The sequence below is a fragment of the Hippopotamus amphibius genome, chromosome 13 (genome assembly GCF_030028045.1).
Source record: "Hippopotamus amphibius kiboko isolate mHipAmp2 chromosome 13, mHipAmp2.hap2, whole genome shotgun sequence".
Classification (NCBI taxonomy): Eukaryota; Metazoa; Chordata; class Mammalia; order Artiodactyla; family Hippopotamidae; genus Hippopotamus; species Hippopotamus amphibius.
The window spans coordinates 13,584,566-13,728,744 of NC_080198.1; the positions used below are offsets into that span (position 1 = coordinate 13,584,566).

The 144,179-nt window shown below is 35.6% G+C and overlaps 1 pseudogene; it reads right to left on the reverse strand.

Annotated features, from left to right (window-relative positions):
* Positions 1–90,779: 90,779 nt before the first annotated feature.
* LOC130834408 (40S ribosomal protein SA-like) lies at positions 90,780–91,775 on the reverse strand (annotated as a pseudogene).
* Positions 91,776–144,179: the final 52,404 nt, after the last annotated feature.

Consider the following 144,179-nt stretch of genomic DNA (forward strand, 5'->3'; position numbering starts at 1 on the left):
TGTGGTGCACAGGCTTAGTTGCTCCGTGGCATGTGGGATCTTCCTGGAGCAGGGATCAAACCCATGTCCCCTGAACTGGCAGGCGGATTCTCAACAACTGCGCCACCTAGGAAGCCCCCCCAATACTTTTAAATGCAGAATTCAGACCAGATAAACCTCTCCCTTTCTAGAAAGAAAAGCAACATTGAGCTATCAAGATCATGTTTGTATCTCAGATGTTTATCTAGTTTAGTTACCAGACTTTCAGGATAGAGATATTCATGTAATATTTTGGGATAGCAATTCTATGACTTGCCTTAAAAGCCTTACCTTTAGTTATATACTTAGGAATTCGTCTTAAAAATAAAGCCCTTCCAACTGTTGGTGGGAGTGTAAATTGGTGCAGCCACTATGGAAAACAGTATAGAGATTCCTCAAAAAATTAAAAACAGAACTACCGTATGATGCAACGTTTCCATTCCTGGATATTTTTCTGAACAAAACAACACTAATTCAAAAAGAATTATGCTCTCCTATGTTCATTGTATCATTATTAATAATAGCCAAAATATGGATAAATAAATACATATACACACACACACACAATGGAATGTTACTCAACCATAAAAAGAATGAAATCTTGCCATTTGTGACACATGGAAGGACCTAGAGGGTATTATGCTAAGTGAAATAAGTCAAACAGAGAGGCAAACACTGTATGATTTCACTTGTATGTGGAATCTAAAAAACACAACAAATGAATAAATATAACAAAACAGAAACACTGTTATAGATACAGAGAATAATCAGGTGGTTGCCAGAGGGGAGGAGGATGGCAGAAGGAAAGAAGTAGGCAAGGGAGAATGAGGTACAAACTTTCAGTTGTTAAGTGAATGAATCACTGATATGAAATGTAAAGTGTGGGCAAAATAATCAATAACTACGTAATATGTTTGTATGGTGACATATCATAAGTAGACTTATCACAGTGATCATTTTGAAATGTATGGAAATACCAAATCACTATATTGTGTAATAGGAACTAACATAGTGTTGTAGGTCCATTATACATCAAAAACAACCAAACAAATCAGCTCACAGAAAAAGAGATCAAATTTGTGGTTACCAGAGGCAGGGGGTGTGGGGAGGGAGAATTAGATGAAAGTGGTCAAAAGTTACAAACATTCAGTTGTCAGATGGATGAGTGCTGGGGATGTATTGTGTGGCACGGTGAGTATGGTTAACATTGCTGTGTGTTACATGTAAAGGAAGTTAAGAGAGTGAATCCCAAGAGTTCCACACTCCAGGAAAAACTTTTTTCTACTTCCTTAATTTTGTATTTATATGAGATGGTGGATGTTCACTAAACTTCTTGTTTATGAAATAATCATTTCATGATGTGTGTAAATCAAATCATGATGCTGTAAACCTAAACTTACTGCTGTATGTTGATTATAATCTCAATAGAACTGGAAGAAAAAAAATAGTGCCCTTTCTTTACTGTGATCTAAAACTCTTCTTACAGTTCAAGTCCAAAATATCACATTCCAATGTAAGGAGGGATTCATATTATATGAGATGACAGAGTGTTCCTGTTCCAATTCATATAGCTGAAGGGAATTACAAAGATGACATTTCCTCTCACCCACCATTCATTAAGCAAGTGAAGTAATTGAGACCAAGAAAGATTAAGTGACTTGAGCTGGGGTCGTACAAGTTTTCCATGAGAGTCAGAAAGAGAATGTGGGTATGTGTTCCTTATTTCACAGTGCATATTTAAGTTACGCTGAAGTTTAGCCAATCTGAAATCATGGGCAGAAAATTTAGTCTGGACAACATTTCAAAGGGAGATTCCATGTAAAAGGCGAAAACTGACGTAACATGTAAATCCTGCAGCAGTCAGTTTGGATTTGTCCTTTAAACTCAGGCAATGGCACGGCTCCATTTCTTATTATCTGGGGGTTTGGATGTGACTGAAAAATCAATATGGAACCTCATCATCTTCCAAAGTTATTGAGCATCCACTGTACATGTTGTGTTGAAGTAAATGCTCTGCACAGCAGCCTCTTTCACAATCTGGCCCCAAGGCCAGGGCTGCAATTTCTGCATGAGATGTTTGCCTCAGACTGGCTTGAGGGCTATATTCCAACCAAAAAACATCTCATTTCCCAGCTAGAATTCTAATCAAAATTCCTTTTAAATGTAGTGATTCCTTATCACCAAACATTATGTTCCCAAATCTTCTAAGGAACATGCTTTTCCAATACTGCTGGCTATTTATTTTGCATATGTCCTTGCTCAAAAGATTCTCTTAGTCAAGAGACTTTCTATGATTTCACATGGTATATACTTGGACATATTTTTGCCTGGATAAGATTTCTGCTACTTATGAAAACATTTCTAATCATTATTCACTGAAAAGGTTTAATTACGTATCACCCAACCAGGATGGACTCAGGGAGTTGAACCCGATTATAACATAAGCAGAAGAGAACATAAGAGCAAATAGATGCTGCAGAAATTACATAATGTCTTTGCTAATCAAATGTAAATTAATTTTACATTAGCTGATGCTTTGGATCATCCATGCCCCACTGGCTCCCGCTGTTACCTTTTACTATCCATAGATGTGAGATTAATGCAGATTGTTTTTGTTAACATTTGACAAATGTCAAAACATAGCTTCTCACTTTCTACCAGTGACCTCTCTCTGATTTTCAGCCTATATACTCTCATCTCTGTGTGAGTTTTTCAGATCTGATCTCTGTGGGAGTCAGATATATTCACCAGGGTTTTGCAAAATAATGAAATGGAACACTGTAATGAAAGTGCACATCCCTGGTGTCAGGTTTCTTTATGAATTCCAAAATCATTTAGGCTCAGTGACTAGGACTTAGAAGTGCCTTGGATGTGATCAAACGGATCAGCACACTCATAGACACTTACTCCTTTTTAAATGTTCACTTTCTAAAATGTTCCTTTCTTTATAAATGTGAATTAACATTGCAAAAAGGCACACCTCAGGCCTTGGAAATGTCCTTTAATAATCTCGTATGCTACTTACACTTGTTCTCCTCTTTCTTCTTTTCTTTCCTTCTACAGCTCTGCTTACCTCAAGCCTGTGTGCCAGGTGAAGGAGGCCAAAAGAGTTACACAGTGTGTTAAAGAACACTGTTCAGCTTCTGTCAAGAACACACAGCCAGGTCCTTGACCAAAAAGCTATGCTGCTTGGGAAGCTGTAAACCAGATTTTGAATAATCCAATTAAATTAACTATAGGTTCTCAGTCATAAATATGTGTTCTAAGCATCTCCGTGTTATGAATGTGTATTTGTACCAGACCCTATCTGTTAGTGGATAATGGGCATGTCACAGTTTGGCTGACTAAGATTTGAACTAATTTTATATTTGGCAGAAATTCACCATCTTGAGAGTCTTGGCAAAGCCAGAGATCACTCGGTCCCTTTGCGGGAAGAACCTGAGCATATTACATAGTCCAGTCGGGCAGATGCACCTACTGGAGAATTGGACGCTCCAGCTTTTGAACTGAAGAAGCAGAGGCAGTAGAGAACCCATTCTGGTGGCTAGCAGCAGCCTTATGAGCAGTCAGTCACATTTCTAGGGTGGTTCTAGCTTGGCACCTAGTGCAAACTGTCCTCGTTTACATGGTTACATGGTGTGATGCTGGTGTTGGCCTAACCATTACCAATATTCCTTGTTCCTGCCCAGCTTTTGAAGCTGATTCACTGGACAGTTTGTGAATGAGCCACTATCACTCCAATACATTCATTGTCTGCTTAAATCATTCAAAGTTGGTTTGTATTGCTTGTAATTTACAGCCCTGTGTACTACTGTTATCCTGTGCAATACATATTAGTGGATAATTATGCACTCTACACCTTGTTGAAATTTAGCTCCCTACAGGGAGCTTATCAATTCCTACATTCAAAGGAATCTTTAGTGAACTAAAAAAAAAAATCACAGTTCTCTGTTTTATGGCATTCTACTATTATATTTTCATTTTGATTCCATTGCAGAGATCCCAGTCTTTAGATTTACTGGTGCACTGTGGGTTGAACTTGCATCAGGGAGGATATAGTTCTAAAGATTTATAGTTTGGTTGTATCTTGTTCATGTCTCTGTTTACTGAGCTAAATAGCCAAATGAGATATCAAACTCAGTACCATAGTATTGCCACTACCAAGATTAAACAACCTCAAATCTTGATTTATAATAAATAATATCCCCCCTGGAGAGACTTTATGTATAATACAAAGAGAAACAGCAGACTTGAGGCAAAGATTTAGCCTTCAGGGTTATATAACTTTATTCTATGTTTAATGTGGGGTTTAAAGCTCATGCTGTTGGGCAAGAGGTTTTAGACTTCTGAGCAGAAATGTACTGTCCTTTTGAAATGAAAAGCAGTGAGAATACCATTCCCTCTCCTGTCACATTAGCAGCAAGACTTGCTCTTCAAATGTTTCCTGCTGGTTCCCACCGAGCACAGGAAGCAATGTTCTGATGATTAAGCAGCAATATCATTATAAAAGCCAAATGAATAATCATTGTGTTAATGAACTTTATCTCAAAAAAGATTAGTTTTTTAATGTTAAGCCTCTTCCATTATGAAAGGGAAAATGTATTTCAATTCCATTTCATCAACCAGAGATGTTCATAATCTATACAAGTTTATATCCTGTCTGCACATGTCTCTGTAGGTCTGCATGCACAGTGACTTCAATGGATGCTGCCTGATGACTCTATTAGATCTCTCTTTGTCTCTAACACACACACACTCACACACACAGACACACGCACACGCACATATACACACCACACACACAGCTCCAGGAATACATCCATAGACTCTTTCATGAATAAGAATGATTGCATTTGTTAGTAACAAGCAACATGTGGTTTACAAATTAGTAATGACAATTAAATCCCTGAGAATCAAATTTTGTCACTTAAAAGAAATTTGTAGTGCTTCTTTAGAAAAAATGAGATACTAATTTTCTTTTGAAAAGTGATTTATGAGCTTCAGGTCAGGAGTTGTGTTCTGAGGACAAATATCTTTCTAAACACAAAACACTTCTTCCAAATAAATGGAAAGAAAAATTTGCTAGACAACAACAGAATGAAATTTTTGTCCTTTGACAATGACCCCAAAATATCAGCATCCTCTAATTTCTGTATCATATATTCTGAGGGAAATCCCATGGACATAAAATGAGTTCCAATTATTGCTATTATCACCTCATTCATCTCTCTCTTTAGGTACCACTGAACTGGATGCTAATATGAGTGAATGCTGGACAGGGTTCCTGCTGGGTAGGTGCTCATAACTTAAAATGGACACTTTCAATCTGGATGAAATCATCCAACAAGAAATACGGAATTATTAAACACCCCAAGGGAACTGTCTACTCAAAAATTCTGCTGATTTTACCTTAACAATTCTCAACTGTAGTGTCATGGCCCAGTGACAGAAAAACCATATATATTTTATATCAACACTGTAGCCCAGTGTTTTGCAAAACTTGTTATGTAGCATCACTTTAGATGACACATGAACAAACATTTAACAAAATATTGAATTTTAAATATCTGTTAGAAAAAAGTGTATTGCCATCAAATTACAGTGTGACTTCATGCTGGATTTTACCATGGTAAAGACTAAATAAAAAAGTGAATCAGAGGAGATAGGATAAAGATGGTGGAGTAGGAGGACATGCGCTCACTCCCTCTTGCAAGAGCACCAGAATCACGACTAACTGCTGAACAATCATCAACAGAAAGTCACTGGAACTCACCAAAAAAGACACACCACATCCAGACACAAAGGAGAAGCCACAATGAGATGGTAGGATGGGCGCAATTGCGTTAAAATCAAATCCCATAAATGCTGGGTGGGTGACTCACAAGCTGGAGAACAGTTATACCACAGAAGTGCACCCACTAAAGTGAGGGTTTTGAGCCCCACGTCAGGCTTCCCAACCTGGGAGTCCAGCAACAGGAGGAGGAATCCCCAGAGAATCAGACTTTGAAAGTCAGCAGGATTTGATTGCAGGACCTCCACAGGACAGGGGGAAACAGAGACTCCACTCTTGGAGGGCACAGAAAAAAGTGTGCTCACCAGGACCCGGGGGAAGGAGCAATGACCCCATAGGAGACTGAACCAAACCTACCCGCTGGTGTTGGGGGGTTGCCTGCAGAGGTGGGGGTTAGCTGTGGCTCACTGAGGAGACAGGGGCACTGGTGGTAGGGGTTCTGGGAAGTGCTCATTGGCATGAGCCCTCCCAGAGTCTGTCATTAGCCACATCAAAGAGCCTGTGGGCTCCAGTGCTAGGTAGCTTCAGGCCAAATGACCACCAGGGTGGGAACATAGCCCCACACATTGGCAGACAAGCAGGTTAAAGTTTTACTGAACTCCACCCAACAAATCGGATTAAAGTCTTACTGAGCTCTGCCCACCCAGCCCTACCCACCACCAGTCCCTCCCATCAGGAAGCACACACAAGCCTCCTTGATAGCTTCCTCCACAAAAGGGCAGACAGCAGTATCAAGCAGTATCAGCAGTATTTCGTCTTGTGGAACTGAAAACCACAGCCACAGAAAGATAGAGAAAATGAAAAAGCAGGGGACTTTGTACCAGATGAAGAGATGGGATAAAAACCCAGAAAAACAACTAAATGAAGAGGAGACAGGCACCCTTCCAGAAAAAGAATTCAGAATAATGATGGTGAAGATGATCCAGGACTTTGAAAAAAGACTGGATGCAAAGATCGAAAAGTTTACCAAAGACCTAGAAGAATTAAAGAGCAAGCAAACAGAGATATGCAACACAATAACTGAAATGAAAAATACACTAGAAGGAACCAATAGCAGATTAACTGAGGCAGAAGGGCGAAAAAGTGACCTGGAAGACAGAATGATGATAATCACTGACGCAGAAAAGAATAAAGAAAAAAGAAAGAAAAGAACTGAAGACAGCCTAAGAGACCTCTGGGACAATGTTAAACGCACCAACATTTGCATTATAGGGGTCCCAGAAGGAGAAGAGAGAGAGAAAGGACCTGAGAAAATATTGGAAGAGATTATAGTTGAAAACTTCCCTAACATGGGAAAGGAAATAGCCACCCAAGTCCAGGAAGTCCAGAGAGTCCCAGGCAGGATAAACCCAAGGAGAAACACGCCAAGACATATAGTAGTCAAACTGACAAAAATTGAAGACAGAGAAAAGCTATTAAAAGCAACAAAGGAAAAACAACAAATAACATACAAGGGAACTCCCATCAGGGTAACAGCTGATTTCTCAGCAGAAACTCTGCAAGCCAGAAGGGAGAGGCACAATATATTGCAAGTGATGAAAGGGAAGAACCTATAACCAAGAATACTCTACCAAACAAGGATCTTATTCAGATTCAACGGAGAAATCAAAAGCTTTACAGGCAAGCATCAGCTAAGAGAATTCAGCACCATCAAAAAGTGAATCAATTTTAAACTGACTTAGAAAGGTTACTGAGTAGATCATAGTACAGATGCTAATGCTGGCAGCACAAAAGTATGATGTTTTTATGTGAGTGAATGAAGCCAGAGAAGCAGTATTTTTTTTTTAATTTATTGTTTTATTTATTTTTCTTGGTTGCTGTTGGAGGTCCCCTTAGTTGCGGAGCAAGGGCTCCTTAGTTGTGGCATGCAAACTCTTAGTTGTGGCATGCATGTGGGATCTAGTTCCCTGATGAGGGATTGAACCTGGGCCACCAGCATTGGCAGTTCAGAGTCTTAACCACTGCACCATCAGGGAAGTCCCTGAGGAGCACTATTTTAACCTTAGTGAATTACCATTTCTGATGGGACTTGATCAAACCAGTGGATAACCATAAACCAAGTTTGAGTTCTCCTCAAATCAAACCTCAAGATAAGAATTTGGATCCTGGCAGTTTATTTGGAGGTAATTCCAGCGAGCACAATGAAGGATTAGGGAAGAGAGACATGGAGGTGGGGAAAACCATTTAGAGTGCCTTAATATTGTGAGTAGTTTGAGCCCAATCCCACTGAGGACACACTGATAGACGGTGTAGAACACGCTACAGAATTTTCCAACTGAAAGGCATGGACACTGGGGTGTTTGTCCACAACTTTTCATCTATCAATGCAAATTAGGCCTCTGGCTTTTTTTGTCCTGCCCTGAGGGGACCAAATTATTTTAGGCAGAGAGATATGGGTAACATTCTGTGGTATAGGGACTTGGCCTTGACCTGCAGTATAGGCAAAAACACAGGAGATGCCCTGACAGCATTTGTTACAACCATTGCTCTAAATGCTATAGAGTTGATTTAAAATGTTTTGTAAGCAACCAGTAATACATGACTTAATTTACACAGTACTTTAAAAATTGTATTCTAATTCTGGAAAAAAATTATTCATCCCAATATAGTATAAATCAGGTAAATTTATTAACCAAGCTATTTAATGTACAGCTAGATTGGATCAACAAGTATCTAATTCTATTCATTTTGCATTTTGTATTATAAATGGTGTCTGAGGAATTGGAAGGTGATGAGTTAATACTCATATACTCAATATGACTACAAATATTTCCATGTCATAGGTTAAAATTTAATTCTGAAAATCAAGGACAAGAAGCAAAATAGATATATGAAAGGAAAAATATGAGAAAGATCAGCATATGGTTCATAATTCCATTAGTATCCAAAGGGATTTTTACATCATTCCTTTTTCATTTACCCTTTTACTCTTTTATTGCTACTAAATATTTGGGTTTTTTTCCACTAATTCTTCTTGCTGAAGTCCATTAGTATTTATTTTCCTCAGCTGAATGCCAGTTCATTTTATATCAGCCAAAATTACCTGATTGATTGATTGATTGATTGATTGATTGATTTATGGGCTGCATTGGTTCTTCATTGCTGCACATAGGCTTTCTCTAGTTGTGGCAAGTGGGGGGTACTCTTCATTGTGCTGCATGGGCTCCTTATTATTGTGGCTTCTCTTGCTGTGGAGGAGAGGCTCTAGGAATGCATGCTTCAGTAGTTGTAGCACATGGGCTCTAGAATGCAGGCTCAATAGTTGTGGCACAAAGGTTTAGCTGCTCTGCAGCATGTGGGATCTTCCTGGAGCAGGGATCAAACCCATGTCCCCTGCATTGGCAGGCAGATTCTTAAACACTGGGCCACCCAGGAAATCCCCAAAGCACCTAATTTTTAGCTCTGCTCTTGCTAGAGTCTGCACCACTATCGACTGTTTTCATCTAGAAGGTTAGTCATTGTTCTCGTCTGGAAGGTTAGTCTATCTTTGTTTTCACTCTTTGGGTAAGAAATAAAGGTTGTGCCCTGAATCCTTAGTTTTTCAGAAATCTAAATATTAATTGGGATATAAGTGCCTACCTCAGAGGCTCAGGTGAGAAAGTTAAAGCATTATTTGGAATTTTTAAATTGATCTGACTTTAGTTGGGATGGGAGTTTCCAGCTAGAGTAAGGGTGGTCTGTGGAAGATTGCCCTGTCACTTTAAAATATGCCCTATTTTGCACCACTGTGTAGCCAGCACCAGCCTGCCACTAAGAGCAATGACTGGAGAGATAGGATACGCTTTAAAACAGTAACTTGACTCCTTAGCAACACTTTGGCAGAGCTCTTCACTACTGATCAGAAATGGAATCGTAGTCTTTCTTCTTAGGTTGCAAATTTATTTTACTCCTGCACAGCCCTGTAGCAAACTCCAATTTAGAATTGCAGTTGTACCTGGTGTACCCCCAAAAAAAATAAAAAAATAAAAAAAAAAAAGAATTGCAGTTGTACTCAGCTATCTCCTCTGAGACACTGGTGCTGATACTCACTCTGGGGACGTGTTTTGCTCTACATTCCATAGTACTATCCTTTGTGCAAAAGGTAAAATTGGAGTTAATTTAAAAGCACTAGAAAGTTGTTGCATGCACATAGGTCCAAAAGAAATCACAGATATTCTTAACTGAAAGCATATGGTGTTGCAAATAGGAAATGCTTATTTGGTAAAAACTAGAATCTACATGTAAGAAAAAATGCTAACCTTGGTCAATTATTTCCATGGCCTTTTATCTTTAACCTTCAGATCTTCCATTAGGACTGACACTAGTTATGAATTTAATCAACAATGATAGATGTTCAGTGAATATGTACTGTGTGATGGAAAGGGTTTCAAGAACTGGAGATAGGGAGATCAATTAAGAATGGTTACTTCCTTCAATTTGCTACAGTGTCCTCATTTGGGGAGAAAAAAGCAAAGTGGCTTATTCAGTAAATTATGAGAGGTTGAGAGACTTGATAGGAGCATAGAGAAGGGATTCACATTCATCAGTTTGGTGAGCACACATGAAGGGGCCTCTTTTGCCTCCTCAGCAGCAGAACTGAATAAAAGTGCTGAATGAGCTCTCTATTCTATTCCATTGATCTATATGCCTGTTTTTGTGCCAGTACCATACTGCTTTGATTAATGTAGCTTTGTAGTATAGTTTGAAGTCAGGGAGCATGATATTTCCAACTCTGTTCTTCTTTCTCAAGATCAGTTTGGCTATTTGGGGTCTTCCATGGTTCCATATAAATTTCAGGATTATTTGTTCTATTTCTGTGAAAAATGTTATGGGTATTTTGATAGTGGTTGCGTTAAATCTGTACATTGTTTTGGATAGCATGGTCATTTTAACAATGTTAATTCTTCCAATTTATGGACATGGGATATCTTTCCATTTCTTTGCATAATCTTCAACTTCAATCATAGAAAAATAATTTAAAAATAATTTAAAAAAAGAGCGGAATGAGAGGCTGCAGGAAAGTGAAAGAAAAAACAAAAAGGCATTCATTCTGGAGAGGATTATATTCCAAACACAAGCCAGGGCAATAGAGGATATTTTTTCTGAGTCCTTTATCCTTTATTCCATAAACATTTATTAATCCTTATTATGTGCAGGGAGCATACTTTGGTTCAAGAACAACAATCAAGATCTTCTCCAAGAATGGAAAGGGTGGGAGAAGTAATTCATAAAAAAAGACAAGGTAAAGTTGTATTAACCAATCACAACAGATAGGAGATTATTTGTATCCTGATTCAAACACATTTTTAGAAAATTACTAGACAATGGGGAAAATCTGAACACTGACTAGCTATTTGAAGTTATTGATGAAATAGTGTCATTTTATTTAGGTTTGATAATACTATTATGCCTAACTTTTAAGAGTTCCTTATCCAAGGACTTTCCTGGTGGTCCAGTGGTAGAGAATCCGTCCTGCAATTCAGGGGATGTGAGTTCGATCCCTGGTCAGGGAACTAAGATCCCACATGCTGTAGGGCAACTAAGCTCGTATGCCACAACTACTTAGTGTGCAAGACTCAACTAGAGAGCCTATGAGCCACACACTACAGAGCTCACACACTCTGGAGCCTGTGTGCCACAGCTACAGAGCCCATGCACCTTGGAGCCTGTGCACCACAGCTAGAGAAGAGAAATCTCACATGTCACAACTAGAGAAAAGCCCAGGAGACAAAGCAAAGAGCCTGCATGCCACAAGGAGAGAGCTCTTATGCCGCAACGAAGATCTCATGTACCGCAGCTAAGACCTGATGCAGCCAAAAATAAAAATAAAAATAAATTAATTAAAAGTGTCCTTATCTGAACCTACTGTGTAGCACAGGGAACTCTACTCAATACTCTGTAATGACCTATATGGGAACAGAATCTAAAAAAGAGTGGAAATACGTATATGTATAACTGATTCACTTTGCTGTATAGCAGACACTAACACAACAATGTAAATCAACTGTAGTCCAATAAAAATTAATTTTAAAAGAAACATGTACAAATAGAATATGAAATATGTACAAATAGAATAAGAACAAAAACTAAAATAAAATATTAAAGAGAGATCATGTCCATGGTGATTACTATAATAAGGCAGGTTCTAGTCTGAGAGCCTTAAGCAGTTAACCATCATTTATCCTGGCTTGTTATAAAGAAGCTCTTACTTTGTGACTGGAGTAAACATGTAATGTAATCCTTCCCAACACCCCTTCCACACCCTGTTACCAAGCTCTTTGTTCTTATCTCCATTTCTTAGAGTTGGGGCCAAAGCATGTCATCTCCCACTCCTAGGCCATTACTTCAATTCTCAGTATTTCAATGCAATGGCTATTTTGGACAAATGTCCTTTCACTGGATACCTGCACCAGTGGAATGAAAATGATGTGACACATAAGCAAACAGAATCAAGGCATTTACCACATTTCAAAACAAATTCCTAGGGCCCACTTGAAATCAAAAAGCTATAATTTAAAACCATTTCTCTGTTCCCACAACATGCAAAAGAAACTGCTGTCTTACTTAGGTGCCTCAGTGAGGTGAATGTTTTCCACCAACCAGAGGGATGGATTTTAGAAGATGGAATCATCTTTGAAAGCCATTATGAACAGAATATGAGAATTCCATTTCCCAGCATTTCTCCTTTATGAATGCAGGAAAATGAATTCAGAAAATAAACCTAAGCAAGCATTTGTCACTGATAAACCTTCCCCTTGCTTGAAAAAGAAAGTGGCCATTGTCTTGTAGCCTGAACATTTTTATCCCCTGGATGAACTAGAATTCATTTGCTTTATCTATAGAGTATAATCGCCTCTGCCCCTTCCTGGCTGGAATTATACTTTAGTTCTGCCTGATTATACTGTCATTCAGATCTGCAAAGAGACCAGCAGAAAGAATAAGCAAAATATTAAACAGAGTTGGTTCTAAAGAACTATTTCCTAGCCTCTATATCAGGAGATGAACAGAAGCATTGGCCATACAATTATGAGCAAACCCTGTTTATAGCACAAGTTCTTCCTCAAAGCACCCTTTTTTTTTCTGTTGAAATCACGCCAAATGGCTTAGTGTTGCTTGAGTAAATATTATGTACTTACCAGGTTGGCTTGAAAATAGTTTGGGAATTAGCTCTTGATCCATCAATGGGCAACAAGGAAACTGTAGCTACTGAAAGGTCTGTTAACATTCTTGCCTGTAAGCAGTCCCTTAAGTCAGAGTCATTTTCTACTGTAAGAGTTGATGAATAGGAAAAGAACTCTCATACTAAAATAAAATGTCAATAATTCGGACACAGAAGAGTGTAGCTGGACCAGTTTTATAAGGCTTGCTCATGTACATTCCAAAATGACTCATTCATTCATTCGCTCACTCATTTATTCTTTTATTCCAACTATTCCATGTGGATTCTAGGATAAGGATGTGAGTACAAAATGATTATGATATACTCCCTACCTTTAAGAAACTAATGATACAGACTGATAGATAATACTATCAAAGATGTACTAAACATTTACTTAATGATTTGCTGAATGCTATTTAAAGCATTTTTGATGGTTTTTTTTTATTGAGGTAAAATTGATATATAAGATTATGTTAGTGCCAGGTGTACATAACACTGATTTTTGTATGCACTACAGAGTGATCACCCCAATAAGGCTGGTTACCATCATCACCATAAAATTGACCCCCTTACTCATTTCACCCAACATCCAATCCCTTCTCCTCTGGTAATTAGCAATCTGTTCTCTGTATCTACAAGTTTGTTTTGTTTGTTGAATTTTTTAGGTCCTACATATAAGTGAAATCATATGGTATTTGTCTTTTTCTGACTTATTGCACTTAGCGTAATACTCTCAAGTTCCACCCATGTTGTCACAAATAGCAAGATGCCCTTCTTTTTAAAGGCTGAATAGTATTCCATTGTATATATATATATATATTCCACATTTTCTTTATCCATTCATCCATTGATGAATAGGTTGTTTCCACATCTTGTTATTTTAAAAAATTCTGCAATGGATATAGAGATGCATATATTTTTTCAAACTCATGTTTTTTGAATAAATATCCAGAAGTGCAATATCTGGATCATATGGTAGTTCTATTTTTAATTTTTTGAGGAAATTCCTTACTATTTTCTATAGTGGCTGCATCAACTGACATTCCCATCAACAGTGTATAAGGGTTCTCTTTTCTCCACATCCACTCCAACACTGGATGGATTGTTTTATTTCATCCTCACAACAATGTTATCAGGTATATAACTATTCTAACCTTCATTCTCAGTTGAAGAAACTGATGCTTAGAAGTGGTATTTACTCCTAAAAACTATAGCATATTGGGTCAAATGCTATAAGAATGCAGAAACAGGAGTGACTGATGTTGGCAGGTTTAGAACTGCATATAAAGGATGAGTAGTATTTAGATTTCATTTTGAAAGACAAATTGCAATCTCATCCATACTCTCATAGATATTCTAATACAATTCCCTTATAGTACTTAGTATATTATATTTTATTTAATTGTATACATTTATATATTCCCCATGGAATTATATGTTTACAGGTACCATTTTGAATGCCCAATGCCTTGAACTGTATTCAAGACATACAGTTTTCAATTAAATTTATTTTGAATGCATACGTGAGTGAGCTTTCATCAGGTGTAGTAAAGGAAGATTTCAAGAAAAAGAGAACAGCATTAGACTTGGCACAGAGATATGAATGTAATTGTGTTAACTGAGTAAAAATGAGTATACCCCCAGTTAAATGTAGAGTGTAAGGATCATAACTGGAGGAGAGGTCAGGAAAAGAGAGAGATAAGACTGGAAAGGCAAGTTGCCTTTTGATTATAAATTGATTTTTACTTTACCTTGATTCAAAGTTAGTGGAGGAGGGGATGAACATATGACTTGAGCTATGTTGGTAGGACACTATCAAGCCCAACGTAAATTAGGAAAAGGGTTAGTTGGAGGGTGAAATGACGTTTTCTAGCACAAAGCTGATGGCTGGAATGGAGGTGACAATGGTAGTAGATATAGAAAGTGAAATCAAGAGCATTAATGACTGACAGAATCAAGGAGATGCTTCAGAGAGAGGAAGAGACTAGAATAGTAACCTTGAACTTTGAAGGGTGCCTGCGAAGAAAGTCTAGTCATTAATGCGATGTTTCATGGGGAGAAGCAGAAAACCTGCAGTTTTAAATTCTCAAATCTCACCAAGAATCGACCAATAAGAAAGCGTGTGTCCCAAATTTCTCAGAGTTTTTTGACTATTAAGTGTTTAAGACATTTCCTGAGCCACTTAATCTGAAATTCTAGAGCAGTCTTCCTTACCTAAAAGAGAGACTATCTGACATTAGCTGTCCTGAACATTCAAACATACTCAATTATGTTTCCTCAAGATCTATTCTATACAAAAATTTTTAGAATTCAAGTAAACTCCCAAAGACGCCCCAGATGTCACCACAGTCTCTAAATACCTTTAGGTGGAGCACACAGACAATGCTTGTGTCTTTGCTTTAAGACCTGTAGAGCAATTCAACTTGTCAATCTACTGAGCCATCTAGATACAGAAACTTCTTTGCAAACATTCCAGAAGATTAGGGCTGTATAAGCTAGCAGAAAATAACAGAAACCCCATCTCATATGGACTTGAAAAAAAAGACATTTATGATTTCCCATACCTGGGAGTCTAGAAGTAAGGTGCATACCAGGGATGACCTTGCTCAGGTGTTCTTTCTCTGGAAACTGCTTTCCTCTGTGTGTGAACTTAGTTGTCAGGAGGGTGGTGAAATGACTTTAGGATTTGAACACATGACTGTGTTTAGAGAAAGCATGAGAAAGAGAAGCTACTGGAAAGAAATCATTCCAGAAAATAGAAGAAAAATTACTCCAGATTTCATTAGCAAATGTTTTCTGTACTTTCACTGGCACAAATTGCACAGTAAATGTCCATGCTTGAGCCTATCACCAGCAGTAGAGTGGAATTACTCTTAGAATCAATCAGCGCCCAAGAGAATAAAGAAATACAAGCTGCTGGTAATGAAGCTATTATAAAAGTGGAGTGAGCAGTGGGGTCAGGAAGTGACCCTCAGATCACTAACTGCAAGAAGCTACTATTTGCCTCTATACCTGAAGAACCAAAAAGGGGAGAGCAGTGTTTCCCAGTGGTACTCCTGATAGAATCGTCTGTCACTGGATAAGAACAACCCAAGAGACCTCTCTTCCACTCACTTTGCTAAAACCCACTGTCACCTGCAGGTTCTCTTTGACAGAAGCAGAAAGACAATAGCTTTTCGTTTCTTATTCCTTATTTCCCAGTCAGTGGTTAACACTGGCAATACCCATCTGCATGAGCATCTAAGAAAAGTCATTTGCAGACTTCTATCCCCCTGCTGGATGATTCAGGGCTAAGGGTCTACAGGCAATAATTAGCACGCTCTCAGACCAAAGAGGCCTGCAAGTGAAACCGAGGAGGGTGGTGAGTGAGGGTACAATTATAGCAGGTATTAGTTGCCCTGAAGCACATGGGCTATACGGGCAAGAGATAAATACCTGAATAAAAGTGGGCTTTGTTAGTATGGAGGAAAGAAGAATGGATATTGTGCAGATTAGCAATACTGTACACAATAGCCCTGACAATTAAGCCCACAATTCATCTTCAGTGACTAATCCAAATTTGTAAAAAGACCTTGGAAAATATCACTTGAATTGAAATCACTTAAATAGTGTGTATCTCTTGATGGTCTGAGAAGATTGCTTTGATTGCATTTGATTTTCTCAGTGAAACATCCTACGTGGACCAAGAGGAAGCATTTCTATGGGGGATATTGTTACCATTATAACACAAAACCTAAAAGGAGTAATTAATGCATTAACTAAGATTGCCTCATTAAGATGGAATGTGTTAGACATGCTCACACATTATCAGTAAGTCTGACTGCTTTATCACTTATTCCATGCTAACAGATTTCTTTCTCTGAGTTTTCACTTCATGTTGGCTCAGTGGGAGTCCACGTATCATCACAAGAGAGCTGGGAATAAAGATTTTGTCAACTCTTTTCCTTGATGAACATATCATTTAGGATGAATTCCAGAGGGCAAGACAATCTAGGCTTCTAGTACAGCTGGAGTCCATGTTGTGGTCCCACTGGACCTATTTCAAGTTGCTTGGCAAAATATAAAAGATTGCTCCATTAACTTACTCCTATCCTTCTTGCCCTCTAGAATTTCTAATCTCTATTTCTTGTTAGACGGACATTTTGCTTAAAGACTTTTCTTTCTTTTAGGTCATGAATACAACTCAAATGACAAGCCAACCTTTTATGAAATGTGCACCTATCCATATTTCAATCCACTATGATACCATGTGATCATCTATCAGCTTTTTTGTACTAGTCTTGCAATTCCATACTTTTTTTGGACAAATAAGTTCTGACCATGCCCTCCTTCTTTTTGCTTTTCTTACAAAATATGCTTCCTATCCCTATTTCAATGCTCAAACACTGAATATTACTTTTCATAAGTATAACGACATTAATTTTTGGCCTTTTGAAAACTACAAACAAATGTATGCTAGTTGTAACAATGAAAAAAGAATAGAAAATAAAAATTTTTTCTTCCCACCCTCAACTTTCTTCCCATTTTTGGGAACCATGTTGTTTGTCCTTCTAGACTTAAAAAAGTTAATAAAAATGTTTAAATATGGAATATTTCTAACATACACAAAAAATGAATGATGACTGAGTTAATATAAGTTAAGTGTTCAAACCAGTGCCTGGCATATAGTAAACGTTATTAAACTTTTGTTTAAATGAAAATATATCATTTTCCAGTGTCCAGATTTGACACTTTAATATTCTTATGTATTTGCATCAGATTTCTCTGTGCTTAAAGAGAAATAAAGCATTATAGATTCACTAAAACTTCAGGCCCGTGGCTTCTTCCCCATCTCTCCCTATCCTGCCCCCCACCCTCACCTCTGTCAAGTCTCTCCCTCTGGACTGTCTCAGAATAGACCTGTTCATAGGGAACAAGGATTGGCAGAAACCTCAGAATCTGAGGCATGGTGTATAGCATCCTCATATGTGTTTTGGTAACTTTTGTACGTATATACATGTCCATAATCAATATATGCTATTGTTTTGTGTATTTTTTAAGTTTACAAAACTGGTATCATACTGAGCACATCATCTTATAACTTAATTTACCCCCTTTCCATTATGTTTTTGAGGCCTCTCCATTTTAACTCATGTAATTCTTGCTCATTGATTTTAATTTATGTATATTTTTCAATAGTATGATTAAATGGTATTTTATTCACTTGTCTTTTGTTGACAGACATCCACGTTGTGTAAATTACTCTGTTATTACAAAGGAGGCCAAAAGGAAAATCTTTGTTCATGCTGCCTCAAGCTGTCATGAAAGGGTTGCTCTAGGATAAAGACCTAAACACACGCTTTCTGGATTGTAGTACCAGCACATCTTAAAATGCACTAGGCATCATTAAATTATTCTCTAAATTAGCTGTATTGGTTGCCAGTCTCATTGAAAAAGCTTGAGAGTTTTCCTCTTCCCTGCATACTCACTAACAACTGGCCTGGTCAGACTTTGAAGTTTTGCCAATGGTATCTCAATAATTTTAGCTTGGCTTCCTTTGACATTTTTGAGCATATTTATCTTTTTCAATATGTTCATGGGTGATCTGGCTTTACCTTTGCTTTTTTTCCTGTTGGGTCATTTGCTTTTTCAGTTGTTCACTATTTACTCTTGATAGAAATTATTTCTTGGATATTTACATTATAAATATATCCTCTAGTATGTAGCTTATACTTACCCTGTTTATGGTATCTTTAATTTTAAGGTAGTCATATTTCTCATTTTTGCCTGTTATAAATATTTTTTACATTCTCTTTGGAGAGTTTTGAAGCTTAGATTTTTGACATTCAGATCTTTAATCTGTCCAGAATCTACATTTGTGTACTGAGTAACAGAGATGCAGTTTTTTTCTTTTTTTCTACACGAATAGCCAATTGTCCCAGCATCATTTATTCTTTCACAACTTTTTTAAAAAATGTCAGATTTGTGTTATTCCACATTCCCATATGTTCAGCACATTTTTCTTGGCTCTCCATTCGATTCATCTGGTCTATTTTTCTGTCCTTTTCTATTTCACTTCTCTCCACTATTGCCACACTCTTTTAATTACTAGACGTTATTTTAAGAATTATTAGCTAGATTTCTTCATACTAAGCCAGTCCTATTAAAAATGTTTTGTTTTTGTTTCTACCATGTGTACTTGTTTATAGTGGGACAAACACTTGGCATAATCAGACTTTTTTTCTATGTTTATCAAATACTATGTGTAGAAAAAAAGTTTTTCAGTATGTAACCCTGGGAATTTTTAGCCTACTTGTTCTTCACTATCAAGGAAGCTAATGAGCTTCACGTTCATTGCCTGACAAGAAAGATAACCCAGAGAAGGGATGACCAAACAGATTCTACAAACAGCAGGACCAAAGATTTAGCCTAGACCCAGAGGGAAAAGAAGGCATAAAAAAATTTTGAAATTATAAATTAGCAATAACAACCTACCATTTTCTCCATAGCTCCCATCCCCTGCTGTAGATTATGTATATCTCAGGGGATGGAATGAGAGTAGAATTAGACATGAAGTGAAGACTGTTTATTGGTGGATCCCTAGAAAAGGGCCACTGAAACTCAGTTTCTCTTAGTCCTCTTCTTGGTGGGGGCTGGGGGTAGAAGTGATGATAACAGATGGAAGAAACATCAGATAAGACTTGGAGTTTGCAAAGGAATCCCCAAGAAGACCCTATGGTAGCATAAACATTCTAAATTTCTTTCATTCCCAGTGTGTCATTAGAGTAGTAGAGCAGAAATGATTCTATCTATGTCTCTAGGACAATGGGCCCTGACCACCTCACAAAGTTTCCCAGGTCCCCAGAATTGAATGGGAACAGTAGAATGAGTTCCTATGTGCTCAAGAACAACATGGAGATGACACTGAGAACTTAGAAAGCTTAACTAATTTCCCCACAGCCTCTTTATAGCAGTGGAACTGCAAGATCTTTTGCCCTTGGTAGCCACAGGCACCTTCTGGATATGTAGAAATCAATGAATCTGCAGAGACCTGTATGGGCTTTTGTCCACAAGACAAAGTTAAAAACAAAAAACAAAATTTGGCTTTAAACTACCCAGTGCTCCCTGTGGCACTACAAAATGATAGACTTCTACATGTTACCTGTTTTGGGGTTACCTAGAGGTCCCAACAGGAGGTCATGGTCACTTTAATGATTATGAGAGGGAGGTGGATTAGGAAATTAACTTCAGAGTGCCATTGACTTGAATCTCCTGCTGCTTTCCTTCTCATGAATTTAATTAAATTGTTTTAGGTAATTATATTTTTAATGATTCACTCCCCCAAAGACTGAAAGCACCTTAAGAGGAAAAATTATAGTTACCTGTTTACCACTCTATCCCTAAGCCAAGCAAAGTGCCTGGTGCATAGTGATGTTCAATAAATAATATCTGAATGAATGAATGCTCAAATCATATACACATACACATATAAGGCTCATACCTAGTTGTAATGGGGAAGAGCCCTGGTATGAGATTTAGGTGTTCTAGGTATAATCCTGATCTATTCACTGATTATGTGTGACCCTGGTAAGTCATAACCTTTTCAGAGCTTCAAGTTTTTCTTCTGCAAAATGGAATGACTAGATTAAATCAGTGATTTATGAAATGTCCTTGCTCTGCAGGTATTTTCAAGACCAGAATAGGACTGGAGAACATGTGCAGTGGGTAGGCTTAGTACCTCTCGTTTCTAACTCATTAAGAACAAGAGTAATTTATTTTAAATATTAGGCTTAACATTTGAAGAGTGTGTCTGTAGCTTACACACACACACACCCACAACCGGGGAGAATATTTCCAAGTTTTCTTACATCTTCTTGAGATAAACAGGCCAGTCTTTAACCAGAAGACAACAGAGCGTTTCTCTCAATCTTAGCTTTGTACCAAGCTGTAGAAATCCAGTAAGCATTGTCAAGAACCTGGACTGTTTAGTCGATAATTGATAGAAAAAGAGTTATATCTCAGAAATTGCAATAGTAAGCTGGCCCTGTATTGTTATGTATCTAGAAACCTCATGCATGTATTCTACTAATCAAAAAAAAATACTCTCGTAAGTGTTTGATGTGTATGTGTGTGATGTTGACATATCTGCAAGTACCTAACTTTTACCAGGTATTTTACTAAGAAATTTTTTTTAAACTAATAAAATACAGCAACACTATAAAGTAGATACAATTTTCATTCCTTTTTATATCTCTTCAGTCAAAATGTTTATTGAGCATCTATATATCCTTGTTAACATTCAATGGAATGGACAATGGATATCAATGTAAAGACATACAAATTCCATGCTTCCATGGCACTAATGTGAGAATTGAGTGGTGGGGACAGGAAAAATAAACAGATAAATTCATAATATACTTTGAGATAGTGATGCTTCATCACTCTTACTAAAGATATTCAGATATCTCTAACAAAATAAAGAGGACAATGGAATAGAACATGATGAGGGTGGAATGGGATGATAAAAGCTACATTTGAGGGAGTTGTTGGGGAAATTCTGAGTAGAGAACACTTGAGCTGAGATCTGTGTAATGAGAAGGGAAAGCTCCTGGAAAAAACAATTGATTGAAATTCCCTGGGCATGAAAGAACTTGGCATTTCTTGAAAACAGAAATAATTAAGAACCTGACACACAGATACTTTGTTTTCTCACAGCTAGTATATGGAAGTGCCAAATGTAACCCAGGTTTGCCTGATTCCAAAGCTGCTTCTCTTAAACTAAGCAATATAGCTTCCCTTTGAAATGGGCTTGGCAGCTCTACAGTTGAAATCCATAAAACAGACTAGAGAGCTTCTCAGGATAAAAAGCTGTATGGTTTTGGTGATACTCTGAAAACATTTAAGAACATCTGGGACTATTTCAATAGTATTATCTAGTAGCAGTCTTACTTTTTATCGTATATTAAGAAATATCCTGTGAAATCCCTCTTTCCTGCTAACTTCATAACTGCCACTGAGATGAGGTACCTTAAGGCAAATATATGGCCAGGTAATTGGAACTGCAAATTGATAACAATTAGATCTTCTGTACTTGAGTAGCAGCAAGCAATGATTGTAATTGACAATGGAGTAGGCTGTAATTGATGTCTATGATTATGAAGGAGAAGAGAGCAGAAGACAGAGGAAGAAGCCTTGGACTGTGTTTGTCAACATAATAAAAAAGAGCAACAATAGGTTAATTTAGAAAATAGGATTAGAAAATTGGGCATAAACCATCATAAGTATAATCCTTAACATATACCTCAGATTATAAACTCCCAGGGATTAGGAACATGCTATTGGTGCTCCCTCTGGGACAGCACAAACTTATTCTTGTTTTGGAGAGATTATAGAAATAATTTTAATAGGAAAATTTCTATAACACTAGAACTTCTGTCATAGTTTTGCTACTTGTTCACTCAGTTCTTTTCCATTTTTGAGCTCTAAGGGTTTCATGGGTCCCTGGCTCATTAATTTTTATAATGTGCTTATGCTGTACATATCAAACTTTATTATTACCTAAACATGAGAAATGCCACACAGAGTGGTTGTGGAATTTACTCTTTATCACAAAGCAATTAAGAAATGCAGAGAATGCTTTTAGTCACCAGCTCTCACTGGTTATTTTCTGTAACACTGAGTCACTTATGTACTGTCCTTGGGCTAGAACGGAAGAAAATAGCATCTAAGTCAGAATGCTACAATCTGCATGAAGTAAATGGCTTAATAAAATATCTTTGCACTATCTATCCTCAGCAATTCTCCCCTGATATTTCCTCAGTTACTCAAAATATATTCTCTTACTTCAAAATGCATGAATATTTGCAAAGTACAAAAATACATGAAGAAATGAGGGGGAAATATCATTACCTACTGTCAACCAATATTTTCACCCACTATTTTTTCTGTGATTATTATTTGTTTCTGGGGTTGAGATGTTATTGCCTACATGCCTCTGTTTCCTGCTTTACAGTTCAGGGGGACAAAAGCTATGTTTTACCATATCATCACAATCTTCATAAGTAAAATTATGATGACTGCACATCATTTCTCCTAATGCTGGATTCATTTTTCTCAATTTTTATGATAAACATTGTATCAGGGAATATTTGGTGCATAATGTTTTCATCTCAGATTATTTTGAGTTGACTTCTAAATTAGGCAAGTAAATGGTCAATATTTTAAAAATGATACTCACATCCTAGAGTTTAAAATCTCATATGGCTAGAGTGGCACTTATCAAATTTAAAGTGTGCCTGATATATTTGGAGATTATTTTTCTTTTTTTTATATAAATTTATTTATTTATTGGCTGTGTTGGGTCTTTGCCACTGCATGTGGGCTTTCTCTAGTTGTGGTGAGTGGGAGCAACTCTTTGTTGCAGTGGCAGGCTTCTCATTGTGGTGGCTTCTCTTGTTGCGGAGCACGGGCTCTGGGCGCAGCAGCTTCAGTAGTTGTGGCACATGGGCTTAGCTGCTCCGTGGCATGTGGGACCTTCCTGGACCACGGATGGAACCCATGTCTGCTGCATTGGCAGGCGGATTCTTAACCACTGTGCCATCGGGAAAATCCTTGGAGATTATTTTCAAAATTGAAATTCTGCCTCACTAGGAATCAGATGGGGCCTGAGATTCTGCATTCTAGTGCTGCTGATGCACCTGATCCACACTTTGATAGAAAGATGCAGGTGATCTTTTCCTAAACGTGTCAGTGGCAGAAATATTTCAAAGCCCACATATATATACCCAAGAACACAACATTTCTGCCATCCAGGAAAGACATCGTGACTGGATACGCATTTTAAGGTTTATCTGTTAGTCTCTGAAAATTCTTGGGAAAGCCCATTCTTTTCTGATATTTCTGTTTTGTAGAAGAGGAGCCTGAGGACACTGGACTTTGTTTTCATTTGTAGTTAGATAACCTTTTACATTTCCCTGCTGTGTGCTTACAGGGTCATAATTCAAAAATGAATTCAAGCAGCAGGGCCAAGTAAGCGCATGTAGGAATAATGATCTTGCAGACACTAACCGTGAACTCCAGACAAAAAACAAACAACTGTGCGGAGACACTGGGGAGTAAGCAAAAGCAATGATATTCTAGAGGGGAACTGACACTTGGAAAGAGGAAAGAGCACAAGGTGAATTTCTGGTGGCTACGGTTTTTATTCTGAGGCTAAGTGTCACACAGCCAATTAAAACTCCAAAAGAAAACTCAGTGTTTCTGGCAAGATGCACTGGGGGTTAGAGTTTGAGGAACACTTCACCTCGAAAGTCAGATGCTCGTCCTGCAAAGAAGATATTCAGAAAGGGGAGCCCCAAGTCTGTGTTTTAACTCTACCAACAAACTAGGCTGACCTCTGAAACGTGCCCCTGTGGACCACACTGCCAGAAACTCAGTTAAGGATGAAGGAATGAACTGACATTTTAGATGCGTCCATTAGGGGAAGGAGTTTAAGAAAAAAGATGCATAGTGCTAAGTTAGTCATCTACTGAAAGGAATTAACAAGACTGAATAAAATGAAGAAGTATAACCATGGTATTTTTTCAGAAGACCAAATACTGTTGATATTAATTTACTACAAATTGATCTATATGTTCTACGTAATCCCTATCATAATTCCAGCAAACCTAGCTTTAAAATTCATATAGAAATGTTAAGGACCTAGAATACCCAGTGCAAATTTGAGAAAGATAAAGTTCTAAGATTTATGCTACATAATTTCAAGATTAACTATAACATATGGTGATCAAATAATTATTTTACTGTCACAAAGATCAATAAATGGGTTAAATTAGTAGGATAGAGAGCTAAGAAATCAATATGTACTTAAATGTATTTTTTTTTTTTGACGAAGACATGAAAACAATTCAATGGGAGAAAAAAACAGTCAACAAATGGTGTTGGAAAAATGGATATCCCTAGAGAAAACAATATACCTAGACATCTACCCTACCCTAAACACAAATATTAATTTGAGATCTATTATAGACTTAAATATAAATAGAAAAACTATACAGTTTTTAGAGAAAAATGTAAGAGAAAATCTTTCTGAGTTGGGTGTAAGCGAAGATGTCTCAGGACACAAGAATTAAAACCATAAAAGAAAAAGTGATAAAGTTATATTTCCTCAAAGTTAAATATTTCTCCTCATTAAAAAAAAACTCAGAACTTTGGCATGAAAACATACATAAAATTTATAAAGTGTAAGTAGATAAATAGTCAAACTGCACAGAGTTAGCTTGAATGGGCTCCCACTGGCCTAATCGGTGACAATGTGAACCATTCAATTAATGAGTAATGGATTATAATCATTTAAGTAAAAATGATCAGTGAACCTACTGGTAAATAAGTAAATAAAGTACATGGGGGTAAAAAAAGAAAAAAAGAAAAAGAAAAAACTCATGAGTCAAAAAAAAAAAGTACATGGGGGTAGTAACATGTTTCTAATAGTAGAATGGAAACCAATAAAAGCAGAAGTGATAAAATTGAGAACCATTATTTTGCAGCTATCTTAGGGATAATTATTGCAGGCAAGCCATCAATAGGTGCTAATATCTGTGGATGAACTTTAAATAAAAATAGGATATTCACACAGCCTCAAATATCTATGCCCAGGTTACTTATGAATTATGAATGAACAATAGTAAGTTTAAAGTGAAGGAATCTGGCAGACTCTACCTTTAACCATTAGCGATGGGACAAACTGGTAACATTCACTTCATGTGATTTACTGAAAAGGACACAGCATAACTTACATGATCTTACATGAGACAAACCCAGTTGGGGAGCATTCTACAAAACAACCAACCTGTACTCTTCAAATCTCAATGTCGTGAAATAAAAAAATTTAAAAAAAAAGAATGAGAAATTATTCCAGATTAAAGGCTAAAGAACCATGACACCTAAATGCCATGCATCCTCCTAGATTAGTTCATAAATCAGTGAAAATCCTATTAAGGACAGTTAGTGAAATTGAATAAAGCCTTTATTTTTAGTATTGTTACTGTCAAATTTTCTGAATGTGATCATTTGTTTTGCTTTGGCTGTGTAAGAAAATGAATGACCTTGTTTTGAGAGAGAGAGAGAGAGAGAAGCATATAGCAAATGCAGTGAAAGGTAATTTCTGAAGGCTATATGGGTATTAATTGAATTTTTCTTGTGACTTTTAAGGTTTAAATTTTTTTTTCAAAATGAAAAGTTCAAAAAAATGAGCAAAAGTAATCTAAATAAAAATTGTCCTGCTGTTTACTTAGTAGACATTCTCTTTACAAATGGATTGATCTTAATCTGTGATTAGGGCCTTTTCTCAGTACATGGAGGTTTTTTTAATGATATCATTTTTTAATATCTCTTTTCCAAATGTTCTTGTTCTTCTTTTCCACCATGGGAACAAGTACATTTCTTAGATTTTTTAAATGTCATTATCCATCCCATATACTTTGTATCTTTCTCGTTTATTTTTTATCCTTTTTAAAAAATTAATTAATCAATTTGGTTGCACTGGGTCTTAGTAGCAGCAGGCAGCCTTCTTAGCTGCGGCTCCAGGGCTCCTCAGTTGCGGCATGCATGTGGGATCTAGTTCCATGACCAGGGATTGAACCCAGGCCCCACATATTAGGAGCCTGAAGTTCTATCCACTGCACCACCAGGAAAGCCCTCTTTCATTTTTAATGAATATATTTTAAAATATTTTTGTCCTAACTTTCTGCATTCTAGTGGCTCTTTTCAAGACAATTCTCCAAATCACTGATTTTATTTCCACACTGTTAAAATTCAGAATTATACTATTGCATAGATCCTTTTCCTAAACCTCTCGGTTATCATTTTACATTTCAGTACAACCTATTTTCTGAAAATCTTGCTCCTACTTTTTCTTAGAGTCTTTTTCTACCTGCATCCAAAAGAAGATGTCGGCTTCATCTAACACTTCTTAGTAAGTCATTATCAGGGATTTTCCTTTCTGTGAGTTTTCAGATAATGCTTCTTTTCTTGTCATATACTGCAGTATTTCATTTTCATTGTCACCTATGAAATTGCTGACTCATCCAAAAAGGATGAGAGGTCAAGCCAGTCTGCCATTCGCTAATAAAAGCCTGTCTTAGTGCAGTGTTCCTAATCATTCTAATGCTTCTATGTTAGACTGAGTTGAGGTCTGTATCTTTACTCCATTCTGGCTACCTGACATATGTTTTATATGAGGAGAACTTTCTAACTCCTCCTGCAGGATGTACTCACAAGATTCCACTTCCCAGTATTCAAAATGCCTTTACAGTTTCCCTCTCCTTGCAGACTTATTTATTGTTGGTGTTTAGTCACTGAATGCTTGGAGATGCTCCAGATCATTGCCTATGCAGTAGAGAGATAACTAAGTCCTATATGCCTGTTGGTACAGTATTTTTTTTTTTTTTAACTAAGAAGGACACGTGGTAAAGAAAGGTACAAGAGTCTTTTTATTACTCCCAGAACATCACAGAACTGGTGGATTATCAATGATTATAATTTTACTCCCAGTCTTAGACCTATCAAACTTTTGGAACTAGAATTTGGATCTAAACCAAACTTTTAGGTCCTGGCAATAAACTGACTTCCTGTCTTAGAATTTTTTAAATTGAGTATTAATTATTTCCTGTGGCTTCAAAGTATTTTAGGCAAAAGCGTGTAAAAGATTCATCAGAGTCAGACAGTCTAATCATTTTAGCTAAGTTTCCCCATTATTTTTATCTGTAAAAAATAAGTTTGAGTTAATGGTAGAATAAACTTTTGGGCAAAGAGTCAACTGAAAGAAAAATAAGAGACATAATTTTAATCCCACTGATGAATGCCTATTTTCTCTTCTTGAATTGAGTCCTTTTGTTTCTTAGGTATATTTTCAAAATTCATATTTTGTGTTCTGTAATAACTACAATATATGGAGCAGAAGCATGTTCTTTATTTTGAAAATTGCTTTGAAGCTGTATATCTTAAAATAAATCAAGTTAAGATATAACTTTTGTTAATTAGTTTGTAGTTGTATAGTAGTAAATTGCAATGAATGTGTCTGGATTTATATCTACCTTTAGGGATTTATTGGTGTTTTCTTTATGGCTTGATATATGAGCAATCATTTTAAATGTTCCATTGGCTCTTGAAAAGAAGGAGCAGTACTTACATAGGATTTAGGATTTGAAATGCAGTTATACATAAAACATATCCTGTTAATATATTACTCAGACTTTTTGTTGTTGTTGTTGTTTACTTGCTCTATCAAAGACTGTTAAAAATTTTCAATTAAATATGTGTTTCTAGCTATTTTTCTTTATATTTCTTAGTGTATGTTTTAAGTATTTAAATTCTGGGTTAAATGCTTAAAAGTTTACTACTATTTCTAATTTCTGTACACTGGGGCATGTGTTTTAGCATACAAATATGTGAACTATAAAAATTACATATATATATATTAATTCTTTTCTTTTTTGGATTATTTCATCTATTAAAGGCTGACAGGTTATATTAAAAATTTCTATGACTGTTTCTATTTCTCCTATGTCTAAGTACTTATTTTATATATTTAGATAGTAGGTTATCACTTTTTGAAGTCTGATCACAGCTGGATGCTCGCTGTGGGTTGTATGTTTTCTAACAAAGAGCACCTTTATCTGCTTAAAAGCTTACCTTGAACTCCACTTTCATGTTGTTATTGGAATCCTTGCTTTACTTTCATTGCGTTTGTATAATATATATTTGCCCATCTTTTTCCTTTTAGTCTTTCTAGTCTACTTTGTTTCACCCCTGTATCTTGTTGAAAATATATAGTTTATTTGTGTATATGTGTGTCTACTTACTTTAGATTATAACCAAGAATCATTTTTAAATTAAGTGCTTTCATTGAAGTATAATTTACATATAGTGAAAAACATCTTAAATATATAATTTTGTGATTTTGATGTGTAACAAATACACCATTCAAGAAAGAGAATATTTTCATTACCACAGAAACAGCCCCCTCATGTCCTTCTCTAAGAAACTCACTTTCCAGAAGAACCACTTTTCTGATTTTATATAATCATAGATTAATTTCTCCTGTTATCAACCTTTCTATAAATGTGACCATACTTAACATAGTGTATGTAGTCTGGCTTATTTTACTCCAAATATTGTTTTCAAGATTAACCTATTTTTTTGCTTGAATCAGGAATTCCTTTTACTCATTTTTGGGAAGCATTTCATTATAGAGATATACCATAATTTTTATACTATACTATTCTCCTTTTGATGGAGAATATTTATTTCCACTGTTATTTAGGCTATTGCCACTGTTACTTAGGTTATTGCCACTATTCACCTATTATGAATAAGAGGTTACTGTGAAAATTCTTAGATGAGTCTTTAAATATATATTTAAAGCTTATGTATGAAACTGCCATGTAAGTTTCCAAAGTGGTTATATCACTTTTAATCCCACCTGCAATAGAAACAGTTTCTCTTTATCAGCAGTTGTTGAAATAGAGTGTGTATATACCTGGGGTCCCTGAGACACTTTTAGGAGGCCTGAAAATGTCAAACTATTTTCCTAATAATACTAGATGGTGTTTGTCTTTTCTACCATGCTGATATCTGCACTTTTAAAAGAAAAGCAATGGGGGCAAGGAGGGGAGGTAAAAATAAATCTGCTGCTTATTATAGTATAATCAGAGGAGTAGCATCAAACTGTGCATAGTCATTGTTTTCTTCACTGCCATAAACTTAAAGTTAAGAAAGAGAGAAAGAAAGAAAGAAAGAAAGAAAGAAAGAAAGAAAGAAAGAAAGAAAGAAAGAAAGAAAGAAAGAAGGAAAGAAAGGAAGGAAGGAAGGAAGGAAGGAAGGAAGGGGAAAGAAAGGGAGAAAGGGAGAAAGAAAGAAAATGAAAGGAAAGAAAGAAAGAAAAAGAAAAAGGAAGAAAGAAAGAAAGAAAGAAAGAAAGAAAGAAAGAAAGAAAGAAAGAAAGAAAGAAAGAAAGAAAGAAAAAAAAAGAAAGGAAGGAAGGAAGGAAGAAAAGTTGTCAGTACTACTTAAGAATGTCCTTGGTGAAGCAGTAAAAATTGCTAATTTTACTAAATTTTGACCCTTTAGTACACAATTTTAATACTCTTTGTGACAAACAGGAAGTAGACATAAATGTCTGCTATTGTGTTCTGAAGCATAATGGCTATCTTGACAAACAGCACCTTAATTGTGAGGGAAACTGGCTGCCTGTTTCATGCAACACCATTTTTACTTAAAAAATGAATGACAGTCTATGATTATTCAGAGTGGATATTTGTTAAACATTTTTCAAAAATTAACTGTGTCTGTCACTCCAAGGAAAACAACTGACTGTATGTGTTACCAGTGATGAAAGTAGAGCTTCTAAGCAAATTCTAGAATGTAAAAAATCCATCGGCTTCCCAATATTTAAAGATGTAGTTGATAAATTTGGTGGTGATATAAATGAATGTGGCTTTTGATACTGTGTAATGAAATATGTCAACATTTAGAAGATCTCAATAACTCAGCAGACCAATATTTTGCAAATAAACAATGTACAATGTTATAAAATCACACCTGAGTGAAAGATCTATCCAAAGTTTGACAGATCATTTGATTTTAGTGTAACAGAATGTGAAAAGCTTACTGATATGTGTTTTAGTTTCCAAAACTGCTGTAAAGAATTACCAAAAACTTGATGGCTTAAAATAACATAAAGTTATTCTCTCAGATTTTTAGAGGTCATAAATCCAAACCCAAGGTGTTGGTAGGGCGATATTCCATTTCAAGATATTAGAGGAGAATAACTTTATGCTATTTTAAGCCATCGAGTTAGCGCATTGCTTCTTCCAGCTTCTGGTGGCTCCAGGCATTCTTTGGTTTGTGGCTGCCTCTCTCCAACCTCTGCCTCCGTGGTCACCTTAACTTCTCTGCTTTGCCTCAAAGTTTTGCCCCTCTCTTACAAGGAAACATGACATTGCATTTAGGGCTCACCTATACAATCCAAGATAGGTTTCTCCTCTCAAAATCCTTAACTCAATCACATCTTTTGTTGTAGAAAGTAAAATTCACAGGTTCCTGGGATTAGGGCATGGGAATACCTTTTAGGGAGGCCATCGTTCAGCCCACTACCAGGTGGTTTCATATTCCATACTGTAACCAACCTTTAAGGCACTACCATATTTTGAGGTTTGGTATATCATAAAAGAATATGCACATTAGCTGAAAAATCTTTCAAAAATACCCGTTCCTTTTATAGTTACATTTCTGTTTGAAGTTGGATCTTCTTCAGCTATTCTGGCAAATACAATTTGTCAGGAATCAATGAATAAACAAATATAAAACTGCAATGTCTATTAAGCCAAACATCAAAAAGATTTACAAAAACAGAAAAGTATGCTATACTTTTTCACCAAATATTATTTTTATTTTGGAAACAGTACTTTTTCCAGAAAATTTGTTGTTTATTTTAATATTTACTGGGTTAATTATCATAATTTAAATTTTATTAATAAATTGTGTTTTTAAAATTTCTATTTTAGTTTCTAATATGGTAAATACGATATGAAAATCCACATTTTGGAAAGCACTTTGGGGTTTTCAATAATTTTGAAGAATGTAAAGTAATTCTGAGACTACAAAGTTTGAAAACTACTGCTCTACATCCTTTACAACATTTGTTGTCAACGTCTTAAAATCTTGTGACTGTAGTGGCTGAGGAATAGTATCTCATTGCAGTTTTAGTTTGTCTTCCCTTAATGACAGTGATGTTGAGTACCTTATTGGTTAATTCACATGCCTTTTTAAAAAAATGTAGTTTTTTCTAATTCTTTGCAATATTTTCTTTGACCTAATCAACACTTAAAATCTCCTGTTTAATTTAAAAAATTTTGAGATATATATATATGTGTGTGTTTGTATATATATATATATATAGAGAGAGAGAGAGAGAGAGAGAGAGAGATTACTCTTGAATAATGCAGGGGTTAGGGGTGCCAACCCCTCCTGCCCCTTTATAGTTGGCCTTCCATATCCTCAGCTCGGTATCTGTGACTTCAACCAAACTCAGATCATGTAGTACTTATTGAAAAAAATCTGCATGTAGGTGGATCAGTGCAGTTTCAATCCATGCTGTTCGAGTCAACTGTATACATGTCATTGATTTTTAAATGATTTATGCTATCATCAGAGAACATACTCTGCATAATTTCACCCTTTCAAATTTATAGAGACTTATTTTGTGGCCCTGTCTATGGTCTATCTAGATAAATGTTCCATATTCACTTTAAACAAATGTGTACTGTGGAGGTTTGTTTGTGTGGTTCCACCTCTCCTTCTTTCAGTAATTACTCCACACTTTCCTAAAAGAGGTCTGATCATGACCCACCCTTCCTTAAAAATCACCAGTGGCTCTCTAATGCCAAACTCTATGGAGATCTTTACCTACTTCTTCAGATTCATGTCCAGTTCTGTTACCTGTGCATTTAGGGCTGTTCCTAGAACATGCACCTCACTCATTCTTCTGTACCTTTCCAATCCTACTCTGTACTTTTGAGTACCTTTCTTGCTCACACACCTTGTAAAGTCTCCCATTCAAGGCCTTCAAATGTCATGTCCTATGACATATAAATATTTCTTAGATTATTTTTCTAAGAATGTTTACATATTTTCTAGGCTTTCTAATTTTCTTTTTTGTCTACTTTTATAAAAAATGAAGAGACAGGGACTTCCTAGGTGGCGCAGTGGTAAAGAATCCTCCTGCCAAGGCAGGAGACATGGGTTCGAGCCCTGCCCTGGGAAGATTCCACATGCCACGGAGCAACTAAGCCCGTGTGCCATAAAAAAAAAAAAAATGAAGAGACAAGTGTGAAAACTTCCACATGTAATTTTGAATTTGCCTATGTCAGTTTTCTGTCAGTTCTCTGTTTTGTCAGTTCTGTCAGTTTTCTTAATACATTTAAGAGTTTCTTCTGAATTGCACACATATTTAGAATTGTTATGCCTTCTTGTTGAACTGACACTTTTTATCATTATGAAAAGGTTCTCTTTATCTCACAATATTCCTTGTCCTGTTGTTTACCTTGTCTGCTATAAATAAAACCACACCTTAAAGTTTTCATGGTATAAACTTTTTCATTCTTTCATTTCCAACGTTTTTGTGTCTATATATTTAAATTGCTTATCTTTTAAGTACCTTTCCTGATACTTCTATTGAATCTCACAATCACTGCCTTTGATAAAAATGTTCTGTCCATTTATAGTAAATGCAATTATAAAGGACAGTAGGTTTTCCTCTTTGTCTCCTTTGTTCTTAGTTCCTTTGTTCCTTGTTTCTTGCCTACTTTGGATGCATTGAGTGTTTTTTATGATTATATTTTACTTCTTCAAATGACTTTTCAACTATTCTTTCTATTTCGGGGGCTATGACAATGTCATAGACTACATGAACTAAGAATGTACAACTTTACATATAATTGGATCATTATTCATTCATTCTCCCTTCTTCCTCTGTGCTATTGTTATCACATATATTATTTTTGTTACAAAATTCCAAAATACATCATTTTTTTTTCAATTTAAGAAAAGAAATAGTCATTTTAATTTGTATAGTGTTTATTTCTCATGCTCTTCATTCCTTCTTATAAGTTTCCAGCTGGTATCATTAGGTTATCAGGTTGAAAATTATTTAGCACTTTTTTGTACATTTATTTTATGCTGGTGAAAATTCTCCCAGCTTTCATTTATCTTACAATATATTCATGTCACCTTTTCTTGAAGGTTATTTTTACTGCATATAGAATTTTAGGTTGACAGATTTTTTTTTTCCTGTCAGCACTTTAAAGATGTTATTGTACTATTTTCTGGACTCTTTTGTTTCTGATGAAGTCAACCATTATTCTTATCCCTGTTCCAATATGAACAAAAGAAATATGTTTCTTTTATGCTGACTGCCTTTAACATTTTCTCTTTATCTTTTTTTTTTTTTTGGCATTTTCACTTTTGATTAGCTTTCATATGTATTTCAACTGCTTGGGGTTGGCTGAAGTTATGAGTCTGTAAATTTATATTTTTCAGTGAATTTGGAAAATGTTCTGCCATTGTATCTGCCTCATTTTTTCTATCCTTCCGTGATTCCAATTACACATCAGTTAGATTGTTTGATATTGTCCTATATGTCACTGAAATTTTATTTTCTTTCAGCGATGATTTTCTTTTAATTTATAATGACTTCTCTTCAGAATCAATGGCACTTTCTTATAATGTAACCAGTTTTTTGTTAGGTCAGTTCAAATCTTTTTTCTGATTCTAGACTATTCATTTGGCTTTTTGATACTGTCATTTCCCTAATGTTGTTTCTCATCATTTTATTAAATCTGTCCTCATAAATTTTAAGGTAATGGGACATCTGTTGATATTCTATTGACTTCTTTCTTATCCAGATTATTTGCCACATTTTTGTCATGCTTTCTTTGTATATGTAGTTTATTATTTAGTACTGCATATCCTTGCCAGTATGAATGATACACTGGAGAACCTCTGAATCTTATCCGCCTCTAAAGAATATAGGGTTTTAAACTTGCAGGCAGTTAAATTACTGGTAGATCACCTTGATCCTAGAGAGACTTGGTTTCAGGCTTAGTCATAATGGGTATATTTTGGTTTTAATTTTACTTATAAGGTATATAGTTCTGAGTCCTGGGCTAACTTATAAGATATGGTCCTACTGAGGTGTTAAGGGAAAGCCCACAGCGTTCAACAAGCTATATTAACTTATGGAACTTGATTTGGAAACTCTGCCTTCCTAGATGCTGGAAACTGCTGAAATCTCTGTTTAAACATGGCATTCTTTCTCTCAAGAATTATGTCCTCTACAGTTTCTGGCTGTTTTGTTTGTTTATTGTTAGCTTTAGGTAGTTTATTTAATGTATACACAATGGTCACAGGATTAATGCAACACAACCTTTTCTGCCATTTCTAGAACTGGCTCTCCCCTGCTGATCAGAAGAATTTTCTTTCAATGTGAATATTCATTTCATTACCAATGAAAGTAACAAAAACATTTGATCTGTTACTTTATTTTATGTTTTCTGTTTTATACACTTTTTTGATATGCTTGAAATTTTCAGTCTATTTTTTTCCCTTTGATAACTTGATAGATGCAGAAAAAAAGAAAAATAAAATTTAGGAAAAGATGGATTGTTTGCTAGTTATGGTCCAAGCAGCAACATAATCATTTTTAAAGCTGTTCAACTGATCAATAATCTATTAAAAGCCAATGTATCAGTGATAGTCCCTTCCTACCAAAAGTCAACCAGAAACAGTTTCACTCCTATATACATGCCACTGAGTGCCAAGCAATCAAAACCAGTTTCACCCAAATAATTATACTTTTACTGATAATGTCACCCTATTTGTACCTCTGAGATTCCACCAATCTCTGAACTCTATGATTTTTAAAATTCTCATGTATGATTAGTAGTCTGCTCTGCCTGGAGAGACTGTGCCTGATTATCAACATTCTTCTATATTGTAAGAAGCAATAAAATTATCTTTAAATTTTTTTCTTAGCTTCTAAGTCATGGTCGCGTCATCCTCTAACAGCATAACGCCTATTTTAAATTTTACTAATTATTACTATTATATATGTCTATCAGTGTCAGAATGAGCTCCCCCTCCCACTCTTCACTCTAGTGTTGTTGAACTACCAGTTTTTTGTATGATATACTATTTATTTTATACATTTATCTGATTATCTTATTATATTTAAACAGAATATGTTTTTCTTATTTCATTAAGATGAGTTCTAATTTATATCCATAATTACACAAGTCATTGCAGTTAATTTTATATTTAAGTTGCTTCTTTGTGTGTTCTTTATTTTGATTCATTTTTGGATCACTTGAAATTTGCCCTTGAGTAATTTTTATCAGTTCTTTCTAGTTTATTTCCTGCATTTTTATTTATCCAAGATTTTTTGTTTTGTCTTGTTCTGCTTTCAGACTTTAATAATAATATGTTTGAGTACAATCTTTGTTAATACAACCTTTCACCCTTCACTCTGAACATTTAGCCTCTTGTATTGTAGCATTACTGCTGCAGAGCTGTGGCATCATGATAAGCTATACTTTTTGTTGCTGTTGTTAGTAACCTCACATTTATTTTCTGCCCTGATGCCTTTAGGGTACTTTTTAAATCCTTGAAATGAAATAATTTCATTAAGGTTGCTTCTAATTGTTATCTCTCTCTATTCATTTTGTCTCCTATACAGTGAGTCCTTTTAATCTAAACTCCAGTTCTTTCTTCTTTATATTACATTACTTCTACTAGATTTTTAAATATTCATTTCTTTTCCACTTAATTTATTCCCTTATTATTATTCTAGAAAAAAATCAAAACTAAACATCATGGAATACAAATTCTTTTATGGTTTTATCACTATCTTTTACATTTATCTTTCAGTGAATCCTTTCAACTCCACACCTAACGCTTTAGACACATAGACCTACTTTCTGAATCATTATTCAACATTCATAATCAAGATTTTCAATTCGTATAAAGCATTTCTAGAATTCATAGATAGAGTTGTTCAATGACTCCGTTCTGCTAACACTGGTACCAACACATATTTTATCAGAGTGCAGATGATACTCTATTGCTCTTACATGTTCTCCCCTACTAGACTGTAGACATTTAGAGGGTAAGTAACCTGTCTAATTTGTCCTAGTGTCATCTGCATTTACCAAAGTGCTTGACATAGAGGAAGTGCTGTTTAATAAATGTTTGCAGAATGAATGAATGGACTTACAGCTGGCATTTACTGTAAGAATATTGATCAGGAAGTCATAAAACTGGGATTTTATCATGCTTGGAAACTTCCTAATTATTTGATTTTGTAGCTCTGTGCTGTTGTGTTCTCACCTGTAGTTTCGCGGGATTTGGGTACATATTTAATAAGTTCTCTTCTAGCTCTGAAATGCCATGACTCTCTAATTTCATTTCTCCTTTCATCAATATTTCTTCTGGACAGTAGGTAGGTCTGTATAGAAATTCAATAAAAACTTAAGTTCATCAGGCAAAAAAAAAAAAAGATGATCACATAGCTTTTACTATATGTAAGACACAATTTATCTCATTTGTTGATCATCACAACCCAAACATGTAGATATTGTTATCCTAATTTTACATATATACAACCTGAGACATACATAGATTAAGTACTATGCTCATGTTCACAAATCACCTGTAAGTGATGCAGCTAATATTTGGAAGCTAGGTAGACTTCTGTTTTGTGTTCTTAATTAGCATTCTATGCTGCTTCTCATTGTTTTAGACAACTAGAATTCCATTTAAATATAAATGTTCTTTTCCAATAAAGGTCATCATTGCTTGCTCATAGTAGGTGCTCACTGTATATATCTGTTGAATGAATGCATAAACTTTCATGATTTACCTGAGCAAGGTGTCATTATAGCATGCACACTATAGCTGTAAGCGGTCTGTAAATACAACAGAGCGTATCTAATTGGATTTCTTGCACTCTTCCATATTTACCCGTAGTGAATACTAAAATAAAATGCAACTGAGATCTTTATAAAGCACCAAAAGCACCATTAAAAGAAGAAGAAAAATTTAAAAACTAAAATATGTTTCAAGTTATTACATTTCAGCTCAACAATGCTACAAATAAGAGCATTATTTACAAAATACGGTAGTAATAATGCCTCCTGCAGATTAGCATAGAGAATGTATACCAGCAATAAAACTGTAAATGTATTAGGCAGGTATAATGCTCTGTGTTCAATGCTTTCAGGATATAGTGGCATTCAAATCTGAACAGAAATTCAGATGTTAAGATAGTCTTTACATTATAGCCTCTGTAATTTTCAAAACAGAATTTAAAAAAATCTGTAATGGTGGGTACAACTCTATTAAAATCTTAATATGTATAGTTTAAGATTAAAAGTACCATATATTGACTATATAAAAATATAGAAAAGACTGATAAACAAAAGGATGGAATCCTATAATCGTACTGTTCAAAAATAGCCATTGGCAGCATCTAAGTATATCTCCTTCCTGTCTTGTATAGGTAGGGGTGTGTGTGTGTGTGTGTGTGTGTGTGTGTGTGAGAGAGAGAGAGAGAGAGAGAGAATTTGAGCATATTCCAATATGCAGATGAAGATACACTGGCAATGACAGTAATAATCCAAATGTAATGTCTCCTGCTCCTTCATAATCTTCAAGGACACTTGACCTGTTGCAGAGTCCCCACTATTTTTGGAACTACCAGCATTTGCTTTGATTCTTCTGTTTTTTCAGCTTCCCAGTCTTAAATACTTTCTGTTCAAAACCACTGCTGCTGCCGCCACTACTGCTACAGCCCAACGTGAGAATATTTGTGTCTGTGCCAAGAGCTCCCTCCCGATTTAGGAAGACCATTCCTCTCCCCTACTCTGTAGTCCATGTTGCCAGCAGGAGCTGACCATGTGGGCTCTCCTGGCCTCTGTGAGTCATACAGTCATTCATGGAGACACCTCCTCAAGGTTCTACATCTACCTAACCTGTTTATAGGGAACCCATACAAATACAAAACAAAAAACAAAAAAACAAAAAAAAACATGAGGTCAGATGAGGGGCCAGGTGCTAGTAAATCCATTTTGTTTTCTTGACTCTCTCCTGTCTGCAATTATGTACTATGATCCACCATACAAGTTCATCAATACTCAGCCACTTTTTACATACAAAAATCAGCAACTTTCACACGCTTTAACCTAATGACGCTTCCTTTCCCATCTTTGGGCCTGAACTCCAGGGGCCCTGTGGCTAATTTCTAATATTCCTCCACTGTCCATTCTTTTTTTATTCTTCCTTGTAGTAACTGAGCCCCCTTTAATTTCAGTTAGACACAGCTACATAGACAGAGCCTAGCTTTGCTTCTACCTCGTCTAGCATGGCATCTAGAACACCCACACACAGTATTAATGTCCCTCATGCTTTGCTCTGGATTCAGAGTCAGAAGACGGGGGCTTGCTCTCTGGGACGTCATCTCACCCAGTTCTGCCTCAGAGTCCTCCTCTTAAAGTGTAGTGACTAGACCAGATGCCTTGCCCATTGCCTTCACGCAATTGCTAGTTTCTAGTACCCCTTCCAGCTTTCAAATTACACGGGTCTAATGAGCATATACAGTCCTCGTTTAAACTTTTTCAAACTTACTCACCCCTGTATGTAATTTTACTTTCTACATTTGGATATTTTTGACAAATCTTGATTTAGTGCCTATTGTGACTATAAAAATACTTCAGCTTGTATGTCATATGTGGACATGTGCTTCTTTTAAGGTCTCCCTTAAGGGAAGAAATCCTGTTCTATATTTCGTATTCCTTATAGTATCTAACAATACGACTCATTAAATACTTGTCAAACTTTACTTAATTCAAGGTAAGAAAATAGACCTTAGTCTTCTCCATACATAAGAAAATTTAGCGCATGAAACGTGAGCTATAAATTCAAAGACATACTGCTTTGAAATTTTAAGCCACTAAGGTACTATATAGTAATATACTGCTTAAAAGTTCTAGTTAAAACTTTCATGGCCTAAGGATTAATGTGGTTTCCAAATAATAATAATAATAAAAATAATAATGTGTTATAATGCATCATTTTTTGTAGCACTGAGAAAAGAAAAAGCTGCCAATTAAACTATGACTGATTATAAAATAAATCCCGATTTCAGAGATATAAAAAACAGCAAAAATTGGTGTGTCTTAGAATTGATAAATTACTGAAGTAACAGATAATAATAATCACAAAAACAGTGCTAATACTACCATAACACTTACAGAGTTAGGTGTTATAATAAGTGCCTTACAAGCATGACCTCATTTACACCATGAGGTAGATGGTTCTATTTTATGAACGTAAAATGAAGGAAAAATAGCAACTTTCCCAAGGTTTTGGAGTCTGGTAGATCCATCTCTATCAGACACTATAGAGTGATTTTTTAGTATATATACTATAATCTAGGTGTTGTGTAGTTCTTTCAAAAGCAGGCACTTCTAACTGGAGAAATTATTAGGTTTGGAGTACTTGGTTTGCATCAAACGTTGGTGAATTAGAGTGAAATCTCAGGAGTGTCCTATTCTACATATTTTTTCATGCTCATGGCTTATCATTTTTCTCTATTAGTAAACTGGCTTGTTTTCTTTCATTCTTTTTAACAAGATGCCAGGGGGATACACTATTAACTGTGGGATGAAGTTCAAGTGTTGTAGGGATTTCCTAAACAAAATATATTTCTGTAGTTGTAAATCAAGCAATGTGTGAAGGATTTACACCAGAGCTTGTGTAGAGATGAAGAACCAAAGCTCCCCAATTTAACATCCTTGGAGACATAAAATATAATTGGTATACTGTATTAAAAGCCTAACAATTAGATCTCCTGGTTGCTGATCAAGGACATGGTTTTTGTCTATAAATCAGACTACAGGATTTTTGCTCCAGAGAGAGTAGAAGACAACTTTGTACTATCAATTCTCAATTATCTGTTGATTATTTAGTTCTCTCTCTCTTTCTTTGCTAGTGTGAGTCCCCCACAACACATTTGAGATCTTTAGTACCTAGACAGTGAACAACTTGAAAACAAAAAGATATACCTTCAGCCACTTAATTTTTTAGCTTGTTAGCAGCTCTTGAAGAGCTTAGATGGATAAAAATGAACAAGAATCATGTGATTGTGAGCAGACTACACAGCTACATAAATCCTTAAGGTTAGTCATCAACAAAACCAAAATGGCAGTGTATGTCATTTACTAGATGGGTGGCCTTAGATCAAATATGAACTCTGCCAATCTTACAAGGTTTGTGTATGTATTAAAAAATGTATTTGTATTTTATAAACTGGAAAGTGTCTTATAAATTGTAAAGCACCTATATATTAGTATTTTCTTTTCCTACTCACCATTATCAACATACAATTCATTTGACCAGGTTAATTAAAGTGTCAATATCACTGAGAATTACTTTAGGGCAATGCTTCTTAAACGGCTTGTCATAAGGGATCATTAAAAATTTTTTCATCTATTGCGAACTGATAATTTTATACATATCAAAGAAATTAGCTACTAAAAACAAAATAAATAAAAAGAAAGATATATAAAATACAAATTCCAATTACTTGTCATTAAATTCAATGGGCATAAAGTTAATGTGTTGAGTTGCTATAAAAGTTTCTAAACATTTCCTCCTCATTACTGTATTTATTTCATTGTGAATTGGTTATTAACTTTTCAGAGACCAGTACTGATCACAGATCACACTTTGAGTAGCACTGGACTAGAGGACCACACAGTATGGTACTAAACAGGGTTACAAGACTGCAAAACCTGGCCCCTGATCACTCTCAATGCTGGCCTTCTCACCATTCTTTGAAGGTGTCACCCTCACTCGCAATATCAAGACCACCAAGACTTGAGCCTGCTGCTGCCTGTGTCTGACACGATCCTACCACCACTCTTTGCCTTGATGATACCAATTTTTCCTTTAAATTCCCCATTATACTTCACTTTTCCAGGAAACCCTTTCTTAAACTCTGACTCAATTATGTTACTTTGTTATAGCTTCTCATTACACACTGGACTTCTCCTTCACAGCATTTTCTTTACATATAATTGCTGTCTGTAATAATTTGTTGCCTATTAACAACCACATACTGAAACCTTCTCAAGGCCAAGAACTGTGTGAATGTCTTTCAATTTCTGAATCCCAGAGCTAACAATGGCTTGTCACATCCTAAGAATGCGACAGATATTGCTGACTGATGGACTATTTTTCTGGGCTAAGTTTGAGTTGATTATGCAGGAGAATTTGCCTTAATAAATGCTAATACCTGCCCCCTTTGCTATTTTAAATTATTGAACATGTGGGTTAAGTGTATTATTTTAAGTATGTCAACAACAAAGCAAATTCTGCCAGATTTTCATGTGGGCAGTGAATAAAATATAATAGGCATGGTTATTTTTTAATATACTCATGACAACTATTTGTTGAAGTACAACTTCAAGTAATCAATTTGTTAAGGATTTTGTGTCATTTTCATGCAAGCAGTCAAAATTTTCTTGACAGAGCAATATATTGTGGCAATGACTTTTACTACTACTTCGTGTCTATCTTACAACAATGTAGTGTTACTGGTAAGTATCAAGAAGGCTCAATTTTGTGATAGTACAGTCATTTATATCATCTCAAGGGAAACTTAGAAACCTTATTTTGTTTCTCTTAAGCATTTATTTCAAAAATATTTATATACCATAGTTTTATGTTTACTTACTGAATGAGCAACTATTTCTATTCATGACTTGAAATTTACATATAGCACATACACCTACTTTGGCATGACCAACTTATGATATAATTTCATCATTTGGTTTGGATCTATCATAATAATTTGTGATTTAAACATATATGGTTATGTTCCAAATCTTTCACTTTCTTTCTATTAACTTTTCTATCAATAATATTTTCCTTAAAAAATAATAATAATAATAATATTTTCCATCATTCATCCACCTACCAATCTACATATATAAAAGCATGAAAAAAACTTTAAGAAATATGCTAAGCATTCTGTAAAATTCTCCACTTTCTGTAGTTGATTTTAGAGGTAGGATATTTGGTGGGTTGTGTACGAGAGAGTGATTGTCTTCAACTTATTATATGCTTTACAAAGAAGCAGTGAGAATAAAATGTACTGAATAAAATGTATTAAGTAGCAGCAGGCCAATTTTACTGCTGTAATAAATAGAAAAAAGTCAGATTAAACTGAAAAAATATGTATTCTTAAAGGTATTAAGGAACTGAATAAATAAGGAGAACTAAATATATTAAATTTCCTTATTAGTTTACTATTGCTGTGTAACAAATTACTATCTGAAATTTAGTGGATTAAACCAGCACAATTTTTAGTTCATAGTTGTTTAGTTCTGAAGTCTGTGCCCAGCATGACAAGGCTCTTTGGGGTCTTAAAAGACTGAAGTCAAGCTGTCACCTGGTCAAGTAGTTCTCATCTGAGACACAGAATACTTTTCCAACCTCACTGGTTGTTAGAAGGATTTATTTTATTTTATGGTGGTTGTAGAAATGAGGCTCTGGTTTTGCTATAGCTCTTGGCTAGGGATCACCTTCAGCCCCACAGGGAACTCCTCTCTTGGCACCTCATGACATGGGTGTTTGCCCTCTTCAAGTCAGGCAGAGTGCTTATCTATGATTTCCTCTTCTGCAAGAAGCCAGAAACAACTCTGCTTTTAAAGGGCCCTTGTGATTACATTAGGCCCAGCTGGATAATTTCCCTTTTGCAAAGTTAATCATGCCATATAATATAACCTAGTCCTGGTAGTAAAATTCCTCATATTCAAGGACCCAGGACTATGCAGAGTATATACCCCAGGGGTGGAAAATCTTGGAGGATACCATAATATTCTGTCTACCAAAACTTTCAGTGAAAGAAGAAATTAATATATAAATTGAGAATCACCAGCTTCTTTTACCTATGCAGCCTTGTCTTTTAGAGTTGAGGGGATAGAGACAAGGCAAATTCTCAATCAAAAGTACTGCCATATCTGAGGAACAGGGACAAACTAGTGATGGACTAAGCCTTATTAATTGCATCCCAGCTCTGATCCAACTCAATCTTGACTGGGATAAAGTGACACATTACCTCTCTTAACTGATTAAGGGAAGAAAGGATGAATATTAGCTGGTGGAAGGTAACATCTGAAGCTTCTGTGATTCATTTATACGTAGCATGTGGCATAAAATTTTAAATATTTCTAGACATAAAAAGAGTGAGGTAAAAGTGATAATCAAGAAATAACATAAGCCATGGAAATATACTCACAAACGAAACTGATATTGGAGTTAAGAGCCAAGAGATTGACAATAATTTTGATTAATATGGGAAATAAAAGAATAGAAAAGATGGACAAAATCAAAGCATGAGGAATTTAAAAACTTTAATCTATAAAAATAATCAAAATCTAATTCTAGAAGTTAAAAATATCAATATTTGAAAGTAAGAGCTCATTAATTGAACTTGAAATAAGACAAAAATAAATTAGTGAACTCAGATATGTCAGTAGAAATTATCCAAGTTTTAGTACATGGAGAAGAAAAAAAGAGGAAGAAACAAAACAGACAGGAAGAAGACAAAAAAAGTCTAACATGTATAATGGGATTCCAGATGTAAAGGAGAGAGACTAGAGCAAAAGAGGTATTTACAGGAATCTTATCTAGAATTTTTCAAATCTGTTGATACATACCAACCCAGACCACAGATCTAAGAAACTTACCGAATGAGAAGCAGAATAAATATTAGAAAACTACACATAACAATAAAGTAGATGAAAAAAAAGTTAAAAGCTGACAGAGGAAGAAAGAAGCACTACCTTCAAAGTTCCAACAATAAGACTAACAGCTGACTTTTCAAAAGAGATTGTGGAATGCAGAAGTCAATGTAATGGTATATTTATAATGCTGAAAGAAAAAGGTGAAAAGAGCCAATAAAAAATTCTAAAATAATTAACATAATGATCACAATGAATATGGATTAAATAAGACAAAAGTTGAGAAATTCCATCACTAGCTGTCAATATTAATCTTGGTGGAATTAAATTAGAAATTAATAACAGAAAAATTTTGGAAATTACACAGCATAATTCTGAATCACCTGTAGATTACAGAATAAATCACAATAGAAACCAGAAAATATTTTGAGGTAAATTATACATAATATGTAACATTAAAATTGAGAGATGCAGAAAATCATTATTTAGGGGGAAATTTATAGCTCTAAATAACATTATAACATTATATGTGATATTGTACACATGAATAATATTCTATATGGAAATATTTGATATAATTTCATTCCTTTATATTTATTTATATATATTATATATAAACATATATTCCTCTCTATTTACATATTTTCCATTATCCCAACATATATTTTTTATTAGCACTGTGAAATGCCACTCTATTATAAAATCATTACCATATATTATGCATGATCATTTTTCAACCTAATTAAATTATTTGATAGTATTATAGATTTTATAGTTTAATAAGAAAAGTTTTTATCCTTCCTGCTGATTTACTTAATTTTAAAGTGAAAGCAATCATTCTTATCTTAAGAATAAAAGTTTGGAAGTGATACAAAAGCACCGTACAAGAAGTCAATAGAAATTAAGAAATTAACCAACTGATGTATAGTCCAAAATGGAATTTTCCTCTGAATAATATTAAAAATAACAAGATCATATGACTGAGTCTAAGGTTGGTGTCTTGGTTACATCAAATAAAATACAGACAACTTAACTATATTCAGTAATATATTTCCTTAAGGCTACTGCACTCCAGAGAATGCAAATTTTATAAAACTCTATAAAGTTCTGTAAAATACTTAGCAGGAAAATGAAATACTGTTAACTACAGGCAGAAGGGTAAATGTTAATTGCAAGATTAAGTCAGCATCAAATATTTCACAACTTGAAATAAGTTGTGATATTTTGCAGTCTTAAAGGCCATTTTCTAGATTAACATGGTGTACCTGACACAATGGAATCTGAACCAAAATGAAGCAAGGAAAGTAGTGTTTTGTACTATTAATCAGGTGAAATTTTTATGGTAGGACAGAAAGACGAATGTTTTAGTGGAAAGAAGAGTCAGAACCCAGTTCTTTACATAATCACTTGTGGGAACTCAGGCAAGTCATAAACTTTTATTTACATGAACAAACTCTGAAATCATACAGATATAAAGGACTCAAATTCTATGTTTCTCTTCATTTGGGATTTTCACACTGAATGTATCATTAAAACAAATAAGCTTGCCATTGAAATTTCAAAACCTAGGGAAACTTTTGCTCTATTGAGCCTAATACTGGTGAAGAACTTTATACTTCACAAAATTTTTGTATATCTCTTCTCACTAGATTATCCTAACCAGCCAGGGACTTAGCAAGGCATGAGATAATTAGCAGTTTATATGTATTTATGAGCAACATGATCTGACTTACATGAACACCAGGCTAAATCTGTGGTTGACTACAGTACTTTATAATGGAATTTTGCTATTTCACCTAAAATTTAATTTGGTCAAACAACACAAAACAAAGAAAACCTATATTCATATCATATAGCCTCATCTGTATTCAAACTACCTTTTTCAGATCACAAATATCAGCAGGGATAAACATGCAAGAATAGTTCCAGGAGTAATGGAGTTATGCCTTGCTGTTTGACACTGTTGGAAACGCTATCAGAAGTACAGGCTCCGGGCAAGGAGGAAGAAAGCTTTTTCACATGGGGAGAATAATGGTAATTGGGCAAGGAAGCTCTCATTACTTCCCACAGACACTGTATTCCAGCGTTTCACTCAAGTGAACAATGAACCTGCTTACACTCTTCATGGCATCCGAATCTCCTGACCTACTTATTAGAGAGCTAGGATCAGCAGAGAGCTCTGAAAGCCCAAGATGGGTAGGGGACTGTTAGGCAAGTTCCTTTTTTAGCTATACCATTCATACCATGTGTGGCTGGTTTCCTACTCTTAATTACTTATTTATTGATTCATTAACCTGTCATTCAAGACCTTGCCCCAGCCTTTGGGACAGATCTACTCTGGAGTTCACCCTCTTTGGGCAATTTCTTATTCTGCAACAATTTCCTTCATAAAGCACGTGTGATTATATTTTAAAAAAGACAAATGTCTGATCATTTTCAGAACGGTGTCACTGAAGAAGCAACAGGAAAGACCATGACTTAAAAAACAAGGCTGGGATAGGGTGAGAACCCCAAAGAATGCAGTATGGGACAGAGGCAGCTATCAAAGGAAAATAAAGCAGGCCTCTAATATGGAAGCAGCTGCAAAGAAGGCAGGGGCACAGAAACTAGCAAAGACAAATGTTGAAGCTGAGGCACAAGAAACAGTCATGGATCTCAGTAAAGCACACTCTCTCATACAGAACCCCTGCAACAGAATTTTTAAATCAAGGTGCTGTTACCACGTGGAGCTAAATCGGACTCCATGTTAGATCTGTTTCTTTGACTTTAACCTTTGCTTTTTGTTGCTTTTGTTATTGTAATCATACATGATGGCCTGCCTCCGGGAACACTGCGCCTCTGCCTTTGCCTGAATGTTGAACTAAAGTGCCTCTGTTCAGCCCACCAGCAGACAATCAGCCCTGCCCACCTGTGTGAATGGCTGAAATTAACATATCCCCTCACTGAGGCAGGTTATTCCCCAAGATCTTTTGTTAAGACTGATGGCCCTTTAACTTTACTTCTCCACAGCCCCTCCCTCTCTGCTTCTATAAAAGGAACTAGCATCCAGACCCCAATAAGATGGTTTTTTGAGGAGACTTTAGCCTCCCATCTTCTCAGTTTGCTGGCTTTCTGAATAAAGTCGTATTCCTTGCCTCAACACCTCATCTCCAATTCACTGGCCTGCCGTGCTGCAAGCAGAACGAGCTTGGACTCGGTAACAGTGCAGGATCCTGCACATGCCCTGTTGCATTTCATTTTCAAATATTGAGGCCATTATTGTAATCTGCAAAGACCTTTTCAGAGCCTGCTCTACTAATCAGGTGTTTGGTATTCTTTTGTGTTGTATGTCATGTGCAGATGTGACAAGCTCCCCCTCTATAGAGAGTTAAGTCATAGATAAAAGTGCTAAAATGAGAGTGGGCCAAAGAAGAAAATCATTAAAACTGCCACTTAAAAGTTAAAATTTCCTTCATGTCCCCCATGTAGGAGTTTTCTTTTGTTATAATGTCGGACTTAATGATCTCCTACTCTATTGCCATTTGTTAAAATTCTATCTCATTTTTCATGGCCCAGCAGCACTCAACTCTCTCAAAAGCCTGACAAGATACCACAAGCACAATCTGATAGTTACATCTACTGATTATATAGGGCTATTTGTAACCCTCTTGCAAAGCCTGTCTTCTGCCTTGTTTTAGATACACTCTATTTCCTTACCCAATTTTGCAACTCAGTGAGTTCAGGGATTATGTTTTATCTACCATCTTACCCTGCCTCTACTCAGCAGAGGTTTGGGCTTTTTGTGTACAATGTATCTGGCAAATATGTCCTAATGAGTGCCTATTATCTAAGCACTCTCTGGTCAGGCCTATTAAAATCAAGAAGCATGATTAAAAGATTAAAGTATGTTCTTTCCTTACAATGAATGTTTTCTTCCATATGTTTATAGAACATGGAGAACTTTTTTTTAGCAAAACTAGCTGTTGCATTCACATTTTTCTCCTCGGTTGAAATCAAAAGCAAAAAAAAAAGAGTGCTATCATCAACTCTTTTCCTAATGTTATCCCCCTTGGTCTGATTTGATAGATTTTATGGAATTTAATGGCACATGAACTGGCTTTTCCTTTTCTCAGCTTAAATCACTAAGCAATTCAAAATACGGAAGGTCCATATTTATGAATCCTCCACCCCAAGTAGAAAAGAATTAGTGGTTACTAAAATAAATCCTTGATATACTTTTGAAGCTGAGTCCTTGATGAAAGGCCTTACCAGCTACGCCAAAAAGATTACAGTTGCCAAAATACAATCAAGCAAATAAATAGGACAGAATTCCATCCAATATAAGCGAGGTCTCGCATATTTTATTGCACAATGTGGTTATCTATGATTTATAACCTTCCATTTTTCATTCAGAGAAAGCTGCATATATTCCAAGCGGTTATAAACCTTGATTTTTTTTTTTTTTGATGCATAGTTCAATCAGCATTATTTACTACAGAAAATAACACTTGTGGGACACGTAAATTTTACTTTATCTCCACTGGCATAATAAATGATTTATCAAGTACACTGTAACGGGCAGAGAAATCACTCTAGCTATATACAGTTGTTTGGATATTAATTTGTTCCCATAATAAAGTTCTGGTTTATGATAAACTGTGTATAAACCTGCATTAGCCAATATACTTTGAAACCACGTTGATTCTATATGCAAGAACTGCCTGCCACACTAACTGTGATATAAGTAAGCTATCAACCACTGAATCATATCTTCAATATTCTGATGGCTCTGGCTCCACCACTTGCAATTATTCAACTCCATGGGTCTTGACAGTTCAGGACCATTACTTTGGAAACATCAGCTGAGAGAATCTGAGACCAACCTAATTCCTCTGCTGTGTCCAAAGGAGGAAGGGCTATAACTTTCAGCTTACAGGGACAAAGTTACTCAAAGTCAGTACAATTCCATATGGAGATATGATATACATCTCAAGTTATTGTCAAGATCTTCCATTCCGATTTTTTGATCAGAGATGCCTAGATAGACTACTTGTCCTTGTGCTTTTGGCCTAAAATTATCTTAACAATAAGAACTATTTATTGAGTGCCTATTACTGTGCCAGTTGTTTAAGATTTACTATCTCATTTTATGAGTTCTAAGAGCCTTATGTGTTGGAACTGCTTCATACTGGCTCTTGAGAACTGATTCCACTCATGTCTTCCCAAGTCCTAATTCACTAACATTGGAGTGGTCGCTTGAAATTGGTCATGGTGAAAGTATAATACCACAAAAATTGACAAATGCTACAAATAAGGGCTTTTCAAATGTCTGGTTTAATAGCAAACCACTGTGAGCTTTGGAAGTAGATATTATTTCTGTTTTATCAATGAAGTAATTAAAGATCAAAGAGGTGAAGTATCTTGCTTGTAGTCAGTACAGTCAGTGTGTAAATTTCAGACAGGAGTTTGAATTGTAGTCTATTATACACCAGAACACAGGCTCTTCCCAATATGGGTAAATTGTTGAGGCTGCTTACCCACATAAGCAGGGTCAGCCATTGTGAATAAACTGACCATTCTTCAATAAATTCAATCAAATATTTACTTTCCCTAATGCTTTGGTTATACTGAATTTTTAAAAATGCAAATAGCCAGTTATCTTAGTAGATCTTCTGCATAATAAAAGTTTTTTTTTTTTTTTATTATATTTCAGTGTGTTTTTTGTGGGGGTGATGACTGCTAGGATGAAGTATTGGCACCTTTTTTTCCTTAGTGATATTGACATTCACATCCCAACTGACAAATTTAGCAGGAACCAGAAGGGGATGGAATGGCAGGAAGAAGTGATAGGTGGGAAAGGAATTTCAAAATGTATCAAGATATAAGGAACAGCATCACATTTTTTTAAAAAAGCATGGTGAGAGTATATTTAGAAGTTGTAGTGATTTTTCCTTCAACAGACTATCAACAGCAAAAAGATCCATACTTTTTCTCTCTACAAGCAGGATAAAATTCCATGTCATTCTTTATAGTAATCCAGAACAGTTTCTAAATTCAAACCATTTTACTTGTTTGACTGCTTGTCTTCTTTCTGTAATCTGTTGTTATGGAAATGACTAAGATGTCAAAACATTGTTCTGTATGATCCCACAGGGAAAGGAGGGGTTTAGGATGAAAAAGCTGAAAGAAGTTTAGAGGCAACCTAAAAACAAATTTGGACTTTGCACTTAAAAATTGAAACACATTTTTTTGCTTGGCTGTGCTTTGATTTTCAAACCACTTCTCCCATGTGGACACTTAATATTGTAGTTTGTGAAAGGTCCATAAAGCCCATTTTCAGTTGTTTACCACACACTCATGAACCTGAATAAGTCAATGACACCATTTCTTGCTTGCACACTGGGAATAATTCAACCATTTTGATTGAATTGACCAGCCAAATATAAATGAAATAAATCAAGCCAGTTATTTGGAATAATGGATAGGCTAAATGATTGCTTAAAATACCTGCAGTCTGTCAGTATCTTTCCATTATTTTGTGAATATAGACATATGTTGCAAAAGGTCAACTCTTTACCTAGTGTAAAATCTATCGTCCTGAAATGTTTATTTTAAAGATCAAATGAATTGTTATAATTTAAATATATGCTTAAAATGAAAATGTGTGTTTCAAAACACCATTATAAAAACATGTATTTTTGTAAATAAATACATTTATTCTTTCTCATTTTAGGGCTAAGGGAATGATTGCAGTATTACTTTCAACTTGCCATTGCATGGCTTTTGCAAAAATTGACCAAGTTAGTGCTTTGCAAATAATAAGCCTAAACTATTGACATCACTACCAGGATGCCATGATGGAGAGAAGAAAGATTAAGAAAGAAAGATTAAGACAGCTGAGATTTTACAGTTAAAATCTAGGAAGGAAGAACGAGAATATTTATCCTATCGAGGAAAATGTGAAGGAATGCAAATGTATTAATATAACATGTGGAATATGAAATACCTTACTTTAGATGTTCTGGAGGTTTACTTCGTAGCATTGTATATAGTCCATTTTTATAAATGTTTCATGGCTGATTAAGTAAAACACAGTTGTTTGATTTAAAAAAAAAAAAAGCAAACATGTAAGATACCATTTTCTGGGACATGGCCATCAGTATGCCAGACACCCTTCAGAAGGGTAAATTCTGACATGTCCAAGTCTTTGGAAGCAGATTCCTCACCTGGAAACCATGTCAGATAGATGCGCTGCTGCCACTAACCTGGCCAGTAATGATCTGCCAGGGTGATCAGCAAAATGCTAAAACTAAAGGCCCCTAGTGTTGAGTTTTCCTTCTCAGACAAGCCACTAACCCTCTGTGTAATCTTCATCTTGAACTCCAGTGGTCCATGAGCTCCACAGCAGTGGGGGTCATATCAGGATTATTTAGCAATGCATACCTACCTGGCTGCTAGCACAGTGCATGGCAAATAGCAGTTTCACAATAGATATTTGCGGAATGAGATTTAGTGAATCCTAACTTTTCTCAGGGTCCATGTCTCTTATCTGTAAAATGGGAATGGGACCAAATATAAATCAAAATGTGCTTGTTGAGAAGAAACTGAGATGATGTACGTGAATGTGTTTTTAAAAAGGCTACTCTTAAATTTGTCACTTTACAAGTATTTCTCCTTTTTCATTATTTATAGCAGCCATATGTGAAATACATACATTCTTCACTTGGAAAGGATTAGTGATAGCAGGTATTAGAAAAAAAAATTGACATTAAAACCAGGCGACTTTTTTCAAACTTGGATTTTCCTCTTGCAAATTTGATGGTCATTTTTTTTAATGGAATTATTTCTGCATTATTATGAAGTTCTGGCAGTATTACCTTAGGCAGTTTGAAATTATTTCTAGATAATTATTCTGTTATTTAACTGTATCATGTTACTGCTCCCTTTGCTGAAACAATGTTCTGTGGTCGTGTACCATGGAATTCTCCAGGTAATGCTTCAAATTGCATCTTTGCATATTTTATGTTTTTCTCTGATTGAATTTTTCTCTAAGTGTTGAGTCCCTATGTAATTCCTACGTATCTTTGTTAGCTTTGGTCAACTCTATATAAGTCCCTAAATGTTACTGCTCCAGTCTCCAAACAAGGAAATAATTGATCATAGGCTTAATACTGATGTCCTAATTTGATAAATTGTAACATGAGTTATTCAATGAACAGTCTACATTATACTATAGAAAAGTTCCCATAAGATAGGGATGGATTACATTTGATCCCTGCAATTACTGCTGTTATTGTAATAGCCTGAAGTTCTCACAAAGCTTTTTTAAAATTAGTCCACTATATTGAATATTCTGGTTGAGAAAAGTAATTTTCTTTAAAATAAGGAAGAAAAGCAACTCCTGTAAAAAGATGAAATGAATGCATTTTGAAAAGGAGAAGGAAATAAAACTAATGTTTGTTAATGTCTACAATGTGCCAAGTACTGTGACGGGAATTTACACATCTAATCCTCAGCAGCAGGTTTGAGATTATCATGTCATTTTACATACAAGAAAATGATTCTCAGACATTTGCAGTAACATGATTGATACCATGCAGTTAATAAGTGGTGGAGAGCATGTATGATTTTAAAATAAGCATTACATTTTAGAATAGTGCTAGAGTTACTGAAAAATTGTGAAGATAGTACAGAGAATTCCCGTATATCTTACACCCAGGATCCCCAATTGTTAAAATCTTAGGTTAGTATGGAGCATTTATCACAACTAACAAACCAATATTCATACATTATTCTTATTATTATCTTAAGTCTGTATTTTAATTTTCTTTCTTTTTACCTAACATCCCTTTTGCTTTCTTGGATCCCTCTGAAGATACCACATTACATGGAATTTTTATGTATCCTTAGGCTTCTCTTGTCTGTGACAGTTCATGAGATTTTCCTTGCTTTTAATCATCTTTACAGTTTTGAGTAGTATTGTATAATCCTTACTCTGGCCCTAGAATCAGATCTCCAAAGAGTTCTAGTATCTTTTATTGGAGAATGGTATTGGAAACCGAGGCCTGGACACCAGGTTTCCATTTCCATTGTTGCTCCTAGGTGTGGTTGCTTCTAGAAATTAGCTGATAGAGTAGGGAAATATTTGTGTATATATTAATCTCTCTTTCTCTCTCTCACTATATATATATATACACACACATATGTATATATATGTATACACACATACATATATAAAATTCTCTCTGTTTATATATGGTTTTCTATCTCTATATGTGTACATCTTTATAAATATTTCCATGTGTTTCCACCTGTACCTATAGTAAGTTAATATGAGTTTACACTGATGTCTCAAACTCTGGATGGTGGGAGACAGGTGTTTCACTGTTGGAGTGGGGCATTACAGATTAGGAAAGTGGGAATAAATGACCCGTGAATCCATGCTAACAATGGAAAAAACTGTCTCCCACCATCCACCATCCACTTAATTTTTCTATTTCAGTATACATGTATAGTGGTTTTAGATTTGTCAGCTGTGGTCTGCAGGAAACACTTTTACCAACTGGATTACAGGCTGGAGACCCAGGGAAGAGCTGATGTTGCACTTCAAGTTTGAAGGCCTCTTGTTGGCAGAATTTCTTCTTCCCCAGGGGAGGGCAGTCTTTGTTTTATTACAAACTTCAACTGATGAGATGAAGCCCACCCACATTATGAAGGGAAATTTACTTAAAGTCCACTGTTTTAAATGTTACTCTTATGCAAGAAACAACCTTACAGAAACATTGAGAGTATTATTTGATGAAGTATCTGGACATCATGGCCTGGTCAAGTTGATACATAAAATTAATGATCACACCCTCTATTTGTGGTTTTTTGAGAGTGTCAGTCATGAATGTGTTTGAATTTTGTAAAATTCTTTTACTGCATATATCAGTATAATCATATGTTTTCAGTCTATTCTTTTTATCAAAGTATAGTTGATTTGCAATATTATATTAGTTACCAGTGTACAACACAGTGATTCAATATTTTTATAGATTATACTCCATTTAGAGTTATAAAATATTGGCTATATTCCATGTGCTATGCAATATATCCTTGTAGCTTATTTATTTTATACATAGCAGCTTGTACCTCTTAATCCCCTACCAGTACCTTGCCCCTCCCTTCTTTTCTCTCCCTACTGGTAACTGTTCAGTCTATTAATGTGATGAATTACATTAATTGATTTATAAATGTTATGCCAATCTTACATACTGGAATGAACTCCACTTGGTTATTATTAGCTTTTTTATGTTTCACTGAGTTTGATGTGCTAATAATCTGTTCAGGATTTTTGTATCTATGTTCAATGAAGGTAAGAGTCTGTAGTTTTCTTGTAATTTTTTTAGAAGTGTTACTTCTATACTTCTAATACATGGCAGAGACTGTGTCTTTTTCCTACAAATGTAAACGTGCTTATATAATCCTGCTATTGACTTGCTCTCCAAACCTGGTTGACTTACATCATCTCTAGATCTAATTCTCCAACTGTGAAATTAAAGGTTATGTTTAGATAAACTAAAGTGTCCATTTCAGTTTCATAAATATGATATCCATTCCTACATGTAATAACACAACCCCAAATTAAGTGATTGTTTTAAGTTTCATAAAACTCATGGTCATTATATTATTTTATCCTCCCAACTACTCCCTGTGGTTGAGTAAAGCAGGTACTAGTTTCACTATTCATGGATGAAGTTACCAAAGTTCATAAAAATTAAATTTTCCAAGATCGCAGTTTCTAAGGGTTGTTGTTAGGATTCAAACTCAAGATCTTTGGACCAGCATGCTAAAAATTTTCAGTTTTGCAAGAGCACAGGTTTACTGCATTAATAAGTAAATTCACTCCCCAAAGACCATTCCTCCAATGACCATAGGCTCTCAGAGAGCATTCCTGCTGTTGCTTAGAAACTTGTCCCAGGCACAAAAGGCAAACTGGAAGGAAAGTTCTCGGCAGCGTCTGCTGTATAAAAAAAAATGAAATATGCTCAGAAGCCTACTTGTTCTCTTCTTTCTTTCTTGCACTGTGCTTACTAAAGTTCAGTTTTCTGCTGTAAATGTAAGTCACATTATTACATTTTAAATTTATTTTTACAAAATGCAACTTGGCTTAACCAGCAAATGTATAATTGTTCTCCAAGTCCAAACTGCAGAATGGGTATTAGAGAGATATAATTAAATATCAGGGATGAAGAGGCAGCGTTTTTGTACCCTGCTCAATGAAAAGAAGAGTGAGTTCACAGTCTCCGGCATTTCCCATCACAATGACATCTTTATATCCTTTTAGCTACAAAGAGCTTTGCTAAGTGTTGCACTCCACAGTGATAACAGACGTAATATATGGATCGCATCCTGAGGCTGTCTGTCAAAAGTGTTTGCTAATATAATTTCAACACAGAAGTCAGATCTAGAGAGTTTCTAACTCCTCATGGAAATGATGTTTGACTTTTCCATTACACCACCACCCCATCCTCATCAAACTAAGCAGATTTATTCTGAGTCTGGTATTTATCTGCCCCTTAGAGAAACAGGCATTTCCCCCACAGGTTTGCAGACGAGTATGTTTGTTGTAATGTTGCAAGAGACACAGATATTGGTTCTGGTCTAGATAATTGCAAAAAATTAGAAGATATTAGAAATTTTGTGTTTATGGAGAATTCTGGGTTTGCCTGCATCGGTGGAGATTCACCAAGAAGTAGCAGTTATTGGCAAAGCATTTATCACATTACCTAGGGTGAAGCATGGAACATTTTTCTGAAATTGGTATCTGGAGGTATGTGATGAGAAAGGAGGATGATGAACATAAAATAACTTGCGAATATTTAGGGGGATCAACTGGATGTTCATTAAACAGAGGTTAGATAATATGTAAAGACAAGTGGCTCTTGAGAAAAAGAGTCCACATTGAAGCCTAAGCTGTGATTAATCAAAGATTTTCTCTTCATCTGCTTATCTGGGGGAGATGACCACCCATAACTGGAATCATGTGACAATAACCACCATCATAAAAAGAGTTACCCATGCACCCCAATGTTCACTGCAGCACTATTTACAATAGCCAGGTCACGGAGGCAACCTAAATGCCTAACAATAGACGAACGGATAAAGATGATGTGGTACATGTACACGATGGAATATTACTCAGATGTAAAAAGCAATGAAACTGGGACATTTGTAGAGACATGCATGGACCTAGAGACTGTTATACAGAGTGAAGTCAGTCAGAAAGAGAAAAACAAGTATTGTGTACTAATGCATATATGTGGAATCTAGAAAAATGGTACAGATGAACCAGTTTGCAAGGCAGAAATAGAGACACAGATGTAGAGAACAAACATATGGACACCAAAGGGGAAAAGTGGGGAGAGGTGGTGGGAGGAATTGGGAGATTGGGGTTGACATATATACACTAATATGTATAAATTAGATAACCAATAAAAAAACCCTTCTCATTGGAAAAAAATCATCAAATTGTTAAAAAAAAAAAAAAAAGAAAGAGTGCAGCAAGGAACCCACACATTAAATCCATGAAAAAGGAGGCAAGAATATACAATGGACAAATACAGTCTCTTCAGTAAGTGGAGCTGGGAAAACTGGACGGCTCTGTATAAGATAGTAAGATTAGAACATTTCCTCACACCATACACAAAAATAAACACAAAATGGATTAAAGACGTAATATAAGACCTGAAACCATAAAACTCCCAAAAGACAACAAAAGCAGAACACTCTTTCACAGAAATGACAGCAATTTCTTTCTTGATCTGTTTCCCAGGGCAAAATAAATAAAAGCAAAAATAAACAAACAGAGCTTAATTAAATTTAAAATTGTTTGCAGAGCAAAGGAAATGTTAGAGAAAACAAAAAGAGTTACCCATTATTGGGTGCTGTGCTAAGCATTCTAAAAGTATTTATGAATGCATTAATTTTCACACTAAGTCTATGAAGCAACCACTAACATTGTTCTCATTTTACAGAAGAGGAAACTGAAGTTAAAGAAGTTGAATAACTAGCTTAATGACATTCAGACAGTAATTGGCAGAGCTAGGATTCCAGAGATGTCTGCCTCATTCAAAAACTCCTGCTCTTCGGGGAGGGGCAAGATAGGGGCATGGGATTAAAAGATAAAAACTACTGTGTATAAAATAGATAAGCAACAAAGACATATTGTACATCACAGGGAAATATAGCCATTGTTTTATAATAACGTTAAATGGCATATAATCTATAAAGATATTGAATCACTATGTTGTTTACCTGAAACTAATATAATATTGTAAACCAACTATAAAAAAAAAACAAAAAACCTCCTGTTCTTAACAAGAGCATTATATTGCTTCACTATCTAAACAAAGGTAGAGTAACTGAACGGTGGTGCATAAGTTCTTGGAATCAATTCATGCTTGATTTTATATACCACATCAGATGCAGCAGGGTGAAGTGAAGAAAACAAAACAAAAACAAATAAACATGGGCTTTGGAATCTGACAAACGGGAATCTCATCTCCTATAAAGGGAAACTGACCAAAAAATATAACCCATGCTTTCTAGTAGAATAGCCAGAACTCTTAAAGCTTGGTGTATTGGATTAGTTTTCAATTGCTAATGTAACAAATTATGAAACAATTATAGCTGAAATAGCAAAATTTTATTATATCTTCGTTCTATGGATTAGATATCTGATACAGATCTCAGTGGGTTAAAATCAAGATGTCACAAGGCTTTCTGGAGCCTCTAGAAGAGAATCTGCCTTTTGTACTTTCCTTCTCACGTGATTCTTAATCTCCATATTCAAAGCTAGCAACGCTGCATATCTCTGACCATTTTTCTATAGTCACATCTCCCTATGACCACAGCCAGGAAAGTTTCTGTGATTTTAAGGACTTGTGTGATGATATTGGGCCCAGGCTGCTAATCCCAGCTAGTCTCCCCAAGGCAAAGTTCTTACTTTAATCACATCTGCAAAGTCCTTTTTGCCATGTAACAGAAAATATTCACAGCTTCTGGCATTAAGACATGGACATCTTTGTGGAACCATTTTTATGCCTACCTCAGTGTATAAAGCTTAGAACCTGGTAAATACAGAGTGAGATCAAGTAAAAGACTAGATAACCAACAGGAAACACTGTAAAGGCCAACCTTACAGTAAGATAATTCTCTAAATGTCAAAGACATGTGTTTTCAATTCTGTCCTTCTTTCTCATCTTACAGCTATGAAAATATGCCCCTTTCCTAGAGTTTGATCAAGTCTGCTTTTCTATTCTTCCCTGTAAGGTGCCAGCAATGTTAGAAGATGGAACAGAGAGGCACAAAGACACCATGGGTCTCATCTTTCCTGATCTTGCACAATTATCCCTTTAGGCTGTGAAGCTAGCTTGTCCTGGAGGGATAAAAGTCTCTGTCAACTGATCTTTCTTGAGAATAAATGTCCTTTCAGAGTTTGGAGCGAGCAAGATTCTGTGGATAACTTTACCTAGTTCAGATCAATAATGAGCATCATATTCTTCTTCAAAGAACACCATTTCCAGTATTCACTCATGCATACCCAAATTTGTAAAATTATATATATGTATAATTTTTAAAATATGTATTTAAAAATATATATTTACTTAATGGGGGACTTTAACACCCACTTACACCAATGAACAGATCATCAAGACAGAAAATTTATAAGGAAACACAAGCTTTAAATGACACAATAAATCAGCTGGATTTAATACATATCTATAGGACACTACACCCAAAAACAGCAGAGAACACGTTCTTCTCAAGTGCACATGGAACATTCTCCAGGATAGATCACATTTTGGGTCATAAATCAAGCCTTGGTAAATTCAAGAAAATTGAAATCATATAAAGCATCTTTTCTGACCACAATGCTATGAGATTAGAAATCAATTCCAGGGAAAAAAAACTGTAAAAAACACGAGCACATGGGGGCTAAACAACACGCTACTAAATAACCAACAGATCACTGAAGAAATCAAAGAGGAAATCAAAAAATACCTGGAGACAAATGACAATGAAAACACAATGATCCAAAACCTATGGGATGCAGCAAAGGCAGTTCTAAGAGGGAAGTTTACAGCAATACAATTCTATCTCAAGAAACAAGAAAAATCCCAAATAAACAATCTAACCTTACACCTAAAGAAACTAGAGAAAGAAGAGCAAACTAAACCCAAAATGAGTAGGAGAGAAAGCATAAAGATCAGAGAAGAAATAAATGAAATAGAAACAAAGAAAACAAGAGCAAAAATCAATAGAACTAAAAGCTGGTTCTTTGAGAAGATAAATAAAATTGATAAACCTCTAACAAGACTCATCAAGAAAAAGAGGGAGAGGACTCAAATCAATAAAATTAGAAATGAAACAGGAGAAGTTACAATGGACACCTCAGAAATAAAAAGCACCATAAGAGACTACTACAAGCAACTATATGCCAATAAAATGGACAACCTGGATGAAATGGACAGATTCTTAGAAAGGTATAACCTTCCAAGACTGAATCAGGAAGACAGAAAATATGAACAGACCAATCACAAGTAATGAAATTGAAATAGTGATGAAAAATCTCCCAACAAACAAAAGTCCAGGACCAGATGGATTCACAGGTGAATATTATCAAACATTTAGAGAAGAGCTAACACCCATCCTTCTCAAGCTCTTCCAAAAAATTGCAGAGGAAGGAACACTCCCAAACTCATTTTATGAGGCCACCATCACCCTGATACCAAAACCAGACAAAGATACTACGAAAAAAGAAAATTACAGACCAATATCAATGATGAATTTAGATGCAAAAATCCTCAACAAAATACTAGCCAAAAGAATCCAACAAAAACTCCTAGAGGAAAATATAGGCAGAACACTCTATGACATACATCAAAGCAACATCCTTTTGGACCCACCTCCTAGAATCATGGAAATAAAATCAAGAATAAACAAATGGGACCTCATGAAACTCAAAAGCTTTTGCACAGCAAAAGAAACCATAAACAAGACTAAAAGGCAACCCTCAGAACGGGAAAAAATAATTGCCTATGAAACAACGGACAAAGGATTAACCTCCAAAATATACAAGCAGCTCATGAAGCTTAATACCAAAAAAGCAAATAACCCAATCCACAAATGGGCCGAAGACCTAAATAGACATGTCTCCAAAGAAGACATACAGATGGCCAACACACACATGAAAAGATGCTCAGCATCACTAATCATCAGAGAAATGCAAGTCAAAGCCACAATGAGGTATCACCTCACACCAATCAGAATGGCCATCATCACAAAATCTGGAAACAACAAATGTTGGAGAGGGTGTGGAGAAAAGGGAACTCTCCTGCACTGCTGGTGGGACTGTAAGTTGGTACAGCCACTATGGAAAACAATTTGGAGGTTCCTTAAAAAACTACAAATAGAACTACCATATGATCCAGTCATCCCACTCCTGGGCATATACCCAAAGAAAACCATAATCCCAAAAGAAACTTGTACCATAATGTTTATTGCAGCACTATTTACAATAGCCAGGACATGGAAGCAACCGAAATGCCCATCAACAAATGAATGGATACAGAAGATGTGGCATATATACACAATGGAATATTACTCAGCTATAAAAAGGGATGAGATGGAGCTATATGTAATGAGGTGGATAGAACTACAATCTGTCATACAGAGTGAAGTAAGTCAGAAAGAGAAAGACAAATATTGTATGCTAACTCACATATATGGAATCTAAACATGGTACTGATGAACTCAGTGACAAGAACAAGGACGCAGATACAGAGAATGGACTGGAGAACTCGAGGTATAGGAGGGGGCGGGGGGTGAAGGGGAAACTGAGACAAAGCGAGAGAGTAGCACAGACATATATATACTAACAACTGTAAAATACATAGTCAGTGGGAAGTTGTTGTATAACAAAGGGAGTCCAACTTGAGGATGGAAGATGCCTTAGAGGACTGGGGCGGGGAGGGTGGGGGGGACTCGAGGGTAGGGGAGTCAAGGAAGGGAGGGAATACGGGGATACGTGTATAAAAACAGATGATTGAACTTGGTGTACCCCCCCCAAAAAAAAAAAAAAAAAAAAGAATCCAACAACACATTAAAAGGATCATACACCATGATCAAGTGGAGTTTATCCCTGGAATGCAAGGATTCTTCAATATATGCAAATCAATCAATGTGATACACCATATTAATAAGTTGAAGGATAAAAACCACATGATCATCTCAATAGATGCAGAAAAACCTTTTGACAAAATTCAACACCCATTTATGATAAAAACTCTCCAGAAGGTGGGCATAGTGGGAACCTACCTCAACATAATAAAGGCCATATACAACAAACCCACAGCAAACATCATTCTCAATGGTGAAAAACTGAAAGTATTCCCTCTAAGATCAGGAGCAAGACAAGGATGTCCACTCTTGCCACCACTATTCAAAATAGTCTTGGAAGTCCTTGCCACAGGAATCAGAGAAGAAAAAGAAATAAAAGGAATCCAAATTGGAAAAGAAGAAGCAAAACTGTCACTGTTTGCAGATGACATGATACTATACCTAGAAAATCCTAAAAATGCCACCAGAAAAGTACTTGAGCTAATCAATGAATTTGGTAAAGCTGCAGGATACAAAATTAACACACAGAAATCTCTGCCATTTCTATACACTGACAATGAAAGATCAGAAAGAGAAATTAAGGAAACAACCCCATTCACCACTGCAACAAAAAGAATAAAATACCTAGGAATAAACCTAACCAAGGAGGTAAAAGACCTGTACTCAGAAAACTATAAGACACTCATGAAAGAAATCAAAGATGACACAAACAGATGGAGGGACATACCATGTTCTTGGATTGGAAGAATCAACATTGTGAAAATGACTATACTACCCAAAGCAATTTACAGATTCAATGCAATCCCCATCAAATTACCAATGGCATTTTTCACAGAACTAGAACAAGAAATTTTACGATTTGTATGGAAACACAAAAGACCCCGTATAGCCAAAGCAATCTTGAGAAGGAAAGATGGAGCTCATGGAATCAGGCTTCCTGACTTCAGGCTATATTGCAAGGCTACAGTGATCAAAACAGTACAGTACTGGCACAAAAACAGAAATATAGATCAATGAAACAGGATAGAAAGCCCGGAGATAATCTATGGTCAACTAACCTATGACAAAGCGGGCAAGGATATATAATGGAGAAAGGGCAGCCTCTTCAATAAGTGGTGCTGGGAAAACTGGAGAGCTACATGTAAAAGAATGAGATTAGAACACTCCCTAACACCATACACAAAAATAAACTCAAAATGGTTTAAAGACCTAAATGTAAGGCCAGACACTACACAACTGCTAGAGGAAAACATAGGAAGAACACTCTTCAACGTAAATCACAGCAAGATCTTTTTTGATCCAACCTCTAGAGTAATGGAAATAAAACCAAAAATAAAGAAGTGGGACCTCTTGAAACTTCAAAGCTTCTGCACAGCAAAGGAAACTATAAGCAAGACGAAAAGACAACCCTCAGAATGGGAGAAAATATTTGCAAACAAATCAACAGACAAAGGATTAATCTCTGAAATATATAAACAGTTCATCCAGCTCAATATCAAAACAACAAACAACCCAATCCAAAAATGGGCAGAAGACCTAAACAGGCATTTCTCCAAAGAAGACATATGGATGGCCAAGAGGCACATGAAAAGCTGCTCAACATCACTAATTATTAGAGAAATTAAAATCAAAACTACAATGAGGTATCATCTCACACTGGTTAGAATGGGCATCGTCAGAAAATCGACAAACAGTAAATGCTGGAGAGGGTGTGGAGAAAAGGGAACACCCTTACACTGTTGGTGGGAGTGTAAATTGATACAGCCACTATGGAGAACAGGATGGAGGTTCCTTGCAAAACTAAACGTAGAGTTACCATATGACCCAGCAATCCCACTGCTGGGCATATACTCAGAGAATACCATCATTCAAAAAGACGCACTCCAATATTCATTGCAGCACTCTTTACAATAGTCAGGACATGGAAGCAATCTAAATGTCCATCAACAGAGGAATGGATAAAGACAATGTGGTACATATATACAATGGAATACTACTCAGCTGTAAAAAGCAATGAAACTGGGACATTTGTAGAGACATGGATGGAGTTAGAGACTGTCATACAGAGTGAAGTGAGTCAGAAAGAGAAAAACAAATATCATACATTAACACATATATGCAGAGTATAGAAAAATGGTACAAATCAACCGGTTTGCAAAGCAGAAATAGAGACACAGATGTAGAGAACAAATATATGGATACCAAGTGGAGAAAGCGGGGAGGGTTGGGGGGGAATGAACTGCGAGATTGGGATACCAAATTGTACACTCTAAATATACGCAGTTTATTGTATGTTAACTGTATCTCAATAAAAGAAGTTCTTAAAATCAAACAAACAAAAAAAAAGAACTACCATATGACCCAGCAATCCCAGCACTGGGCATATACCCAGAGAAAGCTGTAATTCAAAGATACATGCACCTCCAATGTTCATTGTAGCACTATTTACAATAGTCAGGACATAAAAGCAACCTAAATGTCCATTAACAGAGGAAGGGATAAAGAAGATGTGGTACATACATATAATGGAATATTACTCAGCCATAAAAAGAAATGAAACTGGGTCATTTGTAAAGACATGGATTGACCTAGAGACTGTCATACAGGGTGAAGTAAGTCAGAAAGAGAAAAACAAATATTGTATATTAATGCATATATGCGGAATCTAGAAAAATGTTATAGATGATCAGATGAAGTAGAGATGATCAGCAGAAATAGAGACACAGATGTAGAGAACAAACATATGGACACCAAGAGGGGCAGGAAGCATTTGGGATGAACTGGGAGACTGGGATTGACATATATGCACTATTGATGCTATGTATAAAATAGATAACTAATGAGAACATACTGTATAACTCAGGGAACTCTACTCAATGCTCTGTGGTGACCTAAATGGGAAGGAAATCTAAAAAAGAGGGGATATATGTATTAGTATAGCTAATTCACCTTGCTGTACAGTAAAAATTAACACAACATTGTAAAGCAACTATACTGCAATAAAACTTAATTAAAAAAACAAACAAAATATATATATATATATATATATTTACTTAAAGTATATATTTGGCCTTAGAAAGAAAGTAGAAAGAGGGTTTTCACTGGAAATTGCTAATAGGACCTACTGGAATCCCACTTCTTTTAAGCTGTGTTTAAAAACAATAACAACAACAACAAAAATGCCAAAGAGTCCACCTAGTAAACACTGATTTTCAGTTCAGAATATTCTCTGAGGGAACTGAAAATACCAGAAACCCTTAAAAATGCACAAAGACATTCTTTCCAAGCCACCCCCTATTCAAAAAGTGAATTGCTAAACTTTACATTTAGGGGATTTATGTGTGAAATATGAAGGAATGCACTCAATCTATCATCCATGAATAAACCTGTCACACTGACACAGGAGCAGGGAAGAGCAGATTGCTAATATCAAAGGCTGTAAACAGGACCACCTTAGAGTTCCTAGGGAATGACCCAATTTTACATCAGAGCACAAGTGGGCAGCACAAATTACATACGTTAGAACGATATCAGTGAAGTGTTGAATTAAACAAACCTCCTTGGACAAAGGAAAAACAACCTCGTGAAAGTATGTTAATTGAAATATCCTAATATTGCCAACACATTCACATGCTGTAAGTCAGCACCCAGATATGTTTTCTCCCACCTCTAAATGTAATAATCTTCTAATTTGGGCAGGTTAACTCAATTGCTGAGAGTCTAGAAAAGAGGTCAAGGATGAAAGAGTTTGCATAATATAAGAAGAAAATTATGTTCTATCAATACAGACTATTCTCAAAACCCTGGCCAGTTACTTTGCAGAAGTCTGTCATTATAGGGATAGATATGACAACACAGTATAGTAAAGGAAAAGATTAATACTACTATGTCTTAGTCAGTTTGGTGTTTGTTACCCTAGGTTGCACTGGGGTGAAAAACACCAAAATCTCCTTGGCTTAACACAACCAAAAGTCTCTTTCAAAGTGTGTTTTGCATCTGAGTGACTCTCCAGAGCAGTTCTCCTGCATGTGGTACTAAGAATTCCAGGCTTGTGGCATCTCCACTTTGCATAAGGCTTTCACATCCCACTGTGGCAGGAGAGCAAACCCTGCAGAGACAGATATTGGCATTTACATATATTGGCTATTTATACATATTGGCCATTACCAGCCTTTTTTCCAGAACTAGGCATTGTAAGGCAGCTGGGGAATATACTTTCAATGTAGTAGAACTGAAAATATTGGCAAGAACTAGTGTTGTCTACAACATACAGGTAGTAAAACACCTGGAGTGTATGAAGGTCATGACATGTGTATGTGACTGTTAGTACATGAAGAACAGATATTAGGATGTGGTGGGCATTCTATAGGATAGGTACTCAGAGTTGAAACACAATTTTCCAACTGCTAGTGGTACAGATGTTATTTATTCATGCACAATTTAAATCTTTCCAATTCTAGTGAGATGAAGTAGGGGAAATGGAGTTATAGCAACTTTGGTCATTGGTACACTATTGAAAAAAACACTGATCCACTTAGCTGTACACAAAATGTTGATTAAGATCACTTGTACAAAAAGAATGTTAGATATATTAGGTATCTATAGGGCAAGAATCTGCACTTAATATATATGCCTTTTCTTTTTACTTTTAATAAACTTGGATTAGTATATTTTGTTGACTAATTCACTTGCTAATGATAAATTCCTTTAGCCTTAAAACATTTAACCTGTCTTCTTTCATGATTACATGAATTACAAGGAGCTATACCCTTTTTTTCCTAGTTATTCAAAATGTGGTGTTCACTTGGGTTATTTTAAAATTTATTCAACTATTCATCCTGTGTGCAGAGGAGAAGATGGTATAATGCTTCCAAATTCTCATGGAATGAGAGTTCACAAATCTCTCTGGGGACATTCACAGCCTTCATAGCAATGTTCCATAAGACACAAAAACACCAAGAACACATCAAAAGAAGATGAGATTACCAGGGGAGACCTTCAGAACAAACATCCCTGCACTCAGAGCAAAATTCACATTTGTAGCCAGGCTAGATCTGTATCCAGTGATCACGCCCTGACTGATAGGGGAAGGAGGAAGTGGAAGGTCATATTGCAGAACTTGCAGGTTGTGTAGTGTGGTGAGAGCATGATCTTTATCTCAATGTAAATCTTCCTATAACTTTGCTCCTTTAAGTGGATTGGAGATATTTCATTTGTTGTTCTTGAAAATGAGGTCAATGAGCCTCATGGCATCAGTAAGTTCCCCTGTAATTCTGCAAGCCAGTCTGGTCTCTGCAGACAGTTTGCATTAACTGTGAACAACTGAGAAAGTCTATAGTGTCTGTAACAGGGGATGGATGTAAGAAGCGGGAATGACTCTCTCACTTTACAGGAACACTCACATTTATTTAATGACATTTTAATCACCATCTTTCCTCATTCCTTCATATCTTTCCTTTTTTTCCTTCCTGCAACAAATTATTACTTAAAAATTTATTGTGTACAAGTCACTATGCTAGGTACAATGGAGTTTGACAAAGATGAGTTAGATAAGCTCCCTGATATGAAAGAACTTAAACAGGCGTTTTTTTTCCCACAGGGACACTGTCTACTTTCTACTCCAAAGCCCTATTTTGATGTCACAGGTAAGTCCTTGGAATTACCTATAGGTTTCCCTTTAAAGCTGGAATCCCTGCCAACAGGGGGAAAAAAAGTATGTTTCTGTGTGGCTATTTTTGCTTTGTCAGTTCAAAGTGTAGCGTTTTCAAAAGCCTTTGCTTTCTGGACCTATGTTTTTGCAAAGAATCCATGGTGCCTATATTCCCAGAACATTCTGCAACAATGTGCTTTACTTTGCAATTCTAGAAATAGAACTGAAGACCACCTCTAGGCATTTATTTCCTTTTTTTCCTTCCCTGAATATTCTTAAGCAATCTTGGCTTTTAATTCATACACCGTAGAAGAACTTATTCACTTGAAATAAAAAGTAATTAATGACAAAAATGGTCAATAAACATCCTACAGTCATCCCTTGGGAAAGAACACGTTCAGCCCACTTTCCCTCCATTTTCCTCATTTTGAAAGACTGAAGTGCTGTGAAAGTCTAGTCAATTGTTGTTAGCATTTCTGAAAGCCAACCAAGCGAATTAGAGATACATAGAATTCTTTGGCAGAATTTCAGAGTCTCTGATCCACTAAATAACATAGAGGTTATTCTAGCAAGACCTTGTTTAAGAGTCATGTCATTTTTCCCTCCTGGAAGACTTGCTTTCTTTAGACCTTCTTTTTTCTTTCTTTCTTTTTTTTTTTTTTTAAGAACTTAAGAACTTATTAAAATTGAAGTCAGTGTTGTGACACATGTTGGATTAGTCACGCCAAGCTTAGGGAAACTATATGATGGAATATGACAGCTTCAGAAGCTTGACAAGAAATGCAAAATGAAAGATCCATCTTAAACTATTTTTATCAGAAATAGGAAAAGAAGATATTTACAAACATGGAACAAGTGTGAGTGTGTTTTCCTCACTTTTTTCAGCATGTGTTCTTATACCATTAATTGTAAGGGTAACTAGAGTTAAGACCCACTGCTGGGTACAGATGGCTGGTTTGCATTTTGACTCTTTTAGTAAGAGGTACTGCTATTTATAGTCATTAATAATCCACATAATATGGTACTTAGCATTGTCATAACAGGGAAGCTACTGTGGGGCACGCCTATGAAGCTGCAAGCAGGTCCTGTGATTATTGTTTTGAATGTCAAACTATAAGATACATTCACTACAAACAAGTCAGTGTTTCTCAGACTCTAACGTGTACACAAATCACCTGATGGGATGTAGGTTTGGATTCAGCATGTCAGGGTGGGGCCTGGGAGCTGGTGTTCATAACAAGCTCCTAAGTAATACTGATGCTGCCAGGCATCCTTGAATAGAAAGTAGAACTTACGTAACCAAAGCCATTCAAAGAGAGAAAAAATTCCCTGGAATAGCAAGACAGGGCTGTCTGGTGAATAAGCCCATCAGAAAGGGACTCATTAGGCAAATAACTATGGATTAAAAAGAGTGAGTTACTGCAGCTACTATCATTAATGTCCATCCAAGCCCTGTCCACTGCCCAGGGAATTTTGTTCCACACACCCCACACGCTGGTTCCATTGCCAAGACCATCTATACTGAGTAATGGTTGTATGAGGGTAATTCTCATGCAGCTAAATATTTTGTTTATTTATTTTATCATCATCTGATTCTCTGTTTACTAGGAAAATTTTTCAACATAATCTTCTCATGTCAGACTATTTAAGAAGAGAAAATGCGGTTAATGAAGTTTGAGCAATTAGATGAGATTTTCTCATTGAAAATAACCGGCTTACAATAGGAAGAGAATCTGCTGATCAAAGAATGTTGGGTATTCCAATATCTGTCAATTTTTATTAAAAATTATCACAATGGCATTTGGTCAGTATCATAGTCTTGGCTGATGTTGAATCATGCAAAATGGATCCACTCTAGGATATGAAATAAGCAGTTCTCAATCTGAAAATAGGAGGGTTGATCCTAGATCAAAATGGCTATAAAGTTCATTCAGAAAAAAAAAATTAGGATAGAAAACAGATTTTTCTTAAGCAGGGTGAGGTGAAGAAATTTGTCCTATGAGATATTAAAATGTATTATGAAGTTATAATAACCAAATATTCTAGTATCTATGTCTCTATATACAACATACATAGCTCAGTGTACAGAAAATGAACAAAATGTTTAAAAAAATGAATATATAAAATATGACATTGTTAACCAAACAGAGAAAGACTGGGTAAGTATAGTAATGTGGGACAACTGGCAAATAATTTAAAAAGAAACAAAATTAAATCCTATTCCATATTTTATTCCAAAGTGGATATTTATGAGTTAAATAATGAAACCATAAAAGCAACAAAAGGAAATACAGGTGAATACTTTTATAATATGGACTACAAGGAAGGTCTTTCTAAGGAGGGCATCAGTGGCAAAACCATTAAGAATAAAATTAAGAGACATAACAGCTTCAAAAATAAAGCACTTATGTGGCAACACTTTTATGTATGCTTCTGATATACTTACATTAAAGTGAATTAGTAATGACTCTGTAGAGAATCAACTAGTAAGAAGATGACCTAGGCACAAGAATAAGCAATTATCAAAGGAGAAGAAAAGAAAAAAAAAAAAGCTGAAGTGGTCAGTAAACATTAAAATGTGTTCATGGTTAAATACAAAATGATTAGTAGATAATTTGGAAAAAAAAGACTTATCAAACTCTTAAAAATATGCATAAGTGCTTCATGCAACAACTCCACGTCTATCATGAATGTTCAAGGATGTTTAATGACATGTTTGTAATAGTTGAATTTGAAAAAAAACTAAAGAAAATAAAAACAGTGCAATTTGAATAATTAAAACGTAAATTTTTTTACACAATAAAGATGTCATATGAGGGTACAGATTTATATATACTGATATGAAAATATGCTTCTAATTTAACTTAAGTGAAAATGATAGGCATCGTTAGACTTCCTTTATCATTTAAAACCTTGATTATTAGATCCTGCAATCCCATTCCTGCACACATATCTGGAAAAGATGAAAACTCTACTTTGAAAAGATACATGTTCATAGCAACACTATCTACAATAGACAAGACCTGGAAGCAACCTAATTGTCCATCTACAGATGAACGGATAAAGAAGATGCGGTATCTATATATACAGCAGAACATTACTCAGCCACAAAAAAGAATGAAATACTGACATTTGCTACAACATGAATGGACCTAGAGATTATCCTACTAAGTGAAGTAAGTCAGACAAAGACAAATATCATATGATAACACTCATCTGTGGAATCTAAAAAAAGTGATAGAAATGAATTTATTTACAAAACAGAAACAGACTGACATACATAGAAAACAAACGTATGGTCACCAAAGGGGAAAGGTGGGGGATAAATTAGGAATTTGGGATTAACAGATACCTACTATTATATAAGGAATAGATAAACAACATGGAGCTACTGAATAGCACAGGGAACTATATTCAATATCTTGTAATAACCTATAATGGAAAAGAATCTGAAAAAGCACATATATATATAATTGAAGCAATTTGCGGTACACCGGAAACTAACACATTGTAAATTAATTATACTTCAATAATAATGAATTAATTAAAAAATAAAACCTTCATTAATAAATGTATGCGCAGGGTAAAAATCCTAGAAAAATATAACAAATGTTTAGAAGAATTTTAGCAGCCTAGTGGGATTATACATAATTTTCATTTTCATATTTGTGTATTTTCAGATTTTTTACAATAAATAGGCAAGAGTTTTATAGTGTAAAATAGTAAGGATATTTCCATATTTGAGATAACAGGAAATAATACCACTCTTCAGTGGATCTCTGGGAGGGCCTTTCCCTCCTTAGTAATATCGAGATATCATTGCCATATTGCTGAAACTATGTTTATGTAGAAGCTCTGTAAGCAGGTAATGGTTTTGGTTATTTCACCACAGGAAGTTTTGACTGGAAAGCCAAATTAATTTTGTCCCAGACGATGGAGCATCTTACCACGACTTATGATCACTCACCACACAAGAGGGGTGACACTGGAACCCGATGATGAGGGCAAAAAGAAGAAATTATTAGTGCAATCTTAGCATCAGGGTTCTGATTTCTGGTACCACTCTCTCATCTTTGCAATCTTTTCTTCATTTACTCCACCGAATATATCATATCTTAAATGTAGGTATATGCTTTCAGTTCAATTGGGTAGACAAAGACTGTAAATCTCAGTATAGTAGATTCATTCCATGGGTGTTATGAGTTTAGGGAGAAAGATACAACTTGTAAGTGGGGAATATGATGAAAATCTTTGTGAAAGAATATCATTTTATCTAGAGAGTAAAAGGATACTTTCAATAAAGACAGTAGGGAAAGTGGTGTTTCCAGCTAGGGAAACAATAAGGTTACTAGAGTCTGGGGGAGGGGAGAGGCACGGGGTGAAGGGGAAGCTGGGACAAAGTGAGAGAGTAGCACTGACATATATACACCACCAAATGTAAAAAAGATAGCTGGGAAGCTGCTGCATAGCACAGGCAGATCAGCTCGATGATGGGTGATGACTTAGAGGGGTGGGATAGGGAGGGTGGGAAGGAGTTGCGGGAGGGAGGAGATATAGGGATATATGTATAAATTACAGTTGATTCACTTTGTTGTACAGCAGAAACCAGCACAACAGTATAAAGCAATTATACTCCAATAAAGAGCTTCAGAATGTTGGGAAAAAAAAAGAGTGGTAACATGACTCCTACATGGACCACAGGAAAACAGTAACATGTCCCTAGACTGTAGGCTATGACATTTGTGAGGAAAAACTAGAAAAGAGTCCACTGTAGAAAGTCTTAATTGGAAGGCAAAACATTTATTTAATAGGTTGCAAGAAGCAATCAAATGTTTTAGAAAGTCTACAAAAATCATCACAGTTGCAATTTATTTCCAAAAAACATGGATTGGACTGGAAAATGAACATTTGAGACAGAAAAACCACTCAGGAAATCACTGCATTAATAAAGATGAAATTTGGTAAACACAGCAAAATTTACTTTGTTTAATGTTATAAATGCTAATCTATTACTTATTTTCCTCCCTTTTGCTTAAATATTTATAAACACTTGGTGAAAAATAAAATGTTCTTTCTAAAAAACAAAACAAAACAAAAAACAAACAAAAAAGATGAAATTTGGGCTAGAGAATGAAAATGAATTCTGGAGTTGTTGCAGATGTAGGACCAAAACTATAACAGATGACTGGGTATGGCAGACAAGAGACAGAGTCCACTCAAATAGGAGTATTTGGAAAGATAAAGGAAATAGAAACTGGAAGATTAACATGGGGGGGAAAGATTTGGTTTAGATTTACTGAGTTACAGTGTTGTTCATGTATCTCAGAATTGGCATCATTTTAGAGGTATAGACTATGGAGAGATGATGGACATACGAGAGTGAGTCAAAAAATATCCACACTCTGGCTATATTAAAACTACAGTAAATTCTACAGCCAGAGTGTGGATACTTTTTGACTCACCCTCGTATATTATAACCTATAATTCTGGGTGTCTTCAGCAAACGGGCAATAGTGCAGCATGAAAGAATGGAAGGATGCAATAAAATTGGTGGATGGCTCCAAGCAAAAAGAGAAGATCAAGGGCAGAACCTTAGAAGGGTAAGTACATTCAAGAAGTTTTAGGGGTAAATAGTGAGAGGGATAGGGGAACATATTTGCCTGTTTTGTTCACTGCTGCATTCCCAATAGCTGAAATGACACCTGACTTACACAATGTCTTGATAAATATTGTTTAATTAATTAATGTATAAAAGAGAGGGTTTAAAGAGAAAGAGATTTGTGAAGAGTGTGGAATACTGCCTAGGAGAAAGAGAAAATGTAGTCTGTAGAGGAAAGTATATTTTGGCATTCAGGAGGTCATGCCTGATCTTTGAGAGACCAGATTCAGAAGAAATGAGAATAGGCAGGAATAAGACCATTTGGTAAATCATTCTACTGTTAACACTCTCATATTCTGAGGATTTATTCTATATTTTCAAATCAGAACTTTTTCTGTCTATAATATCCAGGATATGGGCTATGTATTTTATTTCCTTTTTTCACACCCTTGGAGCTGTGTGCTTTACTGAAACAAACAAACAAACAACTGCTACTTAATTAAACCTTAGGAACACAACATCAGTTCAACATACAATTCAAAACACTAATTCAGTCTTTAGATAAAGAAGGCTTTGTCCCAAATGCTTAAACACTGATTTTGCAAAGAACAATAAAGAGCCACCATGAGTGATGTATAGAGTTAATTATTTTCAGTTAGTTTCCCAAGCATTAAATTATGAGGCGTGTGTGTGTGTGTGTGTGTGTGTGTGTGTGTGTGTGTGTGTGTGTGTCTGTCTGTCTGTCTGTCTGTCTCTGGAAGGTAGTCTTTGTGTAAGTCACAGCTTTTCGTCTATGTGCCATATGACTGATAAATTTCAGACATCAGGGCAACAAATCTCTTTGAATAGAAGATAAATTCATGTGGGAAATGCTCAGACTTTGAGGGAAGGTAATTGCATTCTAGTTTAAGAGATTTTATGTGTACCACTTAGGAGTGTGCTTTGCATTTCTTGTTTACTTACTCATTTTGGTTAGCATCATTGCCTGAAAGTGCAACCTTTGGGTTCACCAGAGAAAGGTAACAAAAGCATAGCATTAAGAAAAACATCAATTTATTCTGCAGGTACCAGCGGTATATTTACTTCATACCCTAAAATGAATGGTTATGTGGTACTTATTTTAAAGCGTACTTTATTACAAGGCCAAGGGATAGATTTTGTTAGATTGGACACTTTGTCAGGGCAAAAGACTTGAAAAATATGTGTAAATCTAACAGACATTCACTCAAAGTTAAAGGATGTCTTTGGTAGATGACTTGCTCTGAATTATGAAACTTTAAAAAGTAACAGTTTTGAAATCTCAGCAGAGAAGAAAAAAAGCTCTGCATTCAAATCTGTGACATTCTCTGTCTCTTACCTGCTGTATCTCCATAGGCAAGCCACATAACCTCTGTGATGTGCTCATCTATACAAAAAGCCAATATGTCAGAGTCATAGGCATACAGTCCTACCAAGTATGGGTATTTGGAAAGATAATGGAAATACAAATTTAGGAAGAAGTTTAGCTTATGGGGAAAAGCTGATAACTTCAATGTAGACTCACTGTGTTATAAAAGTGTTGTTGTATGCAAGTAGAGGCATCATTTTAGAGGTGGAGACTATGAAGACTGTAAGGTTTAATGCAATAATACAACAATTTATTCAGCACATACCACAATATATACATACAGGTATTATGCTAAATATTTTCTTCATGAACTTTATAATTACTGTATAAGGAAAGAATGATTATAACCCCCTCAGTTTACTTATAAGAAAACTGAGGTTTGGAAAGAGTGACCTTGAATAAATGTCATGCAGATAAATTGAATTAGGATTCAAACCAGAGCTGTCTGGAGCTAGGCTATTAGCCACAATGCATCCCTGCTTTCCAAATGCAACAATGCATGTGAAAGTGCTCTTTAAAGTAAGAATACCAGCAGAATTTAAAGTGACATACACACCTAATCAGCAGATACTGTGCATGAAGACTGAGTTGGAACAAAGATGTTAAGTTCTAACATTTATTGCATACTTTCTCTGTGCCGTGCACTCTGCTACATGCCTCCAGCTCTTCACTCATTTAATTCTCACGGGAATTTGACAGTAGACAATCGGGCTTTAGAGTCAATACTTCCAACCAGCCACCATCTCACCTCATCTGTGCATTAAGATGATTCAACTGGCAACAGGGATTTTCTCAGGGGTGGAAAGGAACTTCTTTGAGAAACTCAGTTTCGTGAGTAGGTTTGCGTTTTACAAGAGGAAGGGCTAGAGTGTGTCGTCAGATCTTCAGGGAAGAGAACATTCTTGCCATAACAAGCTGAGCTGTTTACTTGTTTTGGTTTGATCTTACTTTGATTTGACTAACTCTGGTCACCAATTGACATGGGTCTTATGAAGGGAAACCACAGCACATTCTGGGAAGAAGTAAGCAGCAGAAGCCTTCCTTGCCTAACACCTGATAGCCACTGAATTTAAGGAGCCAGAAGTCAAACTGGTAGTTTCCTAGCATCTACCTTCATGATCTCACTGTGATCTTTATTACTTTCTATCTCAGTTTCTTCCACATCTCCTTAGTTGAGAAGTAAAATACAGACCTTCTGCTACAAATATCAACAATCCTTGGTTTGTTACTGTAGACAATTTAGGAACAGCAATATACATTTTCTAAAAATATACAGGCGGGTGTTTCTTTTTTGGTCTTAAGGCATAGAACTGCCTAAGATTTTAAATGAAGTATTTCTTTAGCTTAGGTCACAAATATTCATTCATTTATTCCACATTCATTAATTTATGTGTTAATGGAGACCTTACTATGTTGCTGTGCACCGAACTAGTCAATAGGAATATTAAAATAAATGAATCTTTTCCTTTAAAATCTTATTTTGGTTATTTAAAATTATTAGTTTTGCTTCTGTTTTCCTACTTATGAGTATTACTTTGTTTAAATGCCATTATTTGGTGACTAGCAATTTAACATATATTACATTAGAATTATATCACATATAATATTACATATTATATATAGTATACACATTATATATATATACTTCCTTTTACATTTTCTAGCCGTATTTTCCATTAAGTTGGGAATACCTGTGGATTCTTTTTCATATTTTTTGGAGAAATTAAGGTATATTCTTCCTAAGTTTCAGGTGTTCTTAAACTGTTGTTGCTTTATTTCACTCAATTTTCAATTGCCTTTTTGATAGATTAAAATCCAACAGGTTTTTAAACTGGTCATTCTGGCCCCTCTAAGTATAAAAAAGGATGGTGCTCTCTCCAGCAGGCTAATGCTGCTTGTTGGTAATAAACAATAAACCCGTAAAATTTATTAGGCGGAAAAGAAAGCAAATACCTGAAAATATATTGTGCAACTCTGAAAACTGGAAACTACCTTAAGCTGCCCTATTAAAGGTATAAGAATTTTTGTTTGTTTTATTAAACTCATTAACATTGAAATTTTGATCAGTGTGAAATCAGCAGTGAATCAAGGGTGGGATTTCGGAATTCTTTTTCTTATTTCATGAATGGGTAGGATAATCAGGGCTCTGACAAAGCATGTGCCTGCATGCGAAGCACTGAGTTGTGAACTTGGAGAATTGTTTCCACTTGCATGCTCAGGTATTATAAAATCCATAACTTCCACGACTATTTTGAGGTAGTAGAACTAAGAAGCATCTGCAAAATTTGCCATGATTTACAGAGCTTTTAAAGCTAATGTTTCACAAACGAATCACTTCAGAGGTGCACGTTTTCCTTTTCTGAACACAAACTAATCATGGAAGATTTTGCATTTCTATTGCCTCTTGCTCTCTTCTGCTTTGCCAGCTTGTTAAAGAAAAACTGCCTGTGATGCACTAATGTACGGGGTGATCCAATTTTGCTCTTCAGGTAGAGATATTGGTGCTTCTTTTAAATGACCTATAGATACAATGTTTGCCAAACTAATTTAGTAGTTAACTTGACCTTTGAGACAACTGTCACCAATAGTGATAGGAGTAAAAATGAGGAGGAAGCTACGATTCCTTTATTGTTGGTTTACCTGTAACATTAATAAAGCAAATGGAGCAATTAGAAGAGATGTAGGGCACTGATTATTTTCTGAAAGGAGGTCGAATTAAAGGAGAAACATCTAAACAAAGGCTTAGATGGAACAGAAATAGCCTACAGACCTAGAAAAATATTACACAACAACATCTATGATATTTAAAAAAATCCCAACCTGCCCTGTAGAAATAGGGAGGGTTAGAATCAGATCTACTCTCCCTCACAGTAATGAAGCTAGAATTCAAGTCTCTGGATTCTCAGGGGTTTCACTTAGATGTTTATGATTAGATGTTTATGATTCCAAGATTAAGAATCCTACAACTAACATCTACTAAGGGTTAAAATGAACCCATTTCAGTTATTTATAAAATGATAATAACAATGCCAGCCTCTTGGGTAGACAAATGCTTACAAAGGGAAAGACATTAAACACTGTTAACTTTAGGAATTAATAATAGTGGACTTTTTGGTCATGCAAGTGGCTATCACACATGCATTGGAGCTGCAGGCATATTCAGACAGCCTGGAAATGAGTGGGAGAAGGGATTGCTTATGCAGCCTGGGTTCTGCTACCCAGTGGCAGTCTAGCACTTGCTGCTAATAAGTGTAGACCTCCTGCCTGATCATATATTGCTTCCTTTCTGTAGCTCACCTGGGACTTACCTGGAGTTCACTGAATGGGTAAAGTGCCCCAGACTATATTAAATTATTTTCAGTGTTGCTGTTAACATGGGGAAAGATAGCCACAATTAAGTTAACCCAACTCAGCCCAAGGTGGGCCTGCTATAATGAGCTCTCTGAATTATCTGAAATTACTAAACTCAGTAGCATGAGCTCTACACTGAAGAGGAAATGTATTTCTCCCCTAGACATGGAGAAATGAATATTTCACTAATGAAAACCCGTGGAATTCTGGCCCTGATTTCAAACACAAATCAGAATGTTTGGTTATTGTGAAGTTTTGTATGTAAGTTTTAACTACCTTGTGAAACTTTAGTAAGGTGGGCTACTATAATTTATCCTATTTGCCACAATGTATAAAAAAACACTCTTTTATGAACACTGTAAGTAGGGGGTGAAAAATACGTCCCAAATGTCAAATAATCAAAATAAGTACATAATAAATGACTTGATTTGGAAATGATTATGACGAATGGACTACAGAAATAACACATAAGGAGGAAGTGAGGCTTAAGGCATAATAAGTGGAAGGGATAGGATGCGTACAGAAACAAAACAAATCAAATAACCACATGAGTCAATCTGACTTGTACAAAATGAATTTGGAACCTACAGAATTGGTCCGTTTGATTTACTTTCTGCAAACCTAAATCTGTTCAACACCTTTGTTCTGTTTATTTTTAACCAATCTAATTTTACTATATTCTAATCTAGGTGGATTAATCATGCTCAAATAAATATAACTCAAGTAAAATATACATTAACTGGAGAACACTGCAAACTCATCTATTTTTTAATACTCTATATTATTAAGGATAGTTTTTGGCTTTTCATCTTCTATGAGAGTATATATTTCCAGATGGATAAGGCCATTATTTAAAAAAAAACTCATCTATATACAACATTTGCTAACTTTAAAATTAGGCTGAATTGGTCAGGCACATCTTTTAAAGCAGGATTATGTTTCTTGGAGTCTCATGTGTAATTAAGACATAATACATTAGTGACAAAATTTAAGCTTTGATCTTTTCCTGACAAGATAATCTTTTAATTAATATTGCTGCATGAATATTTAAACTGTAAAGAAGTGGGTAATCAATAAGAAAGACAAATAAAATAATACTTAAAAGAAATGCACTTATAGCTAAGATATTTCTAAGTACCATGGTACATCATACCACTGATGCTTTCTAGACATAAATTACAATCTTACCACATTTCTTTGGTACATCAAAATTAAAAAAAAAAAAAAAAAAAAAACAACAGTGGGTGCCTACTCTATGTACAAAACTGCGTGACAATAAGAGGGAACAAAGACAAAGGTTTTAAAATTTTAGTGAGTCATTCAGTGTAAAAAAAGTAAAATTTATTAGCTTTTAATGAAATGACCAAGGACCAATTATGTTATTGTTTCTGTGTTAAGTCCTGATATAGGACAGTATGCAAACACAGACATTGTATAGGCCACTATGGAATTTACAGTGGGGTAGATGAACAGGCATGACACAGTCATACATATAAAAGTAAAATTACAGCTGGGAAAAGTGGTATGACAGAAAAGGGCAAGGTTCTTTGAAAGCACATGGTAGGAAGAAATTGACCTAGTTAGACTGTAGAAGCCTTCCCTGAGGAAATGATAATTGAATGGAGATGTGAACAGTTCAAGTGAATTAGGGGAAGGGGGCTGGTGAATGGTATTTTAAGAGCAGGGTGAATTGATAAATTCCACAGCAGAAGGAAGCAAGGTTAATTAGAAGAACTGAAAATGTTACATGAGGTTGTATCAGAGAGGCGGAAGGAGCTTTGTATGAGGAAGGAGCTTTGTATGAGGAAAGGCAAGGGGGAGACGGGAAAAGGCTGTACAAGGTCAGGTGGTTATGTTAATGATTTAGTGTTTGTCCTAACAGATTGGGAATCCCTGGAAAGGTTTTAGTAGGAGGTGAACAGATTTGCATTTTAATCTCGATTCTGTCCAGTAGTAGGTTGAGGTAAAAAAGAGAGAAGAAATAGGGGGATCAATGCATCTATTGCAGTAGTCTCGGTAGAAAATAATGGTATCTCAGCAAAGAAAATGCAAACCAGCCAGATTTGTTGGTGGATTACATATGGGTTCGGGGGTCAAGAGGTGTCACAAGTGGCTTCCTGTTTTCCAGGTTTTTTTTTTTTTCCAGATCTTTACTGAAGTATGAATGCTTTACAATGTTGTGCCAGTTTCCACTGTACAACAAAGTGAATCAGCTGTATATATACATATATCCCCATATGCCCTCCCTCTTGAGCCTCCCTCCAACCCTCCCTATCTCACCTCTCTAGGTCATCACCAAGCATCGAGTTGATTTTCCTGTGCTCTGAAGCAGCTTCCCACCAGCCATCGATTTTACATTTGATAGTGCATATATGTCAATGCTACTCTCAATTCGTCCCAGCTTCCCCTTCCCAGCCATGTCAAGTCCATTCTCTACATCTGTGTCTTTATTCTGGTTCTACCACTAGTTTCATCAGTACCGTTATTTTAGATTCCATTTATATTCATTAGCATACAGTATTTGTTTTTCTCTTTCTGACTTACTTCACTCTGTATGACAGACTCTAGGTCCATTTACCTCACTAATCATTAGAGAAATGCAAATCAAAACCACAGTGAGGCATTACCTCACACCAGTCAGAATGGCCATCATCAAAAAATCTAGAGAAAAAAAAATGCTGGAGAGGGTGTGGAGAAAAGTGAACGCTCTTGCACTGTTGGTGGGAATGTAAATTGATACAGCCACTGTGGAGAACAGTATGGAGGTTCCTTCAAAAACTAAAAATAGAACGACCAAATGACCCAGCAATCCCACTACTGGGCATATACCTTGTTTTCTAGTTTTTTAATCTGCCTTTCTAGGAAACAAAGAAGAGATGTACTATATGCCTTAGGCATCCCAAGCTTCCTCTCACTTGATTCTAAAAATATATGGTGTCAAAGAGGATACAAATCTAGTTTCAAGATTAATCTCCTTTTAACATCTTTCTACTCTACCATTAAGCTACAGTTTATAAACTCATTTCTTTTTAGGACTGTGTTCAAATTGATCCAATCTTTCCAGTTTGTTTATAAAATTTAAACAGAACACACAAGTGGTTTCCAAATAGATATATTTTCCCCTTAAATTATCAAAGAAAAATAACCCTCCCAGTTGAAAAAAAAAAAAGGTCTCATACTCCACATAATTTAACACAGATGTACTTGCCAATATATAGGTGGTTACCTCTAATACTGACTCTTGTATAAAAAGTTAGGTTTCCTCTGTCGACAAGCTACTGACAGAAGTAAATAAGATATAAAAATAGGGCAGGAAAATTCTGCCTACTCAGAAAATGGTGTTCCTATTGCTGTGTGAGCCACGTTATCTCTTTTTACAGCACCATTAAGAATTGCTCCACAAGCATCTTTTAAAAAATAAAAATTGTTAAAACATTGAATCCTTGGCAAGTGGCTGGTCATCCAAAACAGCAATTAGATTGCAAAAAATTTAATATACTGGTTTTGAATAAATTAATACAAACATATCTAGAATGCTGGAAGTGAATTAGCAATCATTTATATGGTATGTTTGTATATATCTTCCAGCATTTCTTTTTTACTCTGTTGCACTGATTGTTTCAAATTTTATACTTTCCTGTCTTGATTCCATGAAAATTTATCTTTTACTTATTATCTGTCTTGTGGGAATTAAAAAATATATATCACTGTATAATTCTCAGAATACTCTGAAGTCCTTCAAATGAGGCCCTGCTATACCACTGGCATACTCCAGGTAATTGGCATTATTTTAAATTTACTTTATCAGAGCAGCACAGGAGCAAATATATTTTTCCAGGCAAATTCTTCTATGTTGCATCTGGGTAGAAAAGTGATCTGGAAAACTACAAAGGCCCCAATAAAAACTATCATGTGCTATGTATATAAAGCATATATATATGTTTGTATGTATGTATTTATATATATATATATATGTATTTGCTGAAAGTATGTTCAAAATGAGTAGAAGAAAAAGTGTTAGGAGATGAGAAATATACATGAAGATGATTTTGGTTTTTTTCTCTTATTGCTTGTAGTCAGTCACTAACTTGTATGAGGTTAAACCCTATTCTGTGTTCTCATCTACAAAATGGATTCAAGAACATGCAGCCTGACTACTTTTTGGTCTGTAGCAGAGTTCAAATATAATATAACTTGCATAGGATTAGACAAAAGCAAAATATACATATATATATATGTACATATGTGTGTGTATATATATATATATGTTTTTTTCCCATCAGTCCTTATTCCCCTCTGTCGAGCTGCCATAACAAAAAACCACAAAGTGGGTATCTTAAACAAGAGGAATTTATTTCTCAGTTGTGGAGGCTGGAGGTTCAAGATCAAAATGTCAGCAAGTTTGGTTCCTCTGGAGGCCTCTCTCTTTGGCTTGCAGATGTTGGATTTCTCACTACGTCCTCACATGATCTTTCCCCTGTGATGCCTCCCTAGTGACTCTTACAAAGACACCAGTGGTATTGGATTAGAGCCTCACCCTTACGATCTCCTTTAACTTTAATCGCCTCTTTGAAGGCCCATTTCCAAAGCAGTCACATTGAGGGTCAGGGATTCAACATAAGGATTGGGAGTGGGGAGGGGACAGAATTCAGTACATAAACCACCCTCTTTGCTATTCATATTGTTCAGTGTATACGCTACATTCAAGCATACAGGCATCACATATTTTCCCCATGCACTGATTATAAGAAAGTCTCAAAACTTATGTATTGCTGAATGAAGGCAAGTGCATATTAAGGTTTATATCTCTTCCTCTGTCTTTCTAAAGAAGTAGGGGGAATTACCTAAGGGAAACTTGCAGTGGAGATACAGCTGCTCCTTTAGTCTTATCCAGAGCCAAACACACTAGGACACAGTATTTCTACGTATCTTTGAGAAATAAGGCAGGTGTGTTACAATTAAATGTCTGGGAAAAAAATGTACCCAGAAAGAATAACACAGCAAGAACCCTGCTGAATCCATGCCAGTGAACTGCTCTTCTTTTTCCCATGTTTCAACAATTGTGTATTTGGAGTAGACCATATGAAAGTCTATATTTAGTAATAGTACACAGAGTACAATGTGATAAACTTAGAATTATTCTTTTGTTCTAGGGTAATTTCAGTAAAGTGGCACATTATAATTATAGACAACCTATAGTGTTGCTATAGTTTAGAAAATGTTCTCTTTTTAAAAATCATATAATTGTACAGTTTTTATGTTGGAGAAGGAAAATTATTGATACTTTTCCTCTACTTTAACTAAAGAACATGTGCAGGTATCACAACCTAATATGGGTTCCTTCCAAATGGTCCCTATGTTTTCACATTTTTATCCAACCTTGGAATCTCCACTTGACTGCACACAGGCTTGGAATCCCACAAGTTATAAACATCTAGGGCACAAACAGGATGATCTAATAAGAGCGAATCGATGCAGATTTTGTAACTGGCACTGAGTAGCAAAAGAAAGTCTTGAATAGTGGCAAAGAAGAAGGTCATCTTTTGAAAGACAGACTGATTTATATAACCATATTCCAGAAGAAGATTTAAGGTAGCTTACAAGGATACATAAAGTATAACAAGATATTTAAAAAGGCAAAGGTGGAAGGGAAATAAGAAGACACAGATGAATACAGAAACATGAAATGAGACTAAGGAAATGGCCTGTTATGCTCACCTTTACACTTGCATTGTATGAAAATTTGGGCTAAGCTTTCCAGTAGCCTAACTGGAAGAGCAAGACACAGTCAGTCATACAGTTCATTGCCTCCAAAAGATAAGCCAAGCCAATTAAGCTCAGAAGAAGCACAATTATTCTTGGTACTAAAATTAGAAATTTCTTCTGTGGATACGCATAAAAGAGGCAATATATGATTTTACAATATTCTGTTAATAACTTATTAAACATCTTCAATTTCAGCTAAATATATCAAGAAAACCCACTGAAGAGAGAACTGCTTGCTTTCTCAGGGAGCTTAAGATACTGTTTTTCAGATGTATGACCTGGTTTACACCTATTGTCTCAACATAATTATTCACAGTACCAAATACACTCTGAAAAAAGTCCTAGTTAGGATAATAGATTATATACTAACTCTAGTTAAAAACGGTTTTCTTTTTATATTTTTAAGAACTTTTATTGAGATACAGTTAACAGACAATAAACAACATATATTTAGAGTGTACAAGTTGGTATCCCAATCTCCCAATTTATCCCCCCCAACCCTCCCCCGTTTCCCCACTTGGTGTCCATGTGTTTGTTCTCTACATCTGTGTCTCTATTTCTGCTTTGCATTTCCTCTTTCATAGTTGTTAGCATTTGCCTTATGTATTGAGGTGCTCCTATACTGGGTACATATATATTTATAATTGTTATCTCCTCTTCTTGGATGGATCCCTTCATCTTTATGTAATGTCCTTTCCTGTCTCTTGTAACATTTTTTATTTTAAAGTCTATTTTAACTGATATGACTATTGCTACTCCAGCTTTCTTTTGGTTTTCATTTGCATGGAATATCTTTTTCCATCCCCTCACTTTCCGTCTGTATGTGTCCCTAGGTCTGAAGTGGGTTTCTTGTAGACAGCATATATATGGGTCTTGTTTTTGTATCCATTCAGCCAGTCTGTGTCTTCTGGTTGGTGCATTTAGTCCATTTACATTCAAGGTAATTATCAATATGTATGTTCCTATTACCATTTTCTTAATTCTTTTGGGTTTGTTTCTGTAGGTCCTTTTCTTCTCTTATGTTTCCCACTTAGAGAAGTTCCTTTAGCATTTGTTGTAGGGCTGGTTTGGTGGTGCTGAATTCTCTTAGCTGTTGCTTGTCTGTAAAGCTTTTGATTTCTCCATCAAGTCTGAATGAGATCCTTGCTGGGTAGAGTATTCTTGGTTGTAGGTTCTTCCCTGTCATCACTTGAACTATATCGTGCCACTCCCTTCTGACTTGCAGAGTTTCTGCTGAGAAATCAGCTCTTAACCTTATGGGAGTTCCCTTGTATGTTATTTGTTGTTTTACCCTTGTTGCTTTTAATAACTTTTCTCTGTCTTTAATTTTTGTCAGTTTGACTACTATATGTCTTGGTGTGCTTCTGCTTGGGTTTATCCTGCCTGGGACTCTCTGTGCTTCCTGCACTTGGGTAGCTGTTTCCTTTCCCATGTTAGGGAAGTTTTCAACTATAATCTCTTCCAATATTTTCTCAGGTCCTTTCTCTCTCTCGTCTCCTTCTGGGACCCCTATAATGCAAATGTTGGTGCGTTTAACATTGTCCCAGAGGTCTCTTAGGCTGTCTTCAGTTCTTTTCATTCTTTTTTCCTTATTCTTTTCCACATCAGTGATGATCACCATTCTGTCTTCCAGGTCACTTATTCGCCCTTCTGCCTCCGTTAATCTGCTATTGGTTCCTTCTAGTGTATTTTTCATTTCAGTTATTGTGTTGCATATCTCTGCTCTTTAATTCTTCTAGGTCTTTGGTAAACTTTTCAATCTTTGCAACCAGGCTTTTTTCAAAGTCCTGGATCATCTTCACCATCATTATTCTGAATACTTTTTCTGGAAGGGTGCCTATCTCCTCTTCATTTAGTTGTTTTTCTGGGTTTTTATCCTGTCCCTTTATCTGGTACAAAGTCCTCTGCTTTTTCATTTTCTCTATCTTTCTGTGGCTGTGGTTTTCAGTTCCACAAGACGAAATACTGCTGATACTGCTTGATTCTGCTCTCTGCCCTCTTGTGGAGGAAGCTACCTAGGAGGATCCTGGGTGCTTCCTGATGGGAGGGACCGATGGTGGGTAGGGCTGGGTGGGCAGAGCTCAGTAAAACTTTAATCTGCTCGTCTGCTAATAGGTGGGGCTGTGTTCACACCTTGTTGGTTGTTTGGCCTGAGGCTACTTAGCACTGGAGCTTACAGGCTCTTTGGTGGGGCTAATGGTGGACTCTGGGAGGGTGCACACCAATTAGCACTTTCCAGAACCCCTGCTGTCAGTGCCCCTGTCTCCTCGGTGAGCCACAGCCTCCCCCCACCTCTGCAGGCAACCCTCCAACACCAGCAGGTAGGTCTGGTTCAGTCTCCTATGGGGTCACTGCTCCTTCCCCCTGGGTCCTGGTGAGCACACTTTTTTGTCTGCCCTCCCAGAGTGGAGTCTCTGTTTCCCCCCAGTCCTGTGGAGGTCCTGCAATCAAATCCCACTGGCCTTTAAAGTCTGATTCTCTGGTGATTCCTCCTCCCGGTGCTGGATTCCCAGGTTGGGAAGCCTGATGTGGGGCTCAGAACCCTCACTTTAGTGGGTGGACTTCTGCAGTATAACTGTTCTCCAGTTTGTGAGTCACCCACCCAGCATTTATGGGATTTGATTTTAATACGATTGCACCCCTAGTACCGTCTCACTGAGGCTTCTCCTTTGTCTCTGGATGTGGGGTGTCTCTTTTGGTGAGTTCCAGTGTCTTTCTGTCAATGATTGTTCAGCATTTAGTTGTAATTTTGGTGCTCTTGCAAGAGGGAGTGAGCGCACGTCCTCCTACTCCACCATCTTAATCCTACCTCAAGTGTTTTCTTTTTTATGGCAAAGTATATGTGACATAGACCAAGTTACTCCTCTTTTTGAGACTTCAAACTCCTGACATCAAATATGGATGGTGCAGAGAATAACTGTCATTTAAAAATTTTTTTCTCCATGTATTGGTTTTCTAGAACTGCCATTACAAACCTCCACAGACTAGGTGGCCTAAATGACAGAAGTTAATTTTCTCACAATTCTGGAGGCTTGAAGTTTGACACCAGGGTTAGGCAAGATTGGTGTCTTCTGAGGCCTCTCTCCTTAGCATGTAGATGGCTGTCTTCTCCCTGTGTCTTCACATGTTCTTTCCTCTGTGCACGTCTGTAGTTTAATGTTTTCTTTTACAGACAACATTCAGATGGGTTAGGGCCCACCCATATGACCTCGCTGTACCTTAATTACCTCTTTAAAGACCTTATCTTCAAATACAGTCATACTCTGAGGTATTGAGGGTTAGGGCTTTAACCTAGGAATTTGGGAGAGAAATCAATTCAGCTCATAATACCTAGCATACGTATTTATTTTCTCACTGTTGCTTAAGAATATTTTATATCAAATTTCAAATGGAGTGGTCATAACAAAGTTATTTACGTCACTTTCCTCATTATATTTATAGAGCACATATAGTTTCTGCTAAGGTTCAGAACAAAATTAAGAGGGGTGGTGAAATTTGCTCCATCCTTCCTGAAATACTTGGTTCTAGTGTAGAAGAGCCAGATGCCTATAGGGTTCAGCTTTAATGCCATTATCTTTGTATCCTTAGCATACTTTCTGATCTATAGTACAATACTCCATTTCCTGAACACGCCTTACTCATTCATGTCTCTAACTTTTTGCCCCTTAATTTAAAAGTTTTTCCACAACTATAGAAATATCACATATACTTCAAATACAAGATTAAGAAGCTTCCTTGACTCAAGTGTTTGCAATTAGTTGACCTTTCCTCTGCCTTTTACTATGGTTAGCTGTTGTTGTTTTTTTTTTAATAATATCCTTACTAGACTAATTTCATGGAGATAAAGGTTGTATCTGTTTTTTATTTTTACATGCCATTTTCTGATCCATTCCCCTCTCCCAATTTTTCTCCTTAACCCTGGATAAGTATAATAGTTTTTAATGCTCAGTCTCAAGCCCAATGTATGGTTATTGAATAAAGTGACCAACAGTAGGCATTTGCTTTCTACATATTATGTCTAGCTTCGCCTCACTGCAAGGTAGACATCATGTTCTCCATGATCCATGGAGGCTTTTCAATCCCTGGAAAACTCAGTGTTCATTTACACTTCAAGACCTTGCATTTGTGATGTCCTCAGCCTGGAATGCATTCCTCCTAGCATTTCACTCTGATTTTAATCCAGGTCTCAGTTCAACTGTCGTATCTTCATTAGCCCTTCCCTAATCACCTTAGTGAAAATAGTTTTTCTGTTAACTCCTCAATCCAGTTTATTTTTTCCATAGTATTTATTACCACTTTATTTATTTATTTACATTTATACATTAGAACGCAAGCTCTATGAGGATGGGAAACAGTCTTTTTATTAGTTTATCTCCAACTGTCTAAAACAGTATATTATAGGAAATCAAAAAATGTCTGAGTGAATAAATCAAAGAAGCTTATATTTAATGTTATTATGCACCTCAGAAAAGGAGATACAGCTTTATATTTTTATTTCATTTTGATGAAAATGTGTTGTCAAAGTAACAATGGTATACATTTTATTTATTTAATGAAGATCATATCCATTCACGCAAGATAAAAACCTGGTAATACTTTCATGAACATGTATCCTAATTCTCTGAACCTCATGGATATAAAATATTTGTATGTCTACTGTTTGTGTCTGTGTGTATGTCTGTGCGTATGTGCTTTATTGAAAAATATTTATCACTAAAAGCACAAGCGACAAAAGAAAAAAAACAGATAAATCAAACTTCATCCAAATTTAAACTTCTGTGCATCAAAGGACATTATTTAAAAAGTGAAAATATAGCTTGTGGAATGGGAGAACATATTTGCAAATTACTTATTTGATTACAGATCTAGTCTCTAAGAAATCTAAAGTAAAAAGACAACCCAGTTAGAAAATGGGGAAAGTACTTGAATTAGACATTTCTTGAAGATGATATAAAAAGGGCTAACAACATGAAAAGATTCTCAACATTATTGGTCCCAAGGGAAATCCAATTAAAATGACAATGGTGTACCAGTCCATATCCGCTAGCATGGAAATAAAAATGAAAATAATTTTAAAAGTGGATAATAAGTGTTAGCACGGAAGTTGACAAATTGGAAGCCTCATACGTTGCTGGTGTGACTGTAGAATGGTTCAGCCAGTGTAGAAAAACAGTTTGTCAGTTCTTCAAAAAATTACACATAGAATTACCATATGAACTCATGATTCTATTCTTAGTTATATAGCCCCCAAAACTGAAAAAAGGTACTCAAACAAGTACATGTACATTTTTAACAGCACCTTTTACAATTATTATAAGGTGGAAACAGCCCAAATGCCTTTAATGAATGAACCTCAAAAACATTATTCTAAGTGGAAGAAACCAGACACCAAAGGTCATATATGATTCCATTTGTATGAAATATTCAGAATAGATAAATTGAGAGAGACAGAATACAGATTGGTGGTTGCTGGGGGAAGAAGAGGTTGGGGAAAAACTTCTTAATGTATAAAGGATTTTACTTTGGAGTGACGATTGTTTTGGAATTAGATAAAGGTGCTAGTTGCACAACATTGTGAATATACTAAATGCCACTGAATTGTTGACTTTAAAATAGTTCATTTTGTGTTATGTGAAATTCACCTCAATGAAGTATTGTCAAAAATTTTGAATCTAATTCCTCTGGATAGCAATATTTAATTTGCTTGATAAAGACACTGAATAAGTCTCCTAAAAATAAGTAAAATGTAGGATATGGAATTTATTGTATACACTGATTATGTAAAAATATATATTGCTTAAACAGTACATTACCACTCAGTGCCAGCTATCTACTTGTCTTTAGAGAGTGAGAACGTTCTTTCCTTTTTAGGCTGAGAGAAGATTTACTGTACTACAAAGAGATTTGCCGATTTAATTTCTTATCTCAACCTTCAGTAATCACAGCATTCCCTGTTGGACAATATTCAAAATTCATAATAGCTACATTAGGATATTCAACATGATTTTCTTGATCAGTAAGTATTCAAATGAGGCATTTACAATTAATTATTGAATTATTCTAACTAGGTATTCTTTGGATCATTAAAGAAGCAATCCTATCAGTTGTACCAAGGCATCCCATGGAGAGTCACTGGAACTAGTACATAGTGAGATTGGACATCATTCTGAGGTAGAAACCTGGAGGGCAGATTCAGCTTTGAATTATGGGCTATGGCCACCTTAGTCCGTTGTCTCAAACTGCAATCACCATGTATGCTCTGAGAATAGGTGAAGAGTGTGACAGCTCAGTCATTTCTGGGCCTATGGGTCTCCATAAAGAGATATCTATAATGAACCTCACATATCTTATTCTTATTATGGTTAAAGGGTTGAATTATGTCCCTTCAAGATTTATATGTGGAAGTCCTAACCCCTAGTTTCTCATAATGTGGCCTTGTTTACAGATAGATTCTTTGCAGAGGTAGTCAAGTTAAAATGAGGTCATCAGAATGAGCCCTAATCCAGTGTAACTCATGTCTTTATAAAAAGGGGAACAATGCACACAGAGCTAAGCACAGATGGAAGATAATAAGAAAAGACATGGATAAAAGATGGCCATATACAAGTCAATGAAAGAGGCTTAGAACAGATCCTTCCTTCACCCACAGCCCTCAGAAGGAACCAACCCTGTGGACACATCTATTTTAACTTCTAGCCTCCAGAACTGTGAGACAATAAATTTTTGTTGTTTAAGCCACCCAGTTTGTGGTATTTTGATATGGCAGCCCTAGCAAACTAATACAATTCCAAACCCTTGTCTCCTTTGTCCATTTTCCTCAGAGACACTAGGGGAAGAAACCCCTGAAATTAAATATGCGTTTTCTTAGAACTCATTATGGTAGAGGAGACAGCGTTGGTCAATAACAATTAACTTCTACTGAAAAGACATAAATATAAATTTAACTTGTTAAGTAAAATTAAATGGAAAGCCTTTGGGGAGGGCTTTATGGAAAACTTTAGCTTTTCTGATAAAAAGAACACATGTCACTAGCCTCTGTCCTTTCTATTTTTATCTCACCTTGAATTAGACAAGCAGTCAGGGGCTTCAGCAGCCACCTTGGCAGCATGAGGTGAGAAGTAAGCACACTAAGGATATTGGAGTGGTAATATACAAATGTCCTTTATAATAATATCATTTAGTAGTTGAATGAATACTTTACTGATTCCTGAGTATCCCTGATATGGCAAAAATTAAAATGTTATATAAAAACACTGTTTGTTAGGTGTCAGTTAGCTGTAGTCCATGGTTTTCCAGATACACCCTGTTAGAGTCTATCTCCAATGAAACAGATAAATATAGATCTTCATTTATTATTCTTTTCACTCAATCATGCTTTCATCATACTTCTTTGTCATTCCTTCAGAAGGCTCTTCACACATAATAGGCAAGGACAAATGACTAAATTAATCTACTTATTAAAGATGGAATTAAATACCTCAAAATAATGATAAAGTCATTTTTGTATATGGGAAATATGGGAAATTTTCTTCCTATGTATTCTGTAGGTTTTAAGTTTTTTTGCTTTTTTTTTAAGAAACATTATTTTCCATAGACCTTATTTCCATTTTACGTTTAAGAGACTGTGAAAGTACAGCTTAAGAGACTCCGTGGCTTGAGCAGTGGGAACTGCAGACCAGTCTTCAGTGGCAAGCTGAGCACTCTTAGTCTTCATCAGGGAACTTCTGGATTGGCGCTGGGGGACCTGCACACTTTCAGACCAGTCTGCACCTCTGGGTTGGGTAGCAGTAATTTCAAGAGCTGGAGCAGTCCATTCACCCTGAAATTCCTCCTTGGTCATGACATTTTCAGCAAGAATCTGCTCTTCCTTTTCAATCTTATCAGAATCTTTATAGAAACAGAGATTGGGCATGACCTCCCGTGGGTATTCACAAGGAACTAGTGCCACACGTGTGCAGAATTTTCGGGCCAGCATCCACTCCATTAGACCTGCTGAGTGAGCTCCCCTGTTGCTGCACTGGATGGCAGTGTCCACATAGCACAGACAAGAATCTGTGTTTCATGGAGTGATGGTAGTGGGCTAACCAAGACACCTCTCTGAGAGGGTCGTGGTCATCCCTGGAACCAGTAACCATTGGAAGTTACAGCTCCCAGAGGCAGCCTGGATCTAATTAGTGAAGTTTCCCAGAGTGAAGTGGCTAGTAATAGCAGTGTCTCCAGGGCCATCAGCAAACTTCAGTACAGTTTACTGTGAGAATTTCTGGAGGATATGAGACAGACATCAGTCATGTTTTCAACAGCAATAAAGGCAAAAGCTGTTAGAAGAAACTTCTCCAGGTTTTCTTTCGATTTATGATGTAAATGTCATCACTTAACTTTATATAGATGTATTGTTCCATTTGGAAGTCAAGATTGGTGCCCCCAAGTGAGTTCTTGCTGCAAGGAATTTGAGGACATACTTCTCCTTAATTTTCAGGACATCAGGGGCTCCAGACGTTGTGAAAGTTTCCCTTTGAGTTATGACAGAAACCCAGAACAAAACCTTATGGACCTTTCTCAGGGTAAGTTTCCAAGCTGTTTCTATAAATGGCATATGTTACTTTAAAAAATCAGAATAAAAATAATTAGTGTTATATGAAGATAACTAGAGCAATGTTTATATTCCATGAATATAAACTAGCAATCACTAATTTAAATCTAGTAGTTTTATTATATCAGATATGAATTTTGCTTAACTATTCATTTATCATTAAAATGTTTCACATCATGTTGAGTTTATATCCACTTAAATACTGCATCTTTTCCCACTCACATTTTGATGTGATTTTTAAAATGAGTATCCAGTTGCCATGGCAATAAATGACATAGGAATGCATAGATTAAATTGGAATGGAATCAAAAACACCAGATAAATTCAGAATCCATGCAACACTTTCATTTCAAACAAGTACTTTTTCTCTCCCCACCATCTTCGTAAATGGTAGTCAATCCAGACAATCTGTCCTAAAAAAGTTATACTCCTAAAATATGCATTTCTGGTGATTTGAATCCAACATAGTCACTATAAAAAGTTATGGTGACATTTTATGTATTTCTTTTATCATGGATTTTTTGACAAATGGATAAATGGTTATCAGAATTCTGATAACCACAGACAACTAATCCTTTGTCTTTTCTGGCAAAAATAAGTGTAGTTTTGAGTAATTGTACACTGAATGAAATTTAATGGGATAAATAATATGTTTAGAAATCATATTTTCTCAATAATGGGACATATTTATATCTAAATATCTATATCTTTCTATATATAGTTCACTTGGCATGTAGTCACTGATTTTGCATTCACTCACAATTTTACCTTAGTGTACTTTGCAATAGGCAATGTATATTTTTAAAGAATAACTATATGTTTGTTTATTACAAAAAACTATTTTATATATAACTCAAAGCCTTGGTATATTTTCTTGTCCATTTGGCCTTTGTTGTTTGGTTAACCATTTTGTAATTTTTGTTCATAGTTACTAGTATAATTGATTCAAGTGACCTAAGTAAGATTAAAAAACGTAATTTATAAGTCAGTTTCCCAGGTTCTTGTAGGAGATGGAACCTTTCGTTTTTAAAAAATTCTATAGATACAAGTAGAATTTTGAGTACACACCAAAAGTTACTTATTAATTGATAATTTTTCTACCTAAAATGATTAGAAAAACAAGTAAACTTTTGAATTATAATAGCTTGTATAGATCTATAAACTGGCTTTCTTTCACTTATAAAACTTGTAATTTATAATTTAGAAGGCCCTTCATCGGGAAGAAAAATCTTATAGCTTTGAGTTAAAACAAAACAGTTTCCTCTTTTCAATTCTATCAACATATGGGTTGTATTACCCATGTAGATAGTGAAAGGTTTGGGAAACTTGATTAACTTATGAGTTTCCTTAAGCGTTTCACCAAGAACTGAAATCTATTTTAATTGATGGCAGTTATTTTGTTATAATTACACATTTTCATTTGTCAAGAGCTGTTGAAAAATATTTTGAGGCAATTTAAGTCTTAATGGTTAATTAAATGATGGGTCTTTTTCCACTTTCTTAACAAAAGGCTCCAAGATACTGTTAGAACTTCACTTTCCCAGGGTGGTTCTCCCCCAAGCAAATATTGTTTCCAGAGAATAGCTGAGATCCCCAGTGGTTTGACTGGTTGATCTTCTATTCATCTTTTAGCCACAAGCCAAGAGGATATTGGCAAACATTGTTCAGTATCAAAAGAAAAAAGTAATAATCTTTATAAGACTGTCCATACATGAGTAAACCTGTAGGGTCTTAAGAAGCACAAAGTGATTGTGAATGTAGGTCTCCTGGGTTAATAGCTGGGAATCAAATACGTTAGGAAGTCCAGCAGGAAGGGGCTGATGAATATTCTTTGTTCCTTTGGATACAGGAATACTTAAGATAAAACTTGAGTACATTATAGAGTGCCCAAGTCTAACTTGAGAATAAAACATGGAGTGAATATTGAAAAGAACAGCAGGGAAGCATTAAAAAAATTTCTACACTAAGCTAAATATTTGTAGTTCAAAAATAAATTATTTTCAAGTTATTTTAAGGACTCTAGTTTTGAACTCTCATTCCCATAGAAGTACGACTGTCAGGTGTCTCCTAAAATAGACACAGGGAGTACCCCTTACAATAAATATATTTATAAAGATATTCTGAAATCATATTAAATAAGACAGAGTAATTTTTATATGAAATAAGCTATGTACATAAGTGAATGGGTTAATGAATTTTGTTATTTTTTTAATTTAGTAATTTGAATTACAAAACTAACATGTGCTATCCCCTATTTTTAACAAAATAACATGTAACCTTTTTTGTTGTTTATGTACCATATAATTTATGTTTACAAACAACATTGTACTTTATATATGTGGAAATAAATGAAGACCAATCAAATGAGGACAAGCAAGGAATATTTATGCAGAATTTGCTATAGCAAGAGAGTCAGCCACCATCACTTCTTTGGGCAGACTCAAAGGCAGGCAGGGGAGTGGGAGAGCTTTCTAATGGGAAAAATGGAAGGCTTCATTATGCCCTGATTGGAGGTGGTTGGCATGGGGAAGCTGTAGGTAGGCAAGCTAATTAATAAGTGGGACATCCTATGTGATTGGTTAGGGGTGCATATTTGGGGTTCTCTGCTTTGTTCTAAGTTGGAAGTGGGACAAAAATTAGGGAAGCTCTAAGTTATTAATCAAATCCTGGCCACCTGGGGCCAACTGTTCCAAGGGTAATTGTTTGGCTTACTCAACTGGTAACTAGAGATATCAGTCTGACTAACTACAAGTCTGACTTATAAATAGGTTGGCTATAGGTAACTAGATAATGAGTTGATCTCCTGGACTGGTTGTTGTGGATCAGGTATCTATCTATCTATCTACCTATCTATCTATCTGTCTATCTATCTGCCTGTCTATCCATTTATCTGTCTATCTGGTCTGGCCATTGTCTGTTCCCTTATTTAATTTCTCCTAGACTACTCCATAACTTGATATTTTCATTTAAAGGCAAATCATTGCCAGACCTAGAATCAGTATGTGTATGTTTTCTTCATTACAGCTGCATAAGATACTACAGTATAAGTAGACAAAAATGTAGTCAGCTATTGTGAAGGACATCCAGATGGTTTTCAGTGTTTTATAATTTCAAAAAATGCTGCAATAAAAGTCCTTAACTAGTCATCTTGACTTAATGGTATCATTAACAATATTGGTCAAATTCCCAGAATTTAAATTGCTGAGTCAAATGTTATGCTTATTTGAAATTTTAATACATATAAATATACTATTTTAAGTACTTTTAACAAAGCCCCGATAAAAGCCATCACTGTTAGAAGCTAAGACACCTGATGCCCTAGCTTTTGATCTCTAGACATTAATAAAGATTAGATGGTAGATTTTCATTTCAAGGTGGCAAAATACGCACATGGGGCAAATCCACAGCATCTCATTCCTAAAAGTCACTCCCCTAAAAAGATAACTAGAACAAGGGAATTTTGAGAAATCATTGGTGGATAGAAATTGAAAAGGGAAACTGTAGCTCCAAAGATCAAGGAATATCACTTATTTAGAAGGGACATTGCTACTGTATAGAAAGTAAAAGTTTCAGGAGCAATTTCCTGGATCACTGGAGCAATCTGATGGTTCAACCTCTGTTAAATGCCTCTTGGAATAGGCAGCCAAGATCCACGTATCTGTTTTCAGGAAAGAGCAGTGAATAAATGAGTTTACATCAGGGTAGTACCTCGTTATCTGGCAATGAATGACTGAGAGCAATGAGAAGCATTATAGATAACTAGCTGTTTGGTCAGTGTCTAGTTCTACATCACACCCATTCTCACTGATAAATGGCAGAAGTTAAGGCCATGGCTGGAGCTAGTGAATTGTGCAAAGAATAAAAGAGATAGTCTAATAGGAATTCTCAACTACTAAGATGAATACACAATTTCTTCTCAACACTTGCAGAAAGCTGACACCACTGAAGAGGGAGAGCAAGCAATATTGGCATGAACGTACACATGTGGAAACAAAACCAAGAGAACATGATTTTGAAAAATTAAATATAATATTTGAAGAGTGATACTGTATTTTATTCAATAGTAAGACTAGGTAAATATTAGGAAGAACCAACCAGAGTCATAAAAATAAAGAAATAAAATTGTTGAGATAAATACACTAATGTGCAAAATGGGAATGGCTGTAGAGTGACCGAGAAAGCTGGAAAATAAAGGGAGAGCTAAATCATGAAAAAGTTAAAAGACTTGGAAAATATGTTTACAAGATTCAAAAAAAAAAAAAAAAACACATCTAAGTGGAGCTTCAAATGAATAATACATACTAGAGAACAGGCAGTAATTAAAGAGATAAAAAAGGGGTGCACTCAGTGCTGGGCAGGATTTACAAAAACAAAGCACAGCAAATCAAACAGAAATCAAAATAAAATAAAACAAATAAACAAACTCCAAACCAATTGGTTCCAAATATGTTTGCATATATCTGAAATTTCAGAACATTAAGATTGGAATAAAAATCCTAATAGTTTCCAGAAAAAGTAAACTGTAAAAACCAGGACTAATGACCACAATTAATTTATATAATTTGTTTGCTGGGAGGCTGCCACATAATTTGCTATCCAGGATGGCATATTTGTAAGCCACCCTGAAGGGCTCTGGTCTGCGTCTGTGCCTCAGTCTCTCTCTACAAGATACAGTTCCATCTCTCTGGCAACCTGTCACTTTCAGTCATTCTTAAGCATCATTTAATCTGCTCTTTTGACCTTTGACTCACGGCCCTATTTTCTGTCTTATCTCTTTCCAGATTCTTCAAAATGAGACTTATAGTTTACTGATTTTACTTTTCTGAGTTGGCCTTAAATTGTGCCCCAAAACCCTATAGGCATGGCATGGCCTTCCTGAAAATGACCTAGTCTCTGCTTGTAGCCTCCTCGCAGTCTGCTGTCAAGACATTTGTGTAATGAAAACAATGAAAGATTTTTAAATATTCAAAGCTCATATTTTAGACCTTTATAATGGTTTGTAACTCTTCTTTAAAACTTTTACGGTGTCTGAATACATTTAAAAACTATTTCTGTTGTGTTTGAATACATTTTAAAATATTTGTTATACATTAATACATTCTCCTTGAATAAATTAAAATATTACAGGTAAGGCAAAAATCTCTCATTGGCTACCATCCTTAACCTTGGTTCTTTTTCCCATCTTTAAAATTGCCAACCATCTCAGTTTGAGGTGTAGCATTCCAGACTTTTTTCCCTGTGGAATTATCTACATATGTCTGTAAAGAAATATAGTATTTTTGGTGTGTTTAAAATATAAATGGTATCCAATTATATATTTTGCCCTTCACTTTGCTTTCTTCATTCCAACACTTTTCCATGTAAGCATGTATAGGTCTTTATCACTTTTGAAATATACGATATCTCATTCTTTAGTGCAGGTATATCATTATTTATTTAGGTATCACCTTATTCATGAACATTTAGGTTGTTTCAAACTGTTTGCTTTTATAAACAGTTTTGTAATATATATCACTGAGCACTGTAATTGTTTCTTATTCTACGATAGATGAGCAGTGGCAATATTGGGTCACAGGACATTCTTATCTGACATTTAAATAGATAGTGCTAAATTTCCCTACAGAAGAACTATATTAAGTGATATTTCCATTAGCAGTGGAAGAGAGTATCTATATCGAAACTCTCATTGACAGGGGTATTACCAACCTTTTAAATGTGTACCAATTCATTGGGTGAAAAATGAAATTTCGTTGTTTTAATCTCCATTTACGGTTTCATTACATTTTCTTGTGTATCTTACATTTTTTACAGGATTGAAACTAAAATCTCTAAGGTATGCAGTCATATATATTTACATATAAGTCATATATATAGTATTTTAAATATGTATATGTACTATAGTATATATATAGTATTTACATATATCTTGAAATCTGAAAGCCATCAACTGTTTCCATATATTTGGAAGCAAATTTAAATATTAAAAAAATTTATTTTTATTGGAGTGTAATTGCTTCACAGCATTGTGCTAGTTTCTGGTATACAGTAAAGTGAACCAGCCATATGTACACACACATCCCCATATCTCCTCCATCCCGATTACCCCTCCCGGCTGCCCCACTCCACCCCTCCAGGTCCTCACAAAGCATCAAGCTGATCTCCCCATGCACTGAAACAGCTTCCCACCAGCCATCCACTTCACAGCTGGCAGTGTGTATTTGTCAATGGTACTCTCTCACTATATCCCAGCTTCCCCTCCCTGCCTCCCTCCGTTGTCCTTAAGTCCGTTCTCTACGTCTGCATCTCTCTTCCTGCCCTGCCACTAGGTTCATCAGTACCATTTTTCTAGGTTCCATATATGTGTGTTAGCATACAGTATTTGTTTTTCTCTTTCTGATTTACTTCACTCTGTATCACAGACTCTAGGTCCATCCACCTCACTACAAATAGCTCAGTTTCATTCCTTTTTATGGTTGAGTAATATTCCATTGTATATAGGTGCCACATTTTCTTTATCCATTCATCTGTCGATGGACATTTAGGTTGCTTCCACGTCCTGGCTGTTGTAAATAATGCTGCAATGAACATTGTGGTACATGTATCTTTTTGAATTATGGTATGCTCTGGGTATATGCCCAGTAGTGGGCTTGCTGGGTCATATGGTAGCTCTATCTTTAATGGAGATTTCCATTAAGAATCTCCAACCCATGGCTAAATGGGGGAATGTTCTTTCCAAAATGAATAACACCTTGTATAGTCACCAAAAAATATTTAAATTATACAGCTATTTTTAAGCACAGTAAAAGCAAATTTGGATATCTGATCCGTGAGTTCCAAAGGTAGTAGTCCACATTCATGTTCTGTCCCATAATAAATTGCATTCCAGATTATATTTCATTATATTTGCATGATTGACAGCTCATGAGTTGTTTTCTGCTTGTTTATTCTGTCTTTCTGTTTCCCATTTCTTTCCTTTTAGCGTGTTACTTGAACATGTATTTAGGCTTCCATCTTGATTTATTTACAGCATCTTTGAGTCTAATGCTTTGGATAATTTTTTGTGGTTGCTATGGGTACTACAATATGCAAATGTGAATTATCACAGTCTACTGGTATCATCCTTTAACTTGTTCAAGTGGAATATTAAAAATTACTTCCATTTAGGTCTTTTACTCTCCCAGTTAAAATATATCTATATATCTCTCTATATAATTGACATATATATATATTTGTTCCAAGTATTTCCTCTCCATACATTAACACAACAGATGTTATATTTTTCTTTTATTTTCACCAACAAATGTGTTTTAAGAGACTCATCAGGATAAGTCTATTGTATGCCTTTCTATTATTATTTTACTACTCTATTCTACTCTTATTCTATGATTATTACCATTTCATTATTATTTTCTTTCTGAAGTTTATACATTCTTCTGTTATCATTTTTTTTATGCCAAAGAGCTCCCTACAGACATTCTTTAAAGCTAGGTTTGTTTGCAACACCTTTTTTTGTTTTTTGTTACTTTTTTCCTCTGAGAATGTCTTCATTTTACATTGAGAAGGCCTTTATTTTCCATTTATTCTTGATAGACAATTTTTCCAGGTATAGAATTCACATCTGACAGTTCTTCTTGCATATAAAAAGACTATGCAAATTTCCTCTGGCCTCCATAGTTTCAGATGAGAAATCAGCTGTTACTTGATTTGGTATCCCCTTGGTTGCTTGTAAAACTTTTTATTGTCCTTACAATAAATGTAAATTGTTTACATGATCTCAGATGTTTAATTATGATGTATCTTGGATGGATTCCTTTATGTTTATCTTATTTAGATTTGCTCAGCTTTTGAATCTGTAGGCTTATATATTCTACCAAATGTTGGTAATTTTTAGCCACTATTTACTTGAATAACTTTTCAGCCCCAGTTCTTTCTCCTCTCGTTCTGGGACTCGAATAATATGAATCTTAGATCTTTTGTTATTGTAACACAGTTTCCTAAAGCTCTGTTCTGTCTGTCTTTTTTGCAGGGTGGGTAGGGGGAGAGGGGAATTATTTTCTCTCTGTTGTTCAGACTGAGTAAATTCCATTGTTCTGCCCTCAAGATTCTTGATTATATCTTCCTTAAACTCTACTTTACTACTGAGTATATCCAGTGAATTTTCTATTTTGGTTAGTGTATTTTTCAGTTCTGTAATTCCTATTTGGAATATATATTCTTTCAAGTAAGTTATATAATAGAGATTAGCAACTAATAATGCTCAAATTTTGTATTTTTCACTTGTGTTGGGAATTTTTAATCACTTATTGAAGCTATTTTATGATGGCTATGTTAAAGTTTATGTCAAATAGTTACACCATCTGATTCATCTCAATATTGGCATCATCTGATAGACTTTTCTCATTCAAGCTGTGCTTTTTCTGGTCTTGATATAATGAGTCATTTTGGGGTTATATTTTGGATATTTTATATGTTATGTTAGGAGACTCTTGGTATTATTTAAATCTTTAATTCTAGTAGGAAGTCTCTGTTTAAGTTTAGGATATAGGTTATGGCCTACTTTTCTGGGCTACATTCCAATAAGAATTTTAGTTTTCTGATCTCTTGCAATGCTAATTTGGTCTGCTTTATTTTTCTAGTTCTGTTTTTCTTTTCCACTGAATTATTCCAGGAATCACTTTGGGGATGGACGGTATTTCCATGGGCCATTGGTTGAGGGACACTAGACTCATGACATAGAGAGTGCTTCCCCTGACTTATTCTCTAGCCATACAGTGCAGTGGGTATTCTATGCTATCTTTGCTGGTGCTTCTGGGACAGGGTAGCAAATCTTCTCTTTTCTAATCCTTTGCCCCGAGAGAGCAGGCTTTACCTCGCTTTTTTGTTGTTTCTTGTTTGTTTTGTTTTTTGTTTTTTTTTTTTTTCCTATGCCTGTTGGCAGTTCCAGATTGCAGCCCTCTCTGGTGCCCAGTCTATGACAGATGATAAAGAAAAAGAAAATTCAATAAATTCTCTATGGTGTCATACTTCAAGTTTTGAGGTTCCTTGATTGTCCAACTTCTTATTTTCATCATTCAATTTTTTAAAAATAATTTCCTGTGAAATTATTCCTAGAGTATACAGTTGAATTCAGAGGGGAGGAGCAGAGAAAACTGAATCTATACCATCTTGTTCCCTGAATTACTTTTTACAATCTGCAGTACACTCTCATGTCTATCATCTCACTTGTTGCTCCCCAAAGCTCTGTGCATCTTGCTCTTGTGAAAGTGTGACTCCATGAGGTAAAATTCAAAAGGTTTGGATCAAATGTAAAGGTATCTAACGTCTAAGTAGCAAATAGTTAAAAAAAAAAACAAAAAAAAAAACAACCAAAAAAACAAAAAACAAGCTTCTGCTATAAAACAACACACAAAACTTACTAGCTTAAAAAAATTCACCTATTTAGCTCATAATTCTGTGGGTGAATTGGACCATTCTGATTTGGGCGAAGTTGACTGATCTTTACTGGACCTACTAATGTGTCTGTGGTCATTCATTAGGTCTGGAATATCTTGAACAGCCTCACTCATGTCTTGTAGTTGCTGGATATTGGCTGGTGTAATGGAGATAAGAGGTCACATATTTTCTTTTGACAGGCTTTCTTAGTTTTGTTATGGTAGTGGAAGGATTCCAAGCAGAACAAGAGAAGGCAGGCCCCCCAAAAAACATTTTTCAAACCTCTGTTTGCTCTCTATATATTTGCTATTGTCTCTTCAGTCAAAGCAAGTCATAAGCCTAAGCTCAGAGTCAGTGAAGGCAGTGACTCCTAAAAGATGCAAATATAAGGAGGGGAAGGATTTGTGGCCATTAAACAGTCTATCATGCCTGCAATCAAGGTCTGAGCCATAGATATTCACAAGTTAGCTCCTATTTGCATTACTTTTATATTTTATAATGTCTATTATATCTATTACCTCATTTGTTTTTCATTAATATCTTATGTTTGATATGTGGGAAGGCATAATTGTCCTTTCTGATAAAAAATCAATATCTTTATGGCTAGTCCAAATATAACTTACATTTTGCCAGTGAAATAAACAGTCACACAAATAAATGTGTAAGTAAAGTTTAGACATACATTATATTAGGACATTTTCCAGGTTCACTGAAGTATTAGCTATAATATAAGACCCGATGTTTTTATTCTTTTTTACCTTTCCAAGCATAATCAGTATCTGCCAGTTACTTTATTCTAGATTTTGTTGAAAAAGTTCATGCCTATCTCAATCACATTTTCCATGACTTTATAAATGATGAATATATCCTCTGTGCAGATGCAAAGAATTCTTACTTGTAGTCTATTCTTACATAAGTGAGTCTTAAATTTACTGATCATATTTATTGCTTGATGCAAACCCATTCTAACTTTCATTATATCTTTGTTGAGGGGGCAGTTATAACAACACAAGCTTACATGTTTAGATTTACCATAATTTATTTGGATGTTAGGAGAACACTGTCTTTGCTGTTTTTGTGTTATCTATATTTTATTCTATTAAAAGTATGTTTTTAAGCGTTTTCTATCTTTGGAAATCATTTGTCCCATAATTTCAATTTTAAAAAGTCACTTCTAGCTTTTCTTCAGAGTTAAGACTGAGAGTTTAGCACCCATTATTTCATAATAATTATTTAGATTTCCTCTTAAATATACCACTCAACAACTGCAGTAGCAGAGGTTTATAGTCTCTTTCTAAAGTCTCTCTGAAATTCTTGTGAATTCTTTCCACAGCTTATCTTCATCAGCTTGTAACTACTCAAATGAGCTTAGCATCATCTGCAAACTTACATATTCCATTTTGCACTCCTTTTTTTAGATTAATTATTATGTGAGAATCTGAACTTTATCAAATTGTGAAAAAAAGTCTAGGCACAGTATTTATTCCCAGGTACCCTACTGCAAACAATTCTCCCTCCCTAAAATTGATAAGCTATACCTTTTCTTTGTTTTCTTTTTTTGTATTATGTAGGTGTATGTTCATGAAAATACCTGCACTGTTACATTTAGTTCCAGAGTGGAGGGAAATAGTGTTTGGTAAATGGTATGAGAGAGTTTAATATATTGCCAAGTGCTTACTAAACTCAATAACTGACAGCTATTCCTTTCTGTTTTGTCTATACATTTATTTTTCCTATTGGAGCACTCTGGTGAGGAAGGATTTGTACTATGTATCCTTAGTAATAATGTGACATGCCCTCTACTCCCCTACCCTCCTGTATAGGTTATGCTTCCTTAAGTGTGCAATGAACCACTCTACCTTATATATTGCATCAATCTGTTAGGCATGCAAGAGAAGAGTTACTGATCTGAAATTCTAAATCTTTCCACAATGCTCTTTTATGGATGGTGTCAAAACAAAAGCAAATTCAAAATAAATAAAACCACCACTCTCATTTATAATGTTAGGGATTAGGACAAGCAACAGCAGGCACAAATACACCAGTACATTCCAATACACTTTTTCTTAGTCATGTTAGTGACATCACCACCGTAAGACTAGCCATCCCTCACTGGCTTTTTGAAATATAAGATGCTTCCTCTTATGGTGAGTATCTTAGTTCTCTGAAATCTTTCTTTATGCCAGCGACTTTCATCTGGGGGGAGAATTTGCCCTTCTTAGGACATATGTCAATGTCTGGAGACATTTTTGGTTTCTACACATTGGGCATGATGGTGCTACTGTCATCTAATGGATAGGCGTCAGGGATGCCACTAAACATTCCACATTGCACAGGTAAGCTCCTTACAACAAATTATCTGGCTCATAACGTCAATACCACCAAGATGGAGAAACAGTGGTTTACATCATCTTCTTTTGCATATGTTTACTCATTTGGCTGACAACCTTTGTCCAGTGTAATCAAATGTTCATCATAATTGTGAATACGGATATTAGCTTTAATGTGTCCATTATGTATATATAACAACATATGAAGAGAATATGTTTTACAACATACTCACATGAACTATATGATTTCACTTTTGCCTTGATTTTAATCTGGTTATTGATACTTAAACAAGAATTGCTTTGTAGCATATTATCATTGGACAACTACCACAAATTCTTTGTTTTTCACTGACTCCTAGGTTCCCCCGTAATTTAAACACTGCTCATCATACCTGAAAGAACTGTAACACTTAGTAGTGGTATGGATTATCTACTTTCAGGATAAATCTGATTCTGAAATTATCCCCATGGATATATAGTGCTTTATAGTGGTTATTGAACTTGGAATCCACAGTCTACAACTTCTTGAGCTTCATAAATTTAGTATAGAAATAGATCCAACCACAACATTGATTCAAAGCAAATAATTGTTTCCAAGAAAATCTGAGCAAAAGTAAAATAATTGAGAGGTACAAATATGTTCAGATGTCTCTTAGGCCCAATGTTTTAATTCATTTAAACCAAATTTAATTTCTTTCAAGCAAAGGCATATGAGGAAATGCTAATTTACATGAGTTCTTTAGCAATAATACTCATTAAGACTATTATGGTTCATTGCAATGTCAAAAGAAACTCTTTTTTTATTTTACAAGCTGATATGTGTTAATGAGAAACTTACTGACCCCCTCTTTTTTTCTGTGTGTGACCCACAGAACAAGAATCACTAGGATAAAATCAGCAATTTCACAGTTCTTGTTCTCTGTCAAACAATGACACACTGACAGATCCTTCAAGTTTGATTCATTAACGAGTTTTTCATATGTAAGGCTAATAGGCTACGACTTTTAGCTCTCAGTAAATTTAATCATCGTACAATTTACGTGTGCTTATACACTTTATTTCACTTTACAGGAGGCATATGTGCTTTAAAATATAGTGCCATATGTGCAAAGAATCAGAGAATTTTAAAGCTTGAGATCATTTAGTCTCAACCTTGTCATTTTAGAGTAGAAACTGAGGCATATGATGAATGCCAGACTGAGAAATAATGAGTCAGATTGTGAATTTTAAGTTCCTAGCTCACCGTTAATTCTGTTTGAGCTACCATTTTACTCCCATTATAAGCCTTCAAAATTAGATTCAAACTTGATTTTATAATATGATTGATTATTCTTTTCTTACCAAGAACTTTGAAATAACTATTCTGCATTACAGATTATAGCTGGTAACTAAATATTCTCACTAGTAAATAAGCAGAAGATTTTAAAAACATATTGTAGATTTTAAAAAAATTTCCTACTTACTATTTTTGCAACTTTGGGCAAATCAATGAGCCTCAGTTTCCTCACCTTGAATAAGAAAAAAAAAAGATTATCCATGAACCTCATAGACAATGTTTATGAAATAAGGTAAAGTTAATGAGATCACCTTTGTAAACTAAAAAAGCATTTATATACATTAATGTTATCAGATTATTGAAATATTTTTTGTTCAGACCCAAAACCAATGTTTTCATGGTTCTATTCTACTTATTTTTCAATTTCTTAGTTTTGTTACTCGAACAACTACAAATGATGCATCCTAACTGACATGTATTACTATGTTAAAAATTGATAGAGGTTGATTAAACCTTATACAATATTTTAAAAAATAGACTTTATTTTTTAGAGCAGTTTTAGGTTCACAGAAAAATGGAGTGTAAATTACAGGAAGTTTCTATATCTCCTCTGTCTCTATATGTGCACAGCATCCCCAGCTATCAACATCCATCACCAGAGTGGTACATTTGTTACAATCAATGATACATCATACATACACTGATACATCATTATCATCCAAACTCCATAGTTTACATTTTGATTCATTCCTGACATTGTATAAGCAGTGGGTTTTGGCAAATGATTAATATGTACCCACCATTACAATATCATGCAACATAGTTTCTTTACCCTAAAAATCTCTGTGCTTCCTTGCCCCCAATACCTGTAAACCAATGATCTTTTTAACTGTCTTCATAGTTTTGTCTCTCCAAGGTGTCATACAGTTGGAATCATACAGTACGTGGCCCTTTTGGACTGGCTTCTTTTAGTTAGGAATATTCATTTATAGTTCTTCCTTGTCTCTTCATGGCTTGATAGCTCATATCTTCTTGTCACTGAATAATACTTTGTTGTCTGGATGTATCACAGTTTATTTATCCATTCACTATCTGCAGAACACCTTGGTTGCACCCAAGTTTTGATAATTACTAATAAAGGTGCTATAAACACCCACATGGACAGTTTTGTGTAGACGTAGGTTTTCAGATCCTTTGAGAAAATACCAAGGACTGTAATTGCTAGATTGTATAGTAAGAATATGTTTAGTTCTGTTAAGAAACTGTCTATCTTTCAAAGTGGCTGTACCATTGTGCATTGCTTTGGGCAATGAATGAAAGTTCCTATTTCTTCACAGCATCACGAGCATTTTGTGTTGGCAGTGTTTGGATTTTGGCCAATCCATGTTGTGGTAGCTCGTTTTAATTTGCAATTCCCTGATGACGTATGACGGAGAGCATCTTTTCATATGATTATTTGTTATGTGTATAATCTTCTTTGATGAGATATCTGTTAAATTCTTTGGCCCATTTTTAAATCAGGTTGTTTATTTTCTTTTTTTGTTTTCTTTTAAAGTCTTTATTGAATTTGTTACAATATAGCTTCTTTTATTTTATTTTATTTTTTTTTGTCTGTGAAGCACGGGCACATGGGATCTTAGCTCCCCTACCAGGGATCAAACCCACACCCCCTGCATTGGAAGGTGAAGTCTTAATCACTGGACTGCCAGGGAAATCCCTATTTTCTTATTATTGAGTTTTAAGGGCTATAGGTATATTTTTGAATAATAGTACTTTATCAGAAGTGTCTTTTGCAAATATTTTCTCCCAGTCTGTAGCTTATCTTTCTGTTCTGTTGACGTTGTCTTTCACAGAGAAGTTTTTAATTTTAATAACATCCAGGATATCAATTTAGTGGTAAGAGGCATATCCTTGCCCTGTGCCTGAAATTAGTAAGAAAACTTCAAGTTACTTACCATTCAATATTATGTTAGCTGTAGGGTTTTTTTGGTAAATATTTTTTATGAAGTTGAGGAAGTTCCCTTCTACACCTTATTTACTGAAAGGTTTTATTATGAATGAGTCCTAGATTTTATCAAATGCTTTTTATGCACCTATTGAAATGCTCATGTGATTTTTTAAAGCCTATTAATGTGATGGGTTACATTAATTGATTTTCAAAGGCTGAACCAGATTTACAAACCTGGGGTAAATTCTGCTTCATTGTGGTCAATAATTGCTTTTAATACTTTGTCAGATTTGATATTCTAATATTTTGTTGAAGATTTTAGCATCTATGTCATCTATGATCATGAAAGATATTCATCTGTAATTTTCCTTTCTTGTAATGTCTTTGTTGGCTTTGGGAATCAAGGTAATACTGGCCTCATAGAATAAGTTAGAACGTATTCCCTCTGCCTGTGTCTTCTGGAAGAGATTCTAAAGATTGGTATAATGTATTCCTTAAGGTAGAATTCACATATGGGCCCATCTAGGCCTAATGCTTTCTATTTTGAAAGCTTGTTAACTATTGGTTCAATTTCTTTAATAGACCTATCCAAAATTTTTTAAAAAATTATTTATTTATTTGGCTGCATCTAGTCTTAGCTGTGACATGTGGGATCTTCCATTGCAGCACACTGGCTTCTCTCTAGTTGTGTCACACAGGTTCAGTAGCCCCACAGCACATGGGATTTTTGTTCCCTGATCATGGATGGAACTCAGGTCCCCTGCATTGGAAGGCAGATTCTTAACCACTGGACCACCAGGGAAGTCCCTAGGCCTATTCAAATAGTCTGTTTCTTCTTGTCTGACTTTTGGCAGTTTGTGTGATTTCAAGGGATTGGATCTCTTCAACTAAATTATCAAATTTGTGGGCATAGAGTTATTCATTTTCCTTTATTATAATTTTAATGTCTATGAGATCTGTAATGATGGCCCCTTTTTAATTTCTGATATTAGTAATTTGTTTTTAAAGTGGTTTTCTTACAGAAAACATATAGTTGGGCCTTTTTGTTTGATCCACTCTGACAATCTCTGTCTTTTAATTTGTATATTTAGACAATTGACATTTGAAGCAATTATTGACAAACTTGGATTAATATCTGCCATATTTTTTCCTATTTGCTATTTGTTGCCCTTGTTCTTTATTCCTATTTTTGTCTTTAAATCTTTTTCTGTTTTTTTTTTTTTTTGTGATTTTAAGCAATCATTTTGTATGATTCAATTTTCTCTCTTTTCTTAGCATATCAATTTTTCTTCTTTTTTAAGAATTATTTTTTGTGGTTACATGGCTAGGAATTTAGGTTGCAGGTGGAGTTAAGGTTGCTAATCAGCTGACCTTAAGGTAAAGCAATTTTCCTGCATTCAGGATAAATTATTCCAATTTATCCTGGCTAAATGTAAAAAAAAAGGTCCTTAAATATGGAAATGGAGGTAAAATAATCAGGTTGAGAGTTATGTGACATGAGATAGACTTGACCAGCTATTTCTGGCTCTGAAGGTGGAAAGGGATCATGAGCTAAGGAATATGGGTGGCCTCTAGAAGGCGGGAAAGTATATATATGTATGTGTGTCTGTGTGTGTGTGTGTATATACATAATTTTTTTTCTCTAGAAATTCCAGGAAGAATTGAAGCCCATGCAACGTCTTTTTTTTTTCATTTTATTTTATTTTACTATTTTATTTTAAGAACTTTTATTGAGATATAATTGACATACAATAAACTGCATATATTTAAAGTGTACAATTTGATTTTTTTTCTTATTAGTAATGTATATATGGCAATCCCAAACTCCCAGTTCACCAGGCAACATGTTGACTTTAGCTCAGTGAGACCCACTGCAGACTTCTGACCTACAGAACTGTATGGCAATAAATCTGTGTTATTTTAAGCCACTAAGTTTGTGATACAGCAGCCACAGGAAACTAATACAAAGAATGTACTAAAAAGATGAGCTATACAAAAGAGAAAATAATCATTCCCTCCAAACTAGAGGTATCTCTCTCTTCAGAGGGTAGATATCTTTTTGGGGGGAAGTGTCCTAAAAAAGGATTCACAAATGACAGAGAGAGTTTGATTACATGAAGCTGAAATTTGTTTACCAGAAAGTATAATAAGAAAATACTAGTGATTCATTCTTTAATATATGGATTCAGCTGCAATTTTTTTGATAATTCAAATGAAGTAATTCTTGTTGATGTATCATGGACATAAAAGTATTCAGCATGTCTTCTAATGTCTCATATCCACCTTCAAATTTTTAAATGGAGATAAATGCATTCCTCCCAAGATGGAGAACTTATTTTTCAGTGACTGTTTAAAATCTCCCCTCTCTCCTGTTTTTCTTCTACTACCTTGAATTCTAAGTCTGCCTCTTGTGCAACAGTACAAACCATGATGATGCTTATCTACGTGACTATTCCCAGAGGTTTCCTCTATAAGTAACTAAGCCAGCAAGTGCAATTTTATCTCGCCTTTCTGCTTTACCAAGTTCTTTTCTCCAAATAATGGATGTCATGCATATTTCTTTAAAGAGCAAGCAGATAAGTTTTGACTTAGTGTGGAAGCATCTAACCCATTTAACAACAATTTCTATACTCATTTTCATGAGACAGATACTTGAAGTTAAAGCTAAGTAGATTTTGCTAAGAAGTGTATTTGTGGTTCATAGCAGAATTAAAAAAAATGGTACACTCACTGAGGCAGAGGTCATCAAAAGTGGTATGTACATTTGTTAAAGAAAAAAACAGAAAATGTGAAAGAATGTGAAGTCTGCAAAAAAATAATTCAGCAAAATCAAGTTCTCTGCTGTTTATTGAAAAGAGCCCAGTGGTATTTAAAAATCAATTATTGGGTTATATAGAAACAGCATTTTTATTTATTTTGTTGGATGACAGATAAACAGTATTAAATTACCAGCTTTAATTTATATGTATTATGTCTGTTTGTGGTCCAATCTGTCATCAAAATTATACTTCTTTTTCATATCATTTATGACATGGTGATGGCAAAGGAAGTGGCTTCTGGTACCTAGTAAGCTGGCTGGCCTGTGGTGGAAGGCATTGACTACTCTGGCTTCCCTGGATTACTGGCTGCTCCAGAACACAGTTTTTTATGTGGCTTCCCTTTCCCCGAAGCAGGGCAATCTGGCATCCCTTAAACGCAACCTCATAATTTGGCACCTTCCTATGCCTATTACCTGAATTATTTCACATTTAATTCTGAATCTTAAAAATGTAACACCAAAGCCCTTTACTATCTCCTGCAAGAAAAGACCCCCACCTTTTCCTCCTCCTTCTCTTCTACCTACTGTTACCACCACCACGACTACTACACCTCCTGGCAGCTATCACTGATCAAGAATTTAAGAAGTGGAAGCACTTTATGAAATGCTTTACATCTCTCATATCACTTAATCTTTGCAAAGTATTATTATTATCTCCATTTTACAAATGGGGAAGATGAGGCTCAGAGAATTTAGATAACTTGCTTAAACAAATATACAATGATGTATCCAGTATTCAGCCTAGAGCTGTAGGACTCCAAAGCAGGTGCACTGTAAGTAAAAGTCATTCTGCCACTCTAGCTTTTAATTCTGTATCTACTGGTAACAGCTACTGTTTTCAATGAATTATTTCTCCATAACAAAATTAGGTAGTTCCGAGGAAGTTTTAGAAGAGACGTCACAATCAATTATTTGTATTCATTATTGAAAGTGCCCTTGTATTTCCTCTTCCCATACTTCTCTCCTTTCATGCTTAGGATGAATGTACATAACAAAGAATGCCATAGCTGAAAGCCAAGGGAAGCTTTTGTTTTAGACTAGGTTTTACACTTACATGACTAGCTCAATGGATATAGGATAATGATAGAGTTAAGAAGAGAAAGCAATACAAGATTCATGAAAAGAAGAAAATATCTGAGGTGAGGTGCTTTTTTTGCAAGTCTTTCTATTCTTTCCTGTCACATCATCTCTAAACAAATTTCCCCTAAAATGGAGAGTGTCACTTAGCCTATGCTCTCAACCTGTCATACTCCCATCTTCCTTGTTCTTTTTAATGTTCAATACAAAAGCCATCTCTGAGAGCCCTAAAATAAGTTCAATCTATGGTAAATCGTTTACAGTAACTTCTCTTTATGCTTTTCAACAACTATAGAACAGAGGGCTCTTCTCTTCACTTTTGCCATGTTTTAATTTGGTCACTTTCAAACAGGCCTTATTTTTGCTCATCTTTAGATAGACAGAGCATCTCAACAGACCTTAGCTTAAATAATTATCAAAAGCATTGACATTGGGATACAGTGTCACTAACTGTCTTCCAGTGGTTCACTAGGAATAAACTGACTTCTTTGTTGCATTATCCTATTGCTTATGAAGAGGCATTACTGAAAGTCTAAATCACTTGGCAAAGAGAATTATAATCTCAAGGAGATCAGAGGTTTACTGAATAGATGAATGTCCTTAAGCACCTCTTTCTCAACATATTCTAAAGCATATACTGCATAGATCATTCCTTTTGTTTTCCCACATAATGCTGCTCCTGCTTTATAGGTCCTCAAATCAAAGAGATTTATACCATGAATTCATTATATTAATTCCAGAATTTGTATAAATCTCTTTCTTTTTTCTGTTTTTATCTTGTTCGTATCACTTTTGCTCCCTTGTTAGCATACAGAACAGCCTATACTCTGTCTTGCAGAACTGAACAAAAAGAGGATATGCTTGTCAATATGACTGGCTAGAAAATCTATGATTAAAAGTTATGTTGCTCATTACCATAGAAAAATCAAAGTGGGAACAATGCTTACTGACCATTTCTGGAAACAATTTCTTGCTCATTGCCTTCTGTGATCTTTCTTAAAAACAAAGTAGTAAATTGCCACATTTCACTGCGATGGCAACACACAGAGCAATTTGTATTTATGCAAAAAGATCCCATTACTCATTGTTCTTTCAAATTAGTTTCTATAAGTTTCTACCTGAAGGAGTGCTAACATAGGTAATTATTTTAAGATGTTAGCTGATATTTTACAGATCAAAACCTCCATATTTGTGGACTGACAGATAACTATCAATGCCATTCATTTTCCCAAGGATAACAGCTGGAACATGTGAGCCACAAAATCAATAACATGAATGATTATTTGCCAGCGAAATCAATGGATCTAACTCTTATTAAATGTGCCCAACATGAATGAAAAACATTATGATAATGAAGGTACCCCGTCAAAGTAGAGTGAAGCTCTGAGAACCCCTCAGTTTGTTTACCAGTAGCTCAGATATGGTTCTAGGTATAGCGACAATATCAAACTAATGAAACAAAGTTACGGACACAGAGGCAAAATAGGCTGAAAGATAAATAGATCTTTGAGGGCTCAAAGGATTATTACAAAGCTCATGTAAAATCTGGCAATTCTTACTGCCTGCCCTCCAAATCCATCATGACATATGGACAGAGGAGTCTGTCATCATCTTAGAGTGATGAGTGATATTAAATGTCATTGGGTTCAATATTCCATCTGATGCTTGTGTTTCTTCTACTATGATTTTACCAAGTATTGCAAAAATGCCTTCAGGGATGAGGGATTCACTATCTTTCCAGGCACCCCATAACAGAAAAAGATAGAGAACTGGATGAAATAGTATAGGAGTCCATAGGTATAATAGTTTCAAAAGTGTCACCAATAGTTACTTTGCAAGGAAATAATTATGCAATAGAAGAAAGGGACTTGTTTATGAGCTACATTTAAAATGATATTTATTAAAATTTTTAAATTTTTAATAATATTTTGGGAACAAAGGATTAGTGTTCTAGAAGATTCTACTGTATACATTCGCTGCTCCTTGCTTGTCAATGACATAAAAATAAGGCCTAATGACATTGATTTTAAAACCCAAACGAGGGCTCATCATTGCAAAGCATCTGCTTGGTTGTTGTAAGGTAAATGAAAAAGACATTATGTTTATGAATGAACAAAATGGCATTAGAGCTTTCAGAACTGGGATCAAGAGGGTAGGAAAAAACAAGGTAAAAAATGTTCTTTTTAAGTGTACTATCATGATCTGGGTTGAACTACCTACATTTGAGCCCTGATGTCATTGGCATCAAGAGCTATTTGACACATAATGAGGACAGTTGGGATTGACCTATGGAGGATGAAATGGAATACGAACCAGAGGCAAACTGGAACCCTGGTTTAACTTAGAGAACAGCCGACTTCTCAAATAATCCATGCTGCTTGTCAGGGAGCCCATGAGTACTCAGGACAGCACTTAGTATGCAGTGTCAGATTCAGGTATATCACTAGCCTAAAAGTGAGCATTTCTTAGCCAGGTCACCAGAATTATATTTGTATGAATCCAACACAAAGACACGTACTATACCTTCAGAGAGGTAAATTTTAATATAAAGTTTAATATAAAGAGTATCTTTCTAGTCAACAAAGGTGTTGAAATACTAAGCGGGCTATCTTACGATATGAATTTCTGGTTCCTACACATGTTAAAAAAAAAGATTGAGTGACTACTGTTGATGAAGTGTTTGTAGATGATCCCTGATAGGTCCTTTCATCTCTACAATTCTAGTCATTCATTCATTCATGTAACAAAATTTGATTTTCTGATTATGACACAAAATTACATTCTTCTTATTTTTATTGCATCTTTAATCTGAATTACTTAGATATTATAAAATTCTGAAAGAATCAAGTAATTAAATGTAAGCACTCAATTTTATTTTTCAGTGTAAAGGATCTCATAACAACTGATCTATTTATTTAACTGAGCAGCAAAAAATCAACCTTTTACTTATTCTTGGGTACCAATCATATAGACAATATAATATACTGATTAGTGGTATTTTATAGATGTAATTCATAGATTTGTCATAGCTTGTTGCCTCACTTCATTCAGGGCCCTTTTCAAATATCACCTTACTGGAAAAGCCTCCTTTTGTCTCCCCATGAAAAATGGTGTTCTCACTCCATCACTCTCTCTGCTCTAACCCTGCTTTATTTTTACTGATAAAATTTATCACCTCATGATACTCTTGTCTGTTTTCTCTCTCCATCTACTGGATTGTAAATTCCATGAGAATAAGGATTGTGACTGTTTTGTTCACTTCTATCTTCCTACTGCTTGTGATAATACCCATCATGTAGCTGATGATCAAAAATACATGTTAAATGATTGAGTAAATGGATTTATTCATTTATCCAAATGAATGAATGAATGAATGTAACTGCCTGAGTTAATTATTTTGAGTAATATGAGTGGATTTTGATTGCAAACAGATACTACTTTAATATCATAAATTAGTCAATATAATGCAAAGCTTTTTTTTTAGTTCACATTTGAATACTAACTTACTCTCACAAGAACAAACTGAAAATGATTAAGGAAATAAGAATAATTTAAAAAAATGTTCCCCCTCCCATTAGAATTTAAACTTCCTTTATGCCTTAGAAAAGCAAATGAAATTCACTTGAAAAATAAATATTTAAAAACTGTGGCTAGATTTCCAGGTATTCCAGTTGAATTTAAAGGTCCTCCTTAAATCACGTAAGAACTATATTAAATTTAATGAGGGAGACTTTTGTAAGTAATTTCTACAATGGTTAACTCTCAAAGGCATTCAGTTTGCCTATGTGAACTCACGTTACGTGATTGCTGGAGAGGATAGAGATGCTGAGAAAAAGATTTTGTTCTGATACTTTACCATACACTGGAGATTTTGTAATTCTTAAAACTGTGTGCTCACTGACACTTTTAAATAAATGTGATCAATATAATATTTTCCTGACTGTTGGCCCATCATGGTTTATAGGTCCATATGAGTTTTTAATGTTGAATACTAATATTCAAAAACAAATATGATTTTCTATATAGACAGCAAATATTTTTTGCTAGTTATGATCTATCTAGTTATTTACTTTAGGTACTGCATTATGAAAACCATATGTAGCCAATGGAGCTTCCCTGTTATGGTTATATCAATTCAGCAATGAAGCTTACTTAGAAAGTGGCAATATATGTATCATTGTAAATGTCTATGCATAGCAGCAAATTGCATGCATATGTAATGGATTACTGAACATTTTTAGAAGGGATTTTGTGATTACATGCTGGAAAACTAAATATAAATCAGTAAACCACAAAATATTTTATTTTTTAAGTTGCATTGTAGCTTAATCTTTTGCCCCAAATGAGAAAAACAATATTTTTCTAACTAATTTCAGTTTTAAAAGCAGTATTTGCAAAAGCAAAGAATATTCAGGTAGTTCTTGTTTGCTTATTATGAAAGAAGGGTAGTGTGGTGTATTAGAAATAGCACTGGCTGGCAGAAATTTTGAATTGAAATAACTTTTCAGCTAATATTTATCTTTGTAAACTTGAGTGAACTATTACTAATGGAACTACCCTTGGTTTTAGGTAGGTCTGAAACGCTATGTAAATATCAATTCATAATGTCAATTATTGTCCTTAGAAAACAATGTAGAACTTATGTCCCTTGAAGTTTCTAAGAAATCACTTGAATGACACAAGAAATTAGAAGAGTCAGCTTTCATGAAATAGCAGAAAGTCAAACCAATGCATTCAGACAACGTTAGAGTTCAAGGATTCCAGAGATCATGACATCTGACTTCTTCATTTTAGATATGAGGAAACTGAGTCCCAGGGAGGTTAAGTGACATAAATTCATACAGCTAAATAGTATGACAATAATTAACAGATGAAAAACTGATGTCTTCAACAAATATTCCAACAAATACTCTTATTTTCTTTTTCCTCTCTCCCTGCCCTCCCTCATTCTCTCTCCTTTTCTTTCACTTATTTAAAACATATTTCCATTTTCTAGTTTACAGTTAGATAATTTGCTATTTCTCCATTTTTTATTAAATAAATACACACAGTAGTAAGTTTAGAAAATCTAGAGACTCAAAAAATTTTTTTTCCATAATGTTATCACTCAGAAAGAGTTATTTTCTATGAGGGGCCTGTTTAATTAAGAATAATTAGAGCTATCCTTTATCAGTCACAATACTAAAACTTCAGAATGTAAAAGAAAAACTGCAAAGGACCATTATCATGGTGAAAATATTGTCTTTGATCCTCTGACCACAGAAAAATTTTTGTCAGTGCAGCATTTTGACTCTTTAGAGAATAAAGATTGAGGATTTATACTGCTATTTCATTAATTGAAAACTGGCTGGGCACATTTGTGTAGCATTTAGTTTTGGGCTTCCCTGATTCAAATCAGTTGGCATAAGCAATAGGACACATGAGAGAATTAAAATTTGTCAATTCGCTTTAGTTTCCTTAAAATTGCTACGTAAAATATGGCAGTGTCCTTGAATGTAGACTAGGCTGAAATGGAATATTTGAAGCATTTTTTTTGTCATTAAGTCAACAAAACTGCTTTCTTATTTTCTTTAAAATTATTTTTGGGGGTTGGGTAGGGAGATTGTATTAGGGATAGAGTTTGAATTCATTTGTTTAGTAACACATAGATACAGCCTGTGTGCCATCTGCTGAAGACCCTACTCAATCCTAAGTCAAGTCTTGTGTCACATGCAAGCATGAAGATATTTGAATATTAATAAAGATCCATTTCTTCCATAAATAACAATAGATAGGAAATGAGCAATTGGATAGGGCCATGCACATGCAGATGAGTTCCTTATTAGAACCAAATTTACCGATGGTAGTATTGTCAGTTCAGATACTATGACACATAGACAATGAAATCATATATAGTTTAAACTGTTCTCACTTTATAAAATAGACAATTGAACAACTGTAATTGATTCATGTATTGCAGTTTTCATTCCACTAGTTAGAAGATGTATCCAAAATTGGGGTTGTCAATCAGAGAAAATGAATGCATGTTTTGTATTTCATATTATCAACTGGAGGAAGGAAAATCATTCTTTGACTTAGATTCAACAGGACTAGGCACATATCAGGTTACACAACAGTAAATGTACATGTTTCTTCTAATAATATAATTAACTTGAGCATATTGGTAAATATAAGAAAACAGGTTACTATGAAGGCCTGTGAAATAATAAAAGTGGCTTTCATTTCATTTAAATTCTCTTTATTGATTGTATTACTTTTCAACACTGTTATTTTATTGACTCTTGTATTTACTTTTGTATTTTGTAGGACTCTGCATTTGTCCAGAGTCTATAAAACTATAATGAACTACTAACCCAAGAAGGTCACTTCATACCTCTGAGGATCAAACAGAATGAAGGATTTTGCTAATGAAATGTGGGAAATATTCATGTCATTGAATTCAAAGATGTGAAGCTGTTCTTGAGTTCCTATCAACCTTCTCCAAAAAATACCCTCTTCTTGGTATTTTAAGTTTTTGAACTTGACTATAACACTTTATATATTTTCTGTGCATTTGATTTTCAGATTCTTCTAATAATCAGCTCTGAGTGCCTTTTCAAGAATGCCCTAAATATAAAATATATCAGGTGGTAAGTAATGTATTTTATGTATTGAGCATTAGCTAGCATAGATCTAATTAGCTTTATAAGAGTGATGAATAAGCACAAGTTTGGGGAAATATGAAGTCTAACTGATCATATAATGAGTCTTAATTATGATGAAATCAATTTTTTCATATTTTAACCTTCATGATATTTGTGATTTTTCTTTGTTATTCTTTTTACTAAAATAAAACTAATGTGGAATTTTAAAGAATTATCTATGAATATGAAAAGTATAAATGATTTATTAAAGGCCCAGTTTTTATTAGCTGAGCCATATGAAATAGCTCAAATTTGACCATTTTGGACTTACAAAAATGAGAATTTCATATAATTCAACCTAATACATCATAAAACAAGCTACAGGGAAATCTGGTGGGGTAAGACATGAAATATTTCAAAAGCACATGGATTGAGAACTCTGGATGTGAATTTCAGTTCCAGATTTAAAACAGACTTGTTCTGAGCACTAAATCTCTTTGAGTTTTGGAATCCTCAACTGAAAAACAAGGAGATGTCTTTAATACATGCTTCTTCACGGTCAGGCATAATCATAAACATAAACTTTTGTGAACTTTAATGACTGTAACAGTTGAATGTTAATCAGACTGGGGACAAACACAAGACTTCGCCCTACCTGACAATCTTACATTTCACTTTATTTTCGTGGTACCTGCAATCCTTCCCCATGCAGCTTGAGTTTCTTTCGGTCCCAGAGAATCTTAGAGATGACAGAGATCACTCCGATTTTCAGAATTAAAGGGGGATAAAACTGATTTCATTGCAACCAGGAAAAACAATAGAATAAGACACAGGAAAAATGTGATATCTAAACTTCCCTCAAAAGAATACAATTCAATAATATTTTCTAAATTACAAACTCTCCTACAGTCCTCCAGATCTCTTGACCTCTATAATCACCACAACTCAAGCTGCCACAATTGGGTAGAGGATGGAAAAATTGGAGAAGCAAGATTTAAAAAAGAGACTAACTTGACTTGAAGACATTGGTGGTAAAAATAGGGTTGATTAAAAGAGATTCTGGTGAAGACTCTGAAGGAGGTGAGGTGCACGATGGAGAAAGCTCCTATCATCTTATAGAACACATATATAGTCATGAACATATTGTTGGCAAAATGTTGGTAATGAGGGCTAGTGATAACTGAGAAAGAAAAGAGGAACACATTACTGGAGGAAGGGCGATTTTTTTTTACATATTGGCAGAAAACTTCCCGGAACTGTATTCTACAGTTGTGTGGAAAGCAGAACATATAAACAATCAGGGTGCCGAAATCATAATTCCCAAAGTGGGTTTTCAGCTTCTAGCATCCTAATTGTTTGAAGACACATCATATAATGACCCCATCTTTATGTGAGCCAAATATGCTTCCTGCCTGCACCTCGCTCTGGGAAACTTCCTAGACGACTATATTGCTTGACACATTTTTCTTAGCTGTTTCATACCTTTTGGCACATACTAAATACAGTATGTAAGTTCAGGGAGAAGTATCCTCCCACCTTTATTGCTTCACAGTACTATGTTTTCAGATAAAACGGAATCTAACTGGGTTTTTCTACATAATGTTATTTCAGTATTTCAGCTGATAGTGCAATCAGTACAGCAGATGGTGTGGCAGTTTTTGACGTAAAGTATATCACTGTATTAATCAATCAACTTGTAGAGACATTCAAAGTAAATCCCCACCCTTGACAGTCATAAAGTTAAAAGAGAAGGCTGGAGGAAGGAAGCAGCATTTTAGGTAACAAATCAAATGGGTTTAGAAGAAGACACTTTTAGGGGTCACTAGAAAAGCAATGTTACATGACAGTTCTCTGATCTGGTCAATACTTTGAAAACTACATTTCTTCCTATACCAAGTTTAGCATACTGTGGCTAGTAGTGTGCCCTGGAAATATAAAAGAATAGTAAATTAATGTAGTAAAACAACCCCAATTGGTACCAGAATTTCATGAGATTGCATGGAGTTGCTCTAGAGTTTTGCCTTTTCAATTATTAGTTTCATATATTACTTGGGATTACAAATTATCTAATTAAAAACAGAGATACATAGGCTTGCCATCTGAAAATGTGAGGGAACAATAACAATTTAAAAAGAAAAATATAAAGACTTATTTGCTTCTTACATTTCATCATTTTAAAGGAACTTCAGTCGACCTGCTCTAAGGCAACTCCATTAGGAAAAGGTTTAATTAGGAGTAAAATACCATTTAATGATTGGAGAGTAAACAAAGATCAGCTTGGAGGTTACTGAGAAGCCTGTTTTTCTTACTAGCTGAACGGAGAAATCTTTTACCAACAAGGATGAAGAACTGAAGGTTCATTTTGCTGTAATTTGAAGCAAGGGGACATTGAGTGATCAAAAAATAATGACAGACTGAAGCTTTGGAATGGTGATTATGGGTATGCTATTTAAAGTTTTTTTAGAAACATTTCTTTAACTTTAGATACTTTGCAATTCATAAGAAGTCATAATCATCATCTCTGCAAGATTAGTTTCTTCTCATTAGTTTTAAAAATTATTGTCTGTTCATTTTTCCTCCTCACCCACACACAGGTAGCCACTGTAAAGTGTTTAATACATGACCCGAGACTTGTATGCTTCCTTAAAAACATATAGAATACTTTAGTGTAGGTTTTCTCATGCAGGCTTAATTCATATGAAGAATATTGAGCTAGCATTCTTATTTTTTCCATTAAACATTGTCTTTTTGATTTATTCACTTTGCTATGTGTAACTCATTTCTCCTGCATCATTGAAAGACTCCAATGTATTTATTTTATTTATCACCTTTGCAGAGCATCTCGCTGCTTTCAGTTCTCTAGTTTTCTAAAACAATGCTGCAAAGAATATTCTGTGTGTGCTCTATGCAGGAGTTTTTCTTTGGGCTGGCTGGATGCAGGATGGGGAGTAATGCCAAGATGGTATTGGGTTAACGGATACTTGATTTCATTAATTTCTGATGGATTGCTCTTCAGAAAGTTGGTGCAAGTTTATATCTCCCCCAAAGCTCCCAAAAGTCCCATCATTCAACCATCACCAGCAGTTGAAATGATCTCACTTACCATTTTTCATCAACATGATGGGTATAAAGCAGTATCTCAAGGTTACTTTAATAATTATTTTTTTTCTAATTACTAGAAACATGGAATATCCTTTCTTTCAGATTGGACACATTTAATTTTTTTTTAGAGAAAAAAAACATTGCAGATATGATTGAATACTTTTCCATCCCATTTCCTACCCTCCTTCCCCAGAGAACCCACTGTTTTTATTTTTTATTTATTTTTCATTTTACTTTACTTTTTTATAGTAGTATATATGATTCATTATTGATACATTAAATACCAAGATTAAGTGATTGGTCTAATAACTAACAACCCTTTTTTTTTTAAGCTCTTTGTTGGAATATAATTGCTTTACACTCTTGTACCAGCTAATGAGGTACACCAAAGTGAATCAGCTGTATTTACACATATATCCCCATATCCCTTCCCTCCCACGACTCCCTCCCACTCTCCCTGTCCTGGCCCTCTAAGGCATCACCCATCATCGAGTTGATCTCCCTTTGTTATACAGCGACTTCCCACAAGCTATCTATTTTACAGTTGGTAGTATAAATATGTCTATGCTACTCTCTCACTTCATCCCGGCTTCCCCTATGGCCACCCCACCCCCAACCCCAGGTCCTCCAGTCCATTCTCTGAATTGACATCCTCATTCTTGCCCTGTCACTGGGTTCATCAGTACCAACTTTTTTTTTTAGATCTAGTATATATGAGTTAGCATACAGTATTTGTTTTTCTCTTTCTGGCTTACTTCACTCTGTATGACAGACTCTAGGTCTAGCCACCTCGTTACATATACCTCCAATTCATTCCTTTTGTGCCTGAGTAATATTCCATGGTATATATGTGCAACACCTTCTTTATCCATTCATCTGTTGATGGGCATTTTGTTTAATTCCATGTCCTGGATATTGTAAATAGTGCTGAAATGAACATTACAGTACATGTTTCTTTTTGGGTTATGGTTTTCTCTGAGTATATGCCCAGTAGTGGGATTACTGGATCATATGGTAGTTCTAGTTTTACTTTTTTAAGGAAACTCCAAACTGTTTTCTATAGTGGCTGTGCCAACTTACATTCCCACCAACAGTGCAGGAGAGTTCCCTTTTCTCCACACCCTCTCCAACATTATTGTTTCTAGATTGTGTGATGATGGCCATTCGGACTGGTGTGAGGTGATACCTCCTTGTGACTTTGACTTGCATTTCTCTAAAGGTCAGTGATGTTGAGCACCTTTTCATGTGTTTGTTGGCCATCTGTATGTCTTCTTTGGAGAAATGTCTATTTAGGTCTTCCACCCATTTGTGGACTGGGTTATTTGCTTTTTAGCTATTAAGCTGCATGAGCTGCTTGTACCTTTTGGAGATTAATCCTTTGTCCATTGCTTCATTGGCAAGTATTTTCTCCCATTCTGAGGGTTGTCTTCTTGTCTTGTTTATGGTTTCTTTTGCTGTGCAAAAGCTTTTAAGTTTCATTAGGTCCCATTTATTTATTCTTGTTTTTATTTCCATGATTCTAGGAGGTGGGTCAAAAAGGATCTTGCTTTGATGGATGTCATAGAATGTTCTGCCTATGTTTTCCTCTAGGAGCTTTATAGTGTTTAGCCTTACATTTAGGTGTTTAATCCATTTTGAGTTTATTTTTGTGTATGGTATTAGGAAGTGTTCTAATTTCATTCTTTTACATGTTGCTGTCCAATTTTCCCAGCACCACTTATTGAAGAGGCTGTCTTTTTTCCATTGTATATTCTTGCCTCCTTTGTCAAAGATAAGGTGCCCATATGTGCTTGGGTATACCTCTGAGTTCTCTATTCCATTCCATTGATCTTCCTTTCTATTTTTGTGCCAGTACCATACTGTCTTGATCACTATGGCCTTGCAGTATAATTTGAAGTCAGGAAGCCTAATTCCACCAACTCCATCTTTCCTTCTCAGGAATGCTTTGGCTATTTGGGGTCTTTTGCATTTCCATACAAATGGTAAGATTTCTTTTTCTAGTTCTGTGAAAAATGCCGTTGGTAATTTGATAGAGATTGCGTCGAATCTGTAACTTGCTTTGGGTAGTACAGTCATTTTCACTATGTTGATTCTTCCAATCCAAGAACATGGTATGTCTCTCCATCTGTTTGTATCGTCTTTGATTTCTTTCATTAGTGTCTTATAATTTCCTGCATACAGGTCTTTTGCCTACTTAGGCAGGTTTATTCCTAGGTATTTTATTCTTTTTGTTGCAGTGGTAAATGGGAGAGTTTCCTTCATTTCTCTTTCTGCTCTTTCATTGTTAGTGTATAGGAATGCAAGAGATTTCTGCACATTAATTCTGTATCCTGCTACTTTACAAAATTCATCAATTAGTGCTAGCAGTTTTCTGGTAGAGTCTTTAGGGTTTTCTATGTATAATATCATATCTGCAAAAAGTGACAATTTTACTTCTTCTTTTCCAATTTGGATTCCTTTTATTTCATTTTCTTCTCTGATTGCTGTGGCTAAAACTTCCAAAACTATGCTGAATAATAATGGTGAGAGGGGGCACCCTTGTCTTGTTCCTGTTCTTAGAGAAAATACTTTCAGTTTTCACCATTTAGAACGATGTTGGCTTTTGGTTTGTCATATATGGCTTTTATTATGTTAAGGTAATTTCCTTCTATGCCCATTTTCTGGAGAGTTTTTATCATAAATGCATGTTGAATTTTGTCAAAAGCTTTTTCTGCATCTGTTGAGATTATCATATGGTTTTTATCCTTCACTTTGTTGATATGATGTATCACATTGATTGATTTGCATATATTGAAGACTCCTTGCATCCCAGGGATAAACTCCACTTGATCATGGTGTATGATCTGTTTAATGTGCTGTTAGATTCTGTTAGCTAGTATTTTGTTGAGGATCTTTGCATCTATATTCATGAGTGATATTGGCCTGTGATTTTCTTTTTTGTGTGACATCTTTGCCTGGTTTTGGCATCAGGGTGATGGTGGCCTCGTAGAATGAGTTTCGGAGTGTTCCTCCTTCTGCTATATTTTGGAAGAGTTTGAGAAGGATAGGTATTAGCTCTTCTCTAAATGTTTGAAATAATTCACCTGTGAAGCCATCTGGCCCTGGGCTTTTGTTTGTTGGGAGATTTTTAATCATAATCTCAATTTCAGTGCTTGTGATTGGTCTGTTCATATCTGCTAATTCTTCCTGGTTCAGTCTTGGAAGATTGTATTTTTCTAAGAATTTATCCATTTATTCTAGGTTATCCAATGTATTGGCATATAGTTGCTTGTAGTAGTCTCTCATGATTTCTGTATTTCTGCAGTGTCCATTGTTACTTCTCCTTTTTCATTTCTAATTCTGTTGATTTGCGTCTTCTCCCTTTTCCTGATGAGTCTGGCTAATGGTTTATCAATTTTCTTTATCTTCTCAATGAACCAGCTTTTAGTTTCATTGATCTTTGCTATTGTTTCCTTCATTTCTTTTTCATTGATTTCTGATCTCACCTTTAGGATCTCTTTCCTTCTGCTCACTTTGCAGTTTTTTTGTTCTTCCTTCTCTGATTGTTTTAGGTGTAAGTTTAGGTTGTTTATTTGATATTTTTCTTGTTTCTTAAGGTAGGAATGTATCACTATAAATTCCCTCTTAGAACAGCTTTTGCTGCATTCCATAGCTTTTGGGTTGTGTTTTCATTGTCATTTGTTTCTAGATATTTTTTTATTTCAACTTTAATTTCTTTAGTGATTTCTTAGTTGTTCAATAGCATACTGTTTAGCCTCCATGTGTTTGTATTTTTTACAGTTTTCTGTAATTGATATCTGTTCTCATGGCATTGTGGTCAGAGATGTTTGATATGATTTCAGTTTTCTTGAATTTACCAGGGCTTGATTTGTGACCCAACATGTGATCTATCCTGGAAAATGCTCTGTGTGCACTTGAGAAGAAAGTGTATTCTGTCGTTTTTGGATGGAATGTCCTATAAATAACAATTAAGTCGAGATGGTCTAATGTGTCATTTAAAGCTAGTGTGTCATTTATTTTCTGTTTGGATGATCTGTCCATTGATGTAAGTGGGGTGTTAAAGTCTCCTACTATTATTGTGTTATGGACGATGTCCCCTATTATGGCTGTTAGCATTTGAAAATTGTTATATGTTCTTCTTGGATTGAGCCCTTGATTGTTACGTAGTGACCTTCCTTGTCTCTTGTAATAGCCTTTACTTTAAAGTCTTATTTCTCTGATATGAGTATTGATACTCCAACTTTCTTTTGACTTCCATTTGCATGGAATATCTTTCTCCATCCCTCTACTTTCAGTCTATATGTGTCCCTTGGTCTGAAGTGGGTTTCTTGTAGGCAGCATATAGAAGGGACCTGTTTTTGTATCCATTCAGCCAGTCTGTGTCTTTTGGTTGGAGCATTTAATCGATTTACATTTAAGGTGATTATTGACTTGTGTGTTCTGATGACCATTTTCTAATTGTTTTGGGTTTGTTTTTGTAGGTCTTTTCCTTCTCTTGTGTTTCCTACTTAGAAAAGTTCCTTAAGCAATTGTTGTAAGGATGGTTTGGTGGTGCTGAATTCTAACTTTTGCTTGTGTGTAAAACTTTTGATTTCTCTGTCGAATCGGAATGAGATTCTTGCTGGGTAGAGTATTCTTGGCTGTAGGTTTTTCTCTTTCAGGACTTTCAGTATATCCTGCCATTCCCTTCTGGCCTGCAGAGTTTATGCAGAAAGTTCAGCTGTTATCCTTATGGGTTTTCCTTTATATGTATTTGTTACTTTTCTCTTGCTGCTTTTAATTTTTTTACTTTGTGTTTAATTTTTGTTGGTTTGATTCATATGTGCCTTGGTGTATTTCTCCTTGGGTTTAATTCTGTGTGGGACTCTCTGCGCTTCTTGGTCTTGATGAATTATTTCCTTTTCCATGTTGGGGAAGTTTTCTACTATAACCTCTTCAAATATATTCTCAGACCCTTTCTTTTTTTCTCCTTCTCCTGGATTGCCTATGATTCGAATGTTGGTGCACCTAATGTTGTCACCAAGGTCTCTGAGACTATCTTCCATTCTTTTTATTCTTTTTTCTCTTTCCTGTTCTGTGGCATCCCCATTCTATCTTCAAACTCACTTATTCATTCTTCTGCCTCAGTTATTATGCTCTTTATACCATCTAGAGTATTTTTAATTTCGGTTATTTTGTTGTCCATTACTGTCCATTTGTTCTTTAGTTCTTCTGAGTCCTTATTAACTGTTTCTTGTATTTTCTCTATTTTGTTATCGAGATTTTGGGTCATCTTTACTCTCATTACTCTGAATTCCTTTTCAGGCAGTTTTCCTATTTCCTCTTCATTGATTTGTGGTCTCGTGGGTTTTTTTCTTGCTCCTTTGCTTGCAAGGTGTTTCTCTGTTTTCTCATTTTGTCTAATTTATAGTATTTGCTGTCTCCTTTCCCTATGCTGCCTAGTAGTAATTCCTCTTGTTTCTGCTCTCTGCTCCCTGTGGTGGGGTTTGTCCAGTGTCTTGAGTAGGCTTTCTGGTGGGGGGGTCTGGTGTCTGCTTGCAGTGTGTGGCTCTGTGTCTTTTCTCTCTGATGAGCATGGCCATGTCAGGTGGTGTGTTTTAGGGTATCTGTGAGGTTAATATGGCTTTAGGTAGTCTGTGTGCAGGTGGGAGGGTTTGTGTTCCAGTCTTGTTTGTAGTTTGGTGTGAAGTTTCCAGCACTGGCAGTTGCAGACAGTCAGACGAAGCAGGGTCTTAGGCTGTAATACAGGGCTCTGTGAGAGTTCTCTGCAGTTAATCTTCCCTGTGTCTGAGGACTCCTTAGTAGTCTAGCATCCTGGATTCAGTGCTCCCTCCCCAGAACCTCCTACTTGACTTCTGATAGAGTAGTCCAGACTTCAGAGGTTGCTTGTCCCAGCAATAAAGGGGTTTAAAGAAGACAGTCCAAGCCCCAGACTAATGGCAGAGTGTTGAGTCAAACAAATACTAAGTCAAGGAAACACATACATGTAGAAGACACACAAATACTGAATCGTATAGAACATAAGGCACTAGAAAGACCTGACAGAAGAACCCCAGTATGCCATCAGACAATCAAAGAGAAAGCCAACAGAAATTCAAAACCAAACTAAACCAAACAAACAAACAAGCAAACAAAAAACAAAACACCACACACACAAACACAAATCCAGGGAGATTTTGAAAGCTAGGATCAAATATAACAAAGAGCAAGAGTACCACCAGACAGACTGAAGATTCTCAGAATGAAATCAGACTATTATACTTAGAACTAAGATAAAGACAAAACCTAATAATAGCAACCAAAGCAGCGTGTCATCTGGAGAATAAAGCAAGGAAACAGAGCAGACGTATAATATTGCTTATAAGTATATTACAATAAAAGAAACTAAAAAAGTATAGAAGACAGGGCAACAGAAGAGCATAGTGTGACTGGAAATATGAAAGAAAAAGAAAAAAATAGAAATGTATAAAGATAGAGATGAAAAGAAGGTAGGAGAGATACAGTCAGCACTATAAAAAACGTAAAAAACTTAGCTAGAAATAGAAATATATAAAAAGGCTAAAAAATAGAATAAAAAATAGAATTAAAAAATGTTATAAAATATGTAGATCCCTTAGGACTAAGATCATAATTAATTTTTTAAAAAAAGGGCTAGAACTGACCCCAGAATGGACCAGATCAATAGAATTAATAATAATATTTCTGTTTCCTTGAGGTCTCAGCTGAAAGTGTCCTTCTACCTTCCTTGGGCTTTTTGTATTATTCTGTGACCAGCAGAGCTTCCTTTATTGTTTGTCTGTAAGCGCCAGTGTGTGGGGAGAGAGAGGGTACAATAGTGGTTCCTTCCTCCGGGAGTGAGTGAGCAGTGGTGCCCTGCCTGGGTTGCGGAGGCTCAGGAGGTGCCTGTTGCAGAGGGACACCGGCGGCTCAGGCCGAGAGAGCAACTACAGCCATGGCTCCTCCCCCCTGCTATGACTCCACCAGGGCAACCTGCCTGGGTCACGGCAGCTCAGTCAGCCATGGTGGTGCCTGTTGCAGAGGGATGCTGGTGGCTGAGGTGTAAATAGAATGTCTCCAGAGCTGGGCCACGCTGCAGACTTTTGGCTCTCGGCTACAGGCACTCTAGGCCAGCTCTGCCCAGGGGCCTTTGTTATCCCTGAGTGCGTTAGCTAGGCCCACAGGGGTCCTTCCTTTGTCACAGGCACTGAGAGAGAGGCTACACCCATGTCTCCTACCCCCTGCTTGTGAGTCAGCAGTACCAAGCCACCGCCATGGCCGCCCAGCTTTCCGCAGTAGGCTTTCTCATCTGCGGATTTCTTCCCTCCTGTCCTCTCTGTCCATCTCCCCACTGCCAACAATGTTTTTCACCCTGAACCAGTTCTCCAGTTCCCACGTTCCAGCTTCCAGACCCCCTGTTCAGCTGTGAATTGACGTCTCAGTCCAGACATGCTGAGCCGTGGTGCAGACACTCGGTGTGTTTCTCACTCTTTCCCGTCTGCCACAACTCAGCCACTTCACCCTCTTTGAACAGTCCCAAATGCCTCCCTTCTGACCCAGGGAAATTCCCTTTTGAAGGGGTTCCTCTGTCAGATAAGGGACGTTTCCCTGAATTCAGCAATCTCCCCTCTGTTTCAGATCCCCCCGCCCCAGGGTGTGTGACCCATCCCTTTCTTTTCTTTTCCTCCTCTTTCTCATTTTTATTTTTCCTCCCTCTGTCCTACCCAGTTATGTCGGGATCTTTGCAGTCCTTTCTGGTGTCCGAGGTCGTCTGCTGTTGTTCAGCTGGTTCTTTGTGGGAATTATTGCATCTTTTGGTGTATTCCTGATGCATCTGTGGAGAGGGATGCATTCCACGTCCTACTTTGCCACCATCTTTCCGTTGTTTCTGGAATATCTTTTCTTATATGGTTTCCTCTTTAGTAAGTTATTTTTTTATACCTTTAAAAAAAATCAATTTTGATGTATATGTTGTTAGGGGTTTGAAGGTATGGTTTATGTGTTCCATATAGTAATGCCTCTTTTGGTTTTAGATACTAAAAGTATATTCTTCCAGAGTGTTAATATTATCCATGATGTCTTATGTAAAAAAAAAAATGCGTAATTTTTATCAGCTCCATAAATTTTTCACTTTACCATTTACTCTTCATTATTTTTAAGGTTATCATTCCTTCCTCTTCAAACAACTTCTTCATTTGGTTTCCAGAACTTTGCTTCCTTTGGGTTCATTTTCCATGACTCTGGATAATCGTCAGACTCCTTTTATTTTTCTTCTTAATCTCTACAGTTCTACCTCTTAGCGTGTACCAGACAGAGCTCCATCTTCAGCCTTTTATTTCCTATCTCTACTTATTGCATAAGTAATCTCTTCAAATCTCAAGCCTACAATTAATGTCTACATGCTCAAGAGTCCCAAATTTCTATGTCCAACCAGGACTCTTCCTGTAACTGTAGACTAGTATCACCCTCCTCATTGAATCATGAACCAGGCAGAGTTCCACCACAGAAACAGAAACAGTAGGAGTTTTATGTTAAAATACTTGTTGCCATCAATTGACTTAAGTAATGGTGGATTCTGTTTAGAAAATCAGAAACCTGTAGGCCACGCTGTCAGAAAGGGCAGGCAGGAACTTGCAGGCAAGGCCTGAAGCTGTTATCCACAGGTGCAGTTTCTTCTTCTTCATGGAAGCCTCAGCTTTACCCCTCAATTGATTGAATGAGGTCCACCCAGATTATATAGGATAATCTCCCTTACTTGAAGTCAAATGATTATGCACTTTAATCATATCTACAAAATACTTTCAAAGCAAAACCTAGATACATATTTGATTAACTAACTGGAGACTCTAGTCAAGTTGATACATAAAGACACCATAGTCACTAACTATTGATATATCTCAAATCAACATCCTACTTCTTTTTTCCTCAGCTCTCAAGGCTTCTCCTTACATAGTTTACCCTTCTCCATTTATGCCGACTCCATTTTATCAGTTCCTTCCACAAGAAACGGTAGAGTACCCATCAATCATTTTGTTCTCTTACACCTTGCATCCAGAACAATGGCAAAACTTGTTACTTCTATGTTCAATTATATCCATAATGTGACCAATTCCTCCCTACTAGCACTACTGAAATATGGTCCAAGCCACCATCCAGATTAACTGCAACAGCCTCTCAGCAGGTCTCTATGCCTTGAGCCTCTGCTCTATAAATTTCTTGTCGCTGCAGCAGGACACAGCGAATTCTGTCAAAGCAAATCATGGCATTGTTCTCTTCAAAATGCCCAATGATTTCCTATCACAGGAAGAAAATAAAAGTAAGAAAATAAATATTTGTTCAATGAATGACTGGATGTCTTTTCATTTTCTTTTTTGGATTTTTATTTTTTTAAACTGGGAAAAGAAACTAACATATGTGCAATATGTGTCCTGCACCGTATGGATATTTTAATTAATAAGAAATATAACACCTAGTATTTATTAAGCACATACGCTATGCCCCGGCATTGTTCAAAGAACTTTAGATATTTTCATAGTTAAGTCTTATAACAACTTACGAAAAGTCTTCTCATTATCACCAGTTTTCAATGAAGAAAACTGAGGCACAAGGAGATAAGCATCTTCTGCAGCTTCACAGCTTATAAATGATGGAACTTGTATTTGAACCCAAGTACTCTGACTTTAGTGGCTGTACTAAAATTTATTTACTGTGGGAAGGGACAATAATCCTTGTTTATAGGGATTAAGAGTTCAAGATAGCAGAAGACGAGGGATGTTAGAAATGGCCTAGAGCTTCCAGTACAATTATAGGTTGCAACAGCACACATATTTACCTCTTGAAAATGTGAGAAATTTGCTAAGACAGACATAACTATGCAAGTTTTTGTGGAAATAATTGGTAGCAAAAATGACCAAAGAAACATTGGTAGGCTGTATAAATTGCTTGAAATATCTTAGAAAGAATGCTTTAACATTGCTTGAATATCTTCAGCATTAGAAATTTTCTGGGAAACCAATGCTGTATTTATAAATTGAAGGAGCTACATTAGCCCATAAACACAGGATTTCAGGAGTCTTTATTTCTAATCAAATAATGAGAGCACAGTTGCTGCCACTTCAGTTTCTCTTTCTTCTTATTTTAGGGCTATGCCGTCTGAATGTACATGTGTAAAGAAGAAGGAATGTTGAGAAATACAGATCTAGAATCTGAATATGACAAGTCAAACCCCCTGTTTTTCCATAATTATAGGTTTTACTGAAATTATTCTAACTATAAATGACTTTGTTTGTGAATAAAATCATACTATGGTCCAAAACAGACATGACTTATTACATCTCAAGGGTCAAATTCGGCCCACTGCTTTTTTAAATAAGATTTTTTTGGAACACAGCCGCATCCTTTTTTTTTTTTTTTAACGTGTTGTCTGTGGTTGCTTTTATGCTAAGAGACAGAACTAGTAGTTGTGGGAAAGGCCTATGGCTTGCAAAGCTGAAAACATTTACTATCTAGCCTTTCACAGGACAAGTTTGCTGACCACCGCTCTAAAAGAAAGCCCTTGGGAATTATTATTATTATATTGTAGGATATTATTAATATATTGTAAGATTTAAATTTAGACTTAGTAAAACTTGCAACAACTGTTCTGCTTCCTTTCTGCAATTGTCCCAAAGTGTCCAGTTGGCTTTGAGATGAAGAAGACAGAATCTGGTTATAAGGTCAGGAGAGCAAAAACTCCCCCCAGAGGCACTCAGAGTCATTATGTCTTCTTACAGGGGCTTGCATTTAGGTAAGGAATCTACTTAAAGTCATTTGAAGCAAATTGCAAAGCAAACTTTGAGCTTTTAGAGCCCTCTGGGAGTCATTTGTTTGATTCATTGACTGTTAAACAGATGTCCTCACATTAGGATTTCAGGGTCCATAAAATGTGATAAGATCTAGGAATGCATCTAAAAGAGAGACCATAAAGGCACTCTCTTCACTTGAGCCTCTGTAAGATCGTCTCTCTAGCTTCGTCCTCCCCCGACTTTGACCCTTTCTTTGCCTATGCTTTTGCTACCCAGGTAAGTATTCATAGGTAAAGCTCTTGTCAATTTCCTTATCATTCCTGTGCAAATATTTGCAATCCCAGATTCATTTAATTTATGATTCAGAAACACAATTAAAATACTAAAAAAAAAAAAAAAACTCTACTATTAAAAATAAAATGTCTGCCAATGTAAAATAAGAGGTATTTAGAAAGTAAGCTACACATCTGCAGTATTTTTTAAGAAATTTAACTGTGGACAATTTTAGATGACATTTGTTTTCTCTAGTTTATTATACATGACAACTTCTCTATATTGTTATACTGAGCCCTCTTACATTTCTGTGTTACTTGCTTTGGCATTTGATATTCAACTACAATAATGGGCTTTTATTTATTTTATGGTGAGAGAGGCACTTTTCATCTAAGAAAGAAAAAAAAAACTTCATACTTAAATTGTACTTATTTTAATTCACCTTTGATTTCAGGAAACTAGACTGAGGATCCCTAAGAAAGAAACCCCTGACTTTTATTTGTTGTCTACAGGAGGTGGTAAAATACTTTTCTTTAGAGATCCTTAATAACAAAATTGTTTTCTGGAGTATATTCTCCTAAAGACTAGGTCAATAGCCTTAGAATGCCTGGTTTGGGTCTGAATCTTGTCGAAAACAGCTACATTTCACAATAAGCCCATTTCACAACAGGTTTGTGAAAAATATAGGAGTTAAATATAGGAGTTTATGTTCTAGACAAATATCAAAGGAAGTTCCAGGTAACCTTTAATTTTATACTCTACTAATATAACTGAGTAATAGTTAGAACTTCTGAATCAGTCAAGGTCCAGTTTATCACAGGGTATTCCTTTAGGTGATAGGATGGATTAAGACTAATGAATTATGAGGATGTTACATGGGGGTATCGCTGTGTAGTCATTCCTTTCCTGGAGGGGCCAAACAACTATGAAAGATAAAGCCTGACCAGGGAGGTACTGACTTAATGCTATGAACTTGTTGTTTCATGGTCTATTTTATACTGCCAGGATCTACTGACAGAGAGTGTAAGGTGATGAGAAACTCATTACAGGGCTTGTTTAGATATGGCCAAGTGAATGACATGGAAGAAGGAGATAGGGTGAAAATTTGTCATTGCCTCTAGATGGAAACATAGCTCCTTACTGAAGAAAAAAGTGACATTTTTCCAAGTAACAGTTATCTGCACTGCTATGTGTCTTAATGACTAAATCGAGTGTAAAAATGGCATACAAATCCATCAGGGAGTATATGCATAGTTAACTACGTCTGAAATAATAAATGTATGATTTCCACAGGATAAGGTAAACAGCCAATTAAAATAAGATATGATATACACTTTCTTTACTCATTAGTCAAAGCATAAAACATTTTAACATGCCTAAATAATTTACTTGCATTAAAATAAAGGGAAATGCTTAAAACATTAATAGGGTACTTTACAATCTTGAAGTCAATAAGTTGTTATATGATGGTTCTGTAAATAATTCAAGACTCCATTCAGCACAAAGGGACCAAGGCACTTTTCCACAGTTCAAATACTTCAAAGTTGGGCATAATTTTCTTCACTGGGCCAAGGTGTCTCCAACAGCTTCTCACTGATGAAGCCCAGAGAGACTGTGGTGCTAATATTCTGCTCCATCTCTTTCCATGGGAATATTATTATCTGTGATTGTTTCATTTTTATTGATTGTTGTTCTGATCTGAGCACTACTAGGGGCTATGAAAGGGGACAAATAAGTGTGGTCATATTTAGTTTCCTGAGATAAGCAAAAAACAAACAAAAATAAAAAACAATAACTTTAGCATATATCAGATAATTATTTTTAGCATTCAAATCTCAATTATTCATAATTTAGTATGTGTGAGCAATCCAATGTTTATAGAATAGCTTGAGTGAAGATAATACATAAACTAGATTATGTGCCCAGAGTGCACAATACAAATAAGAGATTGGGAAGTCAGATGATTACAAAACATTCATAGTAGGAATCACTCGGAATGCAAATGTGGATAAGATTTGAAGAGGTGAAGAGAAGAGGGTGGGCCATTACAGGAGGGAGTGTGTGGAGTAGTCCAAGTGAAGACCAATCAGAAAAGAAAGCTTGGAATTCTGCTCCCTGAAAGGAATGGTTCAGGCAAACATCCCTGCTTTTGACTAGCTTATAGGGAAAACAACAAAGCAGACATGACTTTCTGTATAGATGACACCTTCTCAATGCCTTACCCTGTGGAACATTCCAATTCCCTATCCTTAAAAATGAATCTTTCCAAAGTGTTAATTCTCTGACTTGTTTAACCTATAGATCTTAACAGATGTGTATATGCTTAAATGAAATAAAATGCTAAAATAAAAGAAGTGATTGAATTATAAAACAATGGTGTGAATATATATATCAGAATTTGTCATTTTATTTTGACACATCTACTAATAGGGAGTAAACTAGGGATCATCATATTATATAGAATCACTGTGTGTGTTCTTTGATGGCACTAGGAAAATACAGGAAACAAAGTTAAAAAAAAAAATCAATGTTGTATTTGGCTTAGCAATGCATCCATACTCTTAGCAGCCCAGGACTCTGATACATACTCGGCATGTATCCTTACTCCAAGATGTTCACCAGCATTCCTTAAACAGTTCATAATAGGTATTTGGTCACACCAAAAAAAAAAAAAAAGGACGCCCCACTAACCCATTTCTCATCACTAATGGATTATACAATGGGATTCAACTGCATCCAATCTATTCTATATAAGTGTGCTCAAAAACGCAGCCAGAGAATTAGAAGATGATGCTATACAATGCTTCCATTCATCTGGGAAGCCCTTCTCCATCAATAGACTGCAAGCATTATCAGAATTTCTAGAGACAGATCATTCATCTTTTTTTTCCACCTCACCTAAAAATACAGAGTGTAATCACTATCCACGTAAAACCATAGAGAAGCACACAGGATCCCTGAGTAACACACACACACACACACACACACACACACACACACACACTTCACCACCACATTCCCATTGGGATGTGATGGTCAAGAGATGGTTACTTAACTCAACATACCTCACCATTCTTAACTATAATGAGCACCACCCAAAGAATGGGCTGATTTTTAAAAACGTTAAGCACAGTAAAGTACATCTATAACTGAAAATTTATAGGGCAGCATTTTAATCCTCCTTTTTAAAGAGGGCAATTAAATATTGAAGAGTACCAAAAAAAGAATTGCCAAACTGATTGCTATATATTATCACTGTATACTTTCAAAGTATGTAAAGAACCGTAATTCAGCAAAGAGTTCATTGTTTAGAAATATTCATGGTGATTATTAATGTGGGGTTTTTTTTTTAGTCATTTTGTCTTTAACCTGACAAACAAAAGATGATATTCCAAAGGTGATTTCATTTCATTTTTTTGTTTGTTTAAATATCAGGTAAATGATCATTTACTAGATTATCCTAAAGCTTACATGTTGATTCAAAAACTCTAGCAAATAAGTAATGTATCTTTACACTGACAACTTCAAAGTAGTAAACCCTCACAGTAACATGATTATTACAGCTCCTCTAAATTTGAATAGCTGTGTTTCCTAGCTTTTATAAATGTGTTTGTGTCCATATTAGAAATGATGTTTGAATGAACTATTTTATGGTTACTGTACATTTTGAAACATGAAATGTCTAAAAATGTCATTAAAATACTCAAAACATGTCCCTGAAAGGTGAATCTGAGGTATATTACCCACTTAAAGCTTAGAATTTTCAATTGATTTCCCTTTTATGAACACTGTAACTTTATTTTCAATATAGAATGTCTGGTATTTTCTCAGCACCAGAGAGAAATTAACACTGCTATATTTGGGGGCACAACTGATTCGGAGAGTAATTTTTTTCTACTTCCTATATCTTTTCAGGTATACAACATTAAGACAACATCCTATTATAAAGCTTTATAAAGTCATAATAGGTAAGACAATCTCAAAGTCAAGTGTTTCAGCTAATAAACCTGCAGAGCCGTTAAATCTATGCTCTTTACTAGCCTTTCAGGTTATACCCTACCAACATAAAAAGTTATTCAAATAAGGAAAGCAATTTTAGCCTTCTTAAAAACATTACATGTACACCTATTTGGAGTAGGATGGAAATTGAAATTTTAATTTTTCTGGGTGCCACACAGCATGAACTTAGTAAGGATGTGGGGGTAGATGAGGGTAGAGAAGTACCATGTTGGGGTTATAGAGGGTTGTGCCGTAAAACAGAGAGAGCTATGCCCTCCTACATGGTAGCCACTATTCACATATAGCTAAATTAAACAAATTACATTTAAACTAAGTACAATTAAACTTATTAAAATAAAATAAAATAAAAATTCATTCCCTCAGTCACTCTGACAACATTTCAGGCGCTCACAAATGGCTGGTGGTTACTGAATTGGGCAGTGCAGAACAGAACACATCCATCCCTGTAGAAAGTTCTTTTATTTAGCCTTGGATAGCGGAAAGAAACCATGCACATTAAAGTTTGAATTTTATTATATCTACGTTTTCAAATAACTTGGCCAGCCTGACTTTTTTTTTAACTTCTAGAAATGTGCAAAGTTTGCTATCTTTATTTGCTCATTTTAACATGGATTCATTTTGAAAAATTTAAACTAAGTATAAATCATAAAATTGAGTGTAAGCATAAAACCTTCATAAATTTTCACACACTGCAACTGAAACCACTCATGCAACCTGCACCTGGATTAAAAAAAAGAAAAACAACATAGGCAGAACACTGTATGACATAAATGAAAGCAAGATCTTTTTTGACTCACCTCCTAGAATCATGGAAATAAAAACAAGAATAAACAAATGGGACCTAATGAAACTTAAAAGCTTTTGCACAGCAAAAGAAACCATAAACAAGACAAGAAGACAGCCCTCAGAATGGGAGAAAATACTTGCCAATGAAGCAATGGACAAAGGATTAATCTCCAAAAGATACAAGCAGCTCATGCAGCTTAATAGCTAAAAAGCAAATAACCCAATCCACAAATGGGCCGAAGACCTAAATAGACATTTCTCCAAAGAAGACATACAGATGGCCAACAAACACATGAAAAGATGCTCAACATCACTCATCATCAGAGAAATGCAAGTCAAAGCCACAATGAGGTATCACCTCACACCGGTCAGCATGGCCATCATCACAAAATCTACAAACAACAAATGCTGGAGAGGGTGTGGAGAAAAGGGAACTCTCCTGCACTGTTGGTGGGAATGTAAGTTGGCACAGCCACTATGGAAAACAGTTTGGAGGTTCCTTAAAAAACTAAAAATGGAACTACCATATGATCCAGTAATCCCACTACTGGGCATATACCCAGAGAAAACCATAACCCCAAAAGAAACATGTACCATCATGTTTATTTCAGCACCATTTACAATAGCCAGGACATGGAAGCAACCTAAATGCCCATCAACAGATGAATGGATAAAGAAGATGTGGCATATATATACAATGGAATAGTACTCAGCTATAAAAAGGAATGAAATGAAGCTATATGTAACGAGGTAGATAGACCTAGAGTCTGTCATACAGAGTGAAGTAAGCCAGAAAGAGAAAAACAAATACTGTATGCTAACTTATATATACGGAATCTAAAAAAAAAAAAATGGTAATGATGAACCCAGTGACAGGACAAGAATAAGGATGCAAATGCAGAGAATGGACTGCAGGACACGGGGTTGGGGGGGGTGGGGGGCGAAGGGGAGGCTGGGATGAAGTGAGAGAGTAGCATAGACATATTTATACTATCAACTGTAAAACAGACAGCGAGTGGGAAGTTGCTGTATAACAAAGGGAGATCAACTTGATGATGGGTGATGCCTTAGAGGGCCAGGACAGGGACGGTGGGGGGGAGTCGCGGGAGGGAGGTGATATGGGGATATATGTATAAATACAGCTGATTGACTTTGGTGTACCTCAAAACCTGGCACAAGAGTGTAAAGCAATTATATTCCAATGAAGAGCTTAAAAAAAAATCCCCCCCACCCCCCAAAAAATTCACAGTGCATTTAATAGCAGAGGAAATAAACACTGACATCTTTTGCTCAAAAATCCACATCTTGTAAGTGGCAGAAGCAAGTTTTGAGCTCAGGGTTTTTTTGGCCTAACTGATCATCTTGCATCTCTTTATATACTCTTTGTGGACATTTTATAGATATTGGTTGGATTAATACTCATTCTGCAAGAGTAAAAGCCTTTTTTTGTATTTTAAAAGAGAGCAAAATTGGCTGCTTTGAAAGGTTGCCTCTTTTATTTTGAGATGTGGCCAATGCTCACAATGGGAGGCCTTGAGACTCGTGTCTGGGACACAAATTGTAGACCTGGATACTTAAAATAACCATAGTTTACGAGCAATGCCAGGCCAATTTAAACCTGATTCAGTGATGACATCACGAGCTCCTTCTTACTCTATGCATAATTTCACACATGCAGAGCCACTTTATTTGGAGAGATTTTTAAAATGTTTGCTCTAACAACGGGAATTTGGAAATTTGAAATGGTAATGGAAAGACTGAACATGATTTTCAGCATTGACAGCAATGATACAGTGTGCAGAACAACTTTCAGTGTGGTGGGTGCCAGTCAGCACAGGCAAATCACAACCATCATGAATGACTGTGCAGCCTTCAGACATGAACACGTCCTAACACGACAATCTGGTTCCCTTGTTTGTAAAAGACATTTTTTATCTTCTGCCTCTAATACAATACTTACATTTTTCTGGCTATAAAACAAACAAATATGCTTCAGGTTTGTAGAAAATCAACATTTTTTTCTATTAGTTTAAATACTTGCCAAATTTGAATTATAAGGAAAACAAAGTCCTAATTTTAAAATATTGACAGTCAGTATTCTGTCGATACACTGAGGAATGTAACTGTGCATGTAAACATACATCTGCGAACAAAACATTGATATGAATTTGGTTCATTTAATGTGGACTTTTGCTTTTGGGGGAGGGGTGTATTTTGACAAATTTCTACTCATAAACTCAAACCTTGTATCATTTAAGGACATGCATGGTGAGAAAGGAGGTCCAGAATCATCTATTGGGAGTAGTTAATGATATCTAGTTTCCGTCAAATCAGGCAGCTGGAGTAACAATTTTACATGTACCGATGTCCATCAGACCATGAATCTAAAATCAGAGGGCATTTACCACCCAATGTAGGTAATGCCAAACGAAATAATGGCATCCTCAAGGGCAAGGCCATTTCTGACATCTACTCAAAGTCCTAACCTCATATTCTTTTGAGATTTTTAATCCTAAATAATGGTCCAGTTTTTCCTTCTCACTCTCAATCTGTAGTTGACAAAAATTATACAAAAAAAAAAAAAAATTACAGAGGATTTAGCTTTGCAATATTTTAATGCATTAAGTAGAAATAAAATTATTTCACATTGTGAAAATGAACTTTGTTCTACCAAAGGAACACATATATATTAAGAACAATTGGCATGGGACAATTGTGTGAAAAATACGCAATTAAATATCTACAACTGAATGTCTAGCCCTTCAGAGAACCAAACTACATAACATCTTTGCGGTTTAACTTTTTAGCTGTTCTTGGCTGTCTGATTCAGTATTCCCTACTCAGGGACATGTCTGCCTCCTTTGGGACACTTTCTGCCTGCAATGACAAGGATGCTGTTCCAAAATGAAATCTGGAACCCAATTTTAAATTGAATCTCACCCTCCAGAGTAAATAATAGATGGAAGCTGCCTATTAAATCATCAACTTTTAATTAAATCCTTTGCAGCTGTAAGATCCCCATACTCAACAAGGTGATAAATGCATTGTGTTTTAATTTAGTTGTTTTTTGTACTAAACTAACTGCATAAAAAGAGTGTATGATATTCACCAAGTTACCAAGAATGGTTTCACTATGACTTCTTGATCACAGCAGAGTGAAATCCTTAAAAACACTGTTAGTGAGCAGCTTGAAGTCAAATCTTGGCTACAGGGCCTACTAACTCAGTGACCTTCACCAAGTCAAATGACCCCTTAGCCTCAGTTTCTAAGCCAGATTGAAACACTGGCTCTGTTCTCCCCAGACCCCTCCCTGTATTCACACCTTGTCATGACCTAACTGTGGATGGATCATATTACTCTTGCTTTTGACTTGGAGCTTGACCATGGGGCTTGTTTTACCCAAAGAACTGTAGAACGAGGACAATGTGCCATTTCTGAACCTAGGTCTTGAGAGGCCTTTTGTGTTTCTGCTTTTTCTCTTGCACTTTATCAACCCCAAGAGAAAAATTTATCCTGGGTAGCTGCTTCGCTTTGACCCTGAGTCGCAGGATCAGCAAATGCGAAGTTGAGTTCTTCCTACCCAATCTACCCTAGATGAGCTATCTTAGGAGACGTCCATGTACCTGACAAATAAACACATATTTTATGCCATTGAGGTACTGTGATAGTTTATTACACAGCATTATTTGTGTAATAGTGAATTGATACAATTTTCTTATAGGTGAAACAAGAATAAAGATTGCCTCTTAGTCATAGAGTTGTTGGAAAATTAAATGGAATATTTATTCATTTAAGGGATAGTAAATGCTTGCTACCCAGGAGACCCTTTGCTACAAGGTTGGGGGATAAGAGAGGTTAGGTTCCTGTCTTCAGGAAGATCACATTCTAGATGTACTGTGTATATTTGAATATTCATAAAATGGTACAACATGTATTCATAAAGTGGTAAGCATAACAATAAATACTAAGATAATAATAACTAACAATATGTAAAACAATGTATTACTAATTAATGTTAGTAATTTTTTTTCCAGGTTGATGTAATGGAGAATGACAATCTTAAAAGGGAAATCATAGTATAAGATGAAAACAGCATACCCGGCAGCTATATTTTGGGATAAAAGATTCCAATAAGTACTTGTTCAGAGATGGAAAGTAAGTGGAGAAAACTGCAATGAGGCAAAACATATGCCTTGAATTTAGTAAATGTTACTCTACAGGTTTTTGAAAACTAAGAAGCTTAAATAAAGAGGAAGTAACTTTAATTTATTGACATCACATAGTATGATAGTTAAGTTTATGTCTCAACTTGCCTGTCCTTGGGGTGCCCAGATATTCTGTTAAACATTATTCTGGATGTGTTGGTGAAAGTGTTTCTAGATAAGATTAACATCTGAATCACTAGGCCTAATAAAGCAGACTGCTCTCCCCCTTATGGGTTGAAGGCCTGAACAGAACAAAAAGATGGAGTAAGGAAGAATTCTTTCTCTCTGCCTGATTATCTTCATGCTTATGACACTGATCTTTTGCCTTTGGATTTGGACTTGGACTAGAACTTACACCATTAGCCCTCCTGGGTCTCCAGCTTGCCAAGTGCAGACAGTAGAACTTCTCAGACTCTATAAATGCATGAGCCAATTTGTCTCCTTAAATCCTTATATCCTTATAATAAATCCATCTATCTGGCTAGCTAGGTAGCTAACTACGCACACATAAAGTACACACATACATACACACATTCTATGGGTTTTGTTCCTCTGGAAAACCCATACTAAGACACACAGAAACTGCTTTTTCCTCTTTGACATTCTGTCAAACCACACCTAAATATTGCAAATCTATAAACACATATTCTAAAACAGAGCAAAACAGCCACAAAATATATCTCAAGGGGAAGAGATGTCAAATATTTCCTCTGCTACTATTTTTAATCCTTATGATAGTGCATGCATGCAAAATAATAACCTATTTCTGTAATGATGGAAACATAATTTTGAAGTGACACTAGAAAATCATTGAATGTTAGAGTTAAAAGGAAAATCAGAGAATTATTCATCCATCATTTTACATAAGAAAATTTCCCAAGGTCATAGATAATGCCCAAATTGAGATAATGGTATAGTAAGATGTATCATTTACTGAGTACTTAGTATGTATCTCCCACTGTGCTTTACATCCATTACTGAATTTGATAATCACTGAACAAGTATGTGAGTTGTGCATTATGATAACTCATTTTTCAAATGAGGAAACAGTTTAGAAATGTTAAGAAACGTGGGGCCCACAGACATGTGGTCAAATCGGGCTTAAAATCAAGCCATCTGACTTTAAAGTAGTGCTTCTCAAACCTTAACATGCACACAAATCACTTGAAGATTTTGTTAAAACATTTGCCCTCACCTCAGAAAGTCTGATGTAATTGGTATGGGGTAGCCCTCTAGTGTGAGAGAGTCTCTTCCAGGTGATTCTAAATGTGTAGCCCTGATTACAACTCCTACTTAAAGTGTGCATGGCAAGTTTCTTTTATGTCTCCCTTACCCTTTAGAAAAAGCAATGAGACTTAAGCCCGTGACTCAAATCAAAAAGTACATAATTTCTTTGTCCTTAATATGGGATTTGACTTTTAGCAAGCAAGAAAAACTGTAAAAGAGGAGTGATATTTTGTGCGTGGGGAAAGGTGTCCTTAAAAACATGTCACAGTTAGGACAGAATGGGAAGCTCATTTGGGAAAATGAATGCCAACCTAGCAGTGTTACAAACCGAAATAACACCAGGAACAGTAACAATGTTCCTCTGTTTTAGACTAAATTCTAATATTTCTCTTACTATAGTGGAGATTGGCTTAATAGTCCCAATTAATTTCCCCCTTGTGATAGAATTAAACACTGAAGACCTATGGATTTCCAGCACCTTCCACCAGAGTAGGAGGTGCCTATTAGTAAGCAAAGAATATCTCCTGCCTACTAAGGTTGGCCTGATATGTGATTTCCATTAGCCAATGAACTTTAGTGAATATGCTGATACTGTCAAGCTTTTAAGGGAACTTGCATAGTTTAGACTGGCCTTTTGTGCTTTTGCCATCAATTCTGATATGTTGTGTGCCACTGGCACCAGAATGACAGACACATGGGACAGAGTCACAGCTGATCCACAAGCTGTGAGGGAGAAATGTGTGCTTACTCTAGTAAGCCACTAAGTGCTGGAGGGTTTTTTGTTGTTACTGTTGTTATTTTGTATTACTAAAAAACAAACAAACAAAAAAACAAAAAAATTGACTAATACAATTATATCTAAACAAAAACATTCTGCTTGACCTGTTGACTATTCTCTTCGCCGACCAGCATCTGAAATGCTCCATACCTTCCTAATGTTTCTGGAGTTCCTGAATGAATTCCAGTGTAAGCCAGCTGTCTTACTATGAAAGTAAAAAAAGGCCTCTAGGGGATGGGCACGTGACCAGACTCAGCTTTCAAGCACACCCTTTTAGTCATTTATATTGCATAGTGAAACAAAAGAGATTGTGGCAAATTCTGTTTCTAGGGGAGAGCAGAGGAGAGATGTAAGTGGTAGCATTACATTCTGGTGATGGAAGTGATACAGGCTGAGAGAACCATATTCAAAGCTTGTTGTAACATGATGTCTGCACTGGGCTGCTTCTGGGGCTCTACCTTGGCTGACCTCAGGGTTGCCCCTCTTCCATTTTCTCCTCCCTGTTTTCCATGCTTCATTTTGAATCTTCCTAGATCTCCTCTGAGCTGATGAGTATCTTCCAATAAATATGATTTTTCCTTAAATCTACCAGGGCAATGTTTCCCATCTCCAACTAAAACATCTTCATGCCCCAGTTGCCTTTGTTCATTTAATTCTTAAGTATTTAGCTGGCACCTGCTATATATAAGGGACTGTACTAGATTCTAGAGATAAAGAGTGAGGTCCAACTGCACCCAAAGGATATACATGTCTACGTACAGTGGATTCTTGTTATTTACTGTAGTTATGTTCTGTAGAATCACTGCAAACCATGAATTAGTGAATACTGAAACTTGCTCTTAGAAGAAATACAAGGTTAGGCTCTTAGAAGCCTGTGGCCACAACATTTTCATCAGATGATCAACACATAATCTTGTTTTATGTCTCTGATTAAACACACTTATTATTAAATCTTAGTTAATAAATATTGTTTATTCATTAACATTAACTCATGGCCAAAACACTGTAACTCATGCCTGAACAAAGCTTGTCTAACTCCTATGTTTTCTCTGTGGGGCACAGCACAGACTTCTTGTGCTTAGGAACATGAGCAGCACTTCATTCTACACTTGGGGGACATTTTAAACAGTGAAACCGCCAAGAAAAAAAAAATCACAATGATGTGAAAAGAGTGCACCAAATAGGGACACTTGTTTACAGTATAAGACCTGAAAGAAGAAGGTAGACCGTTACCTTTTCTACCTCATCTGGGAGCATGCATGTTGGGTGACTCAAAAATTTCTCCCCTCTGTGCCTGTCTGCTAATGACCAGGAAAGTACAATGAGTATATTGATTTGGGCAAGAAAATCAATTTTAGCACATAGGTGAACTCCCAAATATGGAATCCTTGAATAATGAAGATCAACTGTATACATACAGATTAGAGATAGAGTTAAGGATAGAGGTAGTCAGATATGTGTGTTTGTAAATAAATTTCTATGTATGTTATATTCTTAGTAGAGAAATGTAAGATGTAAGGTGTGTGAAAAGTGTATAGGAAATGCAAGTACAGTAAAGGAAGGAAAGCACTGTGCTTGGTGATCAGAATAAGAATGACAAGATAACATGTCATATTTGAGGCGCTCTTTGGAGATGAACAAGATGTAGGCTTCTGGGTCAGAAGAAAAGCCTACACAATGTCCCAGACACAACTTTGCATCACAAATCTTTCTGGGAATAACAATTATGAA